The sequence below is a fragment of the Lepidochelys kempii genome, chromosome 12 (genome assembly GCF_965140285.1).
Source record: "Lepidochelys kempii isolate rLepKem1 chromosome 12, rLepKem1.hap1, whole genome shotgun sequence".
In the NCBI taxonomy this organism is placed as follows: Eukaryota; Metazoa; Chordata; order Testudines; family Cheloniidae; genus Lepidochelys; species Lepidochelys kempii.
In genome coordinates this window covers 39749435-39891030 of record NC_136391.1, presented here as the reverse complement: position 1 = coordinate 39891030, position 141596 = coordinate 39749435, and the positions used below count along the sequence as shown (strand labels likewise).

The 141596-nt window shown below is 53.5% G+C and overlaps 1 protein-coding gene and 1 long non-coding RNA gene across 11 annotated transcripts; one reads left to right on the top strand and one right to left on the bottom strand.

The window, feature by feature from the left end:
- The first annotated feature begins 29616 nt into the window (after nucleotides 1-29616).
- On the top strand, nucleotides 29617-140724 carry CBFA2T3 (CBFA2/RUNX1 partner transcriptional co-repressor 3). Of its 10 annotated transcripts, none has more exons than XM_073308219.1 (14): nucleotides 30460-30539; nucleotides 63384-63547; nucleotides 72306-72414; nucleotides 107917-108066; nucleotides 115022-115099; nucleotides 117874-118115; nucleotides 118654-118743; nucleotides 124945-125126; nucleotides 126591-126826; nucleotides 128857-128942; nucleotides 129709-129904; nucleotides 130291-130359; nucleotides 131937-132124; nucleotides 132642-140724. In XM_073308219.1, exons 3-14 carry the CDS (start codon nucleotides 72321-72323, stop codon nucleotides 132972-132974), a joined length of 1944 nt encoding a protein of 647 aa, XP_073164320.1. In that variant the 5' UTR covers nucleotides 30460-30539; nucleotides 63384-63547; nucleotides 72306-72320; the 3' UTR covers nucleotides 132975-140724. The 10 variants fall into 10 exon arrangements, with proteins under 10 accessions (XP_073164319.1, XP_073164317.1, XP_073164320.1 ...); XM_073308215.1 differs by having other exon boundaries at nucleotides 131934-132124; XM_073308225.1 differs by having other exon boundaries at nucleotides 131934-132124; nucleotides 132594-132675.
- Nucleotides 60696-68902, bottom strand: LOC140896423 (uncharacterized). Its single transcript, XR_012154548.1, has 3 exons — nucleotides 68588-68902; nucleotides 61165-61268; nucleotides 60696-60788 (listed from the first exon to the last, which is right to left on the bottom strand). It is a non-coding gene; the product is annotated as an uncharacterized LOC140896423 (long non-coding RNA).
- Nucleotides 140725-141596: the final 872 nt, after the last annotated feature.

The window sequence follows — 141596 nt, the reverse complement described above, 5'->3', positions numbered from 1 at the left end:
GCTCATACACACACGTTCACTCCCACACACCAACGTACACCCCCCATACACAGGCTCACGCGCACCCCTCTCCACCCCCCATGGGTCCCACAGCGCAGCGCCCGGAGCTGGCTCCACACAGGGGCCGCGTGGCCTGTGCAGGACCAGGCCTGTTGGCGAAGTGGTTCTTGCATTGGCCGGGAGCTGGAGGAGAGCACTGAAAAGTCCCTATAGGGAGACGCACCTGGGCCTTCGGCTCAGAACGTTTCTCTCCAGTGCCCGGTGGGGTTTTGAAATGTCTGCTGCATTAATGGGCATTTTGGCTTCCCCGCAGCATCCAGACTTCAGTGTACGCTCACTCCTCCCCACCTCGCAATGTGACATCTTTGGTCCCCTCCCCCCATACTCCTCCCTTGGCTTCCGCGCCCCCTTCCTCTCCGTCCTCCAGCCTCAGCAGCTGCTCTGAGTTGTTGACGGACATTGGTATCTCGTGGGGCACAGGGACAGACCCAAGAGCTCAAACAGGGCCTCCCCCAGTGCCATAACAAACCAGGGGGCTCCGTTCCCAGCATTCAGGGTGGTGTCCTGCTGCACCTGCATGGGGTCCCCTTGGCTGCAGCCGCAGGACGCTCAGTGCACCCGGACTCCCCTTTCACTCCCCTCGCTGCAGGCGCTGGCAGCTAAGAGAGTGTCCCCTTCCCTCCAGCCTTTGGATGCCAGGGTTCCCGTGTACCAGGGTGTGACGCACACGAGTGCTGGGATTTCCTGTCCCCACTTGGGGCAGGGTGACAAAAGGGGAATGCCGGCAGGGGCCATCATACACCGAGGCCGGGGCCTAACTCTTCCAGCCTGGTTTGCTTTCCAGGTGGATCCCTGCCGTTAATGCAGCTGCTAACACCTTCCATGAGTCAGTGTCTAATCAGAGCCAGTCAGCTCTGTACCCTGAACCCCTTCAAGCCGGGGGGCCTGGACCGTGTCCCAGAGGTGAGGATCCTACCTAGCAATTCATGTCTCCTCTGTCGAGTCGCCCTGAAACCCAGGTGCTAGAACCAAGCGCACAGATGCACACGGACAAAGCGCTGGCAGGTGGAGGTAGCTGGCTGAAACCAGGATGGACGAGGGGTTGGTGGAGGCAGAGAGAACTAGTGGCTTGGAGAGAGGAGGTCCTGCAGCGAAAACCCCAGGAACAGCCGAAACTGGGCAGAAAGCTTAGGGTGAGGCTTATGGGTTTTGCTGCTAAGTTACCAATAAGCCTGGGGGGAGGGGGGGTGTACTGAACCCGACAGGGCCCCCCTGCAGGTCTCAGGTCAGGGAGGTCGGGTGTACTCTGTACACCGTGCCTTTGGGCTGGGGTTGGATCAGGTATCACTCTGGGCTTGTCTGGGTGTGACTGTCCCCTGCCGCTGACTGTCCAGGGACCCTTCCCTTTGGACTCTCACTGCACCACGTAGTTCGGATCCTCCGCAAGTACCAAGAGTCCCCTTCCTGCCAGCAGGAGCCGGGCCAAGAACGCGCCTGCAGCAGCCAGATTGGGCGAGGTAACTAGTCTGCAAACTCTGCAGGGACCTCCCTACCCGCCCGATGCACCATGCCGAGCATGAAATGTAACTCGCTACAACCTAGCTGCTTGCTGCCATCGCTTCCTAGAAGGGGCTGGGAGGCAGCTCACACAGAATGCAACAGCCTGAGCCAACAGGGCGAAGCACAGCTCATCTTCCCCAGACACCCACCTTCTAGAGCACCTTTCAGCGAAGAATCTCAAAGCACTTTACAAACCGGAGTTGGTCATTCTTATCCCCGACGTATCGATACTCCATGTCTAGTTGGCAGCCGGTGTCAAGTGGAGTGCCCCAGGGGTCGGTCCTGGGGCCGGTTTTGTTCAATATCTTCATAAATGATCTGGAGGATGGTGTGGATTGCACTCTCAGCAAATTTACGGATGATACTAAACTGGGAGGAGTGGTAGATACGCTGGAGGGGAGGGATAGGATACAGAGGGACCTAGACAAATTGGAGGATTGGGCCAAAAGAAATCTGATGAGGTTCAATAAGGATAAGTGCAGGGTCCTGCACTTAGGACGGAAGAACCCCGTGCACAGCTACACACTAGGGACCAAATGGCTAGGCAGCAGTTCTGCGGAAAAGGACCTAGGGGTGACAGTGGACGAGAAGCTGGATATGAGTCAGCAGTGTGCCCTTGATGCCAAGAAGGCCAATGGCATTTTGGGATGTATAAGTAGGGGCATAGCGAGCAGATCGAGGGATGTGATCGTCCCCCTCTATTCAACACTGGTGAGGACTCATCTGGAGTACTGTGTTCAGTTTTGGGCCCCACACTACAAGAAGGATGTGGATAAATTGGAGAGAGTCCAGCGAAGGGCAACAAAAATGATTAGGGCTCTGGAACACATGACTCATGAGGAGAGGCTGAGGGAACTGGGATTGTTTAGCCTGCAGAAGAGAAGAATGAGGGGGGATTTAATAGCTGCTTTCAACTACCTGAGAGGTGGTTCCAGAGAGGATGGTTCTAGACTGTTCTCAGTGGTAGAAGAGGACAGGACAAGGAGTAATGGTCTCAAGTTGCAGTGGGGGAGGTTTAGGTTGGATATTAGGAAAAACTTTTTCACTAGGAGGGTGGTGAAACACTGGAATGCGTTACCTAGGGAGGTGGTAGAATCTCCTTCCTTAGAAGTTTTTAAGGTCAGGCTTGACAAAGCCCTGGCTGGGATGATTTAATTGGGGATTGGTCCTGCTTTGAGCAGGGGGTTGGACTAGATGACCTCCTGAGGTTCCTTCCAACCCTGATATTCTGTGATTCTATGATAGAGAAACAGAGGCATGAAGAGGGTCACACAGTGAGTCAGGGCCAGAGCTGGGAACAGAACCCAGAAATCCTGTTTCCCAGTGCTGCAGTCTAACCACTAGCCTACGCTCCCTTACTCATGTATTTAGCACAGAACACATTACACATCCACACTGACTTCCTGGTACGCTGCATTCCATATGCTGATGTCCCTGACTTAACCTTCAGAGAAAACAGAAAATGCTAATGAAAACTTCAGCCACACGGAGGACAGGACGTGTACATCCCAAATAGGGACTGTTTATTTCATTGCTCCGTTGCCAAGACCTGGGTGTTTCGTTCTATGGAACTGACTTAAGCCCTGAAATATGCTGCTGGAGGAGAAGAGATACTGAAGAACGAGAGGAATGGGTAGATTTCTCACGGATCTCCAGGGCTGAAATTCACCCCCAGGCCAACGGCCAGCCCAGCTTCACCGAAGTCTCTCTTAAGCGATGAGGCTTGAGCGCAGCAAAGGCCTTGTGCTGCTTTCAGTCTGGGAGATAACAACGTGGTGGCAATTTATTGTCATTGGCTCAGTTGGTTTCCTTAGTGCAGTTGGGCAGAGATGGATCCAAACCAAAACTCGGGCTCTGAATCAACCCCCCAAAACTGGTGTATGTGGAGGGGCTGGAGAGTGGGGGGGACACAGCCCAGACATTCAGACCTGGCTCCAAAATGACCTTACTGGTCTCAGGTCTGTAAAGCATCCGTGCTTTGAACCCCATTGGTGGATTGTGCAGCAGGGGCCCAAGTCTGGTATAGCTAGAGAGCAGCAAATATGGTCTCCCCAGGGCTGGCCTGCAGCCCATGGCCCACATGTGTTTGGAAGGGGCTGAGCCCTGTGTGGATTGGGCAATGTGGTAGCTGAAGGCTGCTGGATGCCTGCGGGGAAGCTGGTTGGAAGATCGACTCGGGGAAGACAGGATTCCCTTCTGTTTCCATGGCAGCAGCAGACAGAACCTTCCATAAGGAGCACGTATATCCGGCCTCGCTGGGAACCATAATTCCCTTCTTAAAATTAGGAAAATAAATACAAACAGATTTTCACATGCAATACACATCAAGCAGGACTTACTGTCCAGCCAGGCAAACACAAGGGAAAGGCCGTGGTTAGCCGATCGCAATCCACTTTGAAATGAGAACAAACCCGCCTTTATTCATAAAATAACTGTCCTACAACAGTGAAACCTCCCCTTGAATCCCAAAGCGATTTCTAAACTGAGAATAACACACTGCATAGGGATCACTGCAAACACAAACTGAAATGCAGCCACTGCTGGGGTGGAGTGTTTAACAGCACACAGCAGCACTATGCAAGCAGTGTAGGTCTGGGTGCAGAAGAGAATAACGTATCCTAGTTGTAGTTGCAGGGGGGATTTAGAGAGGCAGAAAGTAATCACTGCAGCTAGAATCTGGCCAGGACCCTGGGATTAATGCTCCGATTTTTATGAAACATGACGTACCCACAAGTCATCCCCCCTCGGTTTTACACCTTATTGCTAAGAGAGGTACTTCAGCAGCAGAGTGTCCCCTGGATCGCCCTGTGACTCTGCTCTGGTGGGAACAGCCCTATTCACTGAGTCACCAATATTGTTTCCTGGGATGATGCTCCCGTGCGAATACTGACCCAGCTGAATTCTCAGGAATAAGAGCACAGCTCCAGATGGGGTGGCAGCATTCGTACTGGGTTCCCCTAGGATATGCGCTCAGAGCCTGAGCTTCTCAGGTGGGAAATCCTCTAACCATGGTTATTTATAGCTTCTATTTTCACACCTCTCTGCTCACCCTCCAGGTATTCTGCTCAGCCCCACAGACCACTTGGCCTTCCCAGGGGAGATATTTCTCAGTGGATTCCCCTCCCCCATCCTTGAGCAATTGCAAGTGAACCCATCAGGATTCAAAGTGCTGTATAAAACCCAGGTATGGTGTCAATGCACCTGCTCCACAGAGGACAGGGCCAACTTCAGCCCTGGTGCAAGCACTGACCCATGAGCTGCAGCCAGCAGCAACACACACCGGGAAGCTGGGACTAGACCTAGAACTTTTGCTCTTCAGCACCACAAACGCAAGCCCCTGCCACCCATGCTAAGGGAAATCTCCTGTGGTTAACATGAGTAGCTGGTCCCTCGTGACCTCTGGGGGTCCAGCCCGTCGGGACAACACTGCACACACAAAGCCAGCGCCTTACAAGTAGGTGTAACTCCTGGAAAAGTTCTTGGGACTGGTGCTGATCTTTTGCCTTGGCCCGATTTGACTCAAAATCCTTTATCCTTCGACTACCCCAAACAGGAGAACAAATGATCTAGGCTCTCTTAATGCTGCCACGCCCTCAGAAGGGAAGGCCTCTGGGGAAGAGATTGTCCTGCCAGGAGTCCCTATGGCCACTCCTGTGTCTGAGAAGTGATCGGTTCTCTCTTCTGATCCCCCATTGACAGACTAACACTGCAGCAGCCTCAGATGAGTAGGTCTCTGCGTCCCCTCCAGTCCTTCCCTCGAATGGGAATGGGCTCATAGGCTGGTTCCCAGCTGGGGCGAGTTCTCTGTTTGAGCAATATTTTTGCCCTTTACTCTGTGTCTAGTGGCTTTCCAGCTTTAAAAAACAAGTGATGTCCCTTCTAATCATTAACCCACTCCTGAATTTTAATTAGAGATGGGCCCAAGGGACGATGCTCCGTTCTGGGTCCAAAATCCCCCAAAGTTTGGGCTCGCTGCTATTTTAAATGCATTTGTTTAGTGATCATTAACCCATTTCCTAGACCCCTAGAAAGCCCTGGGGGGAAAGGTGGTTGGAAATGACTCTGGGAATTGGCAATGCTGACTGTCATCTCCTCTCCAAATTCTGACCAGGGCAGTAGCGGCCTGAGTTCAGATCCAAGTGAGATGAGTTTGTGGTTTAACCCTGCTCCCTCTAGACAAACTCCCATGCCATAAAACCATCCCCTTATCTGACGCTGTATTGGCAGCATCTGCACAAGATCCCAGGATGGAACGGGCCACAGAGGCTGATTCCCCACTTGCTCCTACAGATGATTTCCCCAGGTTCAGGTTGAGGGAGGCAGAGCAGTGGCATGGCAGTGGATGAAGGAAGCTTGTATCTCTGTTGCCTGCTCTGTGGATTGAATCTGAAACCTCCAGCCCCTTTCCCCAGTGCTCTTCGTGCCAAGGGAAAGTGTCACTTCCCGAGTGCTGGATTCACAGCTTGTCCTCTTATCTGCCCAGGCATCTGTGCTCCACAAATTCCAAAGCCGGTAATTATCCCAGAGAGAGCCTAGTCACTGCGCCCGACTGCAGGCACAAGAGCAGCACCGGCCACAATTCTTCATAGGAACCAGCTACAGGGTTTTCAGGTGGGTCGTGCCACGGAGATGGTAGGTTCCCAGCTGGAGCAAGTGCTCTGTGTGACCAGGAAAGTGGGTAGATGGCACACGTTTTTTGCCCTTTACTCTGTGAAGAGTTGAGTGTGGCGCCAGGAACAGAGCGTTTCACCCTGAGCCAAAGTCGTGGTGGACTCCTCTGAGGGTGTGTCTACACTCCAGTCACTGGAGAGCCCAGGTCCCTGGTGTAGGATCAGGCCCAAGGGAAGTCGACGCGAGCAGGATTGGGCCCTGGCTGTCTGGGAATGATCAGCTGGCGCGCTTGGCCTCTCACCAAGGGGAAGCAGGCTGTTCCGCACCCTCCACGTGGCCCTGGCACTCTCCCGGCCCGCGGCGGTGAGAGTTTCCCTTGCCATGACCCAAGCAGAGGTCGAGCAAAGTCCGGTTCCTCAGCCCATATCCCCGTCCTGTGGAAAGAAGCTGACTGTTCCCCACCCCGCCCGTCCTGGCTTTCCCGCCCATTGTTTCCCAGCGGTGCAGTCGGTCGGCTGCCTTGGCTCTCATGTTTGCCTTAAGGAATATTCCAGGCAGCCGTTCCTGGCCTGGTTGTCAGACGCTGCTAACATTGTCACTGTTCGTTAGCAAAGCAGAGCTGCCAGGCTGGGAACAGCTGGGTGGGAGCCGCTGAGAGGCGCAGCGGGTCTCCTCGCTTCCATCTGTTTCCTGTACAAGGCATTTTTAGGCTATTTGGAATGCCAGGGCCCTTGCAGTCAACACGCCAAGTGCGGCTCAGGAGAAGGGGGCTGCATGGGCAGAGAAGCTGCACTCGCAATGGGGCTGTTTGCAAAGGGTCTGGCAGGCCGGCGCACAAAGGAACAAGCCCTTTGCAAGGCAGTTCAGCTGAGGGAGCCTCTCTCCAGCTCAGCAGACTCTGTATCCTTTGGAAAGATAAAAGGCGACCGCAAGAGAACTGTTTCAGGGAGGGAGCTGAGCCCACAGTGCAGAGCGATACAAAATCCGGGATGGTACTGCCACAGGGAAGAGCGATGCACACTATCAGGAAGCCCTGAGCCCGCCCTGCATGCTCTGCCTACTGTGAGCAGCCCACGGGGAGCCCATGAGACTACTCACGCGAGTAAGGACTACTCCAGCCTGTTCCTAAATAAAATAACTTGGCTGCTGTTAACGATGGCAACAAATCCAGGAGAATTGGGTTCGTTAATTTTAGAAAACAAAGGGGAAATAACGACTGTACAAAGAAATCCCTAAATAGATACAACGTAAAACCTTCAAAGGCATTTTGAACAGGAAAAAACACTGCACAGTTTTAATTCCACCTTCCTCCCAGTTCCTGGACTGGCACTTTCTGTGCCTGGTTTCAGGTCACAGGGACATTCCCTCGTGGAATTATAACATGCCGCATACCCAGGGTTTAGCAGAGGGCACCTGCGAGATCTTCTATTATAGTGCTGCTAACGGCTTCATGTTATTTTCATGGCAGGAGCAGACAAAGAGAAACATGCCCACAAGTCCTACATTAGGCCCTGTAAGAACCATGGCTGAGAAGTCCTTGTACGAATCTCTCAGCCTTTGTGTTGACATAAAACCTTGTTTCTAGGAATTTTCGCCAGTGGGGTGTGCCACATCACCTGGGCTCATTCATAGAATCATAGAATATCAGGGTTGGAAGGGACCTCAGGAGGTCATCTAGTCCAACCCCCTGCCCAGAGCAGGACCAATCCCAACTAAATCATCCCAGCCAGGGCTTTGTCAAGCCTGATCTTAAAAACCTCAAAGGAAGGAGATTCCACCACCTCCCTAGGTAACCCATTCCAGTGCTTCACCACCCTCCTAGTGAAAAAGTTTTTCCTAATATCCAACCTAAACCTCCCCCACTGCAACTTGAGACCATTACTCCTTGTTCTGTCATCTGCTACCACTGAGAACAGTCTAGATCCATCCTCTTCGGAACCCCCTTTCAGGTAGTTGAAAGCAGCTATCAAATCCCCCCTCATTCTTCTCTTCTGTAGACTAAACAATCCCAGTTCCCTCAGCCTCTCCTCATAAATCAAATGTGTTCCAGCCACCTAATCATTTTTGTTGCCCTCTGCTGGACGCTTTCCAGTTTTTCCACATCCTTCTTGTAGTGTGGGGCCCAAAACTGAACACAGTACTCCAGATGAGGCCTCACCAATGCCAAATAGAGGGGAATGATCACGTTCCTTGATCTGCTGGCAATGCCCCAACTTATACAGCCCAGAATGCCATTAGCCTTCTTGGCAACAACGGCACGCTGTTGACTCATATCCAGCTTCTCGTCCACTGTAACCCCTAGGTCCTTTTCTGCAGAACTACTGCCTAGCTATTCGATCCCTAGTCTGTAGTGGTGCATCAGATTCTTCCGTCCTAAGTGCAGGACTCCACTTGTCTTTGTTGAACCTCATCAGATTTCTTTTGGCCCAAGCCTCTAATTTGTCTAGGTCCCTCTGTATCCTATCCCTACCCTCCAGCGTATCTACCACTCCTCCCAGTTTAGTGTCATCTGCAAACTTCCTGAGGGTGCAGTCCATGCCATCCTTCAGATTATTAATGAAAATATTGAACAAAACCTGCCCCAGGACCGACCCTTGGGTCACTCTGCTTGATACCGGCTGCCAGTGATACCATTATCCCCAAGCATTTTGACTTCTCCACTTCTTTGGAGAACAGTAGCAAGCCAACCAGCCCTTCAAGTGCCCGGGGCCCCCTTTCATCTCATGTGAGGTGGCTTCTTCCATACCCATGGCTAAGCAGAGTTTTACAATATAAGGGCCTAAGAGGTTTGAAAAAAAAAGAAAGAAAAAGAAAAAGAAATCCTCTGGGAGAAAGATCACAGAATCGCAGGGCAGGAAGGGACCTCGAGAGGTCTTCTCGTCCAGACTCCACACTCCTGGCAGGAGATGCTATGATATGATGGCTTTGTGGTGTCCTGGGTGGCTGATGTGGCTCAGGCCATCTCCCAGGGGAAGGTGGCCCCATCACAAAAGCCACCTGAATTGGTGCCCAGCCTCAGCAGAGAGGCAAAATGGGCCATTACGTTGTCTCTTGGCCCTAGATTTGATCCCTCTGGGTCAGGCTGGAAGCACACCGATAGGGCAGTAGGGGAAGACTGCAAGAACCCAGCCTGCTCTGCAGATCGTACTCTGTTGCGGTGCTCTGCCATCATTCATCCCAGGATCTCATAGTTCCTTTGCAGAGGGTGAAAGCGATGCACAGAAAGCTTAAGGGCCTTATTTTCACAAGGGCCGAGCACCAAGAGCTCCAGCTGAATTCAGGGAGAGCTGTGGGTGCTCAGCAGCTGTGAACAGGTTGTGAAGGACATCCCAGGCAGATCCACCACTGGAACTCTGGTGTCCCTTTTCCCACACCAGGAGGTTATTCTGCATGGCTCAGTCTAGCACCTTTCACTAGCACTGTAAATATCTGTGCTAATGTAGTTAAGCTAAATATTTTACAAATTTGCAAATCTTTCCAATATTTAAATACAGAAAAGTCTGAGGATTTTGAAGATGGGGGCGTGATTCTGATCTCACACTGGTATAAGCCAGGCATAATTTGACCAAAGTCAATGGAGTTACAACTGTATCTTTAGGAACAGAATCAGTCCTGTGGTGCGTCAGGGTCCCAGGAGGCCAAGCCAGGCCCTCGGAGAGCTCTCATGAGATGCTTTAAAATGAAGTAATGGGCTCTGTATAAGAATCTAGACAGACAGACAAACAGGGGAGTCCCTCAGGTGAGCACTGAGAAGAAGAAATGGGTGTGGTGGCCATGAAAAAATATAGAATAATTTGGATCAGCAAGCACATCTCCTGTACCCTGGGGCAGGACTCTAAACACATGTCTCCAATGCTAGGCCATAGTCTTGATGTATACAAGCCATTCCCAACAAGCTGGATGTGACGAAGCGGGACTGTTCTTAATGTTTCCTCTGAATATTGTGGGGGTGCAGCTGATGAAGTGAACTGTAGCTCACGAAAGCTGATGCTCAAATAAATTGGTTAGTCTCTAAGGTGCCACAAGTACTCCTGTTCTTTTTGCGAATACAGACTAACAGGGCTGCTACTCTGAAACCTGTCAGTTTCCCCTATGCAGTTCTTAAGTATCTAGGGGGTGGGGTAAGGGTGTATGATCATTGCAGAGCCCTACAGGGCAGGTGTGGGCAGGGGTCTGGACAGAGATAATGGCCAACACCCTGTTTCCTGGCAACTGATGGCCTGGGCCCTTTTCCTCCCCCCCAAGGTGAGAGCTAAAGGGTTGGAGAACAAAGGAATCCGGTGACCTCCTGGCCTGAAAAAGGGACAAAGCCCATAGGAGGAAGGGCTGGAGGGAGTTTCAGTTTGGGGCTGGCTGGGGACATGGAGTGAAGGGCAGACGTGGTTGTCTGGCTCACGGCCCCCCAAAATAGACCCAGCTGAAGGGTCCTGTTCTCTGCACCTACAAGCTCTGTTTTAGACCATGTTCCTGTTGTCTAATAAACCTCTGTTTTACTGAATGGCTGATGGTCATGTCTGACTGCGGAGTTGGGGGGCAGGACCCTCTGGTTTCCCCAGGACCCCGCCTGGGTGGACTCGCTGGGGGAAGCGCACGGAGGGGCAGAGGATGCTGAATGCTCCGAGGTCAGACCCAGGAAGGTGGAAGCCGGGTGAGCTGTGTGTCCTGAAGACAGGCTGCTCACAGAAAGGAGACTTCCCCAGAGTCCTGCCTAGCTTCATGGGGAGCCGTTCCAGAGCATCGCCCAGGGACTCCGTGACACTGGATCCAATATCTGCATCCAATATCCCCCCTCCATCCCAAACAGAGAATCACAATTAAAAGCCACTATTTTTAGGGTAGCAACCAAACGGGTGATTCAGTATTTAATAGCGTGAAATCAGGCCTTTCTCCTGCATGTGGCCTGTGATTTTGACGCACAGGTGTGAAGGGCATGTGGCTGGAGATATGGAAAGGTAATACGGGCATTTTTCCATCTATCCTCACACAGGATTTCGACGGCACGCAAGGCCCTGCTGAGCCCACTCTGAGTAAATAGGTCAGCAGCGTGTTCCCGACACACAGCAAAGAGCACGAAGCAGCTAGCGAGGGTTTGGTTAGATACATCGGGCAACAGACACCGAAACAGACATGCAGATGGCAGCCCCCCGAGAGAGACAGGGACCCTAATCCTCCCCATGGGTCCCATTACCATCTCTATCTGGTGGAAAACTCTCATCCGTGATGCGGCTAATCCTAATCACTCCCTATCACACAGGCCCACTTCAGATGGCGCAGCCCCCACCCCAGACAAACAGACGAGCCCCTCCCCATATCTGCACAGCCAGCGCGTTACTCGTGGAGTCCTCTTTGCCTCTAATCCCTCCACGAGGGATCCATTTAAAGGGGGATTTTCTGGCATTTATTCCCTTCGCAGGTTGAGTGACCATTCCAGGGTCAATATCAGATCTGGAAGATTCTCATTAAAATATTATACAGCCTTGTTCATTTCTTTAGTAGCAGCGAGGTCTCATAAATACAGGTGTCCAGCCTGAGAGCAGAGTGCCTGGGGAATATGTCCCTTTCACTGCATTAATCTTAAGTATCTACTTATAACGAAGGGCTCAGCTTCCCCAAGCGACTGCCTATAGCATATTTGCTGACTCCCATGGCCCGGATCCTGTGATCTGATCCAGGCGGCTGCTCCCTTTGTCCACCCTCGCAGAGTCCTCATTGAAGCCATTTGGACACAAGTCCTCGCTCACCCAACTGCAGGATCAGGCACCATATTTGTGCCCCCAAAATGAAGACACTGCCCCTGGAATCCAGGCAGGCATTTTGGAAAACAGAGTTCCAAGCGGCCGCTTAGGGTGACAATCCCCCAAGGGCATAGGGGCTGCAGCAGGCCCCCAAACACAGCAAAACTGCTGCAACTCTGCTGTACAGGGCATGGATGAGTGAGAGATGACGTTGCATCCCTTGGCCATGGACCCCTGTACTGGGGTCAAGGCCCCTATGCCACCCACGGGGTTAGTGTAGTGGCGGGAAAGTAGCTGTCTTATGCTGAGACCAGGAGCTGAGGGCTGCATTTTGTCCCCCGCCATCGCTGCATGTTTCCCTGGCCAAATCCCAGATGCTGTGGCTTGGTGCAGGGCTGGTGTTCAAGGGCGAAGGCAGCTTTGAAGAGCTGCTGTACTTCACTGAGATATTTAAGCAAAACTCCCTTCTCGGTAGCACTGAGTGACCAAAATACTGCCTGCATTTCTAACTGCAGCCAAAATATACAAACGGCCAGGCAGTGAGAATTCCCAGGGCCCAGCACCCTTATGCCCATTCCTAGCAGTCAGGCTGCAACATCCCATTAACATTAACATGACCACTTAGGAACAGGGATATAAAGAGTAAACATTCGACCCCTATCGTTTTTAAGAGCAAGAAATATGCAACAATGTAAGATGAGAAAACGCCCCCTTGGGGTTCTGGTGACTCATTCTTTGCTCCCATGGTTTGCAACAGGCTCAGAGGCACCACTGGACTATAACCGTGTGTTATTCCTTCTTTGTTTGTCATGGAAGCCCTGGTTGCAGCTCCACAGTGAAAGCTGAGCTGAGTTTTGTCCTTAAAGTAGGGACCCAACCGCTTTGTTACATATGAAGAATACAGGGTGTCGTCTCCACAATTACAGGACCTATGCTAGAGAAGCACTAAATTCACTCAGAACAAATAAACACAGTAAATTGGTGCAAAATCCTCTCTAAATTAGTGTGCTCAAACCAAGACTCTGACTGTCCCTTTGATGGTTTAATCTGGTTTTTAGAGCAATAGAACATGCATTTTTAAAACCAGAGACACATTCACCTGAGTGTTTTATAGCACACCAAGAGACCGTGACGTACGCCTGTCTCATCACAGGGAGCCAGCCTGAGAAAAACCTGCAACCACAAGGACTTCCATGGATAAGGCTGAAATTTTGGTCTTATTTTCCATCTATGACTCATCCCCTTTGGGCATCGGTATTGCAGGAAACATGTGATGCTTTCACATAACAGCCCGCTGCCTTAAGGATGGGATTTTCCAGCCTCCTTTACGAATCTCCTTGTGTGTGTTTAATTCAGAGCCTTGTGTTTGTACATACATATTTATGCAGTGGGCTGTTAGGGGGATGTGGGCGTCTGAGGGGGAACTGCTGGATCTATTTACTGTGCACACACACACTCTGAAGATGTCTGGGGTTGGTGGGGGGCTTTTTTTTTTTTTTTTTGCAGGCAGGCAAGGGAAGGATTAAATCAAAAAGGGGAAACGTGCAGCAGCAGGTGCGATTTCTGACAGTTTTGAATGGTTGCCAGCCAGCCTCTGAAATCCGGAGCACATCTGCGCTCATCAGTTGGACACCAGATGGGCCCCAGTTTAATATTTTTGGATTCAGTTAGATTTAGGGGCTGATGTGAACTGATTGCAGAGCGCAGGTGCAAGGGAGCGAAGCAGGTTTCGGGCAGCCTCAGCGCAGGAAGTGGGGGAGCAGGCGGCTCAGATGGAAGACAGGGCCTTGTACACAGAAGGGCTGTATCAGGGAAACTGCTGGGGTGGGGGGAGAGAACGGATTGTGGAAGGAGGAACGCATCAGGGGCTTAAGGATCTTTCACACACTGCTTGGATCTGGGATAACTCTTAGCTGGTTTTTGATATAGAACTAATATTTCACAAGTGGGAAGCTGGGCTTGCTGGGTTAGGAGCTGGGGGGCAATTTGCTAGCTAACACGCAAAATAGCCCTAAAGTTATGTGTGCAGAGATAGCAGACGCTGAAGCCCAGCTGTGCTACTAGAGACAAGCAGAGCCATGTCTGGGGCAGAGCTAGCTGGTGTGTAGGGAGGCTGATTTCCCCTGCAACAAATGCAATAATATTGTATACACAAAATAAATCCAGGTCCAATAGACAGGGTCTCTGCAAGCACCTTATGTACAGGAAGGGACGACGTAAGCGATGCATTAAGAAAAACCTGGCCTACTTTCACACCACAAAGGTATGTGATAGGAAGCAGAATACACTTTAAATGCTATTAATCCAATCAGATCCATATTAGGCCTGGTTTTGTATCAGATATTAGATTGGAGTGAAATCTGGCCAGGCTTACACTAGGGTGGAGAGGTCACATGTACAGGTGTGACTGGGACCCTGCACACCCTTGTCTGCACACCCCAAATGCTACTGGTCATATCATCAGTGCAGAATGCATGCGTTAACCCTCAATGTGATGTTATGAATTCCCTCTGTATCATGTGTAAAATGGCAGCCTAGTCTCAGTGAAGGTGATGAACAGGTCTGCCCTAGACAAAGCAGTGGGGGTTTACCTCCATTTACAGATTAGCTGCAACAACACTCTCAAGCAACCCACCAAACATGGTCTTGAGCCTGAACGGGAAAGAGAATTTCCATGGCTCCTGCTCCCACAGAAAGAAGGGGCCCTTCTGAACTTTGAGAATAAAGACAGTTCTTTGGAAACATACAAAACAGAGAGCTGCCATCTTTATCTTTCACCTAAGACAACAAGGGAAACCAGCACCTTGGACTTCTTTAGCAGGTCCTGACAGAGTCAGCCAGCCGTGCTGGACAGAGAATATTTGAGGATGAACAAAGACTGTACCCTACTAGATTAAGTTTTAGACTTTTGGATGCAGGTGTTCACTTGTAACCATCTCTACCTTTATTTCTTTTACTTGGCATCACTTATCCTATGGCCTTTTGTTCAGAAACTCATTTTATTTTAATCGAAACCAACCCAGTGTTGTGTTTGAATGGAAGCGATTGTTAACTCTAGTTAAGGTGGGGATTGTGTCTTTAAAGGCATAAATGAACCCTATTATTCCTCTGAGTGGTCCAGGAGAGGGCTGGGCAGTTCAGGGCAGGTGATTTGGGGGAAATTCAGGCCTGGGGGTGTGTTGGGGTCACTGGTTACTGAACTGGGGCCGCTTAATACAGAGAAATGCAGTGCATGCTAGTATGCTAGCTGGGAGCATCCAGACCACAGGACACTGAAGGCACCCATGGTTATAAGGCAGATGGTGAAAAAACCCTTACTGGTCTGGACTGGATCCCAAAACATGACAGTAATGCACTAGTCACAGGTCACGAGACTGTTACAGCTTGCCAGCGGGCACTTCAGCTCACACTTCTGCTCTGGAGTCCGCTGGTGCCATCCCTGGTGTCAGCCAGGATGGCAGCCATCACACAAGTGCAACACGGGATTTCTGAGCCAACACCTGGGGAAACCTGTCCCCTTCTCTGCAGAGGGTCCTGGCCACAGCAGAACCAATGTGTCTCTAGCATGGGGGCAGGGCTGGGAGGCCAGAATTTGGATGTGGATTCATGCAGGGGCTTCCCTCCCTCATGCCCCTGTGCAGCAGCTCTGCCTCTACAAGGATCCTTTGGCCTTAGACCCCTACAGACTGGGAGTCTGGGGCCATACAGGCACTCAGGACTGAAAGTCAACTGCTCTGCCACTTCATGGACCTAGGAGAGACTTCCTGACCCCACTCCATCCCCCTTCCCTGCACCAGGCTGGATTGGGTTGGGGGGCAGAGTTTGCCCCTAAGAAACACGCAGCCTAGAGCCACCTGGAGTGAATGGGATTTGATTACAGAGCAGAGGGCTGAGCGCTTCCTGAGCCAGTTGTTCTCCCCAGGCCCAGTTAAAACGAGACACCCTCCTTCACACACCCTGCCTCATAGCAGGGCTCCTCTCAGGCTCCTGCCGTGCACAACGAGGGGCCCTTCGAGGGCATCACCCTACAAACCTAGGCACAAATAAGCAAGGACTCAGCTGCTTCTTGCTGGAGAGACATCTGGAAGCCCTGGCCCCAGTACACATGAGGGGTTGTGCTCTTCTCCCACTTCAGGAGGGGTTGCACTGTAGTTCTGGTCCAGACTTGAACATTGCAGGTGATGCAGCATTGCAGATCCAGAGAGTCTTGGTCCAGTCTCATCTCTACCTCTCGTGAGCTAGCCCAAGGCACCAGGGCCATATTCATTAGGCTGTATAGACTGGGAGCCAAGGGTTTATATGCTGTAAAGCAGGGGCTCTCAATCTTTCCAGACTAAGGTACCCCTTTCAGGAATCAGAGTTGTCTTGTGCACCCCAAGTTTCCACCTCACTTAAAAACTACTTGCTTACAAAATCAGACACAATACCAGTGTCACAGCACACTATTACTGAAAAATCACCGACTCATTTTTACTAAACAATTATAAAATAAATTAATTGGAATATAAATATTGCACTTACATTTCAGTGTATAGCATATAGAGCAGTATAAACAAGTCATCGTCTGTGTGAAAGGTGAGTTTGCACTGATTTCACTAGTGCTTTTTATGTAGCCGGTTGTAAAACTCGGCAAATATCTAAGTGAACTGATGTATCTGCTAGAAGACCTCTGCCTATCCCAGTGGGTACCCCTGGCTGAGAACCACTGCTGTAGAGTATGCTGACCTTCAGCCTAGCACAATATCTGCTTTCCTCATGCCTACACTGTGATTTTAGAAAATGCTGAGGGGTGGACACTTCATGCTGAGAAAGGAGACACCCCTTGAATTAGAAAAATTCTGAACGGAGCCTTTGGAGTTAATGTCTGTTTGCTGGGGCTGGGAGAGTGGGGTGATGTAGTCATTAGAGCACAGGTCTGGGGGTCAGGAACTCCTGGGTTCTAACCCTCCCTCTAACCCTGACTCCCTTGGTGGCTTTGGGCAAGTCATTTTAACCCTTTCGTGCCTCAGTTTCCTCATCTGTAAAACAGACAATACTATTTACCTCCCTAAAAGGACCATTGTGGGAATTGATTAGACAATGCCGCAGTGTGCTTTGAACATGAACGGCTAAATATCATTATTAAATTGCGATATTCTTAACAGAAGCCACACATCTATTTCCCCAGGTGGATTAGAAACATCCCAAACCAAGAAACAATTCATCTTCATCTGCAGAGGGAAAAGCTCGGCTCAGTTTCATCCTTTCCCAGTAATCTGACTGGCGTGGAAAACAGCTTGCTCAGGGGACCATATGGCTCCCTCCTCCAGTGCTTCTATGGACAATGCAGCTAGAATGGAGCTCCCGGCTACTCTATCATGGTTGAAATATTCCATCAGCCAAACTGTGCTCTAGTGAGCCATCTCTTTGCCGAGAGCACTTTGCCTGCTCTGAACACTCGCCAGGCGCTGCTGTGGCCCTCTTCGCAAACCTGCCTGCAGCTACCTTGGTGATGAAGCACTTAGACGCTGCAGCGTATTGAATCTTAGCTAACAGCCGGATTAATCCAAAGGAGAGTAGGCAGAACTATAACAAACAACAGAGCCATTGCTAGCAGTTGTCGGAGCTCTGCCTACTCTCCATCTGAGCGGATGCTTTGAGCGAGGACCTTGGATTTGAGGGCCTCCTATTTATAGGAGACCGTCCCTGGATAAATATGGATTTGCGTGGGCCTGGATGGCTCACAGGAATGGTGAGAGATATACTGCCCCTTTGCTTCCAGGCTGCTGGTTTGAATCCGTCCCTGACGGCCCATGTGCAATGAGCGTGGTGGGTCTCAGTGTTGCCAGGTGTCTACAGCACCAAACCAAGGCCATGTCTGGCAGAGGCATCAAGGAAGCCAAGCCCCCATCCTTGGTGACGGTCTCTCTGCCTTTCCCAGGGGAGTTTGCATGGGATGGTGTACAGAAGAGGTAGGCAACCTATGGCACGCATGCCAAAGGCGGCAAGGGAGCTAATTTTCAGTGGCACTCACACTGCCTGCGTCCTGGCCACCGGTCCGGGGGGCTCTGCATTTTAATTTTAAATGAAGCTTCTTAAACATTTTAAAAACCTTATTTACTTTACATGCAACCACAGTTTAGTTCTATATTATAGACTTACAGAAAGAGGCCTTCTAAAAACATTAACGTGTATTACTGGCACGCAAAACCTTAAATTAGCATGAATGAATGAAGGCTCAAACCGCTTCTGAAAGGCTGCCGACCCCCGGGGTATAGGTTAGTCTGGCCTCGGAAGAGCACGTGCTTGCAGAATTTTCTTGTTCCCCTGGAGCTGATCACACGGCCCTGTGCTGGCGAGTACGTGAGCACTGAATAACCAATGCAAAGAGCAATGTGTCCACTCTCTGTGCAGAGCTGAGCACAGTCTCCTAGCTGCAAGCACCATTGCACCGGGGGATCGTTTACTTCACATTTGGCTCGGCTCTGGTCATTCCTGTGAGAGGTAGGAAAAGCCTTTTGGAGCAGCCAGTCCATCTCCTCAGAGGCCAAAGCCTAACTCTTTGTCCAGTCTGGTTTTAAAATGCCCAGCCTGGGCTTCCTCACTGCCTTGGATACCGCTCATGGTTACCCTGATGTTCAGCTGAAATAATTTCAGGCCCTTAGCTCCTGGTCAGACCCCAGCATGCCCCTTCTGTTGACAGGACAGGCCTGATTTTGATCCCGGTAACCACGGTATGAATTAGGAGCAACTCAGTGGAAATGAGGAGTTTGCCCTAGTGAAAATGTGATGGGAATGTGGCCTACATGTAGCACCTGGAAAATGCTCTCCAGCCAGGCAGGCTCCTCTGCGGGATTCTTCGTAAAGCACAAGCACGTTGCTAGAAGGGGCAAGGCTGAGCTCGGGAAGAGCCTGCCTGCAGCCACACCGGCCCCCGTGTCTAGGGATACCGCACTTCTGCTGAGTGACGCGGAACTCAGCACAGGTGGGGCTGCCTCCAGCCATTGCCTCTGCCCAGAGGCTCAGCTGGTGCTCTGCACCCAGGGCAAAACAAAGCCAGCCTGGCCCAAGAACAGCTGGGTTGTAGGGCAGGCTCGGCTCTCCCCCCAGGAGAGGGCTGGGTAGGTCACACATTGAATCCCTTCTGCTTGCGTGGGCTGTGTTTTCTAGGGAGGCCCTGGCCTTGCGATGCCATGACATTTTACCTCGCCAAGAATGGCCTCGGTTTCTCACCAGCTAGGAGAGGAGAGGCTGGTGCTGGCAGTTCTCCCCAGAACCCCCGCAGATTGCTTGGCATGCTGCTGCTAAGCCAGGCAGGATGGAGAGCCTGCTGCTGAGCTGTGTGAAGCCAACGGAGTTTTCCCACCGACTTCGGTGGGAGCAGCCCCAGGCCCGAAAGAAGCAGGGAGATGTTCACATTTTGCCTTTGTTTTGTGGCAGCCCCAGGTGGCTTATTTGTGGGGTTTTGTCTCCACTTTCCTGAAGTGCTTCGAAAAGGCCCCAGCCCAGGGCTCGGATCACACGAAGGGAAGCAGTTCATTTTACCAGCACATCCGGTGTATACACAGAGCAGCTTCTCCAGAGGTCATGGGGCAATACCAACCTAGCGTCACTGTTCAGGAACAGCAAGTGTTTTGGTGCATTCCTCAGCAATCCCAACAGCTACATGCTGGGTGGGGTCCTGGCACCCTTTGAGGCCAAAGTGTGGAGAGAGGTTACTCTGGAGAGGATGCAGAAGCAGGAAGGGTACTGGATTTTCCTAAATTAATTTTGGATGCATAGCGTTAACCCCATTGTGTCCCACTGTCATTGCAAGGGACACAACTGGATGTAGAGGTGAATGCGTGGAGACTTTCCGTACAAAGGCTACACGTGAACAACACGGCAGAAGAAAGAAAAAATTTGCCCCACACACGCGTTCTAGCTGAGCCCAGCAGCGAAGCTCGCGCTGTGGAGGGAAGGCTGGTCTGGACGGTCGCCAAAAGACCTGGCTGGCTGGAGAATTAGACAGTCGCATGCTAGTCTAGGTTGGGAGCAGTAGGATTAAGGACACGCTAGGCAGCAGAATTCTCAGAGAAGTTAACTGTCATGCGGTAACCTACATGCAATCTGGCTTATTCCCTCCTCTCTTTCTTTCTTAGAAGGTCTAAGGTCTCCCAAGAACACAGCACCTTTTCCTTCCCCATCCTCTCTATCTGTGCCCCTTGGCCGAACAGAGCTTAAGTAGAGCCAGGCTTCCGATAAGAAGAGAAAGCGCACTGAATGCAGAAACATGAGCAAGGAGAGGATGGAGCATGCCGGACGGTGAGACTAGAGAGGCACTGCAGACCACTGGAGGAGAATTCCCTCTCCCGCCCTATGCAGCCGTCAGCTCAGTTCTCTGGCTGTTTCCCAAACCAGAATTTAGGGGGAAAAACACATTGTCTGTCTATCAAAGCTGGATCATTCTGGAGGCAGAGCCCAGCCTCCAATGCATGCAGGATGCACCGACACAGGGCTAGGGGCAAATCTAACCCTCCCTGGATTAGGAGGGCTGGGGGACCTCGGGGTAGGAACGATACCAGAGTCGGTGGGGCAGGGCGGTCTCTCCATTCCGACCTGAGCTGCCGCTACCGAGAGCGCAAGCCGGTCCCAGAGCGCAGGTCCCCCTGGCCAGCTCTGACTTTTCCCTGGGGGGACGGGGGGAGCAGAGGATCCCCTCTGACCCCCTCCAGCGATGGAAGCCCAGGACAATTCTTGGAAGTGACATCACCTCCTTCCAAACAGGACTCACAGCCCGACTTCCTCCCCAGTTACTAGGGTCTGGGCGCCTCAGGTCTGAATGCAAAGGGCAGGCACTGGGCAAAGCCTCACTTCTTTGCCGTGCAGACTGGGGGTCCAGGCAGGCAGCTTGCTCACTGGGCTCCTAACCGGTCCTTGGCACTCGCATTCCCCCGTCAGCGCGTGTGGAGGGGGCTGAACTTTTCCACACACACCGTTAGCTCCTGGGTCCTCAGTCTTCCGACAACAGGGCCCTTCGATCTGCCCTTGCTTCAGACATCTGCTAATTCCTTCCAGGTCTGTTGTCACTGCTGCCGACTGGCGTCGGCGCCTTCCGTGAACGTGGCATCCTCCCATGCCCAGAACATGCCACTGCTGCAGCCAGCCCCTGCTGTTTGCCAGCTGTAAGGATCAAGCCCAACTCCGCTCACTCCAGACCATATGTGCTCATGCTTCTAGACCTCCGGGGCAGGGACTCTTGTGCATTCACACCTACAGTGCGAAACAAACATTAAACAGGCCCGATCCTGCAGCCCCCACTCACGGGCAGTCTCATTGGTTTCAACGGACAGACACTGCCCCATGCCTTTTGTGACAATTCACAGTCTGGCCCGGCCTGGCCCCACCACAGGAAGTGCAAAGCAGGGTTTGTTCTGAGCACGAGCTCCCATGGGCACACATCACTGCTCGTCCCACCCAGGGCACTTTAGTTCTTCTATCGGATTTAGATTAGAACAGACCCAAAATGCCACCTCAGACACATTAGGGTTTTAGAATAGGGTAGCAAGTGCACCCTCCAGACACCCCCTTTCCCTAGGGGAGGCCCAGCCTGTGGGGGTCCGACCAGTTGGGCTGCACACACACCGGGGTAAGGTGTACGTGGCTCACCCACTTCTCCAGGTCTTCAGCGGGAGAGTTTCCCTAGCACAGCGCCCACGTCTGTGGGAGTCCAAGGCCACCTATCTTACAGCTCCTCTCACAGTGCCTCTGAACTGCCGGCTCCATACTCACCAGCCAGAGGGGCTCCCTGAGTTACGCTCTAGCCCAGCCCTGGCAGGCAGGGTCTGCGCTCGCCGGACGAGGAACGTGCGGAACCCCGAGCTCAGGGCACGGCCCAGCTCAGACGGAGTCGCCCACCGGCGCCTGCTCCTGGGACAGGCTAGCAGGATAGACGGGGGAGCGTTCTCCCCTCGGGAGGTGCGTTCCTCCCTGCGGGCTCGTGGGCTGCTCCGATAATACAGGCAGGGGCTCTCTAGCCATGCTGATGAACAGGAACAGGCCTGAGGCGCCTTCTGGGAGCTGCGAAGGAGCCTTTTCGCAGCCCCAGAGGAAGCAGAGATTTCTCCTTCAAATGCCTCCTTTCACAAAGCTGGGTGGGTCACCCGCAAAGGGCTGACAGGGCAAAGGAAACATGCCGAGGGCAGAGCGGGGCAGTCAATGCACGACGGCGGCTCGGTGGACACCACACAAGGCCTTAGCGTTGCCTCGGTACAATAGAAGCAGAGATACGGCAGCAGCCCCACTCTGCTGCCACAACAGGCAAAGAAGGCGGCTAACACCGCGGCAGGCGGGGACGGGCATGGGGCCAGGTGTACAAAGCAGGACATTTCTTCATTAAAGGGGCATTATCACCTGGCAGTGCTCCCCGGCTCGGAAAGTCCACGCCGGAGTTTGATGGAAGTCACCGTTTGTTCTCGCTCTCTTTCTGAAAATTGATAATTAACCTTTTGTCCACGTGGCTGTTGTGTTTATTTGGTGCAGGCGGCTGCAGGGCGCTGATATGGAAATCGCAGCCAGCAGGCAGAGCCTCGACTCCCGCACAATCTACAGCCGCTCACAGCCGTTGGACAGAGATAAGCAGGTGCTTATTCACAAGCCCTCCAGCTGGCTGGGAGGGCAGCACTACCTGATCACTCCAATCTCTGTGAAAAACTACTTGAGGTTAAGGTAATGTGATGGAGAGCAGCGATAGGAGGGCGCGCACAGAGCAGACTCCCTCATCCCCCAACTTTCCATCTGTCTGCTGCTTTAGTCCCGTCCCTCTATTCCACTCTCAATCCTCTTCCCTCTCTTCACACTTCATTCTTCTGTCTTTCCTCTTATCTCCCACTCCATGGCCATGTGATTGACTGATTAATTTAAGACTCGGTCTTTGTATTTCATTTGAACTCTGTGGAGTCTTTCTTCCTTTCTCCATCTCCTTCACTTTTGCCTTCTTCTTTCTCTTGCCTTCCCCCCCCCCCCTTCCTTTCTTGTCTCCCTGTGTCACGGAGTCCCTGGGCGATGCTCTGGAACTGTTCCCCATGAAGCCAGTCAGGACTCTGGGGAAGTCTCCTCTCTGGGAGCAGCCTGTCTGCAGGACACACAGCTCACACAGCTTCCACCTTCCTGGGTCTGACCTTGGAGCATTCAGCAGCCTCTGCCCCTCCGTGCGCTTCCCACAGCGAGTCCACCCAGGCGGGGTCCTGCGGAAACCAGAGGGTCCTGCCCCCCAACTCCACAGTCAGACGGGACTCTCAGCCAGCCAGTAAAACAGAGGTTTATTAGACGACAGGAACATGGTCTAAAACAGAGCTTGCAGGTGCAGAGAACAGGACCCCTCAGCTGGGTCCATTTTGGGGGGCAGTGAGCCAGACAACCATGTCTGCACTTCACTCCAAGTCCCAGCCAGCCCCAAACTGAAACTCCCTCCAGCCCCTCCTCCTCTGGGCTTTGTCCCTTTCCCGGTCCAGGAGGGCACCTGATTCCTTTGTTCTCCAACCCTTTAGCTCTCACCTTGCAGGGGGGAAGGACCCAGGCCATCAGTTGCCCAGAAACAGGGTGTCGGCCATTCTCTATGTCCAGACCCCTGCACACACATGCCCTCTAGGGCTCTGCCATGATCATACACCCTTACCCCACCACCTAGATACTTAAGAACTGCACAGAGGAAACTGAGGCACCCCCACACTATTCAGAGGAAACATTAAGAACAGTCCCACTTCATCACACCCTGGTGCGGTGATTTTTTTAAAGAACGCTGTCATTCACATTCCCCTGTCATGTTATGTGAACGCTGTCATTCACATAAGCCCTGATGCCCAAGAAAGGTGCAGCTCTTGTCTCCACAGAAAGGACAGCTTGTGACAGAGACCGTAGACAGGCGCTTGGGACATCCAGTTCTAATCCCTGCTCTGACTGACACTCCCAGAGTCAAGTCACTCGCACCCCTCCTGTGCATTAGTTCCCCAGGCATAGGGTGACCAGACAGCAAATGTGAAAAATCGGGATGGGAGTGGGGGCGGGGGAGGGGCAATAGGAGCCTATATAAGAAAAAGACCCAAAAATCAGGACTGTCCCTATAAAATAGGAACATCTGGTCACCCTACCTGTCATCCCATCTGTCACAGGGCTATGGTGGGGATTCATTTGTTAGGGTACGCGAGGTCTTCGTATGCCCCAGGGATGATAGAAAAGCCCAGAGATGCTTAGTGCAGTGATTTTTAACCTGTGGTCCACGGAGCCCTGGGGGGCTACAGACCATGTCCAAGATTTCCAAAGGGGTCCACACCTCCATTCCAAATGTTTAGAGAAATGAAAAGAGGTTGAACCCTACTGGCTTAGCAAATAACACCAGCTGTCACCAAGTCTGCCTGTCTCCCAATGACCTTTCCAGCTTTCCGCTAGTGTTGGGCTGCTATAAACGACAGGCTTTGGGTTTCAAACGTGGGAATGAACATCTCCCCTTTTGATGGAAAAAACCACAGACCCCTCTCTGCCTGATTCCCCAGCTGATAGTCTTTTTTTTCTAGAGAAACAGGTGGGAGGCTCTGAGGATATTAACTAGCAAACCAGACCGAGCCTTCATCCTTGTTCCTCTTGGCAGTGTCCACTGGCAGGGGTGGCATGGCTTGAGGCGGGGAGCCTGCAGTCTTCCTGCCCCATTTCACCTGTTCTGGCCGAAGGGGGTGGGGAAAGGGGAGCAAAGGCATCTCTTCCTAGGACTGGCACCTCCACCAATGCTACAGTCATTCCTTTGAAGTCCCTTCCCCGCGGCGTGGGGTCCAGCCTCAGCAGCAGGCCCTGTGGGGTGGAAAAGAGTGTGTGCCCTTCCAGAGAACACACCCCTCACTCAGCATCCTGCCAGCTTCACCACCTCCCACAGTTTCTGCCCCTTTGCAAACTGCGTGCCTTCCCCCCACCCAACCCTGCACTGCACTGAAAGTCACTGCTGCCTCCCCCAGCCCCACCGCTCCCTGCCTCACAGGGCATGCCATGAGGCCTATGCTCTGCGGTGTGTCATTATCTGAGAACAGCTGGGGACGGAGATAACTGGAGCCTCTAAGCTCCTGCTTTCCTACTGGGGGAGCTGCTAGGGAACAGACACAATGCTGCACTGCAACCAGGGCTCTTGCTTCCCCGGTGCGGACACAGCCATGCAGGAGAGCTCCCCGTGGCCTGGTGTAACGCGAGCACCTGTTGCAGCAGACGTCAGTGCACTGGCTTCCCTTTGCTTTTGTGCTCCAAGCGCCCCTAGGGCTGGGCTGGCGCCTGTCTGAGATTATGGGGCCGGCTTCTGCTCGCAGGGGGCTCGGAATAATCTCCTGCTGCTTGGGACCTGATTCTGCACCTACATTAATCGTCGGTCAAGTGACACCACATGGACATGGCCCTGGGCTCTCCCCACGCCCAGCTTCTCCCGCCTGACTGCAACCGTTCCGAGGCACCTAGGAAAAAGAGCAGCCCCAAAATCTGACAGGCGCCAACCCCGGGCAAACTTCAAGCAACAAAGGAAGCTGGCGTCCGTTCTGAACCGCCCGCTCTCTCAAGACAAGCAGAGCTGGGGCTAGTCAGCCGGTTGGGGGCAGATGCCAGAGGAAAACCGGCACGGCAGTAGGAAGTGATGCAACAGAGGACGCTCTTCCTGGGAGCCAGCGCTGACCCAACAGCTCTGTGCCACTGTGGGAATCCTTCAGGGCCACTTTCTGAGCAGATGAGAAAGGAATTCCCTGCCCATTCTTGGTTAAAGATCCCAGGCCCTTTTTGCAAGAGCAGTTATTAGCTCCAGCATCCCAGCATGGTCCTTCCATTCCACCTCCCTAAATTCCGCTCATCAGTGCTGCGGGGCAGTTAGACACCTCCTGTGTCCCTACCCAGGGGCTGCGGTTTGGGACTGGGGGAAAGTCACTTTGGAAACATGGCATTATGCTAAAAAACTGAAAGTCTTATAAAGCGCTAAACAGGTTCAAGAGACAGATCAGTTTTATTTCACTCAGTTTCTCATTTATTATTTAGCTCGTTTTTATTATTATCTCACTCATGGATTATTGATGCAGCTTCATTTGATCTGGTTTATTTAACTCAAAGCAGGTTTTCTTTTTAAAGTGTAAAATGACTGCAAGTATCTCAGTGTATTTCTCCTTCTCCTTTCAAAAGGCCAATCTCAGAAAACAGGCTAGTTCGCTCTAGCATCTTCCTTACAACGTCTGTTCTGCATAAATCTGCCTGCCTCCGACCAGCCAACCCACACCAGGAGGGAAGAAAGATGCTGATAAAGGAAAGGCCGCACTGACGAGCGAATGCCACAGCCAAGTACAGATAAGCCAACCGTCAAATGCAAAGACAAAACCAATCCCGTGTGAGAAACAAAGCGAATGCTAGCCAGCTGTTTCATGGGGGGTTCTTGTTTCCTTTCACTCTCTTGGTTTGAGTGGCCAGGGGATGTGAGAGTTGGCTCAGCTTCTCCTTTAACCTGATGGGGTTTTCTGCTCAGCAACAAACGTGCACGTTACTCAGACAGAAACCAAGGCTGGGTTGGTGAGGGTCGGGCACTCCCAGCCCAGGATGAGAGGCTAGAATGGCTGCTCCAGGGGGACCTGAGAGCCGAATGTTAAGGGAAAGTGAAGTAACATCACTGATGCCTATTAAAGAGCATCTGGGCCAGGGTAGGTGTACGGCAGCTTGGCCTAACTGAGAAAATCCAACCTACTACAGGGGATGGGAGAAATCAGGATGATACAGGAGCTGCAGCTGCTGAGAATGATCCTGCTATGGTCTAGCAAGGAACCCTCACCCCCACCCCAACTGGCCTTTACTCACTCTTATCAATCAAAGCATTCCACAGGGGCAAACCCTTGCTGTTTCCCCTCCCCGCCCCCACCCCGGAGTCTCAAAATCTGATTGCAAATTAATCTGTTTGATTGCAAAAACTGATTGCAAAGGAGCCCATCTGTCACTCTCTGAACCCTGTTCTCGCTGGGGCATCTCCCCTGCTCCCCATCCATGAACCCAGGGCTGGAAGTCCCCTTCCCCCACTCCCCAAAAGCTGAGCTGTCTGCATACACTCTGCCCTGTAAGCAGCGATGGTGCTGCCCAAGCTAAAAATAAAAGGGGGAAGAGATGAGACAGCACAGCTGGCTACATTACGAGCCTCCTTTTGTCAGCATGAAGCATTGGACTTAAAGGCTCCCCACTCGGAGCACGGTTGCCACGGTCTCAGCCTGATGCAAGGCCACAAGCCTGCAAGAACCCGGCTACCTGCACAGACAGTCACCAAACACAGGGCTGACCCAGCAGGGGTTTGCTTAGCCCACGAGGTCGACCGGGCCAGGGCGGTGTCTCCCTCCGTGTTCACAGAGCGCCCAGCACAACTGAGCCTTAACTAAACAGTAACAAAGCCACCCTGCACCTTGCAGGGCGGGACCCGTGTCGGTCTCTCATCAGGCCGTCCGCACTGGCTGCCCCAGCCAGACTCTCCAGCCTTCTCAGCCCAGGGACATGGGGACCCATGGTCAGTGAGCGGACGGGACCGTGTCTATGCCCTGCCAATGCTCACTCAAACCAGAGCCCTCCTGGTCTGGAGGCAGCAGCTTTGTAAGATGAACATCCCTCTAACCTCCTCATTAGGCGCTGGGTCCAGCTGGCACCTGTTTGCCCAGCAGCCATAGGTGATGTCAGAGCCCCAAGAGAGCAGCTCTTCTCTGCTATGGGTGTGGCTGTGAAGGGGCAAGGTCTTCCCTGGAGGGGGATTTGTTCTGCGGGCCACCCCACTCCCATTCCTGGACGAGCTATCAGGGGTGTCTTTGGATGGCTTGGGGTAGGGGGGGCGGGAAAGGACCCCTCACAAAGGCACCTGGATCCAGTGCATCAGCCCTCAATAAATGCAGATTCCAGGACTCAAAAATTAGCAAAAGATAGCCCAAGATTGAACCACCGAATGGCACCGTCAAGCTTACCCAGCATTTCCCACCCAGCAGCCAAAGGAGGCATTGGGGGGGTGGAGGGGGAAAAAGGGTCGAACTCCTGGATCCTCCAGAAGTGCGACAGTTTAGAGAGACTTGCTGGGCTCTGCACACTTCATACCTTGTACCTGGGGCATGAGTGGCCTGGCACACTGCTGCTTGGCCAGGGGACAGCAGTGCTGGGGAACACGGAGATCCTGTGGATGGGACCAAAGGGCTTTGCCGGGGCTTTCGCCCCCACAGAGGAGCAGCCCCTGTACTTTATTACCCATCTGCTTTGTTTAGTGGTTTTTCAACCGTCAGACCCTTTGCTCTGGCTCTTGGCTCCCCTCCCAGGGGTTTCCCCTCCCCTCCCACAGCGTAACCAGCCGCTGGCCCCACCCTGCCTGCTAGCAGCTCTCACCCCCTTAGAGTTCACAACTAGAATGAAGCTTGTACCGGGCTCTCAGGGAAGGCAAAGGGGACCAGAAGGGGAGCTGCAGGCACCTGATTCGTGGCCCAGCCAGAAAAGCTAGCCCTAGACGACCCTACAGATTCGATGAACCCAGCAATCTGCGCCCTGAGCCATACTTGGGGGACCCATTCCCCAGACAGACACAGCCAGGCTAATGGAAGATTGCTTCTGCTGACCAAGCTGCCACCCCTAGGAAGGGTCTACACTGCGCTGGACAGCAGCCTCGCTGCACCACTGGATCTGCACCGCTGCAGTGTAGACGGGCCTTGCAGTGACCCTGACGTTCCCGCCCATGCTCACGTTTGGTAACACCCAGCCCCACGATGGGAACACCCCTTCCCCTTCTGACAGGGCATTGGGGGGGGGGGGAGGGGGAGAGGGGAGAAGAATTCCCTGTCCCCTTGGGGATACTGACTGAAGGCATGAACAGGGAGTAGGGCATCGCCCCCCTCATCGTCCCTGGCTGCACCATCGGGAAGAGTGCCAGGATGCAGATCGGAACTAGCCCATTGTAAACCCCAGGCCTTTGCAAGGCTCCCTCCCACAATCTATCACTGGGAAGTCCCTACGGTTTCCCCAGCGGCCACACTCCGCGCACCCCTGCTCAGGCCCCAGGTCCCAGGCTCCAGCTGCCCAAAGCTGCTTGGAGGACGGCGGGCTTGGCTTTTCCCATCGCATTGCAGTGGTCTTTCCCAGCCTCTCACTCGCAGCCATATTGGAGATGCTGTTGAAAGCAAAAGGCAGGGCTGGGCCAGGAAGCCCAGGGCATCAGGGTGAAAGTGGAAGCACCATATACACCATCTGCGGGAGCACACGCTTCACAGGTGGCAGGCAGAGACACACCATCTGCTGAGCCATCTTCGGGGAGCGAGCAGTCACGGCTATATTTTTAGGACAGATTTCCTCCCTCCCACCTGCAGCCGCCTGTACAGCCTTTCGGCTCTCTCTCTAACAAGTCCTTTCCTTTCCCCAGGGCTTGCACCCTGCGGGTCAGCAGCGTCAGGGCAAACAGAAGCCCAGGATGGTGGAGAAGGCAGGAGCCAAGACACACTAGAGATGGGAGAAGCCAGGACCACTTAAGAAAGTCAGGGGGCTCCAGATTGCAAAGACTTCTGGGGGATTTTTTCCAGTTCTCCAGCTGAGAGATGGGCAAGGTGTAGCGGAGACCTGTAGCTGCGTGAGGGCTGCAGTCTAGAGGGTGCACGGCTGAGGCGTGTTAGAGGTGTGCCAGCAGGCCCAGGGCATGGCACCAGGCCAGGTCTGATCATGTCAGTTCTCAGGCCCTCTGGAAGTCCCTCCTACGAGTTCAAGACGACAACAGCCACAGACACCCACCTGCCCAGCCCGCTGTACGTAGAACCGACAGGCCCAGCACCGAGTTCCTCCTCCCGCCTGCAGTCCCTGACCCCGCCCCGCATGGGAAAAGGAGAACTCGTCACACCAGCCTGGCCGCTGCTGCGGCTGCTACTGCGCTGGCCCTGCTCGCGGAGTGGGGAAGTGAAGCCAGCGCGAAGGGGAAGTTGTTGGAAAGTCAGACCGGAATGGGTGACAGGGAAGACAGAGCTGGGCTTGGTCACAGATGGTTCCTGTTGGGGGAAGAACAAGGGTTCAGCTGCCCAGTCCTCCTCCCCTGCTGCATTATCACCAGCAGGCAGCTGTTTGCCTTCCCCTCTCACCATGGGACACAACTCCCCCTCCACATCAACCCTGGCTGTCACATGAGCACCCAGCACCCCTTGCAAGGCACGCTCCAGAGCAGGCTGGACAGCAGTAAGTCAGAGAGACTCAGGGCAGGGTGCCCTAGGGACAGGTAACCAGCAGCCGCCAGCCGGCATTTTCTGTTAAGCAACCAGCAGGAGAGGCCGGAGCTCTCCAGCCTGCCTCTCCTCTTGTGTGGATTTCTTGTGGGGATTTCCTCTCCCCTGCAAAGTGGCTGAGAGCATGTGAGAGAGACATTCACCCTCCATAGCCCCTTGACGCAGCTAGCCTTCATCAGAGAGCTCAGGTAGAGCTTTGGAAGGATCCTCTCCAGCAGTGCTGGCAGCAGAGGGCCTGGCACTGCAGAGGGCATTTCTGGAGCCCACCACCACACAGTTCAGCTGGCACTGCAAGCAACCGGCTGGGCTTTAATGGCTGGAGGCTCTTCCAAGCTGGAAAACCAACCTTCAGCCTCCACTTGCCATGGCGCCTGGGGAAGCGGCTCCAGGAGAACTGGCCAAGGTAAGGACACAAGGTCTCTGGATGGGAGGTGAAACAAGCCAATCCTGGACAGGCAGGTGGTAGCAGTTACAGCTGCCAGCCTGTCCGCTTTGTTTACATGCGCAATGAGGGCTGAGATGTTGACTCATCCCATATATCAAACAGGATTTCAGTGCAGTAGAGCAGCCCGTAACTAGCCAGACAGGTGTTCATCGCAGGGAAAGCCCTGGGCACAAACAAGCCCTTGCACTTACTGGGTGGCAAACACAGACAGATTCGGTGCAAGGGCCCCACAGCAGGTGGGAGATGCACTTGTTTTCCAAAGGCGGGAGCTTAATGTCAGCTTGACTTGGTGACTAGGCAAAGCCAATGGCACCTCGGACAAACAAAGCAGATAGACCGGGGGAGCAGAGCCCCGGGGAGCTGCCAGGCTGGTTCATACAGCAGCAGGACTGTCACCTGTCCCAGAGTATTGGGAGGAGGCAGCCAGGTTGGGAGCAGAGAGATGTTTGACTGCATTTCTGGTCTCCAATCTGTGAGCAACACAGGACAATGGAGGGATTTTGCTACAGAGCTGGAGGAAGGTGCATCCTGAGTTGGCAGTGTCTGCTTTGCAATTAACATTTCCATAATGACTAATCAGGCTCGTTCATGTTTTATTTACAGGTTTTAAATCCTGAATTTACTCGGTGCTTTCTTTAATTATCAGGTCACTTGCTCATGTGTAATCCTGAATCTTGTTTTATTTTTCCACTCTAATTCCCCGGCAGCAATTCTGGGCCAGATTCTGAGCTCACTTACCCCAGAGAGTCTCGCTGGCTCCACCAAAGTCACCCTGGCGTAATGGAGATCAAGATCTGGCCCCGCCTGCACCAGTCCCTGAGGTGTGTGGGTATCATTGCGGCTATCAGTGCTCCTAATGAGCTGTCAATTACTGCTCCACGTCAGGGATACAGCTCAGAGGGGCTGCAGGAGCTGGAGTTAAAGCTGTTCCCTTGTGGATCCATCTAGTCTCCGTAATGCATTTTCCCCAGACACCCTCATTCCTAGGGTTGCTACAGAGTTGATAATGTTCTGCTAGGGGAGGCAGTGGAGATGGGAAGGAAACAGGGCAGCCCAGCATGGGGATAGCACCGCATGGTCGTGCGGGGATCCGAGGCCTGAGTGGCAAGCAAGTGGGGTCAGTGGGGCCACGTGGTTGGGCTCTGGAGGGCAATGCTCCTACCACTCCCAGCCAGCAGGAGGGTCTCCGCCCTGCAGAGCTTTCGAGGATGCTGGGGGGACCCATAGAAAGGCCCTGCTGTCCCCGCAAGCAAAGGGAGGAAGGGTGCAGGGCTTCATGAGGTCCAGCCCACTAACCCAGTGCACATGTAAGTGTAGGAGCTGCTGGGCCCATCCCAAGTGACTCCAGAGGGTTAGAATCATGGAACTGTTGGGCTGGAAGGACCGCGAGAACTCATCTAGTCCAGTGATGTGCACTGAGGCAGGGCCAAGTAAACCCAGACTGTTCTTGACAGGGGTTTGTCCCACCTGTTCTTACAATCCTCCAAGGACAGGGATTCCACAGCCTCCCTCACCCTCCCTGTTCCAGGGTTTCACTCCCCTGGGCGTTAAGAAGCTTTTTCTAATATCTCACCTCAGTCTCCCATGCGGCAGATTAAGCCCATCACGTCTCCTACCTTCAGTGGCCATGGAGAACAGTTGACCCCGTCCTCTTTAGAGCAGCCCTTCACCGATTTGAGGACTGTCATCAGGTCCCTGCTCAGTCTTTCCTCAGAACTAAACATACCCAGGGTTTTTTAGAAACCCTGAGCTAGGAGGAATGGTTAAACCTTTTCTCATTTCTCTTCTGGACTCTCTCCCATTTGTCCACATCTTTGCTCAAGTGGGGTGCCCAGAACTGGACACAGGACTCCAGCTGAGGCCTCCCCAGTGCCGAGTAGAGCGGGACCATCACCTCCCATGTCTTACATACAACATGCCTGGTAATATACCCCAGAACGATAGTAGCCTTTGTTGCAACAGCATCATGGTTTTGACTCATAGTCCACGTGTGACCCACTCTCACCCCCAAATCCTTTTCAGCAGCTCTGCTGCCTTGCCTGTTATTCCCCAGCCGGTAACTGTGCATTTGAATTGGGGGCCTGTCCCTGGTGCTGTGTGTCTGCACCAGCACCTGGCAGCACGATTTTAAAGGTGAATACACACGAGGAACCAGGCTGCCTAGAAGCCAGGGGATCCCTGACACACACAGAGAGTATTCCGGAGACACAGCTCCCAGCCTCCACCCCAGTGCTGCCCAAAGGCCTGCTCCCACAGTCAGGTGGGGCTCAGCACCTCTCAGGATTAGGTCCTGAGGCACGTGGGGACACACCCCAGGAGGCTTCCCACATCACTGTACAGCCCTGCACAGAACCACACCAGGTAACATGGGCAGAGCGGTTCCGTCCCAGTAAAACGGCAGCGCCTCAGAGAATCCAAGCTGGAGTGACGCCCAGCGGCAAGACCTCAGCAGATCACACGGTTCGTACCTATGAGCTGCTGCTGCTGGAAATATCTTGACCCTTTCTCTGAGGATGCCATCCCAGAAGCAGGGCTGTGCACCCTATGGCCTGCCCCCCAACTAGCATGGGCAGGAGCTGGGCGTGCGCATGGAGGGCGGCAAGAACATTTCATTGTGTAGAACACTTTCCACCCTCAGAGGGCTAGAAAACATTTCCTAGCTCATCCTCGCAGCCCTCTGGGAGTGAGGCAGGCACCATCAGCCCCAGGTTCCAGAGAGGCGCAGTGACTTAGCCAGGGCCACAGAGAGTGTCTGTGTCAAAGGCAGGATGAGAACTCAGGAGACCCCTGGCTCCCAGTCCTGTGTTCTCACCTCACCTCTCCTAAGAGCAGAGCTGGCAGGAGTGAGCTGTAGCTCACGAAAGCTGATGCTCAAATAAATTTATTAGTCTCTAAGGTGCCACAAGTCCTCCTTTTCTTTTTGCTGTTCTTAGTAAGTCACTTTTGGAATCATGAGCATCTGTGGGTTTTATTTACTGGCCTAAGGATACTGGGTCTCTGCTTTCTTTTCAATATTCTTCTCTGAGACCCATAAAGTTGATCAACCAAAAACTTAAAAACCCAACTGGGATCGCATACAAACTGGACTTACTCTTTCCCCAGCAGCAGATGGATTTCCCAGCCGCAGTCATAGGCACCAGCAACCCATATACAGTGGCACTCCTATAAGAGGAGGAACAAAAGGGGAAGTTAACCAGACCTGCTGATGCTGTTTCGGGGATTTGGACATCGGCAGTCTTAGAGGCAGTTTGGCTGGTTCCCCTTTAAAGCATGGACTCTCCAGCTTTTGCCCTGGCATTCAGAGCAGCCCAGCAACAGGGTCTGTTTTTCAGGCAGAAATAATCCAGCAGCTGAGCTGATTTACAAGGTAAATAGGAGCAGCCGGAGACCCTGTCTCCACCAGCCTTCTCTCGTTAAGGTCCCCCAGCAGTACAAGCCCACCACAGCCCTGGCAAAGGCAAGAAGCTGTAGCTTGACTGTCCAGGGACATGTAACCACTACATCATCATCTTAACCCTGGCTCCGAACAGGGTTAAGAAACACAGGACTCAGAGGGCTGGCGGCCGGCCTCCACTAGGGCTCCCCTCCCCTTGTTCTTACCAGGGGAGTGCGGAAAGGAAATTGCCGTGAAGAAATCATGCTGCAGACACAGCGTGAAGGTCCAGCAGCTGCACCTGAAACCGGCTGCGTGTAGCAGAGATTCACCTGGCTATCAGGGGAGCAATACTGCCCTTGAGAGCAGACTGTACAGCGCAGGCATGTCTGACCCGAGTCAGCCCCAGCACCAGGGTTTCTTTGACAAGCAACATGGGAGAGCCAGGGAAAGAGATCTCCCCCTTCCAGCTGGGAGAGGCTTATAGCAGGTCTTATTGGCTCACCAGAAAGCCTCCATCATACCCAGGACCACTCCAGGTTGATATCAATGCAGAGAGCAAAACTTCACCACTACACCTGGTCACCCATCACACCCCCATACTGGGTAAGGGGGGAGAAAGCCGTACCTTTGCCCTTAGTCCTCTCAGCGGAGTGGAGAGTGAATAATAGCGCAGCTGTGGGCATTTGGGGCAACCATAACTCACTCACACAAGAACACCCACAGGTGCCCTCCCAGCTGATGCTCTCTCTAGTTTAAAGCCCTCAGCCAGTGGCCCATAAACACTACAGCTCCCCAGGAATTCAGAGGATGCCAGCCCTGGGGAACTAGCTGTTTTATGGAGTTCCCCGAGTTTCCTCGGAGAGCCTGCCTGGGCTAGCAGGCCCCAATTCCATCTCCTTACTCCGCCCAGTGCAGCTGTGGGAGACAGGGGTCAGGGTTAACTCTTTGTTTGCTGGGATTAACAGGGGCCAGGAGTAAACCCTTTGCCTTCTGGGATTAACAGGGGCCAGGAGTTAACCTTTTGCCTGCTGGGATTAACAGGGCCCAGGGATTAACCCTTTGTTTGCTGGGATTAACAGCAGCCAGGGATTAACCCTTTGCCTTCTGGGATTAGCAGGGCCCAGGGATTAACCCTTTGCTTGCTGGGATTAACAGGGGCCAGGAGTTAACCCTTTGCTTACTGAGATTAAAAAGGGTCAGGAGTAAACCCTTTGCCTGCTGGGATTAACAGGGGCCAGGAGTTAACCCTTTGCCGACTGGGATTCAGTTAGGGCCACTGCTTCTGCTCAGAGAATCACAGGCTCTGGTTTCCCACAATGAGTGCCATGCCCGCTATGGATCATATCCTGCCACGGGACTTTGCTGTTTCTTTGCTCTTTGATTTCAGTGGGAGCTCTGCCCAGGGGCCAAGGGGAGACCATGGCCCAGTAGGGAAAGGCAGAGGATGAATGGATAATGCATCCTGATGGCGATGCTAGAGTAAAGGTGGGGAAGGGGAGTGTCCCATCCTGAGCCCTTTCTTGGGAGGATCTCTTCCCAGATGGTAAATGTGGGGTGATGGCAGGATCTCTCCAGCGGAAATGATTATCATTTATACCGTGGGATTTCCCACCATGTGCAATGCGAGACACTTTCTAATTGCCTCGCAGACTCGGTCCCAGCCTTGGGACACTTACATTCGGCAAACAAAGAACAGAGGAAGCGACTGTAACCTCTGAGCAGCGTCTGTTCAGGTTCTTAGAATCTGCCCATCACCATGGTATCTGAGTGGTCTGGGTGACAGCTGGCACACATTTTGGTAGTGCCATTTTTATGGGTTTATTGCATAACAGCTGCCCTCCTGCCTGGTGTGTGTCATCATCTATCTAATCTGTCTGTCTGTCCTACTGGAGGGTTTCCTGTAGTGCCCCAGCCTGGCATAACTGAAGCTGACTCAGGTTCTTGCCAGCTCCGCAGCAGAGGTGGGGTTCAAGAAGGATCTGAATCTGCGGAGGAGAGTTCCCATCTCCTTGTAAAGATGAAGTCTGGCCCCGTGGTTAGGTGCTGGTCTGGGGCTCAGGAGACCTGGCTTGGATTCTGTGCTCTGCCGTACGTTCCATGTGTGACTTTGGGCAAATCCCTCAGCGTCAGTTCCCCATCTGTACAACCAGACCTGCCCTGCCACCCAGGGCGTTGTGAGGAAAGCGTGATGGGTACTCCAGCAATGGGAGCTATAGAAGGGCCTTCAATTGTTTATAGAGGGCTGAGATATCAGGGTCTGGATCTGAGTGTTGCTGAAGATGGAGGATGCAGAGCTCAGCTCTCTAATAACAACACATGGTCAGTCTCTCCCGGTCGCCCCGCCATTGCCCTGCGGCATGGAGAATTCTTTCCCTACCAGCGGTGGGCGGTGCCATAAACACAGGGTCTCCATGCAGTAAGCTTTGGAGCTCGGTTCATTGCTGGGTGGCTGCTCATTTGCACACATTATTGACCGGAAGGGCGATCCAAGGGGAGCTCTGGCAGCTGTCAGGGGTGATACACCGTTCAGCTGCTGGCAGGAGCAGTGTTTATTTTATTGGCAGGGTATCTCTGCAAACTTCCTGATTTCCTTGCCGTGAGGAAGAGAGCGATAATGCTGGCTGGTCCATGGCCCACCCTTCACTTTGGTTTCAGTTATCTCAGAGGAGCACTGGAGCAGGGAGGGGCGGGGAGAAAGGAAATGAAATCAAACAGAGAGGGCACGGTTTTCTGCTATTGATAACAAGCCCTGCTTAGCCTGGGAACTTGGAAATAGGGCAAGGTGATCACAGCCAGCCAGCAACATCCCCTGCTTCCCAAGATGCATGTGTTCCCAGTAATTAACAACAATAATACCTACCATCTAGCCTCATAGGTACACGTGGGACCTGCCAGAGAGACTAAGGACAAACTCTCTGCAGTCAGGAACTTACAGGGCTGTGTCCAGACCAGGTGTTTTTGGCCACAATTTCCCACTTTAGTCAACACGGCTCCGTTGGTGATAGCTATGATTGGACTCGCGTGTAGACAAGGCTTCTGTCACAACTCAAACCATCCTGTTATCTAACACTGCAGATAACAGGCCTAAAATGCCAGTGGCCACTCAGCCACCTGTCCACACCAGTGCAGCCAGCATTGCTGCCAATGAGGGAGCTGCATCAGTCTTAGCAACAGTGGGGAACTTTGGCCCCAAATCCCGAGCATAGGCACAGCATCACTTAGCCACTCCGCAGAGGAAAGGGACGAACGGGGCAGGCGAGGGAAGGAGGAAGGCTTGCACAGAAGAAGGTGATGGGGTTGCCTGTTTCAGAAGGGTAAATTTCATGCATTGTGCACTGAATGAGGCAGGGTCCTGTCGACAGTATAGGCTGGGAACGTGTAATTAAAGTCTGTTTCACAATGCATATATGCAAGAGGCCTGCCTTCAGGTTGCACGGCCAGCATCAATTCTGGCATTTCCTATCTGCACACTGCATGACTTTGCAACCTTAACATTTTTCACACCGACGTTTTTGTGCAATTTCCTATGTTTGTTACACAGCCGAAATCCCATCCTGTGGAACCCGACTGTACCCCCCACCCATGAGCCATCAGCACCTTTAGAGCCACTCCACTTGAGCTACCAGAGAAACCGGCAGCAGTGGTAGGCTGCTATTTGCCAGGTGCACCAGCCACTGGAGGGGGACAAGGCCCACACTTTGACAGTGGGTTTCACACAGAGAGGCTGACCACAGGGGGATGGGGGGCCTCAGGAATGCTGGGTTCCATTCCAGGTTCTGGAGGGGAGTGGGGCCTAGAAGTTAAAGACCCTTCTACCCCTGTCCCCTTTCCCCTGACCTACTCTTGCCCCTGGAGACTTTCCGTGTGCCCACTGGCTCCTATCCGCCCCCAGATCCTGTCCCCCATCTGCTTCTATTCACTCTCACCCTCCTCCGCTCTCTGTCGCTCGCCCCCCCCCCCACAGCTGCTATCTGCACCCCCGTCCCTGGGTCTCAACTCTGTCCCCTTTCCCCCCAGCTCCTGCCCCCCGCCTCATCTCCACTCCTCACCCCAAAGACCTTATACCCTCACACCTGAGTCAGGTCACTAGGGGGCCTCCCTCCTGTGCCCTGCGAGCTGAGCTGGGTCTCAGGCCAATTTTGAGCGGACCAATGTCCCCATCAGAACCTGCCTATGGACCACTGGTGTCAACTGGGCCCTCTGGCTGGCAGGCTGCACAGAGTGCCCAGGGATGGGAGGACGGCTTGTGGTTAAGGCCCTGGGCTTGCTCCCAGGTGATGCGGGTCTATTCCTGGTTCTGCCACAGACCCCCGGTGTGCCTGTGGCCAACCCACTTTAGCTCTCTGTGCACTGTCAATCCTCCACCTGCACCCTGGGCCCTGAGCCAGAGGGGCTCCCCGAGGCAGAGGGGCATTAGCTGCGGCACTTGGGCAACGCCGAGTCCTGCGAGGTGCTAGGAGACCGGCTGTGCCCTTGCCCTGACAGCGTTACCATTCCACAGCGGGTGTCAGCTGGGCCCGTCCCCCAAGGCAATCTCTGCCGTCCCCTCCCACTGCCGCGTCTCACTGGTCGAGGGGTCCGTGTCCTGCCCGGCCAGCAACGCAACTGAGCTGGGTTTGTCTCGCCCGGTCCATCCTCAGACTGGCAGGAGTCTGGAATGGTTCAGTCCAATGGTGGACATGGAAAAGTAAGGGGAGAGCAGGGGCTGGGGAGGGGGCAATTCCCATGCTCCTGTGGAGATTTGGGAGAGAGGGGGAATGTCGGGCTGCAGGGCTGCACAGAGGTTTGCGGGGGTTAGGGGCAAAATCTGAAACTGAGGCTCCTCCACACTTCCAAAAACATGATTGGGGGGGTGGGTTGTGCCCCTGGGGGTGTGACACAGAAGAGGTCAGGCCCTGCCCCTGGGAAGTGGGAGACCGTGGGGGTGGGTTGCCGAATGAGACCCACCCTGAGTGGTGCTGTGCCCCCATACACTGCTCTGCCACTCACTCAAATTTGGCTGCCCTCCCCGCCCCCGCTGGTCATCCAGCTCTGGTCACGTGACGCTGGGATGAGAGCAGCCAATGGCCAAAGTGGGGAGCCCGCTAGCCCCATGGGATGGGTACTGCTGCTGCTCAGTGAGTGCAGGATGGGTTTGCCCTCCAACACCCACCCTGGGGCAGAACCCGACTCCCCCCTAGTCATACCCTCTGTCCCCCCACTTTCAGTGGCACTCTGCAGCCCCTGTTTGTTCCATGGCTTGGGGGGCCTGCGGCCCGTTGCCCCCCTCCCACCCAGGAGCGCGGTGTATCCAGGGTCTGGGGCAGGCAACAGGCATCATGCCCACTGAGGAAGTGCCACCCAGCGTCAAGGCCTGGTGTAGAGGTCGCAGTGGGGCCTTTGGGGTTTCCACGGGACAGGTTAGCTCTCGTTAGAGCTGGAGGGATGGGCAGGCCAGCGAGTGGAGTGGCAGTAATAGGGTGGAATGGTGGCATGGAACGGGCACAGCTTGGCTGGCCCAAGGTCGTGCAGCTCATCGGGGTCAGCGCCAGGAGTAAAACTCCAGCAGTCCTGGGTCCCGGCTCTGTGCCCATTAGCAGCGTGGCGGTGTCCCCCGGCGGGAGGGTCAGCTCCGTGCTCACGGCTGGGTGGATTGTGGGGAGAGTCAAAGGGCTGGCCTCAGGGGGAGGGGAGGTAGGCGGCCATCCTGAGCGAAGGCATCCCTGGATGCAGCAATAGACCTGCTACGCTGGCAGCTGCCCATTCTCTCTTTGGGCCCAGAGGACAGCTCTCAGAGGGAGCCAGCGGCAGCAGCCTGGAGGGCAGCATATCCAGTTAGAGTGACTCTGAGAGACCTATTGCAATGGTTTCGTTAGTTTCACTGTAGGCTTTGATTTAGCTTCATTTTCCACCTGGTCCTTACCCTGGCGGCATGGGACTCGTCTCTTGCAAACTGCCCTCAGAGCTGGTGTAAGCGGGCAGGGAGCAAGCGAGCTCCCTGCCCATTAAGCTGGCTCTTGCGCACCGGCTGATAAAGCTGTCTACAGCTCTGGGCGAGTGGCAGGGCTGAAGCAGGCTGTGCGGGACTGACTTCTGTTAATTCACATTGATTTTTTTGCAGGGACCGGAGGTGTTGGAAGTGCAATGCAAGCTAATTAAATTCCCATCATTAAAGAGCCTTATGCAGCCAGTTCCACCCTGTCAAATTGGGAGCACTGGCAAGCAGCCTGCTAGGGGGTTGTTATTTGGCCAAGCGGAAGGGGAGAGCGTTAACTCTTCCACAACCTAATTGCACAGACAGCTTGCTCCTGGTGGGGAGAAACAGGGCAGGAACCCAAGGTCACATGGTGCTAGCTGGAAGCAATCAGTAAGGGAAACTATTCAACTTTCTTGTGCCCTGATCAGTTAGACCAAGGCCCACCCTGAGGAGGAGCAGCCTGGCCTCACACAAGAGCTTGTGACCTAGATCAAACTATCACACACTCTGTTGCACTCTGGCCCTAGTAGACATTACCTCAAAGGCCCAATCCTCCAGTGCCCTGCACCAGGTGTAGTCATTACATTAGTGCGAAGTCCATGCCAAATGGGTGCACAGTGCTACTGAGTGCAAATGGTGGAGTTTCATGTGCCCTGTGCATGGGAGTAGATGACCGCACTAAGTGTGGGGCAGCAGACACCCAGCCTTCCTGCTGCCTAACTCACCCTGTTTCCAGAGCCCATTTTCCCTTGCAATTCGCTCTCGGCGCAGGCAAGAAAAGCTCAGGGCAGCTGGGGACAGATGCCATTGCACCTGGTCACCTTTTAAAATCCCTCCAGGGTCTCTACATGTTTTGTCACCCAAATGCTGGTGCCCAGGGCAGCCTCCCTGATCCCCTCAGAGCATCAGCTTTGTCCCAGCCCTGGCGTTGTTTGTTCTATGCACTGCCTTCCCCGCATAGCTACAAGGAATTGGTGTGCAGCGCACACTTGACATTGCACTGCATTTCCAACACCTCCTGGAAAACCTGCCTCCCACTGCTACTTCGTGGCTAGTTCTCTGAAAACATCTGCAGTCCAACAAGCTAAGAGAATCATAGAAGATCAGGGTTGGAAGGGACCTCAGGAGGTATCTAGTCCAACCCCCTGCTCAAAGCAGGCCCAATCCCCAACTAAATCATCCTAGCCAGGGCTTTGTCAAGCCGGGCCTTAAAAACCTCTAAGGATGGAGATTCCAACACCTCCCTAGGTAACCCATTCCAGTGCTTCACCACCCTCCTAGTGAACTAGTGTTTCCTAATATCCAACCTAGACCTCGCCCACTGCAAATGTTAGCAAAAGGATAGATAATAAGACAGAAAAGATCATAATGCCGCTATATAAATCCGTGGTACACCCACACTCTGAATACGACGTGCAGTTCTGCTCGCCCCATCTCAGAAAAGATAGAACTGGAAAAGGTGCAGAGAAGGCCAACAAAACTGATTGAGGGGGATGCAACAGCTTCCGTGAGAGCAAAGACTAAAAACACTGGGGCTGTTCAGTTTGGAAAAGAGACCGCTCAGGGGGGATATGACAGAGGTCTGTAAAATCATGTCTGGGATGGAGACAGTCAATCAGGAAGTGTTATTTACTCCTTCCCATAACACAAGAACCAGGGGTCACCCATGAAATTAACAGGCAGCAGGTTTAAAACAAAAGGAAGTACTGCTTCACACAACGCACAGTCAACCTGTGGAACTCCTTGCCTGGAGACATTGTGAAAGCCAAAAGTATAACTGGATTCAAAAAAGAATCAGATAAGTTCATGGAGGATAAGTCCATTGATGGCTATTAGCCAAGATGGTCAGGGAGGCAACCTCATGCTCTGGGTATCCCTAAACCTCTGACTGGGACTGGACGACAGTTGATAATTGATAATTATCACTTGATAATTGTCCTGCTCTGTTTGTTCCCTCTGAAGTATCTGGTCCCAGCTGCCATCGGAAGACAGGATACTGGGCTAGATGGACCATTGGTTTGACCCAGTATGGCCGTTCTTGTGTTCTTATGTTATGTACATCTGTGATGTGGTCAGACCTCAAAGTGTGATTTTGCTGAAGGGCATCGCATGGAAGGAGAAGATTCTGCCCTTGCATCAGAAGAGAAGACCAAGAGGGGCTGATGAAGTCTGGGTAAAATGTGGTGTGTGAGAGACAGAGATCCAGATGGGCCTGGCTGGAGAGCAGGGTATTGCTAATTCACTCGGGACCCTTGCTACAAAGGAGTTGATGTTGGATCCTCACATTCTTCCAGTCTCAACTAACTTCCCTGAGAATAGGTGCCAGGGAGTGGCCAGAGGTGCAGGCCCAGATCCCCAGAGATGATCCAAAGACCTTCTCTATGGGACATATTGGCAAGAGTGGAAAGGAGCTCCATTCTAGGGCCAGCAAGGCCTGATGAATTTCAATAGGGCTGCACAGAGTGGACTCTGGCCCTGGGAGAATGAACACTGGAAGCTCTTAGGGAATGGCTCTTGGAACAGAGATGGGGCAGCACATGGAAGGAGAGAGCTGGGTATGTTGCCCCAGTATTGAGGAAAGAGAGAGAGAGACCCCTGAGAGAAGAGAGCGATGTGTAGGCAAGTCGCTGGGGGCTGTGTTTGCAGTTCCACAGATTGGCTCGGATGTGAGGAAAAATACAGTCAGAAACTTTGGTAAAACGTGACAAAGGTTTGTTTGGCAATCCCACCTAACTCCAAATGGGCTTAGGGGATTTAGCTCACACTTCCCTCACAAATTCACCTTTGGGCAGAGACCAAACCTGGAGAATTTCAGCTCCTCCAGGGGATATTTCAGAAAGTTGTGACTTGGTGAAATCAGTGGGGTTGGGATGGAAACTCTTCCGCAGCCCTGGCGCTACGTACTGACCACGTAATGTACGTAATGACCACGTACTGCCACTCTCGCTGCTTTAGTGTCCGTTTCACGGTAATTGGGTTTTTTCTTAAAGCTCCAGCTCTGGTAGTCATGGGATCACATGAGAATCTCATCTTTAACAAAGTTTCTACCTTCCTGGTGGCTGAGAAATGCTGGTAAACAGGACTCCCTAAAGGCCCAGAAACCAGGAGACTAATAACAAGAACTCGATTTTTTTTTCATCTCTTGATGTCTAAGATAATCTCATCATTTTGCGGGACATGAACCCTGATTTTGCACTTCTCAGGGCTGGTGACACTCTTCCCACAATGGCTAGGAGCATTTTTCTTTTTATGCCACGTAACAGGATCAGAGCAACTGGCTTGGGAAACCTTTTTATTTTTAAATCCTTATTAAACGTGTTGTGGCTGCCACAAACCCCTCTAAACTCCTTTCCCACACCATGCGGGCCACTATGCTGCCTCAAAAACGCTGGTGCTAAGAAAGCCTGGTCTTTCAACAGTTACAAACATGAACCCTCGCTCACTCGGTGGCCTTGTGACTCAAAAGAAATGAAGAAAGATCTGCAAGGCCCGACCCCAGACAAATAGGGGAAAGGGGGGAAGCAAACAAAACCAGCCCCCTTTTTCTTAAGAAAGAAACTGGCAAGAGGCACTTCCTGTTTAGCAGATGTCACCTAGACGGATGCAGCTGCAGCGAGTGATAACTCGTGTGTGCGGGTGAGCTGTCTTCTCCAGCCCGCTGGCTCCCAGCAAGTCGCTTATCTGCTCTGTGCATTCCACACTGAATTGCAGAGCTGGGAAATGAGCGAGGGTGAGCTTCGGTTTCAAACGAAATTAAAAAGGAACGGCGCACGCGGTCTGCGACTCAGCTCCTGGGATTAGCTGCGAGCTGGATTTAGACGCTGAGATTAAGACAAACACATCCCCGCACAGAAAGCACCAGATGGGAAATTTGACATCTCCTGAGTACACCGAGAAACTTCTCATACCTGGGAGGGGGAAGGGGGCAGGGCAGAAATATAGTTTGTTGGCTGCTCCTGAGAGAGGAGCTGCTCTTTGCCCCATCATGGGGGAGACTGTGTCCCTTGCTACCTGGAAGGATCTGTCCAGCTGTGGAGAGTGCTTTGAGATCCACAGGCAGCGAGTGCTAGGAAAGGGCACGGTGCTGCTATTTTAACTCCCCGGCAGCTTTCCTTCCACAGAAGGCAGGCTGGGGTTACCAGTTAGCTTCACATTAGCCGGAGGTTGCACTCTGCACTTCCTGGGCATCTGTTGCCATGACGCCGTCTCCTCCAGCCAGCTGTCAAAGCAGGAGTAGTAGGTTGTTTTGATGGTGGTCACAGCATTGCCATTCCTGAGCCTTAAAAAATCCTGAGTCCAGCCCCCCAAATCACAAGACTTCAAACCAGTACTGCACTGTGGGTTCTTTTCACTTGCCTTTTGCTTTCTGATCCTCTGTGATGCGCTCATGTCACGCTTTCCAGCTTTTCTCAGCCACCACGAGGGCTAGAAATGACTTGTTTTTGTAATGGAAGTCGGGATTCCTCCTCGCTGTTTTTGCTAATACAGACTACCACAGCTACCACTCTGAGATTCTCATGGAATCCCATGGATCCAGGAGCTGGGGCTTTCAGAAACACCTCGAGTATCATTGTGAGACTCGCCAACACCAGTTAGACATGAGCCTGGAGCCTGTCATTCGGCTCCTCAGAGCCAACAGTGACCGTCACTCATGCAGTGGGGTAGGGGATGGAAATCTTGCAAGCCATCTCTGCAGCCATGCAATGCTTGCTGTTGCTCAGACTGTCCCCAGTCTCACAGGTCTCCTTGTGGTCCAGGTAGCTCACAGCCTCCTCGATGCCCCCATGGCAGCTCTCTCTCTCTGTTATATGTTGTTGCCCTTTGCAGTTTGCCAGGTGGGGACAAAATCTCCCCACCCAGGAGCCTCTGGGTTGAGGAAATATGGTGTGGCCCCCACAAAGGGGCCAAAGCTCAAAGACAGTGATTGATGCTGGCAAAAGGAACCTGCAGGTGGAAGAAACATAAACTTCACTGCAGCTGCAGGGTCCTAGCCAGCAAGGGGGGGGGGAGGGAGGGGGGCAGGATCTTACAGGAGGCAAGGAAGACAAACCCTCTGAGAGCCAAAGCCTTGGCTTTTCCTGACTTGGGTGGGAACTGTGCCTGAGGAAGGACAGGTAAACTGAGGCACAGAGCGAGGAAATGACTTGCCCAAGGTTACACAGGGAGTCTGGAGCAGAGCTGGAAATTGAACCTACAACCCTGGAGTCCCCATCCAGTACCTTACCCACTAGACCATGCTTCTTCTCAAGTCTACACCCTCTGATAGAAGAACCTGTCTCGTAAGAAAGCAAAGGATGCTAAGCCTGAAGGCTTGTGGGAACAGAGCAGGTACATAGCAGCCTCTGAGTTGATGAAGTGGCTGGTGGAGCAGGGATTGTAGAACCAGCCATTCATGAAACCTCATCCTCCCGGCTTTGGCCGGGACAGACCCAGCCCATGCCTGCTATTCTGAGTGGAGGCTCTGATCTGAACAGGCCTCTTGACTCCCAGGCTATGGTCTGCGGTGCTCGCCAAACAGGGGCATGACTCAACATATTTGTGCAGGGAAAGGTGGGATAAATGAATGCCATCGGCTTTTTAAAAAGCCTTACGCTTATGAAAAGAAATATTGCCTGAATAACAATCAGCTCTTAAATGTGTACTCAGAAGCACATGAGCTTAGCAAACAACTCAGGGATGTCGGGAGAGCAGGGGAAACAGCAGACAGGAAAGTAAAAGCAAATAAAAGAAGAAGAAGAAGAATTACTTCAGTGGAATGTTTTCACAGAGATAACAGGTGGGGTAAAAATGATGTAAGATCAGATTTGCAAGACCAGTCTCAGTCTGTGCATGGGCTGTTTTGTGTGTGTGTGCACACGCACGCGCACACACACACGCACATGTGCACACACGCGCACGCATGCACGCACACGTGCACACGCGCGCGCACGCACGCGCGCACGCACGCACGTGCACACGTGCACACACGCGCACACGCATGCGCACACATGCACATGCACACACGCGCGCACGCGCACGTGCGCATGCACACACGTGCACACACGCACGCACGCATGCGCACACATGCACGTGCACACACGCACGCACGCGCACACGCACGCACACACACATGCACACACGCACACACGCGAGCGCACATGCGCACGCACACACACGCACACACGCGCACACACGCGCACGCACACACATGCACGCTCACATACACGCACGCACATGCACGCATGCGCACGTGCGCACACGCACGCGCGCACGTGCACACACGCGCACTCACACACGCGCATGCGCACACACATACACCCACGTGCACACGCACGCACACGCGCATGCACGCACACGTGCGCGCACACACACAACTGGCATTACGTCACCTGCACAATCGATAGAATTTCCAAGAGCAAAATCTGTTTGCACTCAGGAGTGGTTTTGCACATGTCACAAAAAATAGTGCACATGCACAAAGAGTGCCCCTGGGGTGGGTATGTGGCCCCGAAAGTCTAAGGTGCCTGTTTTTGTTTGGAGATGTGTCTAGGGACTTAATCATCCTCGAGAGACACTCACGTCATGCTGCAGCTTCCCGGGCTTGCTAAATTCCCCCAACACCTTAGGGCCCCAAATGGGCCGCAGCTTGGCCACATTCATGGCACCAGGCCCACCAGTCTCTGCTGGGAGAAGTCTGTTGACCTTCTGGGCATGTTGCAAAGCCCATTGAGTCTGAGCGGCCATTGGGGAAGGATCTGCCTGATTGATTTGCATCTAGTGGGAAACTGCAATGGGATGGGTTTAAGCGGTACGGGCCACCGTGTGACTGGTGATGGAGTGAGGTGTGTTGGAGACAGGGAGGAAAGAGCAGAGACGTTGTTTTGGCTGATTTTTACTTTGTATCTGCTATGTCTTTGTGTGTTTGAGAGTACGGTCAGGGTGCCCAAAGCTCACTGACTGACAGGCTTTAAGGCTGGAAGGGACCATGGTGGTCATCTAGTCTGACCTACTGCACATTGCTGGCCACGGAACCTCACCTGCCCACTCCTGCAATAGACCCCTAACCTCTGGATGGAGCCCTTTGGGGTGGAGTTTGTACACAACTGGGAAGGAAAGAAAGATCTAAACATGTCCCATGCTCTGCACGGTAGCCTCTCAGCCCCTTGCACGTGTTGACCTAAGGGTAAGGTGCTCACCTACCACAATGATGAGCCCAGGATAAGTGCTTAGATAAACAGATCTGTTCTTTAGCTGGGGGCATCATTAGCAGATAACCCTTCCACCCACAGCAGAGGATGGGCCTGTTATTGCAGAGCGTAAGGAGATGGTAGGTTAGGTTTGGAGCACAGTGACGAGAGGGTGGCCTTAAAACAGGCTGGAGTTTGAATGCTCCAGCACCTGCCGCGTGGAAGAGTGCCTTGCCAAATTTACGACTGAGATGTGTATCCCCTACCTGGACGATACCCTTGTGCACAGTGGTGCTTTTGAAGAACACACAGAGACTGTAAGGAGAGCATTGCAACGGTTGCAGAAGCTTGGAATGAAGCTTTGAAATGTGAGCTCGTTAAGAGAGAGGTCCGTTACCTGGGAAAGGTGGTACCTGCTGAAGGGGATAAGGTGAATCCAGCTGACACCTTGGCTGTTTGTATTCTTGCAGAGGAACCACCAAACTCCATAGGGAGGAGCCTGGCAAGCTGCCAGGCTTTTTCACCTGCTATCAACATATATCCAAGACTTCTCAAATAGCAAAGCCGTGGTATAACTTGTTGACTGTTCCGTTAGAATCTGACACACAACACTGTCAAAAGTGGAGTCCGAAAAATCAGAAAGCCAAAGAGCAAGACAAGGGATCTGGAGAGATACCTTCCAAACAGCCAGTTCCCTGGACTGGGCAACATCAAAGAGTTTTAGACCCGCTGATTTAACTGCCTGGTACAGCCACCAGTAACAGCTTATTCCAATTTTGCCTTACCCTTTATCTTTCATGGAGATGCTTCCAGTAAGGAATTAGGTCTTATATTAACATTGGGGCAAACTGAGAGTATAAAACTGCACCTAATTCCTTATGGGTCAAGAACACTAACTGCAGGAGAGAAGAATTATCACCTTAATTCAGAAAAGCTGGAGTTTCTAGCTCTGAAATGGGCTGTAGCTGACAAATTCTGTAAAAACCTCTACTAGGCATAATCCTTCATGCTTTACAGCGATAACAACTCACTAACATATGTTTTCACCACTGCCAAGCTGAATGCCACAGCACACTGGTGGGTTGCAGAATTAGCTCATTTTAACCTCAAGGTTAGATATCGTCCAGGGAAATCTAATGTGGAGGCAGATGCTTTATCCAGATTCCCCTTTGATATGGAAAAACATAGGATGGAAGCACAGAAGAGACAGGAAAGGAGTTATTAATGCTGTTTTGCTGTCCTTGGATGTACAAAGAGATGACAAGGTATTTTGGTTAGCAGCTATTACTACCAACCCTTTGGCAGTAGAAGACTTCTCCAAGGGTATGAAATCCACCATCAATCCTATTCGACGAGAAGACACTTTGGCAGCTCAGAAAGAAGATCCAGCTCTTAGTAAAATTCTTTATGATAAGTCCTTGGGGAACAAACCAAACAACCAAAAGGACATGGGAGAACGGGGTAAGATTTGCTGTCTCCGTGGGATCACTGCATTTGGATGGAATAGTTTACTGGAAAACTATGTTACTGAACTAACTGTTATCCTCTGTAAGATACAAAAGGACTATGTGGAGAGATGGAACATTTAGGAGCAGAGCAAGAAATCAGTCTCACAAGAGACTGGTTTTATTGGCCACAGATGAAGAGGGACATCAAACATCATCTCACTAGAGTTTGTACATGTGTCAAGCAAAGGAAATTTGCCAGCCTGCCAGAGCTCCACTCACTCACATCGACACAACAGAACCATTTGAGCTTGTATCAATAGGCTTCTTGCCTCAGCAAAGGAGGCTATGGATGCATCTTAGTGATAGTTGATCACTTCACTAGGCTTGCCCAAACCTACCTAGCACTGCCAACTCCGGCAAGACTGTGGCAGGCAAGATCTTCAGTGACTTGGTTTTAAAATTTGGTTTCCCCAAAAGGATCCATAATGACCAAGGGTCAGAGTTTGAAAATAATTTATTCAGAAGGGTACAGCACAACTGTAAAACTGTAACGTCTCACACAACCCCATCTTCTTAGCATATGTACAATGTGCTTCAAGTGGCACGGGACCAGGATTCATCACCAAATTTGGGTCAATTTGGAAGCTAGTTGGGTCATTAGCTTCCCCGGCCTGGGCCGGGTGCTGATAGGGAGTGCAACGTGACCACTGATCCATGCCCCCTGCACAGCCCCATATCACAGGGCTATGGGTAGTTAGATAGGCTGAACCAAACTCCGCTGGCTATGTTGAGAACCTTGTTAAAAGAACAAAAGTCAAACTGGAAGGAAGAACTCCCAAATCTATGCCTATAATTGTACATGAAATGAGGCTACAGGGTTCTTACCATTCTATTTATTAGGTGGAAGATCACCGTGTTTGCCCATTGACACTGCATTTAGTTTACCTATGAACTTTGAATCTGCACCTGGGGGCCATAACGATTAAGCTGAGAAATGGAAAGAGCAGATGAAAGACGCTTATGAACTGGCATGAAAATGTTCTCAAAAATCCACAGCTCATGGTAAAAATTGGTATGATCAGAAAGTGCACGGGACTAAGATGAACCACATTATGTGATGGTACCAGATACTGCTCATGCCACAGAGACCCTGAGTTCACAGGCAGAACCATTTCAGCTCTGTCTGGGAAATGAGGATGTTGTTGACCTGTAAACTTGGAAACTGTTGATCCGACAGATGTGGCATTCATGCCAGTCGTTGAAAGACATGAACATCAACACAAGACCATGGAACCTGAAACCCAAGAGGACAGATCACCAGAACAACCCACTGACACGCGAGGCATCCAATTAGACAGAGAAGTTTATTTCGCATTAAGGAGAAAGTTTGTGACACATACCCAACTGCCTAGTCAGTTCCGAACACCAAAAACACCCCAAGTTATCCAGCGCTTAGAAAATAACAGCTCTTCTAAGGACTGACTAGGATGTGAATACCTTTGGGTATTGAAAGGGTTCCAAACGGACTATTCACTTGGAAAGCGGAACTAAAATGGCTGCAGAAATGTTCTGCTTAATGTGAAATAAACTGAAGAGAGAGCTTCCGCCCTCAGTACCAGAAGGTGTGTCAGAGGAGAGACCTAAAGACTCACTTGAGAGCGACGGGTACCAGCCTGTAGAACGAGTGTTTGGCTGCTAATCAGTCAAACGGATGGACTGTGTGCTCCACTTTGTTCATAGAAACACCAGGATGACTTTACATTTACAAAGGGGAAGGGTAGCACTCGAGAGGGAATGTCAGGCTTAGATCTACTTGGGCCCCGTCCCTTTAAGGATCAAAGGTCTGCTGAGGGGTGTCAGTTCAGTAGAAACAACCAAAGGAATGCAGCTTGCCCAAGCCCCATTGCTACACCATCCTTTCAGAGCACACAGAGCTCTGCTGCTACAACCAGGGTGCTATCCTCTGGGCTCCTCAGCAGACAGGGCACAGGTGAACCTAAAAGCGTAGGCCACAGGTCACTCTAACCTGAACTGCACCTGCACTGCAGGAGATGGCGATTCACATGTATCCTCCCTCCCCTCACCCCCCCCCCAGCTTGCAAATTCTCCTGTTGCAGTCCTCCCTGGGGAGGAGATGCAACCTTGCAGGAGGCTGAGCTGTTAGGAGGATCCATTTAGCTGACAGTAGTCAGCTAAAAACAACCCCTTTGCCTTCTCTGCCTCGCCCTGTTTGCCATCACGTTCCTAGGCGGAGGTTGGGGGGCCATGGAGGGCCTTGCCCGCCCAAGCTGCAAGCCCCAGGCAGCCTGAGTGTGCAATGCTATGAGAACAGCAGAGGAGACAGATGTGCTGTTCCCAGCTTGCGCCCCTGAGGCAGGGAGTCAGGATTTTGTTTATAACCAGAGTGATTAACAGGTGATTAAAATAAGAAAGGGCTGTTAGAATGTTTCCTAAAGTTCAGGTTTCAGAGTAACAGCCGTGTTAGTCTGTATTCGCAAAAAGAAAAGGAGTACTTGTGGCACCTTAGAGACTAACCAATTTATTTGAGCATAAGCTTTCGTGAGCTACAGCTCACTTCATCGGATGCTCAATGAATGATAGAAAGTAACTGTAGATTTTTCTACAATTGTTTCAATTGTTGGATTCCAGAGGTGGTAACAAAGTGACTAATGTCCTTCTCTGGGAAGAGAACTGACATTTTAGACAAAGAAAACGCAGCGGATCTGATCTCCCTGGATGCCAGGAAGGCGTTTCATACAGTTCCACGTGAGAAATTATTAGTTAAAGTGGAGAAAATGGGGATTAATGTGAGAAGTGAAAGGTGGATAAGGAACTGGTTGAAGGGGAGACTACAGCGGGTCACACTGAAAGGTGAACTGTCAGGCTGGAGGGAGGTTATAGTGGAGTTCCTCAGGGATCGGTCTTGGGACCAAACTGATTTTAACATTTCTATTACTGACCTTGGCACAAAAAGTGGGTGTGTGCTAATAAAATTTGCGGATGACACAAAGCTAGGAGGTATTGCCCATACCGAGGAGGACCAGAATATTATAGAAGAAGATCTGGATGACCTTGTAAACTGGAGTAATAGAAATGGGGTGGTATTTAATAATGCAAAGTGCAAGATCATGCATTTAGGAACTAACAACAAGAATTTTTGCTATACGCTGAGGATTTATCAGTTGGAAGCAACAGAGGAGGAGAAGGACCTGGGGGTATTTGTTGAACACAGGATGACTATGAGCTGTCAATGTGATGTGGCCATGAAAAAGGCTAACACAGTCTTGGGGTGCATCAAGCAAGGTATTTCCAGTAGAGACAGGGAAGTGTTGTTACTATTGTACGAGGTACTGGTGAGACCTCATCTGGAACACTGTGTGCAATTCTGGTCTCCCATGTTTAAGAAAAATTAAATCAAACTGGAACAGGTGCAGAGAAGGGCTACTAGGATGATCAGAGGAATTAAAAACCTACCTTATGAGAGGAGACCCAAAGAGCTTGGCTAGTTTAGCCTAACCAAATGAAGGCTGAGGGGAGATCTGATTACTCTCTATAAATACATCAGAGGGATGAACACTAGGGAGGGAGAGGAGTTATTTAAGTTAAGCACCAGTGTGGACCCCAGAACAAATGGATATAAACTGGCCACCAACAAGTTTAGGCTTGAAATGAGGCGAAGGTTTCTAACCATCATAGGAGTGAAGTTCTGGAACAGCCTTCCAAGGGGGGCAGTGGAGGCAAAAACCTACCTGGGTTCAAGACTGAGCTTGGTAAGTTTTTGGAGGGGAGGGTATAACAGGACTGTCTACAGGGACCCACCAGTGACTGCCTGTAGCAAAAATCCCCAACAGCTTGAGACAGGACACTAGATGGGGAGGACTCTGAGTTACTCCAGAGAATTCTTTCCCGGGTATCTGCCTGGTGGGACTTGCCCACATGCTCAGGATCTAACTGATTGCCACATTTGGGACTGGGAAGGAATTTTCCCCCTGTTCAAATTGGCTGAGACCTTGCGGGGAGAGGGGGGGAGGGGTTTGCCTTCCTCTGCAGCATGGGACATGGGTCACTTGCAGGCTTAAACTAGTGTAAATGGTGAGTTCTCTGTAACTTGACATCTTTAACCCATGATCTGAGGACTTCAGTAACTCAGACAGAGGCTAGGGGGCTATTACAGGAGTGGGTGGGTGAAGTTCTGTGGCCTGCGAGGTGCAGAGGGTCAGATTAGATCATCACAGTGGTCCCTGCTGACTTTAGGAAGAATATCTGAGTAAGAATAGACGTTACAATTTTACACCTAACCAGCATTCTGTAAGTGACTTGCCACAAGATGTCAGAACATGTTAGTATTAGAGCTGAGGGGGTCTAATATTTATTTAATTTTCTTTCTTGACAGAGGAATTAGATGCAATGCTTCTGTCAGAGATTTCTAAGTTATTATCTGCAAAAAACCTAGAGTTTTCAGTTGCCAAAGTAGCCCTTGGAATCATGGTTAAAATTGCCTCCCCCCATCTGAAATGGTGTCCCTGTGGACAGGCATGGAATTTGCCCTCCCCGCCATGTGTGGCCCCGTTGGCCTGAGTGGAGCCACCCCCCCCCCAAATATAGAAGTCAAACTACACCTCTGATCACGTCCCAAACCCTCAAGCACAGTGGTGGGGGGACACGAAGGGGTGGGAGAGAGAAGGCTGGCAGTGGAGAAAGTGAGGGGACAGCAGGTATGAAGTTAAATGCCTGGTGCGTCTCTAAGTGGAGGGTGTGGATCCTGGCAATAGAGATCTCTGGTCTGGGAATCAGCACCTGGGTCCCTCTCATTCCTGATGACGTTAAACCTTATGGCTATAATGCGGTGAGGAATGGAGGTTTGTGAAGGTGAGGAGAGTGTGGAACCTCTGGTGGGAGACAGGGTCAGAGCAGGATGGCCTCTGCCCATGGAGGGAGACAGGAAACTCAGGGTTTGTCCTATTTTGTATGCAATAAATAGGGCCATCTTTTCAGAAAAGTGCACATGGATTTGTGCATGCAAAACTGTGTGTGCAGTTTCCACAGTATGCATATGATGAAGTGAGCTGTGGATCACGAAAGCTCATGCTCAAATAAATTGGTTAGTCTCTAAGGTGCCACAAGTCCTCCTTTTCTTTTTGCGAATACAGACTAACAGGGCTGTTACTCTGAAACCTGTGTGTGCACAATTTCTGTGATTGTGCATGGAAGCCTAGTAACTGTGTGCGAGCTAACAGCTGATGTAAAAATAGACAACTTGGGAGTGCAAACACACAAGCACTTTCCAGCCAACTCAGCCCACAATTAGCATTTCCAAAGGGCTGTGGAATCATTAACTGCCCGCGGCGTTGATCACCTGGCTCACCGAAGGCTACACCAGGAAGCAGTGGCAGAGGCGATATTAGACCTCCGATTCCCAGTCCTGTGCTTACCCAGGTAGACTTCTTGGCCTTGGCCTAGGCATCACTGCCTTGTAGGCAAAATTCTCCCTGCTGGGGAAATTGGCTGTGACACACTCTCCAGGTTCCCTCTCTGGGGGTGGAATCCCCTAGCCACGTTGTACGCTGTGTGTTAGTCACGCGTGTCTGATGGGGTCCAGTCCTGCCTGCCTCTCTCTCTCTCTCTGTCTCTCCCCCCCCATGCAATTGCCACTCTGCATTCTTCCCAGACTTCATTGCATCAGCACTCTGCAGACAGGTTTCAGAGTAGCAGCCGGGTTAGTCTGTATCTGCAAATAGAAAAGGAGGAGTTGTGGCACCTTAGAGACTAAAAAATTTATCTCAGCATAAGCTTTCGTGAGCTACTGCTCACTTCATCGGATGCATGCAGTGGAAAATACAGTGGGGAGATTTTATATACACAGAGAACTTGCCACTTTTAGGTCTGTAATCGAGTGACCAGAGAGATTGAAGTGTTCTACTGGTTTTTGAATGTTATAATTCTTGACATCTGATTTGTGTCCATTTATTCTTTTACGTAGAGACTGTCCAGTTTGGCCAATGTACATGGCAGAGGGGCATTGCTGGCACATGATGGCATATATCACATTGGTGGATGTGCAGGTGAACGAGCCTCTGATAGTGTGGCTGATGTTATTAGGCCCTGTGATGGTGTCCCCTGAATAGATACGTGGACACAGTTGGCAACGGGCTTTGTTGCAAGGATAGGTTCCTGGGTTAGTGGTCTGTTGTGTGGTGTGTGGTTGTTGGTGAGTATTTGCTTCAGGTTGGGGGGCTGTCTGTAAGCAAGGACTGGCCTGTCTCCTACGATCTGTGAGAGTGATGGGTCCTGACGCAATTCTTCAACAAAAAAACTTCAAAAAACAGACTCCAAGGAGAGAACTGGAATTAATTTGCAAACTGGACACCATTAAATTAGGCTTGAATAAAGATTGGGAGTGGATGTGTCACTACACAAAGTAAAACTATTTCCCCATGTTTATTTTCCACCCATTCTTGTCAACCGCTGGAAATGGCCCACCTTGATTATCACTACAAAAGGTTTTTTTTTTCTTCTCTCCTGCTGGTAATAGCTCACTTTACCTGATCACTCTCCTTACAGTGTGTATGGTAACACCCATTGTTTCATATTCCCTGCGTATATAAAATCTCCTCACTGTATTTTCCACTGCATGCATCCGATGAAGTGAGCTGTAGCTCACGAAAGCTGATGCTCAAATAAATTGGTTAGTCTCTAAGGTGCCACAAGTCCTCCTTTTCACTCTGCAGACAGCTGCTCGCTGGCTGCTAATAATAACCATCGGCATTTCCTGCAAGACAGGGCAGGGCACCACTTGGACTGGGTGAAACCAGACACCACAGCAGGGTCACAACCATTCCCACCCTCTCTCCTCCAGTGAACATCCATGCAAACATACACACACCCTCTCCTGCAAACAGACCCGGACACCTCTACCCATATACACGCAAGCAGCCACACATGCACCCATAGACACAGGCCCGTGGAGACCTCACATGCCCGTACACCATCTGCAGACACATAGACACATACTTGTAATAAGTGAGCTTGAATTCTGTGATGCTACTTGTGCAACCCACCCCTAGCACCCCACTCCCCAGGGGAGATCAATTTTGAAGGGTCCAGAGCTGCCAGAAGCTTTAGGGGAGAATGCCCTGGCATTGGTATGTCTGGTATTGGGGCACATGCGTTTGCCCAGCCAATCCCCCAAGCTATGCTAGACAGCTAGGGGACTGTCGATCATGGTTTAGCTCAGTGACCCTGCTTCACCCCAGAGAACCCACTCCAGTCACTGCTCCTCCAGCAGCCACTTTCCTCTGCCGGCCACAGGTGTCCAAAAGAAATAATTGTGCCAGGTGTCATCCCTGGGTCACGCACGCACACCAGGCAGCCTGCTGAGTCGCACACGTGCGCCACACATCACGCCTGATTCATGCATGCAGGCCATGTGCTGCATCCGAGTCACCCACATATGTCAGGTGTTGTGCCCTGTTTGCATACACGCGTGCCACATATCACGCCTGCGTTGAACACGCATGTGTCAGATGCCATGTGTGAGTCACATGCATGTGCCAGCTGCAACGCCTGAGTCACGTGTGCTGGGGACCACTTCCAGCGAGGTTTCAGGGTGTCACTTGAATGCATTCTCCCCATCCAGCTCTTGTCTCTCTAGGCTTTTATACCATGCCCTTCACTGACAGCTCCTGAACCTTCCCGGCGGGAGACAGGCTGCCACTGGTTCCCACAGGCCACTGCCCCATGCCCACTTCTTGGGGCAAGGGGTGGGGGGTCAGTGCAGGGAGTGGAATCCACCCAGGAAAGTCCTTGCAGGGCTGACGAGAGGCTAGCTCTGAGGTCAGAGGATCCCCTCCAGTTCCATTCCCTCCTTGTACAGCCACTGCCCCACAAAATGCAGATCCCCAACTGTGTGGAAAGAGACGCCATGGAGCTGTGGGCAAGGGGAAGGGAGGATGCTACTTCTCTCAGTCCCTCTGATAATCGGCCACAAGCACATAAAGGACGTGCTACTGCTGCCAACTGAGGGAGAGCTCCCCTAGCACAAATGACCATGGCCTGTGTTTATGGTACTATAGGCCCAGGGTTCTAGTCCTGGCTCCCCAAGAGCATACAAGGGAATTTGTAAAATCGTAGTGTCCCCAGCACATGGATTTGCTAGGTGCTCAGGCATTCATCCTGGCCAATTCTACAGCTTCCTCTCCCCTCTGTGGGCTAAAACAGAGGTGTAAGCTGGCCTGGCTTTCCCCAGCTGTAACAGTCCTAACCCAGCACACAGAGCTTGACAGATGAGAAGTGCTCGATAGCTGCTTACAACAGTGTGGTTGCATGTCGCTAGCTCGTGCAATAACCCTCAGGGTCACTCATGCAGCCCAGCTGAGAGGTACCATATGCCCAGTCAAAATTAAGGGCAATGCCCCCACGGAGGCCTGGCATGTGGTAGGTCTCATGGGGGCATAAAAAGAGAAGCAGCAGCCTCCAAGTAGGGCTTCCACGGGCAGCAAAATCCATTTCAGACTCATAAAAAAGTCAGGCCAGCAGCTTTGGTATAAACCAACCCCTGCCCCTGCAGGGTCTGAGGAGATGAGCTTAATGGTCCTGCCCGTGGCACTGGTGGGGAAGGGGCAGGGGAAGGAGAGACTGGCTCTTTAAACAAAGAGAGTGCGTGAGTCGGAAATTGACATACCACGTGCACTTAATCCCCAGCGCTCAGTTGTTGCACACTGAGCCATCAATCATGTGTCTGGGTGACTGACAGAAACTCATTAGAGCACTTTCTACCCTGTCTGCCCATTGTCACTTTCCCAGAACCCAGCCCCCCTTCGACTCTCTGGATGGTTTTGGGAAATCAGAGGGGAGCGAGATTGAGAAAGGGGCAGAGTACTGACCAGGCAGCCCAGAGGAAAGGCGCTTTTAGCTGCCTGGCCATGGACTTTCCCAGCCTGCTGTGGCTTGGCCCCCTCCAAGGCCTGCCGGTTGATTTCAGATTTGGTCCAGGAGGGATTGCTAGGCCCTGCACTGGAACTGATCCAGCCGGCCTATCCAACGCTAACACTCGCTTATCTGCTAACCCCTGGCTGCCAGCCTGCCCTAATCTCCTTTCCCACAGTAGTGAAACAAAGCTGCGGAGAATGCAAAAGTGCAAGATTCTCCCTCCCACAACCCCACCCTTTGCCATTGCCAGCTATTTCCAGGGCTGGCTGCAGGCTCCTGAGAACTTGCACGCGTGACCAGCTGGCTGGAGGAGAGGCCAAGTGACTGCTCAGGTGCACATGCCTGGGGAAAGGTGGCAGACTGGGGAGCGGGGCCTCTCTTTAGTCATGGGAAAAGCACAGCGCCAGTTGCCATTCCTTACACCTCTCTCCTGATCTGGAGGGGCTGCTCCTGCAGCCAGCGGGGGAGCTCATTCTCCGAGACACGGTCAGGCAGAGCCCAGTACACCAACTGCGGCGCTGGTAGGTTTGTGATGGGGATGCCTGTCTCCTGGGAACTAGACTGAGACCCGTCAAACTCCGTTGACAAATGTTTGCCATAGTCCTCAGTGGGAGCTGTAGGCCTCTACCTGAAGGCAGGAGGTGGCCCCTCTTTGTGCTGACAGAACCGTGCACATATGTATTTGCACGTGCCTCGTGCACACAGATACGCACTGCAGGAAATCCCATGGCTGCAGCGCAGTGCTGCGCTGCTTGGTTAAATGCCTCGCTGGTTACCTTTGCCCTGAGCTGTAGTGTCATTGTGGGGGTGCGTCCTGCACTATTGCTGGGGGGCTGGATCGTCCCCAACAGGACGCAGAGAGATGGATAAACATGCCGGTAAAAGGGAAACCAACCTTCCCTCTTCTCCAGCTGAGAAGCTAAAAGGGCAGCGTCTTTGTTCCCCCCTGTGAAGGCAAGAGAAAGAAAATAACGGGGTTCCTCAGCTGCACGGGTGTCGAGTCCCTTCACAGGGCCAAAATCTAGATACGCGCGCTGCACTCTTCAAACAATAGCCACAGGGCCCGGTGAGGGAGCCAGTTTGGGGCCAGGAAGGGGTTAATCCAGAGAAGTTTGCTCACTCTAGGGGATGATTTAAACCAGACAGAAAGCTTCTGTCATCCATCACATTAACAGCCAGATCATTGTGTTTTAAAGTGTCTGTAATTGCAGCAATACAGAGACAGAGAGAAAGATAAAGAGCTGGGAAGATGCAAATGCATATGAGGGAAGCGCCATATTCCTCTGGCTTTTCAAATGGGGCAGGGAAGGTGAGAAACCTCCAGAACAGACCGAGGGAGTCCAAGCCTCACACTAACCCCGTCTAGGCAGTTGCACCATTGAAGCTGCTGACACTGGCCCTGCTGTGGCGAGGCAGGACATGGGGAGTGTGGTGGTCAGCCTTGCCCAGAGCGGTGTGATCCCAGCACACCAATGGTAGCCACTGTGTGCAGGGCACGTCTACGTTGCAAAAAAAAAAAAAAAAACCCAACCCCCCCTGCGGCAGTGAGTCTCAGAGAGTCGACGGACTCTGGCTTGGGTTACAGGGTTCAGAATAGCCAGTGCAGACGTTTCTGGAAGCCCCGGCTCAGAAAGCCAAGCGGGAACGTCTCCACTGCAATCTTGAGCCCCGTAGCATGAATTCTCCAGGCCCGAGTCAGTTGACCCAGGCTCTGAGGGGCTGTGCCACCCGCGGGGGTGTTTTGTGCCATGGAGAAATACTCCTACAGGGCTGCTATGCCAGATTCTCTAGTTGTGTGCCGTGCCGCTGTGGTCAGGTCAGTCCCAGGATATTAGAGAGACAAGGTCAGGGAGGTAACATCTTTTATTGGCCCAACTCCTGTTGGTGAGAGAGCGAGAGAGAGAAGCTTTCGAGCTGCACAGGGCTCTTCTTTCTTCAGATCTGGGCAATGTACTCAGAGATTTCCCAGAGCGGAAGAAGAGCTCTGTGTGAGCTCAAAAGCTTGTCTCTCTCCCCAGCAGAAGCTGGTCCAACAAAAGCTATTACTCAAATCCCCGCCCCCACTGCCCCTTTGCATTCTCTAGGGCAGAGGGGGCCTGGTAGCAAAGGAAAGCCCGTGGTCTGTGTCCCTGACAGTCCAGGTGTGTCCTGGTTTGGGGGTGGGAGGCATGAAGGGTCATTGGCAGAGATGAGACCATGTCCTGTTTCATAGGAAAGGACCTTTAGCCCTCAGATTCCACAGGAGCTCTGCTTGGGGCTTCACTTTGGGCCTGTTCTTTTCTCCCTCCCATAAGAGTCTCTCTCTCTCTCTCAGCTGTACCCTTTCTCCACTGCCTCGGGATGTGTTCTCCCCCCCCCGCCCCCGGCCAATCCTCCACGCCCCCGTCACCCCCGGATCGTCCTGCGAGTGGATCCACTACACTTAGCATTCACTTTCCTTTCTCTGCAAGAGCAGCTTGGGCCTCATGGAGAAAAACACTGAACTATTTAGTGACAATCCTGCTGCCCCATTGCCTCTGTCCCAGGCGTATTCTCCTGCCTTCCTTTTTATTAAGGACACCGGTAGGAAAACAGAACCCATGCCGTTCAGCAGCCCACCTGCTCCCACCTCTTCTGCTCACTGTTTGTACAGTCCCAATAGGCTGCTGCAGAGACTAGTCTCATGTCACAAACAGGACTCTGACATTGAATGGGGAAAATACCAAGAGCCAATTTTCTATTCATACAGCCCCACACACCCCTCTCGATCTAGATTTCTAGAACACCCATTACTATGGTCGCTGATGCAAATGTCTCCACTGATGATACAGAGCTAAATAGAACAATGTTATGTATGATCACATCCCAGGGAGAAGAGGGTGATGGAGAAGTTTAGACTGAATTGCCTCTGAACAATGTTTTGCTGAGTGTGCCATGAATGCCTCTTTAAGTGGTAGTTGTTGACCAATTTGTTAATCTCACCCCTTTGGTCCATAACAGTTTGCCTTTCTACAGGAGGTTCCCTCTGAAGATGATAAGCTTAGCCTTGCAATGCCCCTGTGGCATAGGTACCCCAATTCATAGATTGAGAAACTGAGGCACAGAGTGGGGCAGTGACTTGCCTTGAAATCTATGCTAGAGATTCAAGTAGAACCCAGGTGTCCTAACTCTCAGGCCTGGTCTCAACCCCCCTTTGTTATGACCTAGGAACCTGTTTAAAGCCTCAGACAGGACCTCTGAAGAATCTCACCTTCAAAGCACAGGCTGTCCCCACTGGCCTGGTGAGCCACACGTTCTCATGGGGGTGCTCCTCTGCCCTGGGACCCTTGAAAATGGCCTTGCTGATGGAATCACCTGCAAGAAAAATATCTGTGAGTGGGTCACCTGTGCAGTATGCTGTGAAGCAAACTGCCCTCTTAGTCATATGGGCAAACTTCTCCTCTGAAGGCAGCAGGGCAGATCTAGACTCCGAATATCTGGTTCTCTCTGCATGGGCAGGGATTACAGCTACCCAAGCATGGCACTGAAGGTGACATCCCCATTTTGGATCTAGGTGGAGAATTAAATCCTAACGGAGGAGCTTGCTGGCTGGATTTGACCTTGATGGGGAAAATCTCCTTTAATTTTTATTGCAAATACAGCAAACAAACAAGCACCAGGACGCTCTGAAGCAGGAAGCTTTCCAAAATGCCCAGATTTTAAACTCCATCATCTTTACATAAAATATTACCTTTATCTCACAGCCGCCTTCCTACTGATTTCCTCGTTATCCGTGGCTTAGCGCTAAGTGGCACTTCTCTCATCATCTCCTATCTGTCTTGAGCAATAGAACCCCTGGGGGAAACATACCAAGGTATCTGTTGTGTGTGAGACCCATGCAAAAGGAACACGGGGGAAGCATGCTGTGTGCTAGCAGAGGGTTTGTGCAATCAGCCAGGCTGTGCAGCCCCATGTAGAAGCATGCAGGTTGTGAATTATTAACATTCATACGAAGCCCACAGAATAAAACAAGCTAACACAAATGTTTATTTTCACAGTAGTAAATTATGACTTCAATAGACTGAAATTACAGTCCCTGGGCACTGACTAGAAATGAAACAGACCCTGCCACCCAAACTTACACCCGGGGGAAACACGTCATCTTCTCATCAACCAATATGGGTTAGATTTTATTGCTGGCTAGTAAAAAAACCCAACAAACTACAGCATGTCCCAGTTGCCACACAGATTGTGGCTGGAGCAAAGCCGCAGGTGGAGACAAAGCTAGGCTGGTGATAGCGGAGTGGCACCTCCCAAGGGCTTATCCTTGCACTTGACATGACTCATTGTAGCTGGCTGGCTCTGTCAATAACTAGCTGTCTATGCAGCATGATGCATGCGTGTTTGGATAACGATCGATCAGCCGAGCCATTTTCTGGTAGCAGATACGCTCTTGCGGTCTCTCTCATACCGACACAGGGCCACAGAGGAGAGGCCTGATCCGGCAGACTCTTATGTGAATAGACCTTACTGATGCAAACAGCTTAGCTGGGACTCCTCGCAGGGGTAAAGGCTTATATCTCCTGGCCCCAGTGCTGCTGCAGGCTTGGTCAGAGTTCCCATTCTGCAGCTGGACCACAAAACTCTCCTCTGTCCAAAAGTTCCCTGCAGGTTCTCAGGCTGGGAGCCAAACCCTGCTGGCACAATGATCAAAACCCAAACCCAGGTTGGTGCTGGACTTTGGAGCTGCTGTGAAACAAAGGGAAAGAAGAGGGTTATCACGGAAGGAGCTTGTATAAATCAGTAATCTGGGCCCAATTCTGTATGCCTTTCAGACCTCAACTTTCCATCGACCCCACTGGGAGTCTTGGGCCTGCAAACAACGCAGAACGGCCCCTTGTGCAGAGAATATTAGCTCCCAATAGAGAATGTGGCTCATTTTCTGCCCTGGGTAAGAATTCAGTTGGGCTACATGGTGAGTAATTCAGGGCAGGCTCTGCCTCCTCACCCAGCTCTCATGCATACATGTGACTCTCGCTGCAGTCGGCAGAGGCTGTGTACGTACATCCGTGAGCACATTTGGACATAATGGGCCTGAATAATGACCTAGGTGGGGTTGCAGGATCAACCCAATAAGTCTCTTCCCTCTCTGGTTTCTATGATCCGGTGAGGCCCCAATGACAAAATGAAAAAGCTGATTTGACAGCAGCCATCACCTAAACACAAACTAAACCAACCAACCAAATCCTTAACTCCTCCTGGCAGGATGTCCCCGAGGGACGTCCACAGGCACCTGAGTGGGATAGGCTTGTCTCGCACCATCTCAAGGTCATGCCATGGGATGCTCTGCTGGTCTCCAGTGCCATGATAAAGAATTGTTTAAACAGTCTATTTAATTAAACATGCACGCTGCCATCATTTAATTAGAAACTGATTAATCTGCTGTTTGTATCACCCTGATTTGCAAAAGGACCCTGTTTTAGTCAACACAAATGGAAACACTTAATAAGGTAGCTGCTTCTGTTCACCTGTCCGGAGCAAAGTCTGGCTCACAGTGATGCTGTTAACTATTTGACGGGTTGAAATCCGGCTGGGAACGATTTAATCGATGGCCCTTTTGACTAAAGTGTATGGTCAAAGTTAATGTTTCTACTATATACATTATAATTCTTCTGGCAGAGCAAGAGGATCCCCATGTTAGCAGAAATAAATATATGATGGTGGCTGAGGCTGGATCTGAAATGATATCTCCACTGGCAAGTAAACACCGGATAACTCAAGAGTGGCACCATCATGAATAAGTTATCTGTCTCCTCACTTGTGAGGATAAATGTCATATCAGACTTAAGCCATCACCTATACAGCCAGACATTCAGGTCATGCACAGAGTTCCCTATCAACGCTCCCTAGGCTGAACGACGTGGGCTTTGCTTAGCTCTTCAGACAAAAGCTTTCCTTCTGCCTTTTCAGTGCCGACGTGCTGGTAAAATGTCACGTCTCTGCAGGGGAGGAGATGACAACCTTCACTCGCGCCAGGTCCCTCTTTTGGAACGGGTGAAAAGGGATAATTCACCATGCTGGTAGAACAGACCGTTCGGACACAAGGGGCCCCAATCCTGCACACACTTACTCACGTGAGTAGGCCCAGCAAAATCAACGGGACTAGTTCCACGAGAAAGAATTTTCAGCATAAGGCCTTTGCTGACTCCACAATGGAGGCCAAACACAAGAGATGATGGGAGGAGGCCACCTAAACTAGTTTCTAACGCTGCCATTCGGAAGGAAAATATTGCTATCTAGTACTAGACCAGAATGTTTAGGGACATGTGTTCAGGAGGGTGGCGGAGTCTGAATTGTGCAAGGGGAATCCGTGTTCACATAACCTCCACACCCCAAGTATTTGCATGTGCCAGCTGGGTGTCTGTCTATGCAAAGGAGGCTCTGCAGGCACCAAGCCCTGTTTGTGAGTGCACAGGCAGGTGTGCGTGGGTGCATTTTTCCTATGCTCATGTCAGCCTTTGCTTTTTGAAAAATTTGTTTCTTTGGGGCAAACCCTTCTCCATCCTCCTCTGCAGCTGCAGGGGGCCTGCTGGCCAGGAGACAGGGCTTGGAGAGCTGAACCCAGCTTCCTGGACTCCCTGCGAGTGGTCAATGGGGATGCTTCATGCAGGGTAAGGGCGAAGCCCAGAGGGGTTGGGGACCTTGGAATCCGCCACCACGTGAATTCTGCAGTCCTTCCCCCTCGCCTCGGAAGGCAGGACTAGGGCCACACAACTGGCTGCAGTAGCTGCTGGGGAGGGACTCTGTGGCTGCTCTGTGGCTGGTGGAGCTAGAGGAAAAGACACCCCACCCTCCAAGACACAGAGCTCGGAAATTACATCTCCTTTCAAGCTCAGAATTAAAGGCTGTGGGACCAGCCCTGCAGGGTCCCCATGAGCTTAGTGCACTGAAGGGTTGGTGGGCTCGAGCCCTTTGTTTCCAAACACAAGTCACAGTCCATCAAAGCCAGGCCTGAGCCTCTGCCCCCAAACTCTGCAGCCTGAACCCAGCTCTGGGGTTTGAACCCGACAAGCATCTCTCTGGAAAGACCAGGTGGGAGAGGGAATCTCTCTTTTTGGACCAACTTCTGGTGGGGAGAGAGAAGTTAGTCCAGTAGAAGATATTACCCCATCCACCTTGTCTCACTAATGTCCTGAGACCGACCCGGCTGCATATATGCATCTCATTGTCATAGGAACGTTCACCATGGTGAGCCGAGCACAGCACCCACCAGTCTCCTTCTCCGGGGCCCTGGCTTGCACTTAAGCTTTGGTACAGATCAACAGAACCGGTTTGCATCCCGTAGCAAGTAACTCTGATGAGAACCTATCTAGTAACTGTCCAGGCCTTGGGCTGTCTGAATTATGGTGCCCAGGAGCTGTTCAGACTTGGCCATTGCAAGATGAATATCGGCAGGGACACAACAGTGGCAGAAGGCAGTAGCTCGGCCTTTGGTTAGTTCCTGGGGAAGGGGAGAGAGTTATCAACCTCATTGTAATAAGGAATCATTTGGCAGTGAGGAGTCTTGTTCCGGATACCCTGAGGTAACAATTTGACCTAATCGTCTCACATGGTGAAATCACATTGATTACATTTTGCCCCACACCACTCTGCCGGCCAAACACTAGAACTCCTACTGACTGCAGTGGGAACAGGATTAACCCTCAAAGAGGCAACCCAGGCTTAAGCCAAGGGACACACCCAAAAATATCAACAGAAGCTTGTCCAGATGTGGAGCTGGTGTCTCCAGCAATAAATGTGCATGATTCACCTCTTCTGATGTAACTAACTGATAATAAAAAAGGGAAATAAAGTCCAGTCTGTTGCAGAGTGGAGGAAACGTAGATGGAGGTAAAATTGGGTCTAGAATCATAAACTCATAGGATCTCAAGAGGTCACCTAGTCCGGTCCCCTGCACTCATGGCAGGAGTAAGGATTATCTAGACCATCCGTGACAGGTGTTTGTCGAACCTGCTCTTAAAAATCCCCAATGATGGAGACTCCAAAACCTCCCTAGCCAATTTATGCCTGTGCTTAACCACCCTGACAGGGAGTTTTTCCTAATGTCCAACCTAAACCTCCCTTGCCGCAATTTAAGCCCATTGCTTCTTGTCCTGTCCTCAGAGGTTAAGGAGAATAATTCTTCTCCCTCCTCCTTATATACTTGAAAACTGCTCTCATGTCCCCTCCCAGTCTTCTCTTCTCCAGACTAAACAAACCCAGTTTTTTCAATGTTCCCTTATGGGTCATGTTTTCTTGACCTTTATTCATTCTTGTGGCTCTTCTCTGGACTTTCTTCAAATTATCCACATCTTTCCTGAAAAGTGGCGCCCAGAACTGGACACAGTACTGCAGTTGAGGCCTGAGTAGAGCGGAAGAATTACTTCTCTTGTCTTGCTTACAACACTCCTGCTAATACAGCCCAGAAAGATGTTTGCTTTTTTTCTGCAGCAGTGTTACGCTGTTGACTCATATTTCGCTTGTGATCCCCTATGGCCCCCAGATCCCTTTCCGTAGTACTATCAGATGGAAGTAAAATGTCATATGGGAGTAAAATTGGGTCTAAATGAGTGACATTGGAGAGGTGGCACTTCTGTTCTAAGGCTGAATTGGGTCAGAGTGGGAAGCCTGAATGAAAGTCCCATTGTTTTCTTGGGGACAAGTCACGCTGGTCAACATCATTTCTTCATGGCTGCCTTGACAGGTCCTCTCCAGCAGGGGCTGCTGTGTCATGACATGGATCCTGCTAAAGAGGCTTCAGAAAGGAGGTCTTGGGAAATTATTACATTAAAAAACAAAATACAAATAACCCATGCATGTGTCAAATGCTCCACAACAATGCACACAGGCAAGCCACCTGACAAGCCCAACAGTTACACAGGGGGCCTGGCTTATTTCTAATAGAAATAAATGAACAGCTGTTCCTTTTTCTACTGGCCCTTGCACTAAGGGAACAACAACTCTGTAGCAGAACTGGTATGTGGGGAGAATCCTAGAATATCAGGGTCGGAAGGGACCTCAGGAGGTATCTAGTCCAACCCCCTGCTCGAAGCAGGAGGGAAGCTTTCCACTGATTCTCTTCCTGTGCGCTCCCGCGCTATTCAAGCTGCAAGGCGGGGGGCATGTAAAAAGTTTTCTGTGCTGAGAGATTTTGCAGCTGAACCATCTGATCTCTTCTTTTAAAAAGTTTCAGGCCCTGCCCTCTTGTAATCAGGGCAGCAGCAAAAAGGGGTGAGCTGCCTCTTTCAGGAATAAAGTTAGAAGAACTCAAACCAGAGCAAGCCCAGAAGAAGGAAGACTGGAATCACAGAGACCCACAGACAAAGGGACAATATAAAAGAGAGAGAAAGGAAACAGAGAGGTGTGGAGCATGTTAACACACACACAGAGTCCCCTGCACTGGGCCCCTGCAAGATGGCAGGGGCAGCTGATTCTTGCACTCTGTGCATCTGAATGGTGGGTCCGCTTTGCTTCTCCTAGAACGTATTCAATTCGATTTGCATTTTCCACACTGCAACCCCCGGCTCAGCCCTTCCCCAAAGAGGGGGCGAGAGAAAAACCCACCCAGAGGAAACGCAGCAATCGGGCTGTGCGCACAGTGACAGGGGCTGCGAAGCCGGCCGGGATTGCAGCAGTAGCGGAGCGCCCCCTGCAGGGCGAGGCTGAGAGGTGCAGCCAGCCCACCCGGTTCATCAGGCATAGGCGGCCGGGCGCTGCATCAAAGTGAGAAGCCGCGGCGTGTGAGCTCAATCAGACGGGAGGAGAGGCAGGGAGCGGAGCGGCGGGGGCTGCTGGCGATTGGACACCATCAGGAGGAAGCCCTCGCTGAGCCGGCCGACCGCTGCTGGGCTCGCGGCGGGAGGGGGAGGGTGCAGCGCACCGGACCCTGGAGTTAGCCAAGAGCCTGCAAAAAGGGGCTTTGTGAAGAGGGAGCAGCGGAGGCGAGATGCACCGGGAAGTACAAGCCGCTCTGCCTTGCAGGACCCGGGAGCCGGCAGGCTGCTGGGGGCTGGCCAGGCACTAAAGGACCCCGCCGGGGGCTTCCCCTGTGCACACACCGGACCGGCAGCTTTGGCGGGGCTGGAATCGCCTCGCGCCTCCAGGCGCCCCGGGGAAGGAAGGGGGCACGCGTGAAGACCCCCCCCCCCGGCAGCCGGAGCCCCTCGGAGATCGCCGGGGGCTGCCGCCGGGCAAGGCGCATCCGGGCTTGGCAGACCCGCTCCCGCACCCCCAGCCGGCGCTTTCGGGGCACGGAGTTTGCAGAGAGCTGCCCGAAGGGGAGGTGGCGGGCAGAAGGGCACCGAGAGCCGGCTGCGGAGCGCCTGGCGCCGCGGGAGGAGGAGCAGGAGGCGGCGGCTGGGCAGCCTGACAGCTCGCAGAAGTTGTCCGAGGGAGATTGCCCGGCGGAGCCCGCCCCAGATGGCCCTGGGCAGCGGCGAGCGGAGGAGGCGGCGGCGCTAGCAGAGTCCCCCGGGCTGGAGAGAGACGGAGCCGGCGAGCCAAGGGGCTGAACAAGAAGGGCGGAGAAGATCGCCGCAAAGAGCAGCCCCCCCCCGTGCGCCCTGGGGCTCCCTGGCCGTGAGGTCTCCTCTCCCCCTCGCCCCATGGCCCCCCGCCGGAGGGATGAGCCCCGACGGGCGTGAAGGGGCCCGAGAGAAAATGCGAAACCAGGCGAGAGCGGGGGGTCTGCCCGGGCAGCCGGCGGGCCGGAGGTGAAGCGCGCCCCGGGGGGACGGCGGCCGGCGCCGCCACCGCCACGTACCAAAGAACCCGGGCCCCGCGCAGCGCAGCGCCCGGCGCTTCCTTTCCCCTCTCCCGGCTCGGCGGGTGAAGAGCCGCGGGGCCAGCGGCGGCCGGACTGCGCCGGGGCAGCGCGCAGAAGGGGCGCAGAGCCTGAGGACCGCGCTACCCCGGGGAGGAGAGCGCCCGGCGCGGAGCGCAGCGCGCCCGGGAGAGGGGCGCGCCCGGCCCCTCAGGGCGGCTCGGGCAGGTGCCCGGGGCATGGGAACAAGGGCGCAGCCCCCTGCCAGACGCCGCAGCCCGCTTGGATTAACTCCCTTTGGGTTTTGCTAGAGAGCCGAGCCGCGGACCCGCCGCCCCTGGACCCCGGCTGTCTCCCGGGCGTGCGAAATTACCTCACGGCTCCTTCCCGACCTCCGGCCAGTAAGTCCCTCTCCTCCCCACGGGGACCGCGCGCGTGGAAGTGCCCTGGGACTGGCGTGCGGGGGCAGCCCTGGCTGCCAGCCCTCCCCCGGCCGTGGGAGCGCTCCCCGGCGGCTCCCGTGGGTTGTCTTGCCCTCCAGGTGCGGGCTCCTGCAGGAGGGGCTGCGGGGGCAGGGGCGGAGGACGCAGGCTCTTTAAACTTTCCTTCCAGGCAGACACGGTCCAGTCCGGCTGAGCCGCAAATGGGGGCCTTACCCTCCCTTGCAGACAAAGGCAGGGAGCGATCCTTCTAGGGCTGCGTGTGCGGCGGGATCCCGCCCCCGACAGAGCCTTGGGCTCATTAGGCAATTAGGGGAAAGCAGGAAGGCTCTTGCCTGTGTCCCCGTCCCCGCGTGGCGGGTGGGAAGGTGCAGGGCTCAGATCCCGGCTGGCGGATGTCTGTGGCGGCGGGGGATGGAGGGGGATACAGCCGGTGAAGGGGCTGGGAGCTGGCCTTGCTTGCGGACAGACAGAGGCGCTCCACGGACACGCAGCTGGCTTGATTCCCGCTCCAGCTGGCCCGGAGCTCGTGGGCGCCTGTCCCAAACCCATGGGGTTCTCCTCGCCCGGTGCCCCGTGCTCTCTGCCCGGCAGCGGGACACTCAGCGGGAGCTGGTGATTACCTGGCCAGCGTGCGGGGAGAGACGCGCGCGGTACCCGAGGATCTAGCTGGGAATTTAAAACGCAGGCAGGAAAGCTGGGGAGAGCAAGTGTTTCTTCCGTGGAGCCAGGGGGCCGGGGCCCACAAGGAGCCAGGGCCAGTGAGAGAACTTTTTTGGGAGGGGGGGACCCCTGCCAGGCTGCCAAGAGCCAGGTCTGTGCTGCCCAGTGATCTGCACCGTGGTTCCTAGGAGGCTTGCAGTGGGATGCATCATGTATAGCAAAGCTGGGGTGAGATGCCTTTGTCCACAGGACCAAGCTGTGAAGTCAGTGTCCCCACCAAGCACTTGGTTCAGGGCAGTACCTGAGACAGCGTTTAAGGTGGTCATGCCCGGGGGAACCTTTATTACTCCCAGCAGCAGTCAATCTTTATTTTAGGGCAGTGCCCCAAAGCCCCAGGCAGGGCCCACCCCCCTTGTGCCGGGTGCTGTACAAACAGGGCAAAGCCACAACCCCTGGCCTGAAGATCTTACAGTCTAAATTGCCAAGGTTCCTCTGAGCGCCACATGTGGGGACAGACAGCTATCCAGCAGGGCCACCAGACATACAGCGCAGCGGAGAGAGAGAAAGGAGAGAAGCATTTCCCTTTAAATGGAGCTCTTCTGCTCTTTGCTCCGGCTGGGAATGTTACTTCAGGCCTGGGAGCCTGGTGCCCAAATGTGGGGTGCCCAGTTCTAGAAACTGTTCAAGAGCCTGGTTTCCAGAAAGGGGGGGGGGGGCTGCTGGGCACTTTCTGAGAATCAGCTCCCTGGAAGGAGTCCACAGCTCCCTCCCCCCCCCCCCCCATGGAGGTACCTAATATCAGCAGACACTCTGGAAAGTGTCAGTCCGTGACCATTGAAGAACAGTGGCTTCTTTGGGGCCTGATGCTGCAGTCCTCACTCAGGCAAGTCTCCAACTGATGTCTGGAGAAATTGTGCCTGAGGAAGGACTGTAGGGTTTGGTATTGCCCTTTTCTTCTGCCCTGGAACAGAAGCCAGTCCTGGGCTGAGAGCGCAGGTCCATGTTCTCTCCTTAGTGTCCTGTGTGGATGCTTTCCTGAAGCCCTGGGGTGTCTGCAATGAGGGGACTGTGCTGGTGTCTGAATGCTCCATAATCTGACGCGGCCACCAGTTCCACAGGGAGGTGGCCTCGTTTTGTGCCCACCTGCAGCAAATCTCTCCCATTTTTGCTTCACAAATTTTCCCTTTCTGCACGACTGGAAGAAGTCATTTTCCTCCCTGCACGAGTGGCTGCAAGAGCAGTGAGCCAGCTCAGAGGCATAAGAAGCCATCAGCTCCACATCAGACTTTCAGAGTGGCTGATTGATTGATTTAGACTTAGTGGTGAGGAGATGCATAATTCTTCTCAGGAGACTTTCTGAGTCATAAGGAAGAAACCTAGGGCTAATTGAGATACATGTATATACGCCACAAAACAATTTGATGTAGGTTTTAAAACAAGGGCTGCTTAGGAGGAATCCAGCTATCTAAATTTGCCTTAACATGCTTCTGACCATAATAGTAATTAACCAGTGTAAGATTCTGTCCCGTGTTTTCCATTCAGTGCCCCTGTCTTGCAGAATTTCATTAAAGATCTGTCTTCTGGAGTATCCAGTCTTCCTGCTCAGCAGTCTGTCCAGTGTGTCTTAATGGCACATTTGGTTCTGATGCAGCAGTTGTGGCCCAAGGAAAAACAGCAAGTCAAAATATTCCCCCCAATATCCAGGAATCCAAATCACTTTTTAACATGACAAGCCAAGGCCCCATTTCCTTAGTTCAGTCCCACTGGTTTATTGAGGAGGGCTAAGTGCACTGTGCCAAATCATTCAGCATTGCATGTTGTGTCCTTCCCAATCTAAGCTTGCAACCAAGTATATGTGTGTTTTTATTTCAACAATGGATTGTGGTGCTGGATAGCCACTGAAATGATTAGAGATGTGTTAAAGGGATCGCTGTCAGCTTGACAACCAATGCCTGTAAAGATCGTTTCCTTATGTCCTTACATTCTGAAAAGGGAAAGAATTTTATACAGCTAAATTGTCCTTTGCTCTTTTTTACATTTTACTTTACTCTCATCTTGGGCAATGAAAATCAGTGAGGTCAATTTCATTTCTCTTTAGAGTCAGTTTCATCTTTAGGTTCTTGTTATAGTATTTCCCTTTCAAATACTGCAGGGTCATGCCCATTTGAGTAGAAAGAACTCTTTTTGTTGTTGTTTTTTCTGCTTTTTTAAGCTAATGAAACTTTTCTACTGATCTTAGGTTTTCACAAAAAGATTGTTTTTACAACATTTTAATTTCTGGTCAGATGTGAGTTGACGGTGTCCGTTAAGTTGAGCAATGGTCTAGTCTGCCTTTCGTTTAGAAGGAACATCTATGCATGCTCCCTCTGTTATACTCTCCCAGTGCCTGTCCAAGAACAATTCTGCCTTTAATTAAAGGGGAATAATAATCCTTTGTTCTTTTATCCGAGGATCTCAAAGCACTTTGCAAACATTAGTTCTCAAACACCCCCGTGAGGTAGACGTCAATATTTCTGTTTACAATGGAGATGATTAAGAGACAAAGAAGTTCGGTGACTTTTCCAAACCACAGGCAGAACCTAAGGATGGAATAGAAAAGTCCTGATTCCCAGTCCTTTGCTCTAGCCACTAGACCACTCTAACTCCCCCAGCAACAAACTGAAGCAGTGATCTTGGATAGGAAGTGTGTGGAAGTCAGTGCTGCAGCTCTCCGAGTAGTACCAGTTGGAGAGATGTTTTCTGAAACTTGACATGTGGGAATGGAAACTCGGGGTTTTTTAAAAAAAAGTTATACATCATTTTTATGACTTATACTCTATTGGTTTGCTATGCTGGGAAATGACTTATGGGGGGTCAGTTGGGGACGGGTTGAGTTTTACCTCTTGAGACACAAATAAGGAAAGTCCTCTTTGATCTGAAATGTATTTCCCTTCACATAAAAATAGAAGTTAGAGTTTTGCTTTTGTTTTGATTTGTGGGACTTTACAGTGAGCCAGAGAGTCAATGGGAAGGAAAACAAAGATGAATTTTGCTGTACAGAGAAGGGTTTTTCTGTCCACTGCTTCCAGTCAGACTCAGCCCATGTCCCCTCCAGCAGGTAAGGTTTTACTCTCTACCTGTGGTTAGTGGCATTTTTAGCACTCTTTCCCCTCCTTCTAACTGGGGTAAGGCTGTTCTAGGGAGACCATGCTATCGGTGGGGTTAGGTACAGAACCCCCCTTTGCTGCCCTTTATTACAAAAGGGGGGCCTCACTCCAGACCTGTATTCACACACACTGATCTCTGGGGCTCTTGTGTTTTGATATTTTGAGGCAAGTAATTTAAAAACTCATGCTTGTGAAACTGAGTTTACAGAAAAATGGAACAAGCAAGACATTCATTGCACATCATTTTAAGATTCCTGCTCTTCTTTTACTTCTTGTGTTTTGGGTCTTTGTCCCCCGTTTGCACCTGGGCAGACTGAGATGCATGGGGATGCCAGTCACTGGACAGAGAGACCCAGTGGGAAGGAGCTCTCAGATCAGGGAAGCCTCCCACCACCTTAAAGGAAAGGGGCCCTGAGGTAGTGGTATTGGCAACCAGGAAGAAGGTGGTAAAAATGTTCCAAAAAAAAAGTGGTGTGGAAAGACCCCGAAGCGGAGGAGTGGGTGATGAGCAACACAAATCTCCTTTTTGTCCAGTGCGGCCGATGAGCTTACAGTGTATCAGAGGTTATGAAAAGCTAAACAAAGCCGACTCGGTACCCTCTGAGAGCCAATGGCAACGCATTCCTAAGGGGGAAACAGGGACCGGAGGACACGATTGTGGCTGTGATCACAGCAGCTCTCCCACGCTAAAGCTGTGGCTACATCGGCGCTTTACAGCGCTGCAACTTTCTCGCTCAGGGGTGTGAAAAAACACACACCCCCCCCCCGAGCGGAGCAAGTTACAGCGCGGTAAAGCGCCGTGCTCTAAGCTAATCCCCTCGTGGACGTGGAGCACCAGGAGAGCTCTCTCCCGGCGACCACACGCGCACTTCAACGCGCTGCCGCGGGACGGTGCCAGTGTAGCCGTGCCCTGACCTAGTCAGTTCACGGATGGGAAACGTCAGAGGAAGATCCAGGGTGCTGAAGGAAGTGGAGTCAGGGTGTTGGTAGATGGCAGTCTTCTCTCTCAGACCGTGTGGAGCCAGGGCCACAGAAATAGCATTAAGGGAGAGCTGTAGAATCCTTTGGGAGGAAGAGGCCATTAAATGTAGATCTTAAGCACAGGCCCTCGTTAAAGATGCGGTGGTGTTTCAACTGTCCTGTTATCTGTCCTCGTCACATTCCAGGGGTCCCATTCACCATTCCTGCACCATTATTGCCAGATTGCACTAGTGTAAATGGCTACACAAGGCCGGGGTGAATTGGCTCTGGTAATGATGTTCAGCCTTCCCAAGTTCCCCTTGTTAGTCTCTAAGGTGCCACAAGTACTCCGTTTCTTCACGTGGATATAGCATCTTCTCCACTTCCTGTCCTAAACCATTGTAGAACATTGCCGTGCCCTGTTAAACAGCTGCTGCGTTCCACCCTGTGGCGTGTGAAGCACATTCCAGCGTCCGTGTGTTTGTAAAGTGCCGTGAGACCCTTTGGGATGAAAGGGGCTCCATGAATGTAAGTTATTGCATTATTTGATGGAGGTCAATGGATCGTTAGTGAACTAGACAGAGAATAAAGGGCTGCCTAATAGGACAGGAAACAGCCGTTCTGGAAGTGGACAGGCTGTGACTGTGAGAAATGCCGTAATGTTTGCAGTTGGGATTCCAGTCCAGCGTGACGGGCCATCACCAGCGTTCCAGCCAGCACAAAACATGGCTATTGGGGGAAACCAGCAACACGCGCATTAGACTGTTGTCACATTTCAGTGTTTATCAGACATGATAAATGAGAATTGTGTCTCCGTCTAATTGCTCTGATGAGCTAAAAACCAGCGGTGTGTTTTCAGACGAGTGCGTTTGCAGTTTGCAGCAAGCAACTGCTGCGAAGGTGGGGCCTGATCCTGCTCCCACTCCATGGCCGCCCCTGGCAAAACTCCCACAGGACTCTGCAGCAGGAGCAGCAGCAGGTCCTCCGAAAGAACCAAGCCCTTATTCCTCTGCCACAGCTTCTTTGAAGCAAGCCAAACTCCAACGCCACCACCAAGCCAAAGCAAACACGTTCGCATCCGCTGCATTCCCGCTGCCTCCCATTTCAGTGTGGGAGAGCTAAGAGGAGCCATTGGAACAGTTCCTTCTGGAGTGATTAGGACGCTCAGTTCGTCACTGTTCCGCTTCTCAGTTACACCAGTGCAATGTGGTGTAGAACACGAGGTAGTGTTGGACACGCACGTTCCATGCTCTTTGCACTGGTGCAAATGACTGCACAGGGTGCAGGGCAGTGGGGAGTCGGGGCCCTGATTTCTAGGGAATTCCTGATGCCAGGCGACCCACAAGGGCTCTGGGACCAATTAGGAACATGGACCCTGGACTCCAGCATCTGGGGCCTGATTTTTCCTTCACCCGAAGGCCACTTTACACTGACATTTGCACTCCCTTTACACCACCAGAGTGCTGTCAAGTCGCCTTGGTGTAACGCAGGATCAGGCCCATGGCATGCATTCTGGATTTCAGAGTCCTGAGGGGCCCTCCAAACAAGCATCTGCACGAGACGCCGAGAGAGGAGAGGCACTGTGGGCACAAGTGTGTCTCCCCTGAAATATCGCTTATTACTTCTTAGCATCCCCTAAGAGCCCGGACCTGCACCCATGTAAGTCGATGGCCAAGCTCCCACTGATTCCAGCGGTGCAGGATCAGTCCCAGCGTGCAGTTCTGTTCTTACAAGTGACTGTAATAAGGACACCATGGTGGGGCTCTCAGGTGATTGTCTGCTCGTGCTCCCAGACTAGAGGGGCTCAGTTTATCTGTAACAATCGCTGCTTTTAGCTGCCAGTGCTGGACGCTGTCTCTGGGATCTGTGGGTTCTTTCCACCTTGCACGTCATCCGTGGAATAATGATCAATCAGCCAAATTCTGTGACCTCTGGGCAGCCCCACTGAAGATCACTTGTTGTGCATGGCCAGCCCTGTGCTGGGCAGTGGGGAATACCGGGCTGTCTTCAGCGCAGGCTGCACTGATGTCCCTGAGGGAACGTGGCCCTGCGACTGGAACATCAGATGGCTGCGCTGTTGATGATGCATGAGAAGAAAGGGCCAGATGCTCAAAAGGCATTTAGACACCTCATTCCAGCTGATTTCCATGGGAGAGACTGGGCCAGACCGACTCTGGCTCCCTCTCACAGCTGTGTTGGCTCTGCAGGGCTTATGAGAACTTAAACAACTTATTTTGGTCACTCAAGTGAGCTGATCCGATTTGGAATCCGCCCAGGGTCAGTTCTGCCGAATAACTCTCGGCCATGTTTACCGGGGAATTCTGCAGGGCAGACCCACGCTTTCAGCTAAGAATAGGTACCACCCACTGTATGTCCCATTGCTTTCAATCACATGGAGGCAAAGCTCCCAGCCTCCAGGTTCTTATGTCTGCATGACAGCGAGATCAATAATGTCTCCGCTGAGCAATGGGGCAAAGAAGAGAGAGGCGTCTTTGAATGAACGCCTCAGGCCTGAATTCTCTTGTACACTAGGGACCCTTTACATTAATTTGGCAGTGAAAATGGCCCTTACAGTGAATGTGAATGTCATTTACGCTGTCTTTACACTGCCAGAGTGGGGCAAAGAGGCCTCAGTGTAAATGAGAATCTGACCCTGAATGTTCAAAGACCAAGCCTACCCCTACGGATGGCAGGAGGAGTTTTTCAATTGCAGAATCAGGCCTTTAATATGGCTAGTGAAAACTCCTGCCGGAGACTTTCCCATGACTGACCCCTCATCCCCACTCAGGGTGCTCTCGACAGAAAGGGCCCATCTTGTTTTCAGTATGGATAGTCAATTGGATAGCAGCCACACCTTTATGTACCCACAACTTTCCTTTGGAAGATGCACAGCAAATGCTTCCAGAAAGCATGCAAGGGACTTCCTGTTAAGTTTGCAAAATTCCTGTTGATTCCTCCCCGCCCCCGTTATTTTATTAAATCTCACACAGACAAAAATGTGTTAAAATTGAACACAGGATTTTAAAAAAGAGAACACCAGAGAATCCAACAGCCCATGTGCCATCAGCAGCCTGGATTCTGCCCCTCTTGAAGTCAATAGGAGCTTGGTTACTGCCATCAATAGGGACAGAATCGGGCCCTGCCGTTCTATAGAATGTGACTAAAGTTTGGCAGTTTGCATACTTCAGGGCCTATCCTGTAAAGGAGCTCACATGGCGCTCCCACTCATTAGGCCTCGAGAGAACTCTACAGTTCTGGCATCTTCCTGGCTAACCAACTCCTACTTCTCTGCCTTCCAGTCACTCCTCACACCCACTCCACTGCCTTCCTCCACTGCTCTCTCTGCACACAAACTCACCAGCTTCTTCCAAGAGAAAATGGACAAAACACGACATGATCTTCCCCCTCTGCTGGGCAGCCTTCCCCTCCTTCGACTCTCTCCTCCTCTCCTGAACTCCCCCCACCGTCTCTCATCCCCAGCCTTACTCTCCTTAGCTTCTCACTCTCCTCTGGCTCTTCTCCCTCAGAATACCACCAGGCTTTCGTCTCCCGCATCTTAAAACACCCGACCTTGACCCCGCTGGCCTCTCCAGCCATTCCCCATCTCCCTTCTCTGGCTCAGCTCTAAGCTCATTGAACGCACTTTCTGTAATTGCTGGCTGGAGTCCCTCTCCTCTAATTTCAGCTGAGACCCTCTCCAGTCCAGCTTCCGCCCCTTGCATTCCCCGGAAACGGCTCTTGCCGAGGTCTCTAATGAGTCCAAGCCCAGTACCGGTTTTCCAGCCGCATCCTCCTTCACCTGGCAGCTGCCTCCAACACAGCCAGTCGTGCTTTACTTCTGGAAATCCTGTCCTCCCTTGGCTTCTGTGACACTGGCCTCTCCTGGTTCTCCACCTGCCTCTCTAATCGTTCCTTCAGCGTGTCCTTCAGAGGATCCACCTCCTCCCTCTTCCAGCTTTCTGTAGGGGTTTCACAGGGCTCTGTCCCTGGTTCCCTCCTCTTGTCCCTCTGCACTGTATCTCTGGGGTATCTCATCTGCAAACACAAATTCAACCTCCACCTCTGTGCTGATGGCTCACAGATCTATTCGGCTCCAGACCCATCTCCTTCTGTCCAAACCAGGATCTCAGCCTGTCTCTCCGACGTCTCCGCATGGATGTCTAGCGTCAGCTCAAGTCCAACATGGCTAAAACAGAGCTCCTAAACTTCCCTCCCCCCATCTTCCTTTCTTGATCGCTGGGGACAACACTACCATCCTGCCCCTCATCTGGGCATCAGCTTTGATTCAGACCTCTCTCTAGGTCTTCCCACCCAGGCAATATCTAAATCTCGCCAATTCATTCTGCAGAATATCTCTGCATACGGCCTTTCCTATCCACCCATGCAGTTCAAACTGGCATCCAGGGTCTCATCATCACAATTTCTGCAACATCCTTTTCTCTGGCCTTGACAAATGCAGCCTTGCCTTGCTCGGACCCATTCAGAATGCTGCTGCAAAGATTGTTCTCCGAGCCCAAGGCTTTGAGTATGTCACCCCTCTCTTCTAATCCCTCCACCGGCTCCCCCTGCTCTGTTGCATCAAACAGAAGCTGCCTGTCTTCACTGTGAAGGCTCTTCCCAGCCTAGCCCTACCCTACCTGTCATCTCACAGTTGGTATCAAAATATCAACTCCCACCTCCAGCTGGCCCATTCAACCAGCCTCCAGCACCTGCTTGTTCCATTTTCCTGCTTTCTCCCAGGCTGCCCCTCATAAACATCTACAAAGCTCCCTCCTCCTCTTCCTTCAAATCCCGCCTTGATACGGGAATGACACGTATGGGGGAAGAGACTGTCTTTGGTTCTGTGTTTGTACAGCTCCTAGCACCAGTGGGTCCTGGCCCACGACTAGCTCTCCTAGGCGCTATGGTAATACAGATAATAAATCCTGATCATAACAACTGAGGACGCTTCTCAGAGCCCAGCAGATCAGAAACCAAGAGGAGGGGAACCAACAGTTGCAAGGAAAGTCCATGGGTCACCCCTGCCTCATGCCAGCGCTCCGGTAGCGATCAGTGGTGCATGTCAAGCGAGTGGGATTTGGCCTCGGAGGCAGCAATGTAAACTCTGTCACCCTCTAGTCCTGTCTCCATGGAAGCTTCCCATTTCCGTGGCCTCCAAGACTCACTTAGCATCACTGTGGCAGGTGTCTCACAGTTGCTCCCGCTGGGCTCCCTGCTCTGCTGAGGCTGGGAATTATTCGAGATGATGCCAATGTCTCTCCCCACAACCATCCAGGATATTTAGCCAACACATTCCTATTGATTTCAGTGGGGCCTTTGAAGTCAGGGTCAAGCCTGTTACCAGCCTAGACTGCAAGCTCTTCGGGGTGGGAACTGGCTCTGGCATTGTGTATGTATAGTGCCTAGTCGGACAGGGCCCTGATCCCGGACTGGGGTCTCTAGGGGCCAGATCAAAGGTCTTTAGGCACCTAAATACCTTGGAAAATGTGGCCACAATAGAAATAAGAACAGAGCATTCTAGCAAGGCTGGAGGAGTGACCCCCCTCTGCTGCGAGGCCTGTAGAAAATTGGCGGATTTATGACGGCTGCTTGGAGGAACAGATGGGGAGAGCTGACACTTTGTGTATTCATAATAACCAAGAGAAATTTGTCTTCGTGCATCTATGGCTGTAAAAATGGTGCATCATTGTATCTGATTGGCTCTCGTTCCTCCCCACCCTCCATATGTCACTTGTCTTCTTGGGTAGGGCAGGAGCCGGGCATCCGACCCTGCTCCTGCTGAAGGCAATGACAAAACTTCTGTTGACTTCAGCGGCGGAGGATCAGGCCCTAGGTCTTTGTATATGGCTGTATAGTGCCTGGCACAATGGGGCCCCAGTCCCGAGAGAGGGCAAAGACTGGGTGGGTTTTTGTGTTGCCACCTGGTGTCAGGACTCATGCTACTTGCCAAGCCCCCGAAAGAACTGCTGCCCCCCGCAGCAGATGACCGCCAAGCAGGCATGTCAGAACATGCTCGGGGGGCCTGCCGTGCTCCAGGCATGTACGGCCGGATCCCGTTGCTCTGTTTACTCGCAGTGTTTAGTGAGTATGTTTAAGATCCAGGAGCGCCAGACAGCTGGTAAATAGCATGAGGGGTTGTGTGTGTCTTTTGTCATGTGACTCCATCATTAAGCACTAAGCTGCCCACCTGTTCCTCTAGGAAGTAACACAGCGTCTCAGTCCGGTTTCCAGGTAACAGCTGACAGGATGGGCCAGTGGCTGGCACCGGTGGCGAGGACAATCGCTTAGGCCAAGCTTGGTGAAAGCTGCTTGTGAATGTCCAGCGGAAAGTCCCGTTGGGCCTGGCTGTCAGAGGTGCTGGGCGCCCGTGGAGCTTGGGAACAAAATTCCCTTGTGGGCAGAGTACTCCAGATGAGTCCACTCTGGGGTTGCTGCACCTTCTGCTGAAGCAGGGACCCGTGGTCTGAACTGATAAGGCAATTCCTACATCCGTCAGTGAGAGACAGAGTAACTGCTCAGCTCCCCCCATTCCTGCCAAATTGGCTCGAACCCCCCTGCAAGACCTTGTAGACTCACATGCTCCAATGTGCAATCCCCAGGTTGGACCCGAGATGGTTTTATAGGCCAGGCTGAAATGCACAAAATACTCCCTTGTAAAATGTGTCCTGTAAGGAAACCCGCTCCCCGCTGCGGCTGCTCTGCTGCCCCATCTGCTTGCTTGGAAAGCTTCCCACAACGGTGATGCAGAGGGAGGAGGATTAGGAGAGTCTAGTCCAAATCAGCCAGCAGCGCGAGGGATCGCTTAGCAATACGAGCGTAGGCCTCTATTACAGGCAGGCTTGGTTTGAACGGTGCAATAAACGCCCCGCAGCCAAAAGCACTTGAGGGTGGTAGAAGGAAGGGCCTATTGGGAGGAATTCACACCCACGTGCAGCTAAAAAAACACTTTCCTGGGGCCAAATGTATCCCTGGTGCAGCCCCACTACCTTTCGTGCAATTACACCAGGGATGCATTTGGTCCACAATGAAGATGTTGAGGTGGGCAGGCAAAGTCAAGTCCCCTTCGCCCTGCCCCCATAACCCCCTCTAGGTCTGTGGGGCAAAGGCCCCACGATTTCTCTCTGCAGGCATCCTGCTGACGACATTTGCAGGTGGAGACACCGCTCCCGTTCCACAGGCCTGCACTCTGGGTGTCGGAGGAAACCCCAGCCCGCTCTCGGCACGACTGTACTCATCGTAGCATCTCCCTGCTGCTGGGGCAAACTCAGAGCCGATGTTCCCAGGTGTGATGCCTTTACCACTCACTTCCCCACCCCTTATCCCCAGGCCCTTGCATTGACAAAGCAGAGGTGGGAGGCATATTTCGGGGGGAGCTGCAGAGCCGCTGTTCTCCGTGGCATAACGTAACGATAGAGCACACTGTGGTCCCAGCCACCCTTAATAATTCAGCCTTCATGTCTGGGTGACCGCCCTGCATCCGTTTCCTGCTGGAACCATCCACCCGCTTTGACTGTCTAACATCCTAAGCCCAGCGACATGTAGGGTTGGGCTGTGAGGGTTGCTGTGCTGAAGATGCATCTGTGTGGATGACTCTCTCCGGGGCAGTGTCCATTACCAGGCTGAGGAACTGTCCACACTCCAAGCCTTAAAAACAGTTCCTGGGACAGCAGCACTGCAAAGAACAAAACGGAGACACTTCCCCCGTTGTGCCAGCCTCGGGGTCCCTTCCACCGCCATGGTCTTGCTCTGCGCCTCTTTCCACACGGCTCCCTGACCTCGGATCAGCCTAGGTGCCGATTTCTTCCTGAGACCCCCAAGAAGCGGGTCACTATCACGTAGCCTGAACTATAGACCCTGAGGTATTCTCCTCCGGGCTTTCTCAGCAGCGGCCCGCCCGCTCCTTGTCTCCAATACTTCGATTGTGAGCGATCCTGGGTAATGAACATGGTTACCTAGCCGCTCCCTCTGCCTCAGACCGCAGGGTGGGGCTGATGCACTGGGGAAGGGGGGGGGCAACCTCCTGCACCCTCCCCGCCATGGGCAATGTGGAGCTGCAGCTTAAAAGCCACAATTAGCCCTGGCTGTGTGGGTGTGCTGTCCCCGTGGGCAGGGTGAGCCTCACTGTAGGCAGGAGCTGGGGCTGAGAGGAATTCCACTGCCCCTCACAGATGCTCTTTGCTCTCCCGGATAGGGGTGCGAGGGCCCTTGACTACAGAATCCCTGTGTTCATGCAGGGGCAGTGGGTCCTCCTGGAGCAGAGACCCAGCCAGGGTTTGCAATATCTGGGGCGTAACTCAGAGCGCCCAGTGCAATCCAACAGCACAGCTGGACATGGCATCCCATTTCCCACCCCCTCGCCTACCCCCCTCCCTCCTGGCTGGGGGGTTCCCAGGTATGCTGCCTCTTAGTCCTCATCACCCAGGGAGTCACCTGACGAGGTTTGCCTGCTCCATATACTGGGCTCCTGGGGGCTGGAGCTAAGTCCCTTTTAATCAGGCTTGGGGAAGCCTTATGGTGAGCCGGCTGGCGAGAAGGGAGGCGGGCGTCCCGCCCTGGACTGGCCTCTGGTGGGCAAGGCCAGCTTCGGGTTGAGGGGAATACATGTGTAGGGGGGTAAGCGTGCGTGCAGCAGGGGAATGGCTCTCCAAGGTGAACCCACTCCCTGCGAGATCCTAGCCAGGAGGTGAGGCCTCCACATAGCGGCTGTGAAGTGAGCCGAAATCCCCAGAGCTGGCTACGAGCCATGGTTTTCACCAGCCACCTTAATCCATCATTATCTGGGCATATTTCGGATCCTTGCCAAGAGCAAGGTGGGGAGGGGAGCAGAGGGGGAAGGGGGGAGGGCGTGTGCATCACGCTTCCCCTATTCCCATGCCATCCTTTCTGCTGCCTGTGTGTAATTAACAGAGTAATTAAAAACAGGAGGAGTTAATTGGTATTCATTTATGTGGCAGATGTTTTTAATTGAGATACGAAACAATTTACCTGTTTACATAAACAATAGCGAATGAAGGCTTGTAAAACAGGGATTTTTTTTTAAAAAAAAGTATTAAAATGATTTCCTTTTCTCCCAAACTGGCTTCTCACTGGAAAGCAACAGCCAGGATGCTAGCTGACACTGCTGAATTGATGGCAGAGAATGAGGGTGTGGTTATTAGTTATTTGTGTTACCGTCGCCTTAGAGCACCAGACTGAGATCAGGGCCCCTGTACAAAGACACAGTGAGATTCCCCCAAAGAGCTAAATAGACAAGACACATGAAAGGTGAGAGGGGGTTATTGGCAGACTGGGAATAGACCCAGATCTCCCGGCTCCCAGTCCAGTGCACTGGTCGCTAGGTCTCTCCAGTGGCTGTTGGGTTTTTGACTTACATTTATCCCCATAGGAGTGCATCAGTCTGAAGCGGGTCCGACTGTAAAATTTGGATTGGATCCCCCTTGGAGGCGTTTGGGTTCATAGTCTGGCCCATCTCTAACACACTTAGTTACTGAGGGTTATTTGTCGGAAGACAATGAGGAAACAAGGAGGAATGGGACCTCTGGAATTAGCAGACTAGAAGAAAGTGAGTCCATGTAATCCTTGCAAAACTGATTTAATCAAGGCTCCATAGTTAATATTAAATAAATCTGGCAAAGTGAGATGCAAATTCCTGGGCCTGGCGGTCCTGGAGTTCTGTTGTCTCATGGTGAAATGACTCGCGTTCCCGAGCGCACCCACCGGGTGGAGCCCTCCTCGGCGGAGGCATGGCGGGAGGAGGCTGCTCCACCTATCTCGCGATGGAACAAAAGCGGTCTCGTTTCATCCCCGTTACCAGATTAGCCATGTGTGTTCATGTGTCTAGCCGCAGGGAGACCAAAGCCGTGGAGTACAATTGTGAAAGGAGGTGGCCTAATTCTCCAAGGGCAGGCCTGGCTGTGTGGGGATCTGCTGGGACCTGCCAGCTCAAGGACAACCCACTGTAACGAGAACGTTTTGTCAGAGTGATGGCCCTGGCTGGAGAGCGCAGGTGATGGGGCTGCTCATGCTGGTGGGGCAGCCGCGAAGTCTCTGCCTGCAGGAACCTTAGGGCAATGACCCTCGGTTTTCAGATTGGGTCTGGTTTCAGGGGGATGTGAATCGGACCCCTTCAGTGCTTGTGCTCACCTCTGTGGTGTCTGGGGTGGACGTGGTGCTCCGAGGTCTCCCCTGGCCCTGGGCAGGATCTAGACCTGGCTCTGGGCCTTTGCAGAAGGAACTTTCTGGAAAAGATCCACTTGAGTCATGCCTGACCAATCTGATTGCCTTCTGTGATGAAGTAACTGGCTCTGTGGATGAGGGGAAAGCGGTGGACATGATATTCCTTGACTTTAGCAAAGCTTTTGATACGGTTTCCCACTGCATTCTTGCCAGCAAGTTAAAGAAGTATGGGCTGGATGAATGGACTATAAGGTGGATAGAAAGCTGGCTAGGTTGTCGGACTCAACGGGTAGTGATCAACAGCTCCATGTCTAGCTGGCAGCCGGTATCAAGCGGAGTGCCCCAGGGGTCGGTCCTGGGGCCGCTTTTGTTCAACATCTTCATTAATGATCTGGATGATGGTGTGGACTGCACCCTCAGCAAGTTCACAATGACACTAAGCTGCGGGGAGAGGTAGATATGTTGGAGGGTCGGGATAGGGTCCAGAGTGACCTAGACAAACTGGAGGATTGAGCCAAAAGAAATCTGATGAGGTTCAACAAGGACAAGAGACATGGCACTTGCCAGAGGTCATGTGTTGGGTGAGCTGGGGGCTCAGCTGGGCTTATAGCCTCACAGCGCCGTGTTCCAACCACAGGACAAAACGGCCACCAGTTGCTTCTCTGCTTAAAATGGTCAAGAGATTAACAAGCAGGAGGGGCTCAGCTGACTCCCTCACCGCACTGATCTAGACGATGGCTTACAGGCCTTCTAGGGGCACCGCTGGCAGCCATGGCTGGCAAAGCAGTACCCGCCTGGAAGGCTGGGGAAGGACCAGTGAGGACTAGACACCCTTGAGTTGAGCCTGGCAGGGAATCTAGAGAGCTGTAGGGAAGGGACAGAAGCCCTGCCAGTGAGGACTTCTGAAAGCAGACTGGAAAACAGACCAGTCCTGCCCTGCACCAACGGGCTGCAGAGGACCTAGCCAAGCTGTTCCATCTCTGAGGGCTCATCCACCTGAGACAGCAGCACATGGATAAAGGGAGGTGTGAATTTAACCTGATCCAGGCAGACCACTGCAAAGGGTAGTGTGAACAGAGCTAGTTCAGTAGAAGGCTTGCTGCAGTTCACTCCAGTCAGTCAGGACCAGTGTCACTAAACCAAAAGAAGCCAAATGTCGCCTTTGGCACCGGCTTCACTGGATCAGTTTAAAAGCCGACTCAGAGGATACCGGTGCCATTTTCTCATGTGGCCAAGCCTGGAATCAAGGACCCGCCCGTCCTGCTCTGAGGCACAGAGTGACATCTTGTTCCATGTTCTCCTTGCGCCCGGGCACCACGTGTCTGGGCTGGTGAGATGCTGAGATGCTGGTGAGACACCTAGGCCCACCGCTCCACCGTGGGCACCTGGCACCTCCCAGCAGCGGGCCCTAAGATAGCCACAGAGAGCAGGAAGGGGCCTAGCTGGAAGGCAGAGTCTCCTCATATTGAGCTCAGCCAGACACAGGAAGCTCTGAGCTGTGAAGGGTGAAAAGCACAGACCGCCCCAGGTAAGGGGGTCCCTATGATCTCCAGGTTACCCCAGTAGCCTCCTTTGGCAGCCTAGTCAGGTACCGCCAAGGCCCAGGTCTTGGCTGGTGAGAATTTGAGTCGATAAACGTGACAGCCCGAATTGCTCTCTTCCAGGAGGCTGTAATGGCACAGACAGGGTTTGCCCGGTGGTGGTAGCAGTGAAGGGCACTTTCCATCACTGTCCTTGGCTCTGGGGATGCAGTGAGAGTGAACTCGGGAGGGAGCGGGGTGCAGAGGGGAGATTTCCGCACATGAGCTGTTCCAGAGCCCTTCTGTCATTGCTCTATGTCAGCCTACGAGCACATCTGGTTCCCGACTTTCCAGTAGCGTGTGTTATCTGCAGCAAAAGTCCCCATTTCGAAAGCATGGGAGCGGCGAAAGCCAGGTTTCCTTTACATGATACGTGGGAGTTTCACTGATTTGCTTTGCTTTCAAAAGGCGTCGTTTGTGCTGACACAGGCTTAGAACAAACTGAAAGCAACTGCACCTGCTCCCCTGGCCTCGCCCGCTGGGCTCCCCAAAATGTGCCACTTCAGGTGAGCGGCACGATGTTGTCATGGCAAAAAACCCCAAGGCATCGGCTCAGAGCATGGCTGTGGGATAGCCACGTGGCCCCTGTCGAAGCCACTGAGGGGACCTGGGTATCGCTCTGGAGGGCATGAAGAGAAGGAGACGACTCCGGAGAACGGGGCTGGGAAAGGCTCTGGACCTAACACTGCGGGGACAGTTGGGTTCCGGGTTGTGCTGCGTGCTTCATTAACGAGCCTTTGTGTCCTCAGCTCATTAGCCGTTTGCTTTTCTTCTGACCCCAGACTGCATCAGTCTCGTTTCTTTCTGCTCCAACCCTGAGCTTGGCTCATCAGAGGCCCGCCCCCGCCCAGCACAGAGCAGAGAGCTGGCCATGCAAAGGCCGAGGGAACGGGACCAGGTCACTCTCGCTTAGTGACAGCGTGAGGGCCGGGGAAGGAGAGGGCAGCATGTAGCTAAGCACCTCATTAGTAGGGTGAGGCAGCGAAAGCCCCCCCAGCCACTCCTCAAGCTCGAGAAGGAACTGTTCTGTGGGTCTAGACTGGAACCCGCTGGGGGATGCCTTACATTCCCCAAGTCCTGCCATCCTGAGCCAGGCAGAAATCACCCTCAGCTCACAAGCAGTCCCAGGACGGGCTGCAGAGAGCGTTGCCCGAGGAAGCATGGCAGGAGCTGGCCCTGCATCACTGTCTATGCTAAACCTGGCCGTCTGGGCCTGAGGGGAATCCTGCTGCGGTCCTGCCCCGGGGCTCATTCTCCTCTGCACTTCCAGCAGCTGCTGTCAGACAGGCTCTGCGACTCGACTCCACTCGTGGTGCAGCTGTTCTGGCAGGAGCGGGGTTCAGGTGTCCCTGCCGCTGTCAGGAAAGCCTGCGGTGGGAAGGCTGCCCAAGGCTGGCTGTGCTAGGGGCATTGCACCGCTGCTGACTGCGGCTAGAATACACGGCCACGTTATCCCCGTGGCCCCGACCTTGAGTCCCAGCCACCAACATCCCCCAAAAGCAGTGCTGGCCGGAGAGGGACACAGGTTACCACCCCTGGGAGCGCAGAGCGTCACCTGCTAACGCAGACCTGCAGTGTGGACGCAGGCCAGCGCTACTCGAGTACAGCTGCTCCCCTCGCCCCTTTCCACAATTCCCTCCCTGTGCCCGGAAAGGACAGACGATTCCCCCCACAGCTCGCTGGGGAGGAATTCACAGAGCGGCTCAGCTTAGTGCAGCGCCAAGGACCATGGGGTAGGTCCCCCGAAGTTTCAGCATCACCCACAAGTGAGTGCAGTGCCCGTGTGGACATGGCAACTCCAGTGTGATTTCACCACTCTTACTCGGGCCAGGCTGATGTGAGTGTAGATCCCGCCCGTTAACCCTGCAGTGAGGACATAGCCTAGTATTCAGAGAACCGTTGTGTGTCTGTCTGTCTATCATCTATCCATTCCCATACACCCCCTCTATCTATCCATCCCAATATACCCCCTCTATCTATCTATCTATCTATCTATTTGTATTACTTTAGTGTCTAGGAGAACTCTAAAGGAAAGAAGCACTGTTGTGCTAATCATATACAGATACTCGGTAGGTCAGTTTCTGCCCCAAAGAGTTCACAGGATGTGTTACTGATCTGTCTAAGCCAAGGTGCCCCTCACCTTGGTATCTAAGCATCACTTTTTCTCTCTCAACCACATCAGCATCCTCACATGTCATTTTAAAATCCCAGCGATAATGGTAGGCTTGTTCCTGCCGGCAGGGCTGGGAGAAGGGAGATTTCAGAGTTTGTTTGCTTTGGGAGAGGCTCAGGTGCCACGGTGCTGACAGACCTTAGACACCTAGCTAGGGAGCGCAGTCCTGATGTGAAATCCTGCATCCCTCGCTTGGTGATCACGTTTCTTTCTCCTTCTCAATACGGGGAAGAGAGCCATGGTATTGCACAGCAGGGTCACCAGCCCATTTACGTGTGGTTCTGTTGTCAGGAAGGCAGGGTCAGAGCTGAGACCCCTGAGAAGAAGGGCTCTGCCCTGGTTGTCCCCCTGGAGTCATGTCCCAGAGCAGATAAGAAATGTGCTCGTAAAACATTTGACTAATAGTGGAGAGAAGGTTTGGCAAGTTGCCGGTGGAGACCAGATGGCTGAGAGCCCAGCTGCATGCAGACTCTGCCGGTCTCAGGTGTGTGGAGTTGAGTCCTAAACTGATCCCAGGACACCCTGGCCCTGGGTGCCGAAGTGGGGCTGGGAGGAGCGGGGCTTTCTCCATAATGGAGCGGTTTTCCATTTCAGCGCATACTGAATTGCTCCCGTTGTGCCCTGGGCCGGGATTGTTAGACTTTCCTGAGGGCTCTTGGGCTCTGAAATCCCCATTTCAAGGAGATTGTTTGGTTTGTTTTCCCCCCATTGCCGGAGCTTTGTGGGGATCCAGGTTGGTTGTTAGCACTGCTCAGATCCCTTGAGTCAGGCCAGAAAGAGCCGTTGCTGATAATGTGTCTCACTTTGCCTTGAACTCCTCGGCTGCCTGCCTGAGCTGTCATTGCAAGGGGAGGTCAGTGACAGAGTGACCCCCTCACGTTCCCTGAGACTCCTCTGAGTTACACTTTTTTTCCTTTTAAACCCCCACACACACCTGGCCCTAGTGACCGTATTCCTCCACCACGGAGGGCAGGTTACGTCGGCCTCCATCACCCACCCAAGGCAGCTGCTCCCTGGGGGCCATTCTTTGGTGGGATGAGCCCCTCACTCCATCGCCCCCCCGGGGGCAGGCTGGGCTCTGCTGGGGCAGGACAAGGGGGACGGACACTTTTTTAAAGAGAGGATTGTGCTAAAACACCCAAGATTGTGGCCAAGAGTTAGCGCGTGGTTCATACCTGCCTGTGTGGACGAAAGCAGCCCATATTCTAAGCACGTTTTGGCCTAGGGATTGAGCCAGGGTTAAACTGGGGTCTCTAATGTGGTTACGATACTTTATTTCCGCCCATGGAGGCAAGACAAATCCACCTTCCAACAGGGTTTGCAGTGACAGGTGGAGCATAGACTGGAGTTCACCTGGCCGGGTGATCCCCCACCAGCAAATATCTGAAAGGTTTATTAGGGGATGGGAGGAAAGCTCTCAGTGATTCAAATATGACGTGCAGTCTAGCACTTAGGGCTGTTGTCTGGGAGCCAGGACGCTTGGGTTCCAGGCCCAGTGCTGGGGGAGTTTTCTCTCATGGCTACAGCAGGAGATGGAGAGCCAGGACTCCTGGGTTCAATTCCTGCCACTCGCTCAGTCTGAGACCTTGGGCAAGTCATTCCACTTTTCTGTGGGTCGGTTTTATCTCCTGTGAAATGGGGACAATGATATTTGCTGCAGAGGGGCTGGTAAGACTCTCTGTTTGTAAAGCACTCTCTGCTCCCTAGGCAGGGAAGGGTATAATAATTAGGATTTGGGGTCCATTTTTTAGGCAGGGGGTGGTTTTGTTTGGTTTGGTTTTCCTAGTGCACTAAGAGGCGTCCCTCAGACCAGTGACTCTCTGGGCCCAATTCAGAGGTGATGTCTTACATTAGATTCCCTTGACACTAGCTTAGACCCCGTTCCACTAACTTACACCCTCCCTTGAGCTACTCGCATGCCCACGACTGGCATCTAAGGGTGGCTGATGGGTATAACGAACCCCCTGAGGAGCCAAAGAAGGGAAAATGGCTCCATCCCTGCTTGAACTTCCTCTTTCTTGCGCTTTCTTTGGACTGCTCAGTGTACAATTGACACTAATAGTAAAATCTGTGGCTTCAAGTCTCAGTCCTGCCCCCCCCGCCCAATCTGGCCCTTCGTGGGTGGAACGCAACAGTTACTCCAGCATGGCTCACAGTTATCGGCTTGCCGTGGCCACGTCGTCTGCAGAGCTCTCCCGGGCTCTGCGTTTGTGGCCTTCTTCCCAATCTGGGCAGATCTGTGGCTGTTTTGGGCCTGATTCTGACTTTGCGTCGGAAGGTGTAAATCAGGAGTCACTGCGGCCTAAGGGAGAGCAGAATCAGACACGTGGTTTCCCGTGGCCGGGGCTCTCGCTTCTGCCATGAGGCAGGGCTGCCGGGGCCCAGCACAGCAGGAACAATCCACGCCCATTTCTGGGAAAGTGGGCTGCTCCAGACCTGCCCGGCCCTGGGCCTGGCCCTAGCCTCTGGCTGCCGGGAGGTTTCTCAGAACAGCTTGCAATGTGGCGGGTCCCTTGGGCAGCCACAGCCGTGACCACGGCGTGGAGAGGCACAGGCCGGGCAGGCTGCAGAGACGCCAGCCCTTCATTCCCCAAGCCTCTGCCCACCTGGGTCTGGAGACTGCCAGGAGGGAGGGGCGTTAATTTCCTGCTTTAAGAAAAACAAGAAAAAAAACCCCAATCCGTGTCAATTTCCCCCCAAAATGGGTGAGAAACTGGCGTGGGGGGTGCAGCCAAAGAGCAGATCTCAGGCTCCCAACTCCCCATTGTGTGTGTGTGTGAACCGTCTCCCCCTCGATCCTTTCACATGTGACTGCTCTGCAGTTCGTCCCCACTTTGCCGCTGGCATTGAGTGCTTCCCTAACACAGTCCAGATGGAGCGGCTCTGTCCCTCGCGATCTTATCGGGGAGTTGTTCTTGGCCCCGGTGGCACCAGCAGCTGAGGAGCAGGAATGCTTTCCTTTATTTAGGAGGCAGCCCGGCTTCGGGAGACGTCGCCTCCAGCATCTGGATTTCATTTGTAGCCATTTGGAGAGCATGAAAGATGCTGTTATTTTAATTCCCTTTTAACTCTTTCCTCACTCGGGAAGTACTGCCCGGGCCCGAGGGGAGGCTCGCAGGAAGACTGGGCTTTCTGAATGCTATCCCGGGTTCCAGTCTGAATCAAGAAGAGCGCGTTCCATGCTGTCTCCCGCCCCGGCTCCCATGCCTTCCCAGTTCCTGCCCCAGAGCCCATCAAAGGGAGGCAGCCATAAAACCAGAGCCGCTTTGCTCAGTCCCATTCCGCTCCGGGCCTTTGGATCGCTGATAAGCAAAGATTCTGCCTGACCCTGCTCTCTGCAGCTGAGCAGAACTGGGATGCCAGGAGGAGCAGAAACATGGCACAGTTGCTTCCAAAGACTCCTGGGGGAACCCAGGGAGGTGGCCAGCCTGGGGCTTAGCCCATGGTGCAGGTTCTGAGGGATGACACATATCATCATCAGACTTAGAGCTTACGTAGGGCATTCTTATACCCATTTCACAGATGGGGAAACAGAGGTTCAGAGAGGTGAAGTGACTTGCTATGCAGGAAGCCTGTGGCCAAGGCAGGGAGAGACCCCCTCCCTCCTGATTCTCAGCCTTCCTCTCCATTCTGTCCTTGCACGGGATGAGGACGAGGAGCGGCAGCTCTTTGGAAGTCGCTGGGTGACACTGCTGGGACTGGGACGTGGTGCACGGCATGTGCTCCCGGCCAGCTGCTCTGCATGCCTAGAATTGGGGAGTGCGTTTCATTATCTGTCCCCATGCTGGGAGCCTGCGAGAGGAACAAGGGTCCCCAGCCAAGAGAGAGCGAAGGCAGGTGCCAATCCATCGCAGAGCCGTCATGCATCTGGTGCCTCCTGGTTCCCTGGGGTGCTGGCCTGCGGGAGACTAGCCCCATTTCCAGAGGTGGCCTCTGGCACTCCCAGGAGGTGGGAGCACTGGAGCATTAGCCTCTTCAGCTCTGGGGCAGGGGAGATGCCTTGAGTGGCCCACTCTTCTGGCTCAGGGGGTTGCTGTCACCAAGAGGGAGGGTGAATGCAGTCAAGGCCTGGTGGGGTGCGGGGTGCATGAGCCCCCGTTCCTGCACACACAGCTCCTTCACTCCCACTCCCCACCAGGCCTGGCCCGTCTCCGCCCACCCGCCCTGTGGGAGCAGGGGGCCCGTGTCTGTGCCGAAGCCCCTTGCAGGCACGGAGGGGCCAGCTTTGCTGCTGCTTTGAAGTGGGTGCAGACCGCCACTTACCACCCTGGGAGGGGGCAATGCCATGGAGAGCAGCTCCTCGTTTCCCCACCCTCCCCAGCCCCCACAGAGCCCCACCCCTGAGTACTCCCCTCTGTTTCCAGGGGACACGCTGCAGAGCTGGGAGGCGTTAGCATGGGGCCCAAGGACAACAGAGGCCAGCATGGCAGTCCCCTCCAGCTGGACATAGGAAGCCCCGATCCACCATTGCCCCGAGCAGTTATTTATGCTGCTAGTGCCAAGAGTGTGCAAAATGCTGCCGTTGTGATTCGGGAGCGTGTCACCCGCACTTTGCCCGGGTCCGTGACTCGCCGGGCGCAGGGCAGTGGAGAACCAGGCCCAGCAAGCTCTGTCAGCCGCTAAAGAGAGGGACAGAGACCAGATGAGAACCAGCCTCTGTTCCCAATAGCTTTTAACAGGGGGGAGAGCAGACTGAGAGATCGGGGCGGGGGGGTGATCTGGGAGTCTGCGGCACAAACCGGGGTACAGTAGCCCATACTGGCCGCTTCCAGCCCTGCACAGAGAAGCCTGGGCCCAGAGCTCGCCCGTGGGGCTCAGTGGCGCCAGGCCGAACGCCTGGGCGTGCGTGAATAAAAAAGACCGTCTGAGTTTTATTAGACAGTAGCTTCTGGGATGCTGCCACAATTATGGTGGTAAACCTGGAGGCATTTGGGAGGGCTGGTATGTTGCTTCTACCCCAGCAGGCACCAGGCGTTCATGGAGGGTTAAATGCCGGGGTGTAACAAATCGAGGGCGTTAGGTCCCCATGGGGTGTATGGGGAGATATCTGGATTCGACATCTGATTCCCATCAGGAGGTGAAGTGGGGGAGGGTCCGGTCGGACCAATGAAGGAGAAAATACTAATCCTTTTATTTTTATATTATTACTTATTCATCTGGGTTGCACAGACCTAATGAAAACCAGATGTCGGAAAACAGACTCAGCCCCAAGCGGCTGGGACAAATTATCCAAAAGAAAAAAAAATTCCAGCAGAGTTTGAGTCATGTCAGAGAATCATTGCCACATTTATAACTGCCCTGGGGAGGGGGGACTGACAGCATTCAGAACGGCATGGACTCCTCCACACAGCCCCCTTCCCCTCTCCCCCCCCCCCCCCCCCCCGCTCGCCCCCTGGTCTCCTCCTGCATTTTAGCTCACAAAATCTTCCATGCTCCAGTGCAGAAACTCAGCCATACCTGGTAACCAGGTGCTGGGCCAAAACCGGGGAAAACTTGCGGGAGAAAGGATCTGGATTCGATACTATAACAGGTCAGAATGGGCATGCGTGGATGAGGTCCTTAAACCATGGTCAGAGGGACAATGGTAACTTTTCAAAAACAAATGTAAATTGGGATTCTCAGGGGACTGACGTGCCCATATCCCATTGGATAGAGTGCCAGACTCCCATAGGCTCCATCCCAGCCTTCCTTTCTGATATTACCGCTAATACCTAAGGTTAGTAAAACCACAGGGCATCTAAAAGACTAATACATCCTTCCCTGTTCGGGCTGTTTTCTCACTTGTTGTATTTTTCAGCTTAGACTCTAAAAATATCTAAACTTAGTCAGTTTCTCTTCCATTATACTTTCTGGTCAGTTTCATTTTCTAGTTCTCATCTCTTTGGGTTGCAAACACATCAAGGAAATGTTTATTACTTTTTAAAAAACTGCCTTTGTTTCCACTCAAGTTTGTTTAGTTTCATGGAAATTTTCCTCTTGGCGATAAATTGTGGGAAAGCTTGTTTGTACCTAACCCACATATTGGTGGTTCCTCCACTTTCAGTGTCAGGATTTGGGCACATATTAGAAATAAGGACACAGCAGAGGAATAAGCAAATGTGGGCAGGAATGCGTAGGACCCTCAACCAAAGGCAGAGCTGGAAACAACTAGTGTAGCCACCTACCAGAAAGAAACACTGCAGGTGATTCAAGAGGCAGCTGCATTCAGCCTTCAGAGGATTGACATGTGTGTCACATTATCCCCTCACACAGCCAGTGACCTCTCTATTCTGTGTGTTCACTACAGCACCATTTATCTAGAGGTCTTCTAGAGGGACCTCTGGGAAAAGGGCGAAGTTGCCAGTGGACTTGAGAAACCCTGGCGCACGCAGATGGGACTACTGCCTGGCATCTTCTCCCCGCTAACGTGTGGCTAACCAGGGCGCTGATTAAATGGAGTTTCATTAACTGAGGTTGGGTCGTATTCCAGGGCAGAGCAGGGGTGCAATATTGCTGAAATGCCGTGGAGATTATTATAATCCATTCAGCCACATATTAGAATTTTCTCTGGACTCTCCCCGGGTTGAACGTTACTAGGTTTAATTCAGACTGCATGGGAATGCCCAAGGCCATGCCTGCTAACTCAGCGAGTGCGCCTCTTTGTGGCGTGCAGAGCAGCCACTAGCTCTGGTGGGTGCAGACGGGCTGGTCTCACCCCAGCCAGCCCAGGGGGTGAGATCTTTGCAGGAACCGGAGGCTCTGGAAGGGCTCACGGGCCCACCGCAGTGAGTGGGTAAGCTCCGAATGCCTAGCTTAGAGCACTCAGCAAAATGTGCAGCCAGGCAGATGTGGGGGCAGCTCAGACAGACAGAAGCCCCAGTGGGGGCTGCTGCTGTAGCAGACATGCCGGGTTGACAGAGACTGTCGTTGTGGGTTCAGATGGTGGCATAATGGACCCAGACGCCATCCTTGCAACTCGCAGCAGCTCATAACAAGGTGACTTAGTGCCCGCATACGGGCAAGGCCTTTCACCGACATCCACTGCGGGTGGCCACGCTGCAGGGTGCCCAGTCCAGGGGACGTAGCTACCGCAGCATCCAGCGTCAGAGGCCACTTCTGAACGTGTTGGGTTGGTCCTAATGTGTATAAAGAGTTCCGGGTTCTATCAGCAACCTGTTTGCAAGAGCCAGCGGCGCCGCTGGGAAAGCCCGCCCTCCAGCGGAGGGACGCAGCCCCCCTGCAGTGTTTTTATTTTGAAAAGAAAATCTGGAATTCTTTGGGGCTTGACCACGAAGGCTTCGGAAACGAACAAATGTTTGTTCCCCTCACAGTGCCGTGGGTTCTGGAGGAATTCCTAGATTCCAAGGCCAGAAGGAACCATTGTGACCATCTAGTCTTGAGAACGTGTGTGTCAAGAAAGGGGGAAGAGGGCGTGATGGCCGTCCCGCCATGCATACCATTACGCAGGCATGTGCGCTGACATCCCCTGACACGGTACATGCACTGTACACGTGCACACAGGAACACACGCACGTGTGAGCCATGCAGTTACCCGCCACGCAATCCCCTCGACTTCAGTGGGGGGGCGCTAGGGCGGTGCCGGGCGCTAGCCAGGCTGAATTTGGCCGCTTGTGCTAATCAGTGTGTGTGGCTGTCCTGTCTCTGCTGCTGGCTGGCACAAGGACTCGGTCACATCTGATGGTCTCCCACGCGGGGGGGAGGCTTGCCCAGCGATTCACGGCAAAGGATGATGAGTGCTTGAATGGCCTCGCGGGTCTGTTCCCTGGAGTAGAATCCAAGGAGAGCGGGGAGATCTGTTTAGGGCGGCAGGCAGTTTAGATGTATGTATGCGTGCTCACATGCAAATGGACTGACACTCACAGAGTATGTACACATTTGCACACTCACACTGATGTACACTTAGGGACAGATTCCTATACCCTTTTCCCCACCGAGTATCATCTTACACCAGTGATTTCAGTGGCACTAGCTGAGGAGTGAGATACTCCAGTGTGAGCAAGAGACTCATCACCTGGCCCATGGCCGTACCCATGTGCAAGCATGCTAACATACCACCTGCATTCACAGCTGCACCCCCCTCAACCCGCACAGATGTCCCCGCCTGCCTGCATTACAAACCCAACGTCTCCTTTAAACCTCCCAAGCCTCTGCAGATGACAGCTCCCTGGACGTGCCGGGACTTCTGTTGGTTCCCATCTGCCACGGGAGGCTCTCAGCTGCTGTTTGGCTCTGTGCTGTCACTCAGGCTGGTATTTATAAATAAAGCAGGAAACGTGTGGAGCTCAGTTTTCCATGCCAGGCCTGGTTCCCAGGGACCGATGTGGGCAGGAATGCGGCCATCGGGCAGAAGGAGGAGCAGTCCTTCACATGATCCCTCTCGCCCCTCCACACTTCCAAAAGCAGAGTGGCAAGGGGTTGGGTTGCAACTACCCAATCTATTTCCTACCAGAGCCCCATGTCCCAGGGCCTGAAGCACAGAATCAGGGCCCTCCTGACCTAGAATCTTACTGACACGTACTGACTGATTTCCCCTGTTAGGGAAGGTCCGCTGTTTTGGCTGCACCCATCATTTAGGCTACTCTCTGCCTTCACTTACCCTCCCTGGCCCACAGCACCAATTCTCTCCGTAGCGTGGCTGGGCTCAGAAAAGGGACTGTGTGAAAATGACCCCTGCTTACTCCCAGCCCTGCTCCCCCGTGCATTGGCTGATGCGTCGCTGCTCTGTGTCCTGACCGATGCACGTTCCCAGCGTCATCAGCCAGTGGGACAGACCCTGTGCAGCTGCGGAGGAGCGGTGGGGATCCCAGAGCCTGGGAAGGAGAAGAAAGACAGAGCTGAGAGATGGCCCTTTCTGTCTCTGTCTCCGGAGGCTCCGTGCTGAGCCTCGGGAATGCTCACTCAGGGCCAGGTTTCGAACCCCTTCCCCGCACTGGTGCGCATGAGGAATCCCGTCCTAGTCAATGGGATGACTCCAGAGGGAGCTCTGGATGACCTGTGAAGCGCCCATCTCCGCAGCATCGGGGCACAGGGCAAATATTAAATGCAACCCACCTCGTCAAAAGCAGGCAGCACAAACCCAGTCTCCTCATGGTTCCCCAGTCCACCAGAAATAGCTCATTGACCATCCACAGCCGAATGGATAATCCACTCGATGCCATGTTGGGGAGATCAGTGCAGCTGGGTTGGATTGCAGCCAAAGCCCATGTTGAGGGAGTAGTGTAAGCAGCTGAGTAGGACACGGGAGCTCCCGAGTGCTAATTCTGCCTCGGATGCCAATTCCCGCCCCCCAGCCACAGTGTGCTTGGGTCCAGCCCTGCTCTGTGCCTCAGTTTCCCCCCTGGAAATGGAGATAATGATGCTCTGAATTTACCCGGGGCACAGGGTGCCAAGAGCCCCCAGGCTTAGCCCATCATTCACTGAACTCCAGCAGTTCAGCACCAGGAAGCAAAGTGCTGTGGACATCTTGCCCTACTTGCATCACAAACATACACACTCATCTGAGCAGGTACAAAACAGGCCAGGGGTTGGGTCGGTGGGGCCAGGAACCAGCCATTTTGGAGCCACTGGGGGACTGAGCATCATAAGATGAAAGTCCAAGTTGTGAATCCAAGTCCCTTTTCCATGGCCTGGGACTGAAGGTGGTCTGACTGATGTTCTTCAAGCTTCTCAGGCCAGATCCACCACTGGGGTCAATCAGCAGAACTCAACTGCAGTTAATGGACCCCACTGATTGACACCAGCTGAGGGCCTGGCCCTTTCTCCTTTGCCTTTGGAGGAAATCTGGTAATTTTCAGGCCAAACCAACATGCCAAGCCAGGTGGAGTGGGGCTAAGCGTGGGCTTTATCGAAGCAGCTGATTGCCACCCTACCAATGAAGAGGGCACTGCCATTCCAGAACGACTCCCTTCCCGAAGCACTGGATTGCAGCTCTAGGCGAGGGCCATTACAGGAGTGTTGCCCACCTGATGTTTGCCTTTTCAGCACAGCCTGCATCTGTTCCCCCATCATCTCTGCCTGTCACCTCCAAATCCTCCTGCCGCTCAGACATCCATTACCCTCCCGCTTGGGCCAGTGTCTCTGGAGTGGTGGGGCTTGGACGACCCCCTCTCCCTTGGAACCAAAGGCTGCCTTTCAACCTCACCAGATTTGCCACAGAAGCTGGAGCCTTCCTTGGCGATCATGTGAGCCCATTGTGCCCCATGGCATCCAGAGGTGAGCCAGGCACTCGGCTCCTTTCACCTGCGGTGCAGTCAGCCGTGGCAGCCTCTGTAGGCCATTGATTCAGGCGAGCAGCCCATGGAGATTGTCACCCTGAGCTGCTGTTGGCTTTAACAGGGAGGTGCGGCTCGGCTCGGGAGTGCGCGGAGGGGAAGGCTGAGTGTGACTGAGCATTGCAGGCTGAGACCCAGTTACCGTCTGCTCCAGGGAAGTTGGTGGGGCTCCTGGCATGCCAGGAGTGTGTCGTTTTGCATCCCCAAGCCCCTGGATACAACAATAACTTAGAATTTCTATGAGATCTAGCAGGGGAGACAGCAGGATTCCGGGCAGGGAGAAAGGTAGAGGCCATTCTCTGAATGAAAACGTCCATGCCTCTTGGGTGAGTGAGCCCCAAACTAGCGGCAAAAACCCTCACTCCCTTTCGTTTCCTGCTCCGAATGCCCTGTCTGCATAAACCGCTGGTTTCCATCCCTGTGGGGGCATTAGAACAGCAGTTGGACATCAGCTGATCCGCAAGGAGTAATTGATTTTGCAGCCATGTCACCATTAAAGGGGATTGACTTTTAAAGGTAGGGGTGAAACGCACTGGAAAGTTATCTTTCAGCTCCTGCCAAGCACATCAGTTCTGGTAGTTCCCAGCACCATGTGCTCTGCCGTGGCTAAAGCTGGGTCATAATTTCCACCCTAAGCCCCTTGTTTGCAGAGCTTTGTTTTTCACGAGCAGCCACAGCAATGCCTAGCCTGGCCTCCAGTTGGTTTCATTTACAACCCTGCATACAAGTGCTGCACCAGGCAGTTGCTTATTTCTGTCTAACGCTTCCCTCTTCCGTGCGGTTTGCTGAGCTGGCCTTTAATCCTGGTGAAGTGATGGCACTGGGGGCGATTTCCTGAAGGCGATGGGAGGTGGGGGCAAAAAGGGTCTTTCCATTGGTTTGCAATCACAGCCCAAGGGACGAGTCCCTGAAGTTGATTGATTGGTTCTTCCTTGCTGGCTGTGGGTGCTAATATTTAATTGCCCCACGGCAGCCCCTCTTCGAGTTCAGATGCCCTGCTTTGAAACTGCAGCAGCCCATGGGGATGCACCTGACACACGCAGGTCTTTGGCGACTATCATGGCAGATACGCCAGGAGGCAGGGCTGGCGAGGTGATTTCCAGATAAGCCCCGTGCCATGAGTTAAGACCCGGTTAATATTTTTCAAACAACGTTTGGTTTTTTTATCAGTTTTTGAAAGGACCTTTTGCCAACAATGGAAATGTTTGTAAAAAATCGTCTTTTACATTTATTTCCGTTTTTTTTCCCCAGCAAAACCCCAAACTACAAATACTTCGTTTTCAGTTAGGTTTGTTCTTTTCTGCGCCTTTCCCGTGGCAAAAGGGAAAGAAGGGGGGGAAGAAACAAGAACAAAATCCAGACCCTTTTCAAATCCCAGCCTGTTTGATTTTGGGAACGTTGCTGAAATTGACGAAAAGGGGTTCCTGTTCCAAACTCAGGGAACCACAGTGAGTTCCAAGCTTTCCACCGGGGGGTGAAAATGCTGCTCGCTAGGGCTGGCTGAGCACTTTCCATGTCACAGCTGGTCCCGTGGGCCAGGCCCAGAGCAGGTGTGTGATCTGGAGAGCAAATACCAGCTGTGGGAGCTACCCCAGGCCTGGGTGTCTATCCCATGGACTGGGTGCCTGCCTGTGAACCAGTCACTGGGTAAATGGGGCTGGAATGCAGGGCCCTCCATGAAATCTCCATGTTGGACCTGAATTCCACTTTCCAAGCATATCCATAAGTGACACTGGCTGCTCCACTCGCCTCCCTGGAGATACTGGGACGAGGCCCCTTTCTTCAGCCAGCCCGTGCCTACCCATGCCCCCCTTGTTTCCCTGCGGGACATTACAGGGCCATGGTGCACTGGGACAAGGGAGAGGATCCGGAGCTCTAGGTGTGTACACAAGTAAGTTCTTCAGGTAGGGACCGTGTTTGTGTTTGGTCTTTGTACAACACCTGGCACCACGGGGTCCTGGGCCATGACTGGGGCTCCCTGGCACTACTGTTATACACCTAATAACATAGAGCACCTGGCACTTGGGGATCCTGGGCCATGACTGGGGCTCCCATGCTGTACCATAATACACCGAGTAATGCACTGTGCCTGGTACCACGGAGTCCTGGGCCATGACTGGGGCTCCCATGCTGTACCATAATACACCTAATAATGCACAGTGCCTGGTACCACGGGGTCCTGGGCCATGACTGGGGCTCCTAGGCTGTACCATAATACACCTAATAATGCACAGTGCCTGGTACCGTGGGGTCCTGAGCCCTGACTAGGGCTCCCTGGCACTACCGTAATACACCTGATAAATAATACTACACTCTTGAGGAAGGTTGGCCTTGTGGTTAAGGCACCAATCTAGGACTTGGGGACCTGGGTTCAATTCCTGGCTCTATCACAGACTCCCTGGGTGACCCTGGTGAGTCGTTTAATCTTGCTGCACCTCAGTTTCCCCTCTGTGACATGGGGAGAGTGACCCTTCCCTGCCTCACCAGGGGCTATGAAGCTACATCCGTTAAGGCTCGTGAGGGACTCAGCTGCCAAGAATGTCACTGCAATGCCTGTAAACATGGCAGTGTCCCACCTCCCTCTCCTTGGCCTCAGCTGGAGCTGCCTCCCAAAGCCCGTGTTTCTTGGCCTGCACTCAGCTGTGGACAGCGAAGGGGAAGGACTGAGGCTCCAGCACTGGCTCCTTTCCAAAGCTCTCTCCACAACATGTAGCCCTTTGTCTGGGGGGAGCTTTCACCAGACGTAGAAACTGACCCTGCCTGAGCATGAAGGGGGAAAGCTCTGGGGGAGGAGGTTTGAAGGAGGGGGTGGAGGGAGAGACGAGGGGCCTATAACAGACAAGGCATCCACTGTCTGGGAAGCTAATTACACCTCCTGGAATAGTATACGGCTGTTTGCATTTTCAAAGTTACTTCAGCAAACTTTTGGGTTAGTGCGAGGGGAGCAGGCTTGGTGTGAATGGCCGGCTCTGCCTTTCATAGAATCATAGAATATCAGGGTTGGAAGGGACCTCAGGAGGTCATCTAGTCCAACCCCCTGCTCAAAGCAGGACCGATCCCCCAATTTTTGCCCCCTCAAGGATTGAACTCACAACCCTGGGTTTAGCAGGCCAATGTTCAAACCACTGAGCTACCCCTCCTCCTCTTTCATGTGCTCTTGGGGCTGGCTGGTCTCTTGCAGTCCCACTAAAACTGATTACAAATAAGTAATTAATAGCGGTCTCACTCAAGTGCTGGAAGAGACAGGTGGAGCCGCCATGGCCGTGAACTCTGAAGGGACTTTAGAGGTCTGGGAGAGATCCTCAGCGATTTAACTGGAGAAGAATTTCCCTGAAAAATAAATTGGTGTATGTACGCGTCCATTCGCCTCAATGGCTGTGCTCTTGTCCGAGGCCCCGAACAAAAGTGTTGAGCCCAGTATCTTCCGGTGCACAAGCGTGTTTGTGAGCGTGTGCTTTCCAGTCTCTGCTGTTACAATGCTGTTTGCATCGCTCCACGTAACTGAGTGTGTGACTCTACCGCAATTCCAGTGAGACAGGCTGGGATTCCAAAGCCCTTGGGCATGCGGGTGCCTAATTCACTTGGGTGGTGCCAGAGTAGATCAGGTTGCTGTGGAACGAACTGGTAAATTTGCACGGGCAATTACCCAACCTGCGTCTGCCCAGATTTTGAGAAGCTGGCCTCTAAATAATGAGACACTGTTTCCTGGGACTTAAGGCAAAACTCTTGGTGTCAGTTGCACGCCCTGTTTGATAGGTAGGAGGATTGAATCAGAGGTCACAGTCTGCGAGCTCCAGGCTGCTACACCAACCTTGGAAAGGGGGCAGAGCCTGCTTCTTCCCGGGGGGGGGCTGGAGCTGCTGGATGGAGCATGGCATGGGGCCCATGGCTTCCCAAGCCCTCCCCACTCCCGTTGGAGAGGCTAGTGCTCGCAGCTCACTGAGCGCAAAGGCTGTCCCTGTGACGCACAGGAGAGGGCCAAGGCCCTTTTCTCCTCTCCGCACACTCACACCCAGGGCTCTTAAGTGACTTGCCCCAGATGGCGTCATTATCTGAGCTGGGACTAGAACTCAGGACCTATCAGCCCTGCGAGCAACAGCTCCATACGAAGGCTGAGGGCCGCATCATCTTGTGCTAGCGAGGCACGTCTCTTGGGTGCCTGGCAAGCGGATGATGCAGCCTCTGGCTGGGCAAGGGTCAGATGCTTCTGGCTCAGCGGCACTGGCGTACCATGTGAGTTGCCGGGGGGCTGGCGGTGCGGTGCTGTTTCTCATGGCCATCTGTGAGCGCAAGGCACGCATTGCATGCCCCAGGCCGTCTGTGCCCATGGGACGATCCCGTCTGGCTTGTGAATGCGCCCGCCGGGCACCATTTTGTAGAATAAGAGGGTGTCCTCTGCGCAGCGTGATCTCACCCGCACTGTACGTGCGAGGCTGTGCTGCATGGAGGCGGCCATTTGGCACGCGGGTGTAGAATCACAGGCCCACCATGGCCTGGCAATCACAGCCTCCTGCTGCTGTAGGCCTGGCACCATCTCAGGTTGTGCCGGAGTAACCAAACACCTCCTGGGGGTGGTGTCCTGTCCCATCTAGAGGCCACTTAAAGAGAGATCAAACGAGTCTGCTCTACAGCCTGGGCTACCAGCTAGTTGGCTTTTAGCTTATGCAGTAGAGGCTCATGCACTAAGCTCCAGGGGTCCCAGGTTCGATCCCGCCCGCCGACGACTGGGGTCTGTTGGTGTTACACCAGCATGTGGCTGCGGTGGCTGGTATTTGGCAAGGGCAGGTTGATGAAGGCAGGGGCACAGCTTGCCTCATCTTCTGCGCAGAGGATGAGAGGGGCAGCGAGGCTAATTGGTGCTGTTGGAATAGCCTCCCTGTGGGCCGCCCTTCCCTCGGGAGGCTGCTAAGCGCTTTCCTGCACCTTGGAGGAAGTGAGGAGCTTGGCACGAGCGCACCCTGATTGTGTGGCCCCTCCCCACTACAGAGATCTGCCTGCTCTGTGCACCAAAGAGCTACAGTTTGCCATGCCGGATGCCCCCTTTCCTGCAGAACCTGGGTAGCTCATCTATAAAACCCTGTTCTCCTCACGTTTAAGCCCAGCCCCAGCTTTGGCCACCGTGCAAGCCCCGATAACATCTTGCTCTGGATAAGACCAGGCTTTATTTAGCCTGGACAATGTACTTGCGCAGGGTTCAATTAATCTTACAACAGTTGCAGTGGATTAAGAATGCCCATTAGATTAGTTTATCAGCGGTGCCTGCATGTGAATAAGCCCCCGAGTTCTCCTGATCCTATAAAGGCAGTGACACCTCTAGGAAACGCTTGTCAGCCTCTAGCGAGAGGGACGCTTTCCTTCTTTGGTTCTCACCAGAGCTCCAGCCGAGCCGCCAGACACAAGGCACTTTGACAGACCACTGCAGCTGCCCCCACACTTGTGCCAGGCCATCAAACCCTCGTGCATCCTCTCTAACAGCAGAGAGAGAGAGAGAGAGAAATAGACAGGGCAGCAGCTGAGCTCAGTAGCAGGTGCTCTCACTTAAGCTTGTTTAGCAGTTGTCCTGTTTACTTGCTTCGTCTCTTCCCTGCCCCCCCCTCCCCAGGCCCAGCCATGTCCCCATGCCACTCCAAAGCCTCCTCTGAACTGTGCCATGGCTGAGTTCCAGGAAAACCGCAGCCCTGTCGAGATGCTGAGAAAGACAGCTTGAGGGATGTGACATGCACAGCCGCGCAGTCCTGCTCTGGGCACCTGGGGTGATATGCTGCATTAGCCCCTGCCCTCCACAGGGGATTGTTGTGGGGTTCACCTTGGAGCTGTGTCTGGGGAATAGGGCTGCCCCCTTCTGTCTCACGCTCCAGGAGTTGCAGTGGGTCAGGGTCATCCCTCTTCCTGGCTTAGGGGGCTCCTTTTCCACAGCTTGCTCCCCACCGCCCCGGCTGGGTCACTCTGTGGTTTCCCCATTCCAGAGTATCAGCGTCTCACTGGATGATCTGACCCAGGCAATCTTCCCTTCTACTGCTGGTTGGGGAACGCGACCCACTCTGCTCCAGGGCTCAGCTCAGGGAACCCTACAACCGGCAGCCAGGGTCTCCTCCATCCCAAACCTCCCTGCTATTTCCCTGGTCTGCTTCCTACTCTGTCTTTATCAGACTCCCTGCTCTACCATCTGGCTGGTACACCCCTCCCTGAGAGCTAGGAGCCCAAAGCTTCTCCTTCTTTCCTCTCGAAGCCCTCTTCCTGGCTTTATACCAGCCCTCCTTGCTCCTGTCCAGCTGGGCTCCATCCTTCCTCCCTTGTTCTCCCTCAGGTGTTGCCTGTCAGGTTAATTGGCTCCTTCGGAGCCTCATTAACCAGACATGCCAAACGCACGAAAAAACCACAGAAACTGGGCTTATTTTTGGCTTCATTGGCTTCTGAGTTGCTTGTTGGCTAGTTTTTGGCTTGTAGCTTGTTGTTTGTTTGGCTTGTAGCTTGTTGCTTCTTTTTTTTGATCAGCTCCTGGCAAGCAGGGGCAAAGGGGGAGAGAGTCAGGGGTGCACAGTGGGCCCACCACAGGCCCAGATTGCACGCCGGGGGGATCTAGTCACACAGAGTCTTGGGGTTCTTAGGGATTGGCTTGTTTTGGCCTTGTTTTGAAATGGGATTCGCTTGGTTTTTGGCTTATTGCGAAAGTCGGGGTGCTTATTTACCGCGCGAAAGTTGGCAATGGTGTCATTAGCCCTTTCTGGGCTACTGCTGGGGGGGAGGGGGAGCTGTGAACACCCCATCACAAGGATATTCCCTGGTAACAGCTCACAGGGATCCCAGGGACAAGGAATTCTCTAATCACTCCCTGGTTACAGGTTATCTCTGACCTTCAAACACAACTAGTTTTAGGCAGCTGGGTGGGGGCGCACTGGCAGTTGGAATTTGTCAAATACACCTGAGCCCTGACCCCCACTGACCGTCTCAACATTAGATACTTAAAACAGGGACGTTTCACGTTGGGCTATCAGCTTTCAACTTTTTTTTTTAATTGTCTATTATAACTTCTGGTATAACATCAAATAAAAGAAAACAACTCGCAAAATGCAAAATCATTTTAAAACTAGCCACGGAAACGCTCCGTTCGGCAAGCGCCATGTTGAATGGCTTTGTTAAAAACCAACAGTGCTGCTCTGCATTAGAGACGTCAAATGGGGCAATGCTTCGGCTCGCTTGTTTTTTGTTTCCATGACGAAATTTTGTCAGAATCGACAAAGTTTCAATTTCCAGGCATTTTCTGAGGATGGAAACCCGTTGTGTTGGAAAACTTTCCACCAGCTCTGTCGCTGTGGCTTTGTAGGCCAAGCGAGAGGTGGGAGGGGCAGGGAATTTTATTCCCAATGATCCAGAGAAGGGTTTATTTCCAGTAAAGGCGCCGGGCTTCAGGCAGTGTGGCCGGTTCTCGCAGTGTTATTGTGACTATCGTGAGTCAAGTTGTTTTCTTAAAGCCCCCACTAGTCTCATCCTGGCATGATGTCACAATCTCAGCTCTTTTTAAAAAAAGGTAAAATTTCCCTCTCCTGGTTTTGGAGAAAAGCCAGAAAACGTGTTCTGAGGGCTAAAGGCTCAGAAACCACGAGGCAAAGAAAGGGAACCTCAAAGAAAGAAAGAAAGAAAGAAAGAAAGAAAGGGAATCTTTATTAGGTCTTTTAAATCCCCTGATGTTTTGGGGTTTGACTGGGGATTTTTGAGCGTTTGAGGTCAATGACGCGTGAACGGATGCTCTCAAGGTACCAGTGGAACTGACCTGGTTGCTGTATATATGTGAGCTGCTGCCTGCGGCATGGAACCTAAAACCCAATTTACTATCTGTGAATAATCACGGCCTGACAGCACGATTCCTGGAACTCCACACATAATTCCTGGGAAATGACGAGGCATTCCAGCCGGCGACCCAGGGAGAATTCCAATTCCTTCCAAACTGGCAGGTAACCAGCAGGGAGATTGCTCCGACGGTGTGTGCCGCGGCGGAGAGGGGTTCTCAGGGACGAGCGCCAAGATGACAGCGTGCTGTGTGCAGGCGTGACACGTATCTAGAGCTGTCTCTGTGTGTCGGGCGCGTGTGCTACAGAGCGTGTTGTGTGTGCATGCGTGTCTGTGCAGATGCCGTATTACGCGCCTGGATGTGTGGACTCTGCATTAGTATGTATGCGGGAAGACGTGCGCATGGTGCAGGATTTCCGGGGTGGGTAGATGGCTATACGACCCAGTGTTGTGTGGCTGGAGGAATATGTTTATCCTACAGTGCTGTGCGTATGTACAATATGTTGGTGGCAGAGGGCTGGCTGGGCAAGAGAGGATGGCCTTGTGATTGAAGGCACAGTCATGGAGACTCAGGAGCTCTGGGTTCAGTTCCCAGGTCTACCCCAGACCTCCTGGGTACCAGGGGCACGTCCCCTCAGGCTGAACGCGCCGCTGGAGTTAGACCCCAGCCCCAACTTGGGGAACACCACGATGCACGAAATACCTGCTGAAACCCTGGAAGCACCTAAAGTTGTTGGGTGTCAATGGCCCTGCCTCAGGGCCCACGCACTGGGGCTGTCCAGATGCCCATCTTCCGCCTGAGCCCCCAAGCAATCCACAGAGCAGGGGCAGAGAGGCCTTTGGTTGCCTAACCCGCCTGAGAATCCTGCTCCGCTAAGCGTGCGCAGAGGCTGCCTATCGGCTCAGCGAGTTTGCACAAGGCGGCCGGAGGAGGAGGACCACAGCCTCCCTTGGAACTTTTAGCCCAGTGGTTCTAACTCAGCTGGGAGATGGGAGAGTAGCCGGTTCAAATCCTCCCTCCACCTAACGGGGATTTGAATGGGGAGTGAGTGCCCTGACCCTGGGGCATGGGACAGTCTGATGTCAGGCCCTGGGCCCTCCCCTTGAAGCTGTTATCCTGCAGCCAAATAACGAATGAGCCCCTGGAGCAGGGGCTGGCTCCCGCGTCCCCCCCATCCCGGTAAGTGTGCCAACCACCAGGCAGCAGAATCATGCGCGTGCTGGTGGGCTCGCTTGCCCACTCTCTTGTCCCAGCGACGCTTTGCGAGCCAGGGTGCACAAGCGTGACTGCGTCGCCGGGCGGTTAGGGCACCCGCCCAGGACTGGGGAGGCCAGGAGCCTGTTCCATGGAGTCTTTCGTTATTTATTCCCAGCGCTACAGCTTCAAACAGGAGTGACGGAGGGAGCACCATAGCAGAACTGCCCAATGGTTAGAGCAGTCGCCTGAGAGGCGGCAAATCCCTTCTCCTCCTTTGGGGGAAGGGCACTTGAGCGGGGGGTCTCCCATTTCCCAGATCAGTACCTTCGTCACTGAGCTAAATGTTATGAGGGAGATCCGTCCTCGGTGCTAGACACCTCCCTGAAGCCTGGACCTCCGTGCCTGCCTCTGAGAGCGCGGTGGGGCTGCGCGCCAACCCCGGCTGGCATCTTCCCTTGGCTGGCGTCGGCGGCTCCCCGCCTAGTGCGCTGGCTTTTGTGAATCGCATCCCCAGGGGCCCGTCTCTCCCCAGCTATCTGCCTGCCTAGATCCTTCTGAGCTCTCCGCCCTTCGTCTCTCTGCCACGCCCGGCTGCTGTGAGGCTGAGCTCATGGATGGCCAGGGGCTCAGGTACAAGAAAGCTGAGCCCCCAAGACCAGGGTATAGCTAAGACACGGCCCTCCATGGCTCTGTGTAGGACCCAGTGATAATGTGTCTGCCCAGGAGCCCGAGCGTGTTCACTGCTCACTGGGTGAAATTGCATCTTCCCTCTGGGGCAGGAAGGGCACCAGTCAGGCCTGACCGCTGTAGACTTCTCCTCCCGCCCTGCATCCACTGCGTCCCTGCTGCAGTGAACAGGAAGGGATGCCCCGGAGAGCCGTCCTCCTTGCCCCCTCCGTGATCTGAGTCTCGCCCTGCTCAGGAAGGATGGGAGGGGTGCCCCAGACAGAGTTAGGCGCAAACGTGCTCCCATCCTGGCCCTGAAACGCCAGCTTTTGGGGTGGTGGGAACTCGTAAAGCTCCTCTCCCTGCCATAGAGAGGAGAGGCAAAACACGTGTGTTTCGATTGGCTGCAATGCAAAGAGGTCTGTGTGTGGCTGCCACCTCCTTTGAGGGCCTGACCCAAAGACCATTGCAGACGAGGGCAAGATGCCCACTGACTCCAGTGGGCGTTAGGTCTGCGCCAGGGTGAGGGAAGGATCAGCAGGCTGGGTTTAGCTGGTGCCGCCTCCCTGGCCATGTGGCCCGGTGACCCCAATCCACCGCACTCACCTGTCTCTCTCTCTCTGCGTCTCTGCCCCTTGCAGGTAGTGCAGAGAAGAAGAAGGCAGCCACGATGCCTGACTCACCAGCTGACGTGAAGACTCAGTCCAGATCGACACCCCCCAACATGCCTCCTCCACCGCCAGCCGTCACGCAGGGAGCCACGCGGCACCCCTCCTTCACGCCAAACACCAGTGAGTAGCCGGGGCAGCCAGGGCTGGGGTGATGGGAAGGGGCTGGGATGCGGTGAGCAGACTCGGGGCCGGATCCTGTCATGCTGACGGAGATGTCACCTGGAAAGGGTACTCCCTGAGAGGGCTCTGTGCCCTGTGCCACCGGGCAGCGTATGGGCCCTGTTACAGCTACTCCTGGGCAGGAGTGCCATGCGGAGGGGAAGGACAGGGAACTGTCCTCTGCCCCAACACTCTCCTGCAGAAGCCAGCCACGCATCCCTGGCTTGTGCCACGCATCCCTGGCTTGTGCCCGCATCCCTGGCTTGTGCCTGCATGGCACCAAGCAGGGCTCAGCTGGTGCTGCTGTGCGCATTGCCCACCTCCCAGGGGCAGGCTGGGGCGTGGCCAGCACCGCAGCCAATCCTCTCGATGAGCACACGCCCGTAGGCAGACCTAACACCTGTCCTCTACCACTGCCCTTGCTCTCCCCAGGAGCTCTCAAAGCTGGGATGCACCCCTGCTGTATTATCCTTGGGCCACAGGCTCAGCGTTTGCCGTACTGTAGAGAGAGAGTAACTGCCCTCACCCTGGAACAGGTGTTTGTGTTCCTTATTTATTTGCATCTCTAAAAAGGAAACAAAGCACCTGCCCTTCCCGGCGCCTTCGTGCTCAAAGTGCTCCCTGCGGTTAGGGAGGTGTGGTTATTCCTGTGTCATAGAGGGGAAAACTGAGGCACAAGGAGGGGGTGCGGGTGACTTGTCCAAGGTCATCCACCGAGTCAATGTCCTGACTGCCAGCACTCGCCCCAGGAGACAACCCTCTCTCCAATACAGAAACAACTGGAACCGGTTGGGAAATTATGAATATTTTCTGTGCAAATCTGGGGAAGAAACAACACCTTTGGGGAGGGGGTTTTGTTGTCATTTTTTGGGGAGGGAGGGAATCAGTTTTTCAACCAAAAAGTAAAAAAGCAACCAGCGCTCTGTTGTCCTCACTTCTTCTGCTGAAAAAAAGCTGAAAATTTCCTGAAACACAAAAATTTCTCACCAAACATTTTGTTTAGAAAAAAAGGCCAAATTTTTGTCAGCAGCAAAAAAATTATGGATGCAAAATGTCAAGAAACTCTAGGAAGAACTGGGGAGGAGGGGGAGGGCCGTGAACCCCAGGCTGGAAAGCAACAGACAAAGGGGAACTCCCATCTGGTGCCAAGTCACTGCGGCACTGGGCTGGACTTAGCAATGCCAGAATCCAGGCTGTAATGAGCTGCTGATGCTGGTTTAACCCTGTGCTCCCCTATGGCCTGTGTCCATCAAGTCACTGCGGTGGGATCCGGGATTACCTTATCACTGGCTGCCAGTTGCAGGCTACGGGCATTGATGTGTTCTCTACTTTCTCTGGTGGGATAAGGGGACCCACACCAATTTAATTTCTACAGTGTTGTCGCCTGTTTCATTCCTCTCCTATCACCAGGCACGGAGCAGCTGGGGTCTTGATAGGTTGTCTTGGATCTCATCCACCTCCTTTCTCCTAAGACTTTGCAGCCTCCTTCGTCTCTTTTCAAACAAATGGAGCTGTCATACAGCACAGCACTGGGACTGCCAGGAGCACATGCCGCAGGGGCACTCCCTCGCTTGCCAGCGTTCCCTCTTGCATAGTTAAGCTTCACTCCGAAGGCTTGGAACAATCTCCTCCCAGGAGGGCATGGAAAGCTAGACATCAGGCCAGCATGGCAGGCGAGTGACCCGGAGAAAACCTGTCCCCTAGAGGGCATAGCCACGGGCGGGCGTGACTGGGGCAGGCTGTGTGGAGCCGGTCCCATGGGGAAGGATGGAACAGGAGCAGTTGTCCTGCCAGTGACGGGGAGCCATCAGGATCTGTTCCAGGTGGATCTACCGGTGACCATCACTGCTGACAATGTTACATGGTGCAAACAACGAGGCCAGCCCTGAATGGTGCTGAGCACTTGCAGCTCCCATTGGCTTTAGTGGGAACTGCTTGCTCCTCTCAGTGCAAACCCTGTCCGGGTGTTCGTGGCGGACTCCTCCTTCCATCACTGTCCTGAGAAGAAAGAAGAACCTGAACTGGATTCCTGCTTGCAAGGAGTGCTGGGAACAGCCTGGGGTGCTGGGCCTGGGATGGATTTAACTCTGTGCTCCCCAATGGCCTGTCATCTATCTATCAAGCTAGCGAGCCCCATATACATCTCCTAGCTAGCTACTTCTTCCATGACCCTTATCCACGTAGTATCTGAGCACCTGGATCTGTCTGTATCTCCAGGCAGGCAGTGACAATATGTGTTGGAACCCTGATGTGCCAGTGTAACACAACAGGATGTGGGGTTCCTTGATGTGTGAATGGCACTGCACCATAGTGTGTAATGGGAGACAGTGCATACAGCACTGGACTGCGAGGCAGGAGACCTGGGAGCTATTCTCGGCTCTGCCACTGGTCTACTGGGTGACCTTGGGCAAGTCACTTCCCCCCCCCCATGACTCAGTTTTCCCATCTGTAAAGTGGGGATAATGATACTGATCCTCTTGGTAAAGCCAAGGTTGTTGTGGGGGGTTGTAGAACCGCTACCCTTACTTCTGTGCTTCTGCTGTCAGGGCTCAGCCTTCAGAGTTGGACGCCCGGTCAACAGCCACCGCTCTCCGGCCCCCGCAGCTCTGAAGGTATTGAAATAAGGCTGGTCATAGGCTCATAGACTCATAGACTTTAAGGTCAGAAGGGACCATTATGATCATCTAGTCTGACCTCCTGCACAACGCAGGCCACAGAATCTCACCCACCCACTCCTGCGAAAAACCTCTCACCTACGTCTGAGCGATTGAAGTCCTCAAATCGTGGTTTAAAGACTTCGAGGTGCAGAGAATCTCCAGCAAGTGACCCATGCCCCACGCTGCAGAGGAAGGCAAAAACCCCCAGGGCCTCTGCCAATCTGCCCTGGAGGAAAATTCCTTCCCATCCCCAGATACGGCGATCAGCTAAACCCTGAGCATGTGGGCAAGACTCACCAGCCAGACACCCAGGAAAGAATTTTCTATCGTAACTCAGATCCCAACCTATCTAACATCTCATCACAGGCCATTGGGCATCCTTACCGCTAATAGTCAAAGATCAATTAAATGCCAAAATGAGGCTATCCCATCATACCATCCCTTCCATAAACTTATCAAGCTTAGTTTTGAAGCCAGATATGTCTTTTGCCCCCACTGCTCCCCTTGTAAGGTTGTTCCAGAACGTCACTCCTCTGATGGTTAGAAACCTTCATCTAATTTCAAGTCTAAACTTCCTGATGGCCAGTTTATATCCATTTGTTCTTGTATCAACATTGGTACTGAGCTTAAATTATTCTTCTCCCTCTGTGGTATTTATCCCTCTGATATATTTATAGAGAGCAATCATATCTCCCCTCAGCCTTCTTTTAGTTAGGCTAAACTAGCCAAGCTCTTTGAGTCTCCTTTCATAAGACAGGTTTTCCATTCCTCGGATCATCCAAGTAGCCCTTCTCTGTACCTGTTCCAGTTTGAATCCATCCTTCTTAAACATGGAAGACCAGAACTGCACACAGTATTCCAGGGGAGGTCTCACCAGTGCCTTGTATAACGGTACTAACACCTCCTTATCTCTACTGGAAATACCTCGCCTGATACATCCCAAGACCGCATTAGCTTTTTTCACAGCCATATCACATTGGCAGCTCATAGTCATCTGTGATCAACCAGTAGTCCAAGGTCCTTCTCCGCCTCTGTTACTTCCAGCTTATAACTAAAATTCTTGTTATTAATCCCTAAATGCCTGACTTCGCACTTTTCACTATTAAATTTCATCCTATTACTATTACTCCAGTTTACAAGGTTATCCAGATCCTCCTGTATGATAGCCCGGTCCTTCTCTAAATTGGCAATACCTCCCAGCTTCGTGTCATCCGCTGACTTTATTAGCACACTCCCACTTTTTGTGCCGAGGTCAGTACTAAAAAGATTAAATAAGATTGGTCCCAAAACCGATCCCTGGGGAACTCCACTAGTAACTTCCTTCCAGCCTGACAGTTCACCTTTCAGTGTGACCCGCTGCAGTCTCCCCTTTAACCAGTTCCTTATCCACCTTTCAATTTTCACATTGATCCCCATCTTTTCCAATTTAGCTAGGAATTCCCCATATCAAACTCCTTACTGAAATCGAGGAAAATTAGATCCATTGCGTTTCCTTTGTCTAAAAAATCTGTTACCTTCTCAAAGAAGGAGATCAGGTTGGTTTGACACGATTTACCTTTTGTAAAACCATGTTGTATTTTGTCCCAATTACCATTGACCTCAATGTCCTTAACTACTTTCTCCTTCAAAACTTTTTCCAAGACCTTGTATACTACAGATGTCAAACTAACAGGCCTGTAGTTACCCAGATCACCCGTAATACCGCAACCCCCCTAAAATAATCTTGTGACTCCCCCTGTCATTCCCTTTTGGGTCAGAGCCCCCAGTTTGTGAAACGCTGGTCTCCACTGTGAACTCTGTATAGTATAGGGTAAAAGCACACAAAAGACCAGATTTCTCAGGGGAAGACCAGATTTCACAGTCCGGGATGCATTTTTCATGACCGTGAATTTGGCAGGGCCCTAATTATTGCAGTGCAGTAATTCGAGTGCTCCAGATCTCTCCTGTGCCATAGTCGGATGGTGTTAAAGGAGAAGGCACATAATCTGGTTGCACACAGACCCACGTTCTGTCACATCCCCGACAGAGCGCAGGTTTCAGAGTGCGCAGACAGTGACTGATGGGCTAGGGAATTGCTCCAGGAACGCTCTCAGGGGACCTCCTCCTCCTGAGCTAAACCACGAAGCTGGGAGGCTCTGGTGCTCAAAAAGGGCTTTGGGCAGTGTCTCTGCAACACACCTGAGTTCCCCCACCCCCTGCCCCAGCCCCGCTATCTGCCTTCCCCCCTTCCATTCACAGGTTCCACAGGATCAGTCATCTGGCGTGACTAGTCCCGGCAGCCCTGCCCTGCCCCTTTTCGGCAGAGGTTCTCCACTGAGTTTGGATCACTTGCTGCAGCCACCCTCCTCAGTGTAGTAAGCCGGGAAGGCTGGGGATTGGTGTGCACCAGCTGCAGGCTGTGTCTGGCCATGTCCTGGGACACGCTGCAGAAGCCAGTCACATATACATGGTACAGCCTGCTCTGGGCGGCTCCAGAGACACAGACGGAGGAGACGCAGTGGGATGGGCTGGCAGACACAGAGGAGTCCCTTGCAAACAGATCAGGTTGGCCTCAGTGCGCTGGAGGCCACTTTCTCTTGCCCCCTCAGACAGCGGGAACAAGACGGGACGTTAGGGGCTGGGGCTGGGCCTCGATCACTTTGGAAATGTAAAACTACGGGGCCGAATTCATTCACCCTCACTAACTCAGGGAGGAGCACGTGGCATCTCCTTGCTGTGCTCACAAGCGGGTGGCAGGAGCGTGCAGGCACCTTGCCGCACTTTATTTGCCCCCTTGTGCAAATGAGCAAGACAAAGCCGGGGAGGGTGAGATGGTATCTTTTACTGGACCAACTTGTGCTGGGGAGAGAGACCAGCTTTGGAGCTGCACAGAGCTGTTCTTCCGGTCCAGCGCAGCTACATCACTGCCAACAACCGCTCTACAGACGACCGGTCCAACGGCCCACGAGGAACTATGCTAATGTGAGTGTCTGTGTGCAGCCTCCACACTGGCGTAGCTGTTGCTCTGTGAAATAGCTGGTCTAGATCTGTAAGAGACTCCCCTTCCCACCCCAGCAGAGAGCCTTGCCTCCTGACCAGCGAGAACAGCTTCTTGCTGATAAATTCTAAGAGCAAAACAAAAAACAAACCCGCCAACGCCTCTGACAACTGCTTAGCCTTCGAACTGCAAAGCTACTCCATCTGCTCTGCTCAAGGGAATCCAGGCAAGGCCCAAACTCTTTAAGGTGCATTTGGTAGCGGGTTGGTTTGTTTTTTTTTTTTAACCCCGAGCTGCATTCCCAGTCAGGATAAACATTGGCTTTGGAACCAGATGTTCTCTAATTAGAAATCGGATTCTGATCGTCTGTGATCTGACGGGTTTTGCTTTTAATCTGAGCTGTGCAACAGATGTGGGGCCTCTTAATTCGTACTTGGGTTTGTGCGTCTGCGTGGGGTCGGGTAGCCCCCTCCTCCAACACACCAGGATTTTCCTCAACAGTGTGGCTGGGGATGATGCTCTGTATGTGTTGCGTGTGCATAAAGGTTACAAAAAGACAAAAGAATTTTAAGTTGTCCCTTTTGCACTTAGTCCTGTGAATATTAGCAAACCCTCTGACTCAGGTCTACACTGAGACTTACCCTGTAAATAGGGGACTTTATTAACCAGCAAACTTAATGGTTACCACTCTTCAGGGCTCTGTGCAGCACGGGGGAGGAAGACATGGGACAGGGCAGAAGCTGAGGAGGCTAGTAAAAGTGTCAGACTCAGGGAGGCAGCCATGGGGGCGTCAGACACTAAGGGCCACGTTGGATTCAGAGGTCAGTATTTATCCCCCAAATTACCAAATTGGGACAGTAGCAAATTCTGTCCCATCCAGGGAACATTGTCTGATGGCTAGTGCAGGGTTCTGTTCCCAGCCACTGAGTCGCTGTGTGACTTGGGCCAGTTGCTCCCCCTCTCCATGCCTCAGTTTCCCCAAGGCAGGGTTGTGATACCTACCTCACGTGTGAGTGGCAAAGCTTCCTTTATGGAGCCCTGCAAAGTGCTTGGAGATCCCCGGATGATCAGTGCCATTTAGGAAGCATGGCCAGGCCTTTTCAAGGCAGGGACCCACAGTCCATTCCAAGGAGAAGTCCGTTAAGTCTCTCACCTCTGGATTTTCACCACGCCGCTCCATTTCAAGCAGCTGGGGGCCGAAGCAGCCCAGCCCCCACCCAGCACTGTGGAAAGCTGCCCCCTCTGGTCTCTCATGATAGCGTGTGTTTTATTTTGCTTGCAGATCAAGAAGCTGGGCCTCCGACGTTTCTGCCTCGCGGCCGTTTTCATGGTTGCTTGAAATGGTCGATGGTCTGTCTTTGTAAGTAAAATGAAACATCCACTCGAATGAGAGACCCAGAGCCCACCTCAGCTCTCCCGCCCTGGTCCTTAATGCTGCACTGAGTGCGAGGGACTTCCTGCCCCATGCTCGGTGCGTGGGTGGCAGAACCGGGGCAGTTCTGCTACGTGGCGGGCAGGAGTTGGATGGGGTAGGCTGCCCCGTGGCAGGGTGGTGGCACTTGGGGTGAAGCTGGGGCAGGGCTGGTGGCTCTGCTTTTAGCTGGATATTGCCTTCTCCCCAAAGCAGGGGCACAGGGCATTAAGGGAGCTCCCAAGCGCCTAGCCTGCTACATGGGCTGTGCACTCAGCCCCAGGGCGTGGGGAGCTGGGTCACTGCAACCCCTGCGGGACATGGCTCCATCCCAGTGTAGGGGGAGGATGGGGAGCTGGCAAACACACTGTTCTGTGGGACCAGTGCTGGGATCTGCCCTCTGGCAGCTGATCCTGGAGTCACGGTGTCTGCGTCCATTGCTGTCTGTTAGCCCCAGCCTTGTGGGAGCAGCGAATTCACCACCAGGGCTTGTGGGTGTGAGCACATGAGGGCGTGCGAGGAGGGGGCTTTAAAGCAGGCTGCCGCCGTTCATTGCTTACCTTCTCAGTCAGAACGGGACTTTTTCCCAACCTGCTTGCTCCCCCGTTAGCAGAGCTGGCTACAAGGGTGCAGGCTGCGTCCACAAACCTTCCGTCGGGGCCATGTGCAGAGTTTAACTTAGTAACACACCTGTCACTGGAATAAAAGCAGTTGTGGCCTGGGGGTTATTTTCGGCATCTCTTTAGCAAGCGGCTGATATTGCTTCGTAGTAGAGCGAGAGGGAGCCTGAGAAAACACCAGAATCAGGGCTGCTGGCTTCCAAGAAGCACAACCACAGCGGGGCAGGTTAGTGAATGCAGGAAGGGGGGATTCAGGGGAACCACGGGTCTATTCACCAGCTGTATTTTCTCAGGGCGAATCGTGGGGCCCTTTGGGGTTTCTCTTCCCAGCAGAGCTGTGTTCAGGGGGACTCGGAGTCCCGATTTCCTGGAGGTGATTTGCACGTGGGGTGGGGTTCCATAGCCGATGAACAGGAATCCCTCTGCTATTCCAAGTGACTCTGTTTTCTGGGTGGCGCGTCTAGCTGCTGCGGTTCCTGCTCCAGGGAGACGTGGGGATGAGGCGGGGGGGTGGAGACTGGTGAAAAGCATGTAACCAACCAGGCTATCCAGGGAGAGGATTCCCCCCGGAATGTAATTACTCAGCAATCGTGCTGATTCGGTGATTTCAAGCTGCACTGGACAAGGCGCAGAAGAGCCCAGGGCTCGGCGCTATCTTGCCCTGGCTGACGCAGGGTGGGCTAGGCAGGACCTAGCAGTACAATTCCCCCTCTACTTCCTATGGACAGGAGAAGGCGATTGTTTACCGGCTCCTCAGCAGCGGTTGGCATGAAGGCACCTTACCTAGGGGTTTGATCTCTGCAGCACGCGAGGAAATGCACGGCCTGTAAGTGCCAAGTCTCCACTGCTGCGGGTTCAAACAATGCAGGCCCAGCTTTAATGCAGCCGGTTGTTCTGCAGGGTTAGAAAGCAGATTTCAGGGCCTGGCCCTGCCTTTCACTCTGTGATTGCAGAGAGCCACATATACGGCTGAGGTTAGTTAGGGCTGGATTTTCCAAAGAGCTCTGCGCCCGTCCTGCCCCCCGGGCTGCTGGAAGATGGCTCCTGGGGCTTGGCCCTGCATGAGCAGCCCTTGGAAGCGCTTGGCCCATGCAGGAGCGAGCCCCTAGATTTCACCACCTGCAAACATCCCAGCCAGAGGAGCAGACTTAGGCCCTCGCTCCACTGTCAGGTTGTATTTACTGAGGCTGATGCAAAGTGCTCCCCATCCCAGAACCCTCGTTGTCTGTCCCACTGATTCTCCGTGGGGCTGGGGAAGGCGAGTTGTACCTTCCGGGGCGTGCTGTGGTCCAGGCAGAGGCCACGTGCTGATACACAGAGCCCCATGTGCAGCAAGGGGCAGGATTTCCAGACGTGCTGTGCTGTCCTCGTGCCTTCTAATTGTGTCGGTGTTAAATGACTGGCTGGCAGGTTTACGGGCTGAGCCAGGTCTCAGGGAGCAGGGCGGGTTATTGATTTATCGGGCCTGACGAGCACATGGCCACTTCATGGCACGTTCATTTGCCCGCGGGGGAAGTGGCTGTTTCGCTGATCGCCCTGCTGCTTGGCTGTCGATTGGAAGCTGCCTTGGCCGGACATTGCTGTTCACGTTCCCTTCTGTTTGCAGCACGTCGTTGTGAGACAACCAAACTCCCCGTGCGGCCAGCAAACGCTGACATGTCTGCTGACAGGTCTGACATGTCTAATGCTGACACCCCCACGCCCCAGGCTGCCTGCCCTCCCCTCGCTGACACACTTCTCCCCACTCCCACGCGCAGGTGACATCCTCCCTTCCCTACATGCAGACGTGATGCTAATGCACAGAAACTGTGACCCGGCATCCTCTCTGCAGGGAGCTGTGACTCAGCTGATGCTAACCCTCCGCACACTGTGGGGCCACTGAGAAGTCAGCCTCCTGCTCCAGAAAGCCCACTTTGCTAAAGGAAAATCCCCATTAGCTTCCAGCTGTATGGAGCCTATGGCACATAGTAGAGCCGTTCTGATTCTCTCCAGTGGGGGGCAGCGCTACTTGCTCGAAGTTCTTCCAGGAGGCCAGAGGCCAGCCGCTGGTCTTGAAAGCCAGTGCCTTCTCCAGTGACCCTCTCGCTGTCTCTCTCATTGCAGTAATGAATGGAAGCAGCCACTCCCCATCCGCTATCAATGGTGCTCCTTCCACCCCCAACGGGTTCAGCAACGGGCCTGCCACCTCCTCCACTGCCTCCCTCTCCACCCATCAGCTCCCTCCAGCCTGCGGCGCCCGGCAGCTCAGCAAACTCAAGCGCTTCTTGACCACCCTGCAGCAGTTTGGGAACGACATCTCCCCGGAGATCGGGGAGCGGGTGCGCACGCTGGTGCTGGGGCTCGTGGTACGTTCCGTGGGGCATTTGTCCGGCATGCCCCATCAGAGAGACGGATGGAGCTGTAACTGAGCCAGGGCTTGGTGCGAAAGCCAGGCTTTCCCCTCCCAGAGCTGTGAGGCGAACTCCGGAGAGATTTTTCCTTGTGTCCTGAATTTGCTCTGGGAAAAAAACTGCCATTTTCCCAGAAGCAAACACAGTATGTGGAAAAGGGCGGGGGTATACTTCTCCTCCTTCCCCCCAGCAAAACTGGGAATTTCTCCTGCATTTGTCACCGGGTACAAATTACCCATTGCGGCCTCAAGACCTGCACTGAAATGCAGGGGTGAACAGGGAATTGTCCAAGTGAACTGACCTACCCTGCCCCAGCCCAGCCCTGCGTGACGAGTAGCCCAGGGCCTGTGGCGGTAGCCATGTGAATTCTAGACCCCAGTGGAAATGACCAGGCTGGTGGGAGGGAGAAGCGAAGGGCTGGCCGTGTGAACAGGGGCTGGGGAAGAGGGCTGCTGTTCTCTGCTGTGACTCCTCTCCTGTCTCCGCCTCGCAGAATTCCACGCTCACCATCGAAGAGTTCCACTCCAAGCTCCAGGAGGCGACTAACTTCCCGCTGCGCCCCTTCGTCATCCCCTTCTTGAAGGTAGGTCCCTTATGCCGCCCGGTCCTGCCTAGCCCAGGGCCGTGGCCCCACCAACCCCCGATGACGCCCCGTGCGGGAGCTTTGCTGCATCAGGCGCCCTTTGACTTGGGAGATGGTTCCTGTGGGTGTCTCGCTTATCGGACCACTGTGCTATGGGAAGAATTTACCTGCTCTGTCAAGGAACATGCAAATACCTGAGTCAGAAGGGGCCAGATACATGGAGCTGAGGAGCTCTGGGGTGGAGCCGGAGAGTTCGGGGGGGCAGGTCGTGCTGGGTTAGTTGCCTGCATGTTGTAATTTTAGTTTCAAACCCAGGAAGCCAGGAACCCCCTCCCCGTGTTATTCGGGCTCACCCCCTCCGCTCACATGCCCAGGAACACGGCTTTAAAGGACTCGCTCCCTCCTCACCATTGGGGTGGTGCATTCCCTTCTCCCGCTGCCCCCAGCTTTGGACTGGGGAACTCAGCAGGCCCGTGTCACTGTACCAGCTGAGGTGCTTGTCTTTGGCTTCCCAGCGCCACAGAGGGGGCCATCTTGACTTCCATGGAACGATTCAAACCAATATGAAGCCCTGTCTCTGCCTCGTAAGCTTTGTGGGGCGCTGTAAGCCCGGGGCTAACTCAGCAGCCTGTGCACCAAAGAGCACTCTCCAGCCACGGGATTCCAGGCCCCTTTTCCCAAATAACACAAATTCAGCACATCAGTCGGGTCACTTCCCTGATTCGGGAACTCCTGCAGGGGCCTATCTATTCCCCGTCTGCCCCGAGAGTTAGGGTGAGCCTCTGCTGCCTTGTCTTTTCCCAGGCCACACGCTGAGTGTCACGTGCAAACTGGGTTCTTTCCCCTGCAGGGCCTACCCTACCCGCTCTACCCAGAAACTGAGCTCTGGCTATCCCCGGACCCACGGCCTCATCACAGCCTCAGCTGGCAGGCAGCTGATCAGTCCCAGGTGGGGAGCTGAGCCCCCTGAGGCCAGGCACACTGTGACAGGAGCCCATCTCTGCCCCCTGGTTTAAATAAACAGAAAGTGAGCATTAGGGGTGGGGGGTGGGCAGTTACACTGTATTTTTAGTTCCCACTGCTAAGCACCCTGGGATGCAAAGGGATGACAGACGCACGGATGCCATTCTCGGGTGCATTTCAAAGGGCCTCAGTTCTTTCAGACAAGACAGTTACGAACGGAAACCAGTTTGCTTTGCCTAACCTAAAGGACAGCATCCCCTTAGGAAAGAGGAGGTGTGCTTAGGTATTCAGAAACCACGGGAAAACCCACCCTTCACTCACAAGGCTTCAGATCCCAGCTCTCCATTCCAGTCCTGGATATTTGCCCCAGGCGGGTGGTGCCCAGGGGAATGGAAGCAGCGGGGAATGCTGGCTGACACAGTCACACGTGCCCGCTCCTTGCAGGCCCCGCAGCTTTGCGGGCAGCACCCAGCTGCTGGCATGGAGGTTAGTGCCAGGGGTCCACCCCTCTGGAATATGTCGCCACTGGGGCGTGACTCCCTCCTCTTCAAGCCCATGACACTGGGTTGGCACGGCTCCCGCTGGGGGCACCTGGCTTCCGCTGTGCCGAGGCTGGGTTTGCTGGTGAATGTGGGCAGCCTCTGGGAGCGGGTGCCCGGCTGGGTTCTGGGTGTGAACGTGACGCTCTCGTTGTCAGTCAAGGCACCGGCTCGGCGTGGAGGTGCCGTCCTGGCTGTGACGGGAGGGGGTGCGGGACCCAGGGCGTTGTACACTCAGGTTGGCCAAGGGGGTAGAACTCTGGGTCTATATGAAATCTTTGCCCAGCGAGAAGCTGTGGCCCCAGTTTCGTGGTCTCAGCAGCTGGCCCAGCCTCCCCTGGGCGGGTGCCTGGCATTGCCAGTTCTCGAGGGGAACACAAAAGAGGATCAAACCATCCCCCCAGTGAACCCGCACTGCCTGCTCAGTGATGCCCCGGCCTGTGCCTCCCGCTAGCTCTGCGTGGGCTGCGCACAGTCTCTGGCCATGCCATGGATGTGATGGGTGTTTTCCAGACCTGGAGCTCCCACCTCCTATGGGAGCTAGCAGGGAACCGTCCTGGCTGCGCGTCTGCTCTTCCATGACACAAGGGAGAAAGAGACAGAGCAGGATCAGCCAGTGGCCCAAAGGGGACAAGGACAGGGGCCTGGCTCCATGTATCCTTCCATTCTCAGATTGCCGGGCCTTGACTCCCAGGACGCAGTTTCGTGTAACTCTTGGCCCCCGACATTAACCCTAGGGAACGCTTAAAGCCCTCCTGCTTTGCGTTAACGCCCTGCCCATGGGGGCCATGTCGGGGGCCCCCCTCACTTAGCCTACCCTAGCCCCATAGACAATCATACAGCAGCTCCTTGGACCAGTCGGTGGTCTGGTGAGAGCCAGCGATGTCCCCAGGTGAGGAAGGAGGCCCTGGACCAGAGCAGAAGCTGTGAGGGGAGCTCTCGTAGCTTTAAATCAACTGTTGCCTGACCCCTCTCTCACTCCCCAGTCTCAGCAGGTCCCGGTTTGGGAAATGTGGGGGTGGGGGGAAGGGGGTAACCTGTGCTGCCCTCTCTGCAGCCCCCAGGATGTACCACAGCTCGTCAGTACAGGTGCTCTCGCGCTCTCCCCACATACAGGCTTGCAGGGCTGTGCACAGCAAAGAGCGGGGCTAGGCCCAGCTGGTCACCATTTGCAACTCATTCAAAATCTCCCTTTTTTATTTGTCTTTTAATTCCGCCCTGAGCCTGCTCTGTCACCCTGCTCTGGAGGGATTCTCAGCGCCCTGGCATGTCTGTCAAACCAAATATTTCCAGCAGATGTTCCGAGGCTGGCTTCAGCTGCCCTTGTTTATCAGAGGAATCAAGGAGGGGGGGGAAGCCCCCCCTTTGCATCTTTATTATCTCCCCCGCCCCGGCCCCAAGGGTTCTATCCCGATGGCTCTGAACTAGCCGCAGGAATCTGGCCAGAGCAGCCTCCAGCACTCTCGGAGCCTGTGTATTCCACTCCCATGAAACGGCAAAGGGTTTAAACATTTAAGAGTGCTCTGGGGCGATTCGGCGCCGGCCCCACACCCAGCCGCGTCGGGCAGGGTGGCCTCGCCTGCCCCCGCCCCCTGTCCGGAGGGGAAGTCAGAATAAAACCAGAGCTCCTTCTGCCTGAGGATCTCAAAGCTCTTTAGAGACATAGGTTGAGATTTTCAAAGCAATCTAGGGGGGTTAGACACCCAGGTTTCATTGACATGAATGAAAGCTACATGGCCAGTCACCTGGACTGGTTTGAAAATGTCAAGCATGAAGGACCCGATCCTGTTGCTCTTTGTTCTATGGCTGCAGCAGTGGGCTCCATCAATCCAAGCCCCACAATGCCCCCTGGAGATAGGTGCTATTCTCCCCGCTATGTGAATGGGGAAACCGAGGCACAGAGAGTCAAAGAAGGGCCTGACATGCAGAACTACTGGACTCTCGCAAGTCGGACTGATACCAGTGGGAACTGTGGGTGCACGACATCTCTGAAAATCAGGCTTTGACACTGGGCTCTGACACTGACACCTGTGGCCCTGGGCAGGTCACTTAAGTGCTCTGTGCCTCAGTTTCCCCACTGGTGAAAGGGGGGTAATAATATGCCGTCTGTCCTAGGAGCCATGTGACCCTCCCTATTCCCCTTTCCGTTCCGTGCCTGGGCCCGGAACAGCAGCCCCTCAGACAGCTGAGGTCAGTGCGGCCTATGGGAGGAGAGGGGATCGGGGCCATTGCTGCGTGACCTGGCTTTCGGGGCTGAGCTCCAAGTGGACCTAGTCTCTCCGCTGCCTGCAGTGCCGTGGGTTGGGCAGTCGTACCCACTTGCCTAACCCCTGAGCAAGTCGGGCACAGGGGGTCGCATGGCCCTGCCAGCTGGGGAATCTGTGTCTTGGGCACTGGGCAGGACCTGCGGTTTCTGATGCTCCTTCCTCTGCTGCCCGAAGCTAGAGGAGACCGAGCGCCTCAGCATGGAGGGTAAGGGTGCTTCTCCTTGCCCCCCTCCGGGAGATGCTGCCCTCTCCTCCAAGCTACATGCCTGTCAGAGAGGGCCAGTGCTCCCTGCCAGGAAGGCTTGGCTCCAGATCCTTGGGCAGAGGCCGATGTGCCGGTGCCCTGGAGAAGCTTGGCTTCCGTGGCACCTCTGTGCCTGGTGCTCCCAGACCTCAGGCCCTGGGACGCTCTGAAAATCTGGCTCCTTTCTGCCGTTCCCACGTGACGCTCAGCGGCTCTCTGGCCAGAGGAGCCATGTGACAACACTCCCTGTGCTGTCTGATCCCCGGGCACCCTGCTCCCAGCTGTTTCCACCTAGGACGCCAGCTGCTTCTCATTACGTTAACTGCAACCAGCCAGCCCCAGTGTGTTTCCCAGACTCCGGTTTTTTAAAAATTATTTCTTTAACTGGGGAGAGGGTGTCTTGTGGGGTGGGGGGGGAAAAGGGGGCGTGCTGCCCTCGAATCCGCAGGAGTACATCTCCTCAGCTCACACTCTAACATGTTCAACAGATGGCGACTTGGCCGAGGCTCAGCTGTCTTAAATAGAAAACTGGGGCTGGCAGCAAAAGTGCTTGGATAAAAATGAATTTCTGCTGCTTAATCATTTCTGCTTTGGATGCTCTTCTGGGGGGGAAGCTCCATGAGAAGCTCAGCGGGTGGGGGAGTTTCTTTACTAACCCTTCCTACCTTGCCAACGCCCGCGCTGGACAGGCGAGCCACGCCTGGTGTCCGAGCTGCCGGTCCCACCCCGGCCCTGGCGCTACCCAGAGACAGGTGGGGCTCTCCCGGTCTGCTCTGCGGGGGGCTCTAGTCTGGGCGGCAGCAGGGCTGAGAACACCCCCCGAAGCTCTGGCTAGTGGAATGTAAACGTGGCACGACGAATGGCCATGCTATTGGGGGAGCGGCCGCATCCTGCATAACCCACATTTGCTGGTACGCAGGAGGAGCCCTGGGCTTTTGTAATCTGTGTTTGTCTTATCCCCGGGGGTTGTCTCGTGCCCATCACCGTGACATCTGTGGGGCAGATCCAACACCCATTGAAATCCAACAGGGGCCTTTCCATCCCCTCCGCTGAGGTTGGATCTGGCCCCCAGTGCTTTCTCGTGGCTAAGAATCCTTCTCCAGGTCAGGGGATGGGTGAAGCCTATTCCCTAGCCCGGCTGTGTATGGGCCTGATTCTGTCACCCTTCATTCCAATTAGCAGCACCTTACTCGGTAACAGTGCAATCAGTGGAGCTGCTTACTGAGTAAGGTGCTCCTCAGGGTGAGTAAGGCTAGCAGACCTGGCCCCAAAATGCTTAACAGAGGAGCTCAAACCGCAGCCACCTGCAGGAGCCCATGGGGTGGGAGCAAACTGCAGCAGTGCCTACTGGTTACGGAAACTCTTGGGACTTCCAAAGTCTGAGCAGCTCCCACCTGACTGATGACTGGAGACCTTAGCCCGGGTGCTTTGGTTGAATCCATACAGCGGGGATTCAGGCCACGTGCCAGCAAATGTCTGCTGCTGTTACCAGGGGAGGTTTTCCCAGACATAGCAATTCCCATTCTAGATCAGTCCAATTATCCACCTACTCCAATGTCCTGTACCTGACAGTGGCCACATGCTTCCGAGGAAGGTGCCACAAACCCTGCAGCTGGTAGTTATGGGGTAACCCCCACGTCTCCTGGCCAGAAGTGTAGGAGAGTCCTTGGGTCGAGTTCTAGCATGGCCAAGGCTCCCCGGTACGAGAGAGGGAACCTCATTATGCTGGCTCAAGGGAAGGGTGCGCTACACCCCTATGTTCCCCAGCGCAACTGCTTTCCCCAGCAATGCTGGGGGGGTTGTGAAGCGCTGCGGCACAGAGACCGGAGACATGGGCACTGACCCACACGGGCGGTTTGGCCAAGGGCACTGAATTCCTGGCCGTGTGTTCAGACAGGGCAGATGGTATCCTTGCCAGCAGCGGCTAAGGAAGATCCAGCATTTCACGCTTCCTCCCACCCTGTCAGGCCAGCATCCTCTGCTGTTTATCTTGGCCCGTCCAGGTCTGCAGGGGATGCAGAGTAAGGAGCCCCCAGCAGGTTAATTCCCATGGGCGAGCCCTGCAAGGCAATGGAGCCCAGCCTCCATGGGTCAGCTTGTCTGTGCAACAGTGGGTGGCGGGGGGAGTGCTGGGGCTTCGCCCCTTCGGGCTGGCAGGGGCTTTACTCTGTCTCTGCCCCATTTGCAGGCCAACCTGCCCTTGCTGCAGCGCGAGCTGCTCCACTGCGCCCGCATGGCCAAGCAGACCCCAGCCCAGTACCTGGCCCAGCACGAACAGCTGCTGCTCGATGCCAACGCTTCTTCCCCCATCGACTCCTCTGAGCTGCTCCTGGAGGTCACCGAGACTGGCAAGAGGAGGACACCAGACAGGTAGGACCCAGAGGCTCTCGCTTGCTTTCCAGGAGTCCCACCCCAGCTCCTAGGGCTAGTGTCATGCTGTGAGCACGGGGCCCACAGTGAGTGGGAGCGACCCAGCAAGGAGGAGAGGATAAAGCCATTCCCAGATCCCCACCCCCGAAGGCACCATGTTAGGTGCAGGCAGGGCAGTCTCCTGGGTACTCTCTGCCAGCATTTCCCCTGCTGAAGCTCAAGGGCCCAGGGATACAGGTTGGTGAGACCCTGCTCCAGGGAGCCTGGCAGGCACATTGGGCCACTTGCAGCTAGACTCCAGGCACTGATCGCTGTGAATGGGGAATGTCACGTGGCAAGGAGCATTTCCCCTGCCGTGTGCAGCCCTCGGGGCACTTGGGATCTGGGGGTATGTCAGGGTTGAGCCCCCTGCACTAGAGGGCAGGTTCACTCCAATAGCAGGCAGCTGGAGTTCTCACCATCCACCTCCTTGGTGCTTCCCAGAAACGTGGGCAGCTTGCATCTCCACCCAGGCCCTGGGAGAGCTCTCTGGGCAGGAATCAGCACCTCCAGCCATCCTGGCCACACACCTCTTTGTGAGCAGTGCCACCCACTTTGCAGGCTAAGCTGGTCCCTAACAGTGTGTCTGCGCTGCATTGTTAACCTGGGTCTATGGAACCCGGGCCTGGGGGTCTCTGGGTTTCTAAGCCAGGGCTTGAGCGTCCACACTGCATGGAAAACTGGGGCTTAAAGGTGCTGGACCCACGTCTCGCAGCCGTGTTAGCACATCTACACTGCGCTGCACAGCCCTTCTGACTCGGATCCGCGGCTTGAGCTGTGTCCACACGGCACAGCGATGGGGCTTGGCCCCGAGTCATAACGGGGCTAGGGATGTGACCCTCCCCGCAGCAGGGTCTGAGGCCCCTGGTCCTGAATGCTTGTGACCTGAGTCAGACTGATTGGTTTGTGGACAGAAGAAGGACTTGGGCTCAAACCTGAGTCAGAGCCTGGGTTAGTGTGCGTTCTACCTCCCTGGCCATGTGCCCTGTCACCCAGCAGACTGCCTCTGCAGGGGGCCAGTGAATGAGCAAGCAGGAGCCAGAGATGAATCTGGCCTACAGCTGTCTAATTCAGACTGTGAGTTCAGCAGTCCCCCGACTCAGAAGAATCACTCGCTGCACCCAGGACTCAATGACACGGGCTCCAGGTTGGACTAATACGTTGGCAGCTTGTTGCATTTCTAGAGTCACTTGCCCTCAGGTTCTGTAAATCAGGATCACCCCCCTCCCCATTTGACAGAGTGGGAAACTGAGGCACAGAAGGGCAGTGACTTGTCCAAGGCCCCTGAGGGAGTCAGTGTCAGAGTTGGGCTCAGTGGCCAGAGCACTGGGCTGGGGCTCAAAAGACTTTACAAAGGAGGTGAGGGTAAGGAAGCCCTGTCCCAGTGTTGTAACCAGGTCATCCTTTTTCTCCTCCGCGGAGCAGGACCAAAGAGAACGGCTTGGACCGAGACCCTCTGCACTCCGAACACCTCAGCAAACGGCCGTGCACCATGAGCCCCGCTCAGCGCTACAGCCCCAGCAACGGGCTGCCCCACCCCACCCCGCCCCCACCCCCGCCACAGCACTACCGTCTGGAGGACATGGCCATGGCACACCACTACCGGGACACCTACCGGCACCCTGACCCCAGGGAGCTCCGGGAGCGCCACCGGCAAGTGGGTGAGTGGGAAGCGGCGTGGGCTGGGGGCCCCCACTGCTGTGGGGAGCATTCAGGGGCATTGAGCTCCCTGAGAGATTTCCTATCACGGGCAGAGATGTCCCGGAGAGTATCCTTTCCCCTCCACTGCTGAAGGGCCAGACTGCTCTGTGCAGGGGGTGCTCTGCAGGCAGGTGAGGCTGTGCCGGGGGGACGGACACTACAGACTGCATGCCCAAGGGGAGGTGCCTGGGAATTCACTGGGGGGCGGGCTGCCTCCCTGGAGCGTGTGCAGTCCGGCAGGGACTGGCCACCACAAAGCACTGGGCCAAGGGAGGGAGCCTCCATGGCTCTGGGTGGCGTGAGAGCATAACGAAGGGACAGACAAGGTGAGCCGGGGGGAGGCTGGCAGTCGGGGGGCAGGGCAGAGACAGAGGGCCCAACCAGTGCAGGCAGTGGACTTGCACTGGGTGATGGATTCAGCCCCCGCTCTGCGGAGAGAAGCGAGCTCTGTTGGGTTGGGTGCTGTCAGGACACCGTGGAGAGGAGTCCAGGGGCCCAGGGACTCTGGGGCATTGCGGTACTTGCCCCTGGGTAATTAGAGAAAGCAGAGCAGAGGATGGCTCTCCTGGAGGAAGATCAGCACTCCGGATCCTGAGCATGCTACTCAGAAATCGCTGGGATCACAGCGGTACCGAGCCAAGGCGGGGAGGTATCTTTCAGGAGGAGCAGCTGAGTGCGTATCTACACAGCATTGTAAACCCAGGTCTGGGGGACTCAGGCTTGAGGGCCTGCATTTGAGCATCCACACTGCTTTGTACCCGAGGTTTCCATACTGCACGGCACAGCTCTTCTGACTCGGGTCTCTGGCTTGCCCTGCAGCCACACTGCACAGTGCCCGGGCTTCGACCCCAGTCACAGTGGGACTCGCGCTCTGACCTAGCAGGGTCCTAGGACCCAGGTCCTGAGTGCTTGTGACCTGAGCCAGACTGATAGGTGTGTGGACAGAAACGGAGCCTGGTCAGAGTCCGGGTTAGTGGGCAGTGTAGACGCAGCCTGAGTTATACAAATCACTCGGCAACTTCTGATGTGAGAAGCATTTCAGTCCCTGACTCCCTGGGAGAATCCGTCTGACGTTCTGGGGCTGTCGGGGGTCCTAGGCAGGCTGCAGTGATGCTCAGGCAGGCTGAGTTCTCGGTGGTCCTGCACAATGCCCCCTTCCCGCCTCTGAGAAGATAGTTGTTGGAAAGGTGACCGGGGGAGCGGGGTGGGCACCTGTTATGGCAGGGTCTCCTGCCGGGAAGGGCCTGGTGAAGAGGGTCGTACATGAGTGATTCGCAAGAGATTGGCAGCAGTGCAGATGTGTAGGTGCTAACCCATGGCTGCGGGGAGGGTGACCCGTTCCTGGCACACGGGCAGCTCTGGCGGCAGCCCACAGCCCAATTCCCCTACTAGCAAAGGGCAGGCAAAGCTTTTCCCTGTAAGCTAGCCCCAAGGACTGTTCCCCCTCTCCCGGCTGTTCAGCCAGTGCTCTGCGTTACAGAGCAGGCCCCAGTGGGGGCTGTATGGACGGTATAGAGACTGCACTGATTTTGGCATTCAAACGTCTCTCTCTCTCTCTCTCTTTCCCTGACGGCCTCTCCTGTCTTGGGGCGTGACTCCACTGCCGTCCCGTGTCGAGCTCCCAGAGCCCCGACTTTGAGAGGGTGCAGGCCAAGGCAGAGCAGCGTGCTCCAGCGCCGGGCCCTGCGTGGCACCTCCCGGCACGCTGCGTAGGCCAGGTGCACCCCAGCACCTGGGCCAACGCCCGGCCCGCCAGCACTGCTCTCAGGCCACGGGAAGGAAGCTCACTGGGCCAGGGACCATCTCTTTGCTCCGCACAGTACCCAGCACAAGGGGCCCTAATCCCAGAGCATGGCCCCGAGGTGCTGTCCTAAAACAGATAACAAAACATAGCCGTAACTGGAGCCCCTGGGGTGCCCGGAGCCCCTGGGGTGCCCAGAGCTCTGGGCCAGGGTGACTGGCTCTCACTGACCCGCGTGTTCTCTTCCAGCCGTGCACGGCTCCCGCCAGGAGGAAGTGATCGACCACAGACTAACAGACAGGGAGTGGGCTGAAGAGTGGAAACACCTCAACAACGTACGTACCAACCCCTCTTGCCGCTGTCTGCGACCAGGGCAGCCCTGCCAGGCGGTGGGGTGGCTGTGACATTTGTGGTCACTGCAGGGCGGGGTGGGGAGGGGAGGGCATGGATTAGTTGCTCTCGAGAACATGAGCTCTGGCCCTTCCACAGAGGGGCTCCTCAGTTAACTTATCCGGACTTCTCTGTTTCACGTCCCACGCTGCTCACCATCTTCTCTGACTTTCAATGTAGGGCCTGCTCCTGTAGCCTGGCTCCGGGGAAATCCCTCCTGAAACGGATGGCTTTTCCTGAGCCAGGACTGCAGGGTTCTCCCTGCGGAAACTGAACCCTGTCCCCAAGCTGGGGGACCCTGGGGTCTCTGTCTGCTAGAATTTGAGTCAGGACCCCGTTTTGTGTGCCCTGGCTACGGTTCCCCATTCTGAGCCCTGTCCAGCTGCCCTGGCCTAGGGGAAACTCCTGGGTGTGGGGATGGGATGTGAACCAGCCATTGCAAAGCTGGCGCCTTCTCAGGGTGTGGCTGGGTGTAACTCCATTGATGCGGGCCTTGTCTAGACACACTCCCCCCAGGACAAATCGGGGCGGACTCAAACCTGCTGTAGACACACTCCCCCGGTGCAAACTGGGGCTTGCATCACATACCAGGGTGAGAAGCACCAGGGCAAGCCCATCTTACCCTGAGACACCCCATGGACATGCAGCTGCCCCCCAGCACGCACCCTGTGCCTGGGCCTTATCTGTGCTCTCCCTCCTGCTCTCTGGCAGCTGCTGAACTGCATCATGGACATGGTGGAGAAGACGCGGCGTTCCCTCACCGTGCTGCGCCGCTGCCAGGAGGCCGACCGCGAGGAGCTCAACCACTGGATCCGCCGCTACAGCGACGCGGAAGACATGAAGAAAGGCACCAACCCCCCACCCCGCCCCCACAACAGCTCCTCCAACTCCGAGGCCCCCCCGTTAGGTACGGACGAGCCCCGCGGAGCGGCTTTCCCGGCAAAGAGCTAATGGCGCCCTGGGCCTGATTCTCCCCTGCCCTGCGCTTGTGTCAGCATTTACACCGATGCCAACTCGGCTCCGGTGTGAGTGGGTTGCACCTGACACGCCCTTGGCCCAGGTACCACGGCGCCGGGTGCCCGGCAGGGGAGAGCCCGGCCCAGGGCGCCAGCAGCTCCTACAGCCGCGCCGTGTGTATCTTGGGGCAAGAGCAGGCAGGGATGGTTTCCACTGGGTCGCTATCTCGGCGCTGTCGGTCTCCGCACGGACCGCACTGTAGCGCAGCTCTCCGGGGCTTTGCTGCTTTGCACGCTTCATTTCTTCCAACCTGTTCCTCTCCCCGCTTGTTTTCAGACACTCACCGGGAGTTTGTGCCCAGGCCCCTCTCTGGTTACATGCCCGAGGAAATCTGGAGGAAAGCTGGTGAGTGTGCCACCGCGGGATCCCCTGTCCGCAGCCCAGCAGGGCACCGGCCGGCGTGAGGCGGTGCCGGGGGGCCTGGCTGAGCCTGAGGACTCTGCTGTCGCTGGGCCAAACGCACCCCTGGGTCTACTGCCTGGACCTCGGTGGAGTTCCCCTGCTGTGTTTCGGGGGCTGAGATCGGGGGAAGGAGCCCTGTTCATTAGGACACCCTGGGGACTAGCAAGCATTACACGTAAACGTCATCCCTATGCCTCCTTCCTTTCCCCCGAACCAGCGGCTGGGGTGCTTAGTGACCCTGGGGCCTGATCCAAAGCCCATTGGAGTCAATGGGAGTCTTTCCACTGGCTCCCCCGGGCCTTGGATGAGTCCCATAGGGACTTTCACACTCAGACCGAACTCCTCAGGAGATTACGGATGGGATCCCGCCCACTGTAGGCCAGTTTTCTCGCCCCGTCTCTCTGGGGCACCTTTACGTGTAGAGCACTCCAGGGGCTGGAAGGCAGGGACGAGGGGTAACAAGCTCCCATAGTTTCTGATGGTGCTGGACCATGAGGCCACTCCTCCCCCTGGTTCCCTGAAGTTTAGTTTGTCCCTTTGGATCACCCCTCACTGGGAGAGCAGGAGGGGATCTGAACGCCATGGAGGGGTTCTCTGCCAAAACCGAGCCTGGATGCTTGGGATTTCCTGCCGTGGAATCCACACCCAGCTCATGTCCCTCTGCTGGAGCCAGGGACCCAAACTGCTCTCTTTGGGCAGCCCAGGCTTTCAGAAAAGCTTGTGCTTGGCTGTTGGGCACGATGGGACATGGCTCAGTGGGCCGTCGGTTCCATCCTCCCAGCTCCGCCTGGCACCAGCGCTGGGCGAATCTGTAAAAGACAGGACATGGAGAACATGGTCAAGGCTTTCTCCCCTTGTTCCCTCCGTGTTTTAAGACACCCCTGCCCTCCCAGAAGCTTCATTCTGAAACCCTCACTGTGCGTGCTTTTCCTCCATAGGGTGCACTGTGCTTGACAGATGGTTGTGTGGATAACAAGACCCTCCGCAGTTAGAAGGGGTGCATCAGGGTAGAAACCAACCCCTAGCTACCAGGGTCAGGAGGAAACTTCCCCCTATGGGCTGCTTCTGCCACAGCTGTCCACGCTGGTGGGGTTCTTGCACCTTCCTCCGAAGCATCTGGTGCTACCCACTGCTAGAGACAGGATGCTGGGCTGGCTGGGCCATGGGTCTGAGCCAGTCTGGCACTTCCCCGGTTCTTCAACCTGAGAGCTAGGCACACATTTGCATGAGCATTTATGCATTCAAACAGTGTGTGTGCATGGGTGTGTTCATATGTCTGTGCACATGCGTGTGTGCGTGTTCATGTGTGTATGCACACATGCAAAGAGCCGGTCTGCGCTGCCAGCTGTGGCAGGGTGAGCACGGGCGTGTTACAGAAAGTCAGGCCACCCAATCTTGACAGCAAAACCCTAGGGAGCAGCTGCCCAGACTTGCCCTCTGGTCTCCTGCTGCGTGGCTTGCCCCTGCGGGCCGTCGGCTCGGTGGCTGCACTACATGATCTGTGCTCTTCCTTTCAGAAGAAGCTGTGAACGAGGTGAAGCGCCAGGCCATGTCCGAGCTCCAGAAGGCAGTGTCGGATGCGGAGCGCAAAGCCCATGAGCTGATCACTACCGAGCGAGCCAAGATGGAGAGGGCCCTGGCGGAGGCCAAGCGCCAGGCTTCCGAGGACGCGCTGACTGTGATCAATCAGCAGGAGGACTCGAGTGAGGTAGAGGCGAGCTCGCCCCGCTGCGCCGTGCTCGCTAGGGTAGTAAGAGTTTAACCCTTTGCCTGTTGACACCGCGGGCGCCCCCAGCGTGCGAGCCGGGGCTGGAAGCTTGCTGTGAGGGGGCCGCCCCGTTACAACCCCTGAGTTCAAGCATTTCGAGCTCAGGAGCCTGGTTTTAAACCAGATGAGCAGGCAATTCACCCTGCACTGTGGGGGCTTCCCAGCTCCCAGGCCGTGCTCGGCCCATCCTTCCCCCAGGTACTGAGGGTTTAGAAAGATCCAATACTGTGAAATCTAACTAGCGCGACCAGCCCAGAGTCTGCCTGAAAGTGGCCAGGGAAATGGTACTCTTTGGGGGCCTGAACCTAAGACCTAAGACCGAGGTCTCTTGTGTTCAGTGGGTGCTCGGGATCCTTTGGACGGTTCCATCCCACAGGGGGTGTCTAGCGGGGCTGGGTCTCTCTTCCAGGCTGCACCGCCCCGACGCTGATGTCTCTGCTTTCGCCCTCTCGTACAGAGCTGCTGGAACTGTGGGCGCAAGGCCAGCGAGACCTGCAGCGGATGCAACACGGCCCGCTACTGCGGCTCCTTCTGCCAGCACAAGGATTGGGAGAAGCACCACCACGTCTGTGGGCAGACTCTGCAGGGCCTCCAGACCTCTGCCGGCGCAGCCCCTTCCTCCGGGGTGGGCTTAGGGGTGGGCTCAGCTCAACCGGACGTGGGGGCCGTCAGCACCTCCATCACCAGCGTGGCCACCATGGCCGCCAGCCCCAGCGAAACCGGCTCGGCTGCTGCGTCGCGCTCCGGCACGCCGGCCACCCCGGCTCCTCTGGAAACGGCGTCACGCTAACCGACCCCCCCGGCCGGCCAACAGAGGGGAAAGAAACAGAGAAACCTACAGAACGTCACTGCTGCTACTGCTTCTCTCCAAAAGAAAAACTAACTGCATTCAATGCAACTTCCTCAGCTACCTGACTCTTCTGTGACCTCCAAATGACCTCTCGATCTCTCACATGTAATCCTCACGGATCCTCAAACTGGGCTTTAAGTGGAGTTAAGGCAAATACCAATCTTCTCTGTTCTCGCTTCGGTTTTCTATGATTTGGGGAGTTATGATCGTCGTCGTCGGTTTGTTTGTTTGTTTTCTTCTTTTCGGACGAGGAATTTGTCCGCAAACTCTACGCACCTTGACTCGGGGAAAGGAAACCCACCAGTCTCTATCCCCCTGGAGATGTGCGCATGTGTGTGAAATCTCCCTCCCAGTGCGGCCGGGGGACGGCATGATGAAGGATTTCGATTTTAGAAGGCAAGAAACTTCTTCTCTTCTTTTTCGTTTTTCTTTTTTTTTTTGTAAAAAAAATAAAATAAAATAAAAAATAAAAACGTCAAACTCTTTGGCTTTAAGTAAAAAAAAAATCCAAAAAACAAACAAAACAAAGTAAAACCAAGTAAAGGAAGCTTACCTGTAAACTACCTTGCTAGCTAGCCAAGAACATACCAGACTCACCTCTGCTCCAAAGGAAATCCAAAAACAAACAAACAAAAAAATCCAAACTTTTTTTCCACTGCCAAAGTTTTTTTGGTTCTGTTGTTGGTTATTTTTACTTTTTCGGTTGATGGTTTTGGTTTGTTTTTTGTGAAACAAGGAGCAGCACTTATCCCTTTCAACCAAACCACGACGACTGGCCAAAGGCAAGCCGGCGCTCTTGGACTCCTTGCGTTCTTTGGTGGGGTGGAGTGGGTTCTTGTGCTGGACTCTCAGCATCCACGCATACCTTGAAGGAGGAAGGACGCGCATCTGTGGATTTAAGGAATTTTATTAAAATAAAGCAAAAAAAAAAAAGATACACAACTTTTGTGCGTGTGTGTGTGTGTGTGTGATGGGGAGTCAACGTTGTGTGCTCCCTCCCTCTGTGGATTATAAACGTGTTTCATTTGCCTAGGAGAGCGTGCTAATGAACAAGAACCTTCAGATCCTGGTCCTGTTCCAGAGAGAGCATCATTTCAAACAGAACTGTGACAATCTGTCGTTGATTCTCCACTGCTCGTCAGAGTGTGAGCAGAAAGCAATTGCACCAGTACCTTCTGCTTCTTGTACTCCTCCACTACCTCTCTCTGCTCTCCATAACCCCACCTCTCTTGCTCCAGTATCTTGTGACTGCCTTTCAACCTTTCGCAGGAAAAAAAAAGACACCTTTTGTTTTTCCCCTTCTAAAGACTCTTTCGATTGCCTGTAGATAGACCCCCTTGCTTTGTGTCTACTTGTTCTCCAGATGTTTTCTCCAGTCCTGTGATGAACATTGTCATTGGGTCATTTTATTTCGTTTTCTCTTTTTCTTTTCCCACCCCGCACCCCCTCATATGATTTTGCAACAGTTACTAGTAGGAAAGAAAGGAAACAAACAAACACTTGTTCTTAGAGAAGGAAAAAAAGACAATGTAGATTATTTTGCATTTCTTGCATCGTGTATAACGCACAGAGGACGGGAGTGCAATATGGAAAGTGACACGACTGCAGAAAGGGAGAAAGCTAGAGACTGCCCAGCCATGGTCAGGGCAAATATTGTATGTTAATGTGAATGTATATAGTATTGGAAGAGGTCCAAAAAATAATAATAATGATAATAATAAAAGAAGAGACGTTTGCCAAATAAAAAAATTAAGATAAACCACTGAAGTATGTAAAGTTTAGGAAATAGGTTTTAAAAAAAACGCAAAATCCACATGCTCGTTAGGAGCATTCGTTTTCCGGAGTTGCAAAATCCATCACGTGTGTTTTTAAAAAAGTAGGGATTTCAAATAAAAAGTTCCCAGTCAGTAGTCATTGCAAAGGGAGGTTTGGCTGAGGGCGATTGACTCAGAACCGTAAGGTGGCTATGTTTGGATGTTTTCCTCTCCCTCACGACGCACCCCTGAACCTCTCCCTTGTTTCTGCTGTTTTCAGAAGCACTGTGTGATTCTTTAGAACATCGATTCGGGTTTTGGAACAACAAGGAGTCCTTTGTTTAGCACAATGGATACATGCAGGGCTAGGCGGCATTGTTCAGTCCCACTGCGGTTGGGTCTGCTTTGCCCTTTCTTTTCTAGTTGTGAGCCCTGGATCCGTTAGCTGCATCGCATCCAATGTGAGTCCTCCCTGTTCATTTAGCACCCCACTCAAGCTCCCTCCTGGTTGCTCTGAAGTTGTAAAGACCATGTTGTGTCTCTCCTCAGATGTGCGGCGTGTTCCCATGGAGCAGGTTTGGGCTCGTGGCTGTTTCTCTCAGTGGATGTGGCTCTGACGCCGTTTGGTCATGTCGTCTTGGCTCTGGGACGGGTTGTCCTGGAGAAGAGTGTGGAGGGCTGTGTTTGACGTGTACTTTCACTGCCTCTGAGGGATGGCTGTAGACGGTGCCGCGTGGTTCTCTGCAGCTGGTGCCGGCTTGTCCTATGATTCTATGATTTCAAAGCAAGACAGACCCAGGCAGGAAGTGGGGATTGAGGAAAGTTGTTAGTGCAACGCTGCAGTCCATGCACCCTGCTGTCCCCTCCCTCATCTCAGCTCTCTGCCACAATCGGGGTATCAAATCTTAAGAACCAGGCGTGGATCCCATCCTATTGAAGCCAGCCAGAGTTTTGCTATTGGCTTTGAGCAGGATGAAGTCACAGTTCTCACATCCAAAGTTTTCAGGCTTTGAACACCTGCCAGTTCTGAACTCAGCGAACCCGGCAGCATTTCAACCCGTCCAGTAGCCAACAAGTGCCAGAAGCACCCCCATTCTGTAGCCTTCCTCTCCCCCGCCAGGCCTATACGGTAACGTGTCCTGACAAGACAATATGGACACTGTTGGAATGCTGTTGGAAGCAGGGACTGGGGTGGAAGGGCAGTTAAAAATGCACTAGACTTTTTGCTTTAGCTCTCTGTCCTGGCCTGCAATGCAGCTCTTACATCCCTGGGGAATTGTGGAAGACTTTCCTTACCTTCCCCCAACCCCAGGCAAGTGGTCTTTCTAAAGCAGGCCTGAATTCCTGGCTAGTAAGAATCTTCTCCTGGAAAATACCAACCCATGAGCCGCCCAGCCCCAAGAGACAGTTCCTCCAAAGTCCCAATTGCAGCTCTCCAGAGGAAGGTCACACCCTCGGTGAGGGATGGGAGGAGAGACACAGTACAAGGGACAAAGCAGCCTGTAAATATATGTGAGTGTAGAACTTCCTCCCCTGGAACTGATTTGCTGTTTGATGCAGGCCAGTCCCAGCAGCAATACCAGTGAACCGATCTCTCTGCATTACAGAGGGTCTCCCTAGGAAAGACCTGTACTGAGTCTTGAAGCCCAAGATGAAGCTGTGCAGAGATCAGTCCCTCTGCAGGAGCCATGTGCTGCAAAGCAGTCGGTGGCTGCCCTCATTAGCTGGGCTGGAGCTATTGCTGGGGGTTTGTTTACCAACCATTTGATGGTAGCTTGCAGTGAATCCGGCCAAAGACCTTTTAATGGGCCAAACCTGAGAATTCGTAGCTTCTGTTTGTTTCCTTCCGCAGCCTCATTCATCCAGCGTTAGGTTCTGACCCTGGTTTTCTGACATGCAACACTCGCCCTAAGAACAATTGTTGTGTTTATTTATCAAGTGATATATGTATATTGTCTATTTTTCTTATATTTCATGAAAAGAGGTAATATATAAGAGTTTTCAGATGTAATTACCTGCAGGGTTCGTCCTGCCATTCTTAGTGTTTGTTATTTTTCTAAACCTCCTCTTGTGCTTGAATTTTGGCCGCCTCTCTGTCCCATCCGTCTCACATCTGCTCAGCATCTGGACCCTGCCTCTCTACCTCCAACTTGCTTAAAAACCACAGACGACAATTGTATAGAACGGAAATAACCCCATTGTAAAAGAACTCAGTAAGCTTGCCTTCAAACCAAAAGCTCTGGGAGGGGAGAGGTGATCGTGAGGGGAGCCTCTTGCAGAAGTCCAAACCAGAAAGCTTTAAAATAGAGTATTTCAGTGGCCAAAAAACCAATGGGAGCATGCAGCTTCCCAGGCGGTAACTCTCGTGGGCAAGAGGGTGGCACAAAGAAAACCGCTCGCTGACTCCCCTGGGTAGGGCTCGAGGATGCATGCGGTTCCAGGCTCTTTCATTGTGAGATGTTCTTGCTAAACCTCCTCAGTCAGAGCTTTCTTATGTGTGGGTTTTGCAGGGTCACCTCATCCTCCTGTGTCCTGCTAATCCCTGATTCTCTCCTCTGCCTCCCATTGCCTGGGAATATTATTCCCAGTGGAATATACAACAGCTGGGAGAATTAACAGAAAGCTCAGCCACAGCCATGTCAGCAGGTTTTAAATCACTGGGGCAAAGCAGCATGGTTAGATTGTGTAGTGTGTGTGCAGTGGGCCAGATTCTGCTCTCAGGGACTTACCTGCAAGTGCTTTGTCTCCATGGAGTTTGCAGGGATGTCACTACGAGCAGAATTTGGCCCACTCCACGGCATATCCACCCTGCCTCATGGCAGGGATCCTAGTGTTACAGTGCGGCCCAGATTGTGTAGGAAAAGGAACTTAACCTAGGCCAAAAATCCAGGGAATGCTGACACTCCTGGGCCCAGGAGCTGTCTCCATGCATATTACTGGGGGGATGGGTGGAGGGGAAATTGGGATATTTTTCTCTCTTGGATAGTGGCTCTTTGGGCATCTTTTTGTGAAGTCCCTGGAGATGATCAGAAAAGGAAGGGCCAATGTTTCGCCCCTCCCAGAGCCCGTGCCAGGAGGTATTTAACTGGGGTGACCCTCCCCCCATGGCAGCTCTGCCTGGGGGCAGCAGCAGGAGTGTGAGGGGTAGGGCGCCTGCCGCTTTCCTTCCAGCAGCCATGGAGCAGTGAGGAGAGAAACGGGATGCGCCCAACCCCAGGCAGGGGTGATGGATGGTTCTGTGGCTAAAGAGGGGGTGGGGTCAGAACAACGCCGGGCAGCTCAGCACAAAGGCATCTGGGATCCGGGACAGCCCAAAAGATGCCATCTCGGGTGGCACCTTGTGTCCTCCAATCCCATTGACATCATTGGGCATGTGGCTCTCTGCAGGATTGGCTCATCATTTGCAATAAATGTGTGCCTCGGCACGGCATGGCAGTGCATTCGTTCAGGTCACCTTCCTGTTTCCACGGGGCAGAGGGAAGCGGGCGTGTTTTGCAGGTCACTCCTGAGGATGCCAGGTTCTTTTTTGGTGCTGGAGCCCCAGCCCTGCGCTGCACATAGGATCAGAGAGTTTAGAGCATGTGCCGAGGGGCCGAGCAGTTTATTGACACAGGGACAGCAAGATGGGGATTTTGTTTGGCTTTAAGCGTGACTCACTGTGGACCCATTTCCATGGAGGGCTCTTTAACTTGGCCCCATCCCTCAAGTTTCCAAATTGAAATCCAAGCTGAAACCAAAGCATCTCCCACCTGCCCTGCTCCAGCTGGGCAGAGCTGCACCCCAGGGACCTCATGCCAGCGCGGCTCCAGCATGCGAGTGCTGGACACAGCCATTGGATTGGCTGGCCAGGGTTCATTGGTGATCCTAGACGTTAGAGCTGGAAGAATTCTGTTCAGATCATGCCGGGGTCCGGACAAGACTCTTCCACATGGTGCATTTACTGGGGCTTTGCTTAGTCCTGTTTTAAATAACCAAGTGAGGGGGTTTTGTTCCCTGGTCTGCCACGTCTCACTGCCAGGTTTTCCGGATAGTCTGTATTCTCCCTTTCTTAATAGCATCCCATTGCTGCTCGTTACACTCTCTTCTCGCAGCCGCCGTGATCTCTCTCTTGGTGCTTTACCCCCTATCAAATAGATGTGGAGTAGGACTCGAATCGTATCCCTCCATCCTTCCTCATTGCTCAGCTCTTCTCATCTCTCCTCCTCCATCAACCCTGCCAGCCCCCTACCAATCCCTCTTGCTTGTCTCTGATGTCCCGGCAGCAAGGTCCTTCCCAGGCACAATCTTCCAGGCGGGAGTCAGCCTGCGCTAGCTCCCACCTCCCGGGACAGGGGAGCGTGGGACGGGCACGGCTGGGTGAACAGCGAAGCAGCAAGTGTGCGTCTCCCTGGGGAGGCAGGTGTTGGGAGCACTTCTCATGGTGCACCTGCGATCTGCACCAACAGTTCTTAAATGCCAATTGGTTGGGTCTAATGGCTTGGATACCCCCCAGCCCACACCTAGGCTACTTCGAGTCAGTTCCAGCAAAGGAGAGTCAGTCTCCTTGAGACTGCCAGAAACACCCTTCCGGTCGCACGCTTACCAGCAAACACAGGCAGAAATTACATGGGTGCGATCAATTCTGTAGGAGCAAACCAGAGCCAGTGCTGCTGGGGCAGCTGTCTTGCTCCTGGCCATTTCCCCATTTGAACTCACCATACACTCCTTGTACGTGTACACAGACACAGACACATACATTGTACTCCGGTCTTCTCTTCCTCTTTCTTACGATCCTCTTTTTTCTTTATGGACATCCCCACCCAATTTTGTGGCCTTTGTGCTTAGGGTGGGGTGCTTGCCTGAGGTGGGTGGGTATTTCAGCCGGGCTCAGTTTAATTCATGTGTACGCTAGTTACAGAAATGAATGGGAGGAGAAGGAGTTTCCTGGGGTGCAATCCCTGCCACCTGGTAGGAGCGACCCTTCTTCCCATCTCTGTGCTCTGGTGGTTTTATGTAAGGCAAATCTGGGGGAGCCGGAGGGTGTTTTTGTTTCTTGTAACAAGCCCATCTCTTGGCTTGTCAATTGCTTTGGAGAACAGCAGCAGGACACCCCTGCTTGGGGTGTCAAAAAAACAGACGTAAACACAGCCCAGGGAAAATAAATACAGAGCAAACCCAGGTTCTCAGACTTTCTGCTAAGCCTCTTCAGAGCGGCAGATTCTGGGATCCCGTCCAGATCTGGCGTCTGAGCCTCTGAAAGGCGGCTCTGCAGCAGCCATCCAGGAGAATTTGCTCTGATTCCTTACCCAAAACAAACAAACAAAAAACCCACCAGGTGCTCCCAGAATTTCCCCCTTCCTTGCACATTCCCTTGTCCCTGGCCCTGGTGTGACCCAGCCAGCCAACCACCTGCAATTCAGGAGAGCCCAAGCTGCTCAGCCCAGCTTGCGTGTAACTTTGCTGAGCCCCACGAATGGATGTGACCCACCCTCAGTTCTGCTCTTGCTCCCCCATCTCTGAAGTGACTCTGCCGAAAGTCTCGAAAGCCGCTGACACGCCCTGTCAGAAACCAATAACCTGCTCCTGCCAGGCCCATGTGAGGGGGCTGGGAGGCGATTGACTCGTAAAACTGTGCAATACTTGAATTAAAGGGGGGTGGGGGAGGCATTGCTTGTATAGACTGATGGGCGTGCGTGGAAAAAGAGTTTAAAGAGGGGAAAAAACAGAAATCACGCACACCCCCCTCCCACCCCGTTCCCTGCTGTTTGTGGGTTTCCGTGGCCATTCCAGAGACATGACATGATAGGAGGTTTTTTGGCATGCTGCCCCCTCCCCGCGCGGTTCCCTGCTTTCTCTAAGTGTACTGTATGTTTGACCTGTGAAAGATGTAAACATTATGATTCAGGTTATGTCTGTTCTTAACTCTGTATCCGTGGAATAAAGACAATTTAATATCACCCAGGGGTATCCGCTGCTGTGGTTTGTGTTCTGTTCTGCCCCGGCCCTCCTCCCCCAGCGATGTGCCAAACTAGGAGGCCGAGGGGGGGAGCTGGGTTCTATCAGTGTATCTTGGCTGTACCCAGCATGAAGGCCACAATTTTCAAGTGACCAATGATTCTGGTGCCCAATGTGAGATCCTTTTTAGAGGCCTGGTTTTCAAACAGCGATGATCCCCCACCCACTGGTAATCAAGACCCTTTAAGATGTTTCAAGATGGGTCCCCAAAATCACTCGTTGCTTTTGAAAACCTTGATTCAGAATGGCTCGGCCACTTCCCCTGTTCATAGCGGTGAGGACTGTATCCTGATCAGTGGGACCGGGGTCGGAGGGCCAGCGTTCCCTGGAGGGACTCTCTGGTTTTGAGAGGACACCAGCAGAACAGGGGAAGCAATTCAGCCGAATTGGGCAAAGCAGTGCACAGGGTTTAATAAAGTTCCACCCTTTTAACTTAACCGGCATTCAGCTTTGCTCTTTGCAGATGAAACAAGGCTGGGGCAAGGCCCGTGGCACCAGAGCTGGGCTGAGGACGAGGTCTTGTAGGTGTCCGGGGTTGGGTCAGGCAGGGCTCCGGTTATGTGCACTGGAGTCTGGCTCCAGACCCGCCAGCTCTGACCTCTCCCAAGTCATCCAGCATTTGAAACAGTGACCCACGCACAAGACTTTGGTCACGCCCAAACCAGGCATAGAGGAGACCCTTTCCAGGCCCAGCAACCAAACCGCGGGGGCAGCTCCTGGCCTCGATGTGTGAACCCCCCACTGAAATCCCAAAGGGGTCTGGATTTGCGCCATCCCTAGCTAACAATGGGCATATTGCAATGCAGCCCCTACC

Excerpts from the sequence above, each read along its gene's own strand:
- CBFA2T3 (XM_073308216.1), top strand. The coding sequence starts at position 72,321 with ATGGGAAGGAAAACAAAGATGAATTTTGCTGTACAGAGAAGGGTTTTT. Across the intron at positions 125,127-126,590 it reads AAGAGGAGGACACCAGACAG|GACCAAAGAGAACGGCTTGG; the intron begins GTAGGACCCAGA and ends TCCGCGGAGCAG. Across the intron at positions 132,125-132,641 it reads AGCAGGAGGACTCGAGTGAG|AGCTGCTGGAACTGTGGGCG; the intron begins GTAGAGGCGAGC and ends CCTCTCGTACAG.